Source organism: Ovis aries, chromosome 5 (assembly GCF_016772045.2).
Source record: "Ovis aries strain OAR_USU_Benz2616 breed Rambouillet chromosome 5, ARS-UI_Ramb_v3.0, whole genome shotgun sequence".
Classification (NCBI taxonomy): domain Eukaryota; kingdom Metazoa; phylum Chordata; class Mammalia; order Artiodactyla; family Bovidae; genus Ovis; species Ovis aries.
In genome coordinates, this window is record NC_056058.1 from 71,058,188 (window position 1) to 71,202,366 (window position 144,179).

Genomic DNA, 144,179 nt, shown 5'->3' on the forward strand with positions numbered 1-144,179 from the left:
ATGCTAGTAAAGTAATGCTCAAAATTCTCCAAGCCAGGCTTCAGCAATACGTGAACTGTGAACTTTCTGATGTTCAAGCTGGTTTTAGAAAAGGCAGAGGAACCAGAGATCAAATTGCCAACATCCGCTGGATCATGGAAAAAGCAAGAGAGTTCCAGAAAAACATCTATTTCTGCTTTATTGACTATGCCAAAGCCTTTGACTGTGTGGATCACAATAAACTGTGGAAAATTCTTCAAGACATGGGAATACCAGACCACCTAACCTGCCTCTTGAGAAATCTGTATGCAGGTCAGGAAGCAACAGTTAGAACTGGACATGGAACAACAGACTGGTTCCAAATAGGAAAAGGTGTACGTCAAGGCTGTATATTGTCACCCTGCTTATTTAACTTATATGAAGAGTACATCATGAGAAATGCTGGACTGGAAGAAACACAAGCTGGAATCAAGATTGCTGGGAGAAACATCAATCACCTCAGATATGCAGATGACACCACCGTTATGGCAGAAAGTGAAGAGGAACTAAAAGCCTCTTGATGAAAGTGAAAGAGGAGAGTGAAAACGTTGGCTTAAAGCTCAACATTCAGAAAACGAAGATCATGGCATCCGGTCCCATCACTTCATGGGAAATAGATGGGGAAACAGTAGAAACAGTGTCAGACTTTATTTTTTTGGGCTCCAAAATCACCGCAGATGGTGACTGCAGCCATGAAATTAAAAGACGCTTACTCCTTGGAAGAAAAGTTATGATCAACCTAGATAGCATATTCAAAAGCAGGGACATTACTTTGCCGACTAAGGTCCGTCTAGTCAAGGCTATTGTTTTTCCTGTGGTCATGTATGGATGTGAGAGTTGGACTGTGAAGAAGGCTGAGTGCCGAAGAATTGATGCTTTTGAACTGTGGTGTTAGAGAAGACTCTTGAGAGTCCCTTGGACTGCAAGGAGATCCAACCAGTCCATTCTGAAGGAGATCAACCCTGGGATTTCTTTGGAGGGAATGATGCTGAAGCTGAAACTCCAGTACTTTGGCCACCTCATGCAAAGAGTTGACTCTTTGGAAAAGACTCTGCTGCTGGGAGGGATTGGGGGCAGTAGGAGAAGGGGACGACCGAGAATGGGATGGATGGATGGCATCACAAACTCGATGGACATGAGTCTGAGTGAACTCCGGGAGATGGTGATGGACCCGGAGGCCTGGCTTGCTGCGATTCATGGGGTCGCAAAGAGTCGGACACGACTGAGTGACTGAACTGAACTGAAGGTCCATGGAGACATGTGGGATGCGTGGAACAAATTTCTGAAGACAATTCATATTCCAATAAGAAGAAAGGAGAGTACAGACACTAAGTAGACATTTTACAGTGTTTACTACACACATATAGATAAATGTCTCTCTGAAAGTATAAACAAAATATTCGTATACAAACATACATACCTTGAACATCTTTTATGCCATCATATAGCTCCACCTTATTCTCTTTCACTGCTTCATAATAGCTCATAGTACTATTGTACTACAATATTTAACTGAGACCCTAGTGATATGAATCCCTTTTTAAGTTATCAACTGTGTTTCCTAAATTTGGATGAGGCCTGAGTGAGAAATTTTTAAATATCTTTTATCACAAAGCTAAAGCCAAACAAAAAGCACATTCCTAGGTTAGGTATTCATGTGAAACCACCTTAGGGATTAGCACTATATGCCTGGTCCCATGAGCTTTGCATGTAACCAAATAGTAGTTAATGAAGTTTCATACACCATGTTTCTCTGTTCCTTATGAACTACAAAATGGAAATTCTTCAGTTGTGGCAAAAAGGAAAATGAGAATGGCAAAATATTTTATTTGAAAGACTTAAAGTTCCAACTGAGACCAGAATTTCTTCCCAGTAATATTTTTTAAATTAAAGTACGGTGGAATTGGATCTTAAATATTTGAAGAATATCTAACTTCCCAAATTAACTGAGTGATGTTTAATTTAATCTTTATTCAGTGTTATACTTAGCATTGGACTGTAAATTCATAAGATCAAAAACAATATTTTTCTTATTATTGCATCCCCAGAACTTAGTACAATGTTGGAAAAAAGGAGGCACTGGATAAATAATTGTTGACTGAATAAATAAATGAATAAAATAAACAGCAGTAAACAATGGCATGGAGCTTGCCTTTTATTGGGACTGATGGTATAGAAATAGTTGCATTGCAAGATCAAATATCCTAAGTGCTGTTAGAAATGATTAGTCCTATGTGACAAGTGAAATTAATAACAAATGCTGCTGCTGCTGCTAAGTCACTTCAGTCGTGTCCGACTCTGCGCGACCCCATAGACAGCAGCCTGCCAGGCTCCCCCGTCCCCAGGATTCTCCAGGCAAGAACACTGGAGTGGGTTGCCATTTCCTTCTCCAATGCATGAAAGTGAAAAGTGAAAGTGAAGTCACTCAGTCGTGTCCGACTCCTAGTGACCCTAGGGACTGCAGCCCACCAGGCTCCTTCGTCCATGGGATTTGCTGGGCAAGAGTACTGGAGTGGCTTGCCATTGCTTTCTCCACAATAGAAATGATGACTCACTAAATCTTTTAATGATCAACAGTCTTATACATCCTTCCTACATGAATATGAAAAGCCTCATGTTATGTAAATCTTTTAATGACCGACACCTACATAAATACAAAAAGCCTCATGTTATTTAGGATCATTTTAGTTGCAAGGATCTGTGATATCAGTGATTTCAAGGAAGAAGGAAAAGGAGATTTATTTAATTTGACATATATTTCATTGAGTACTGAGGTACAGAAATGACTACAAATATTATCTGGGAAGCATAGGAACAGGAAAACTGCCAGAACTAGACCTTGTTCTTTCTGTCCCTCTCAGGAACTGAACATGATGTGTGGTCCAGTCTTGTTAATCTGGACCAACCTGGTCCAGTTTAGGACCAGATTGCAGACCAATCTGGACCAGCTTTCTCTCAAAGCTCTGCCTCTGCTTCTTTGTGTTCTTAGTATATCATAACTTCAATTTCCTTGGGTTCCATTGTCTATTTATTATAACACTTGCATTGATTCTTTGCTTCCAAGTGCTAACTGATTTACACCTAGATGTCTTACTTTTAAAATACCAAATGAAATATCTCCTTTGTCAAGTTTCTGTCTTCTGTTCAGACAATAAGTAACTAGTCACCCAATATATAGACTAAATTGAGGGCAATTTGTGGCTCAGGGTCATGTGGCATGTGACCTTGCAGAAGGGGTGTAAATAATTGCAGATTCCTGAGAGGAAACCATGGAAAAGTGGACAGGCACAAAATAGATCTAGTGCAAACACTTATTAATACTTATCAGCTATCTTTTTAAGATTAAAAGTTAAATACAGGATTAAAAATAATTCATTTTTTCTTTATAACACTGAATCATTCCATGTATCCTGGTGTATTTTCCTCAGTCTACTTTTCTGCATATATTTCCAATACTGTGTACTGTTTACATTTTTTTGAGGGGTGGGGGAAAGAGATGGGATCTCACACTGTAATTTTGATAGATCTCCCATTTTCCTTATTTATACCACTTACTCTCTTTAGGAAAACAACATTGATTTAAATGACTATGTAATATTCTTTTCTAGAATTCATCATCTTTATTTACTCCCCCTGCTCTCAATTACTGCCAAGAGATTACTGCCAAGAGATCTGTAGACCTAATGATACTGCAGCAAATATCCTTTTACCTAAATGTCTCTTCATATTCTGATTAGGTCCTTAGGTTAGATTCCTAGAAATGAAATTACTGGATATATTGACTTGAACATTTAAAAGGTTATTGAAATTTATTGCCAAATTGCTTTTAAAAGTTTGTGTTGACTTTTACTCTCAGTAATTGTATAAGAAGCTATCATTTATTTCTCATTAATTATCCCTAGCGTGGGGCTAATGATCGTTCCTATGAAGTTGAAAGACAGGATTTCTAAATAATAGAAGAGTGGGCTGTTAATGCTTGAAGTATTGAAATCTAGAATCAAATGAGTATATATTTCCTCTTATGGAGCTGCTTTCTGATTTGTAATAGTCTAGGCAAATGACATAAACTAAATTGTGTTACAGTTTTAATAGCATAGGATATTGGACCATAAACCATCAATATAACCCTCCGCATTTTAAAATTAATTCATTTATTTGGTCTGTTATTTTTTTGTTCTCAAAAATTTCAGACGTCATCTGTAAGCTTAGGTTGTGCTCAGATGGTTCTGATGGTAAAGCGTCTGGTGGCTCAGATGGTAAAGCATCTGCCCGCAATGCGGGAGACCCAGGTTCGATCCCTGCATTGGGAAGATTCCCTGGAGAAGGAAATGGCAACCCACTCAGTACTCTTGCCTGGAAAATTCCATGGACAGAGGAGCCTGGTAGGCTACGGCCCATGGGATCACAAAGAGTCGGTCACAACTGAGCAACTTCCCTTTCTATTTGTTCTGTTATTTTTTTGTTCTCAAAAATATCAGATAGCAACTGTAAGCTTAGGTTGTGCTAGGCACTAGGGACAAAAATATGAATAAAAGGTCTTTTCATACCCCCAAACCCCAAGATGGTAGAAAGACATGGAAACAATCTATTACAATGCAATATTTTAAAAGATATGAAAGAAGAAAATACACAGAGCTGCGGGTTCCACAAGGAAGAGGTGGCTAACTCTGCAACAAGAAACAAGCAAGGGAGGTTTCACAGGGAAAATGATAATACTTTGATATTAACACTGAAATACTAAGCAAACCATGAACAGGTTAAGCTTACAGGTGGAGAAGAGAAAAAAAAGGAAATAGATTTGGGTAGTGAAGCTTCTCTTATATAGTTCTAAATTTACCTTGAAAGCAAAAACAAGCCACTGAAGGCTAGAGAAAATTAGAGGTCATTGGACTGATCCAGGGAAAGATGAAGAGTTGCTGATAATGCTGAGTCCCTGGGGAACAGTGTAGAGAACTTGGTGATATTTGAGAGATAAAGTCAATGATGTTTATCAACCAATTAGATGTGAATTTCAGAGAAATGGAAGCTGAGTTCTTTCAGTGGATTTTTTAGTACATGGTGGATCTGCGGATATATGTCAGAGTCAGAGTCAGTTTGAGCTCTATTAAGTTTGAAAAGAATGAAAAATATGAATTTGCATATATAAAATTGGAATTTTATAAATAAGTGAAAACTGATGATTAAAATTTGAGAGTTAAGAGCATATAAATAGGTCATAAGTCATATCTGAAATTATCAACAGGGGAGAGTATAAAAGGTAAGAAGAATGTAGGGTATAAAATGGAACCCTAGGAACAATGATTGTCTTTAGAATTGTATGGGAGAAAGGAGCAAATAAAGGAGACCAAATCCATGTTTTCTAAAGGCTCAGTGCTATTCAAGAAAAGAGTAAGTGCTTTAGAAGCTCAGAAGAGAAGGAATGGACAACTTTATCAAACACAGCAGAGAGATCAGGTAAAATAAAGGCTAAAATTGCCCAGAGTACTTTGTAACTGAAGGTCACCATAGACCTCGGCCATTTACAGTGGCTTTTGTGGAGGTGTAAATCATATTGTGGTATAAAAAGTAGAGAATGGTAGTGGAGCATTAGCTAAAATATAGACTACTATCTTCAGAATTTGATAGTGATGTAAAGACTATACATAATCATAATCATAAGAGATTTCATAGTGGAATGAAGTTATGAATAGCAAAGTCTCTGAGAATGGAGAATTTGAAGATAAAAGAAGAGGATATTTAGTGATCAGAAATAGACTAGAAAGAGTCTCATGATCCACTGATTTAACTTAAAATGACAGAAGTAAGAGCATATTTTGATTCAATATTGCAGCTATATGTTTTCAATCATTTTTAAAATTCTTATACAACTTTTAAAGATTACTTTTCGTTTACAATTATTACAAAATATTGGCTATATTCCCTATGTTGTACAATACTTCTTGAGCTATCTTATATTCAACAGTTTTTATCTCCCACGCCCTGACCTCAATCCCTGTTTCCCCACAGATAACTACTAGTTTGTTCTCTATTTATGTGAATCCACTTCTTTTTTGTTATATTCACTAGTGTGTTGCATTTTTTAGATTCCATATATAAGTGATATCATATAGTATTTGTCTTCCTCTGACTAATTTCATTTGGCATAATGGCCTCCAAGTCCATCTCTGTTGCTGCAAATGGCAAAATTGTGTGTCTTTTTGTGGCTGAGGAGTATTCCATTTTGTGTGAGTGTGTGTATGTACATGTATAAATATATATATATATATATATATATAGTATGTATATGTAATATATACCTATACACACACACATACACACATATATATATACAGACATCTTCTTTATCCATTCATATATTGATGAGATTTACATTATTTCTGTCTCTTGGCAGCTATATCTGTTTAAAATTTTACATAATTGGGATTAAGTGCTTATACAGTATATTTGGTTTATAAAATGAGTATTCCTAATTCACAGATATAAACATCTGGATTTCAACTTGTGATCAGAGTCAATATGTCCAAACCATTTGACAGATTCCATTAATGTGCACTTTGTTAATTTCAAACAATATGGCCATGGCCTAGAAAAAATATAGAAAGACATTTAAACAATAAACAAATAGGTAAATAAATAAAACATAAAAAGACACAATACTCAGTTGGATAGAACTGTCTACACAGTTGAAGCCTGGAAAACCAGTAGACTGTTAAATCTATGAGTGGAGAAACTCTATCTTCTTCATTACTTTATCTCCAGGACCTCACACAATTCCTAGTACATACTAAACATAATAGAGTGCATTGTGTAGGTGAGTTTTAGGAGCATCAGACTGGAGAGATTATCAAAGTCATGGAAAACTGATTTTATTATCTGTTTGTGCAACTCAGCAGAGAACTAGACAAGACATTTAGAAGTCTTGACTCTATATTTGATTTCCCAAAGCAAGTTGATACTGGAGAAAAGATAATCTTTTCATATATATAATCACTCATATGTTTCCTCTGCTTTTCTATATGTGCTTCCTATATGTTCTATAATCATCAATCTATTACCCCTTGTTTTCTCTCCCTATTTTTCTTCCTTCTTTCCTTACTAGTGGACTCTTGGCATTTATTTTTGGCTATTTTTACCTGAAGGAAAGTAATAGCCTCCTAACTGGTATCCTTCTACTGTAACATCTAAAGAACCACTAGTGTCATCTTTCCAAATTGAAACTGATGGCCTGCTCTAAAAATGTAATGGCTCCATATTGCTCTCAGAAACAAGTTCAAAATTCTATGAGGTTTTTTAAGTCCATGCTTAGTCTGGCCATACCTGACTCCTAGTTATTAGCTCACGTCCCTTTCTCTCTCCCTCATTGTGTTGTTCTACTGTTGCTATGTCTCTTTCCAACTAGAGTCTTTGGGCCAGCAGTGCCAGAAATGATCTTTCCAACCCAGTTCCCCTTTTCTTGCAACTAGCTGGTGCTGGCTACAAAAACCACAGCTGTTTTCCTAGTTCAACTTGTTCACGACAGGCTGTGTTCTTTGTAACAAATATCATATAGTTAATAAACTTTTCCCCCCTTTCTTTCTCTAAGGAATATATATTCCACAAGGTCAGAGATTTATCCATTTGTTTATATCTATGTTCCCATTGTCTGATACACTCACTGAATGTAATTGGAAAAATAATTGAAATGATGAATATTGAGAAAAAATGTTAATTATCTCTCACAATTAGTACAATTTTTAAGTGATTTTTAAGGATAAGTATCTGGGTCCATAATACAGAGAAAAAATCCAATTCTTTTTCAGTCTTCTACACGTGCAAGTCTGATGGTCAATATTGTGGTGAGAAAGTTATGAATATGAAACTTTGATTAACTTAAGTTCTCAATGTTCTCAAGTTAATGATCTTTCAAGGGTTTATGTTAATTAAAGAACAAATTTTAACTCAATATTGGCATCTGTCTCCATTTAATGTAAAACAATCACAGGTTTTTTCCACTGTATTATATAGCTTATATAATCTAGCATAAATTCCCAGAATTAAATATTTATAAATTCACAATTTTGATACTGAATAATAATTTATTTTTCCTAGATTTACCTTTTATTTATCATTCATTTTTTATCATGAAGTATAGTTTATTTCCAATGTTTGTGTTAGTTTCATGTGTATAACAAAGTAATTCAGGTATCTTTTTCAGATTCTTTTCCATCATAGGTTATTGCAAAACACTGAGTATAGTTCTCTGTGTTATACAGTAGGTCCTTGTTAGTTACCTGTAATTATTTATTTTTTGATGACTAAAAGTTTTAATCAGCCTCTGGACCCACAATCTGGATGTCAGAAACTGCAAACCATGTTATACTAAATAATCAAGAAAATAAAGAAATTGAATGTTACTTTCAACAATGAGAGAAGGACCAACAAAAGAATTTTTTTGGTAAATATCAATGAACCAGAAATCAACTACTTTTGAAGATCCCACTCTCCTAATATTTTTTGTTGTGGTTGTGGCAAAATAAATGCAAAATAAAATTTACCATTTTATCCTCAAATGTCAAGGTTAAATAAAGATGTAACATACATGGCAGAGACTACTTTGCTGTTCTCCAGATCTGTGTTTTCTATCCTTGTACTTAAAGCTATCCTTTATTTACAGCTATGCTATTAGTTTGGTGTGGCCATATGGCTCGATCGTAGCTCTTGTAATGAGGTCTGAGCAGAAGTTAACATTCTCCCCATTCACACTTGCTCTATAAAATACTTCCATCAAAAGTTCCTCCATGCTTTTTGCTCATATAGTGGTTGAATGACAGGACTGAAAGGCCATAGAGGAGAATAAACTCACAGGAGGAAAAGATGCTGGTTTCCTGAATGATCACTTGGAAGGTGAACTGACAGAATGGAGCATTTAATGCCATCACTAATTGTGGTATGGAATTAGGAATTTTGATGGTCACAGATATAGAATCCAGTATTATCCTAACAAATACTATGTGCTCTCCATAGCAGATACAAATATGGACTGCTAGACTTTCCAGGTATTGAACTAGCAAAACATATAAGAGGTGCCTTTCTTTTGTTTGCTTTCCTCTTAAGTGACTAGTTTCTGGAAGTTGATAGTAGCATTTGAGGAGACAAATAAAATGACCTGATATTACTAATAGCAGGAAGAAAGGCTGGGATGAGCAGCACATCCTTTAGGGGATGGCATAATTCCCTACAGAATGCCTGAGGCTGACCTGAGTTCACATCAGAATGTAATGATGGTTGCCACAGCAACGGGGTGGTAGCACTTATTTCTGTTGAAAACATCTGAAGCACGTGATGCACCTTTTACACAGCAAATGCTCTACTTAGAAGTCATTTGCCCAGATTCTCTATCCTAAACTGCTACGATCCCCTGTTGAGCTCCACTCCTTACTATAAAGAGCAAAGGGCCTCATCTCATATTTCCAATGTGACTGTTCACTCCATTTTCAGCTTATCAGAAAGACTAGAGGGGAACACAGAAGGATTCCTTTGACTGGGGAGGACGTGAACCATAAAGGTGATAAGGTACAAACTGTTCCCTGTGAGAAGAAGGAAGGACTTCCTTCTTAATCACTATACATGGATGTGTCTGATAGTGAGCCCTACTAGAGTAACTTAACAGACAATATAGTTCTGCTTTCTCTTCTGAAAGAGTTAAAACAATACTCTTAGGAAGATCTGGGGGATGGGGAGATCTCTGGATTAATGAAGCTCACCTAAAACGACTTGTAAAAGCAGCTGGATTAGCAGAGAAATTACTCTCTTGTTTAAAATATGTCAGTGGCTCCATGTTGGGATACCAGACATGGAACAACAAACTGGTTCCAAATTGGGAAAGGAGTATGTCAGGGCTATATATTGTCACCCTGCTTATTTAAGTTGTATGCAGAGCATATGATGCGAAATGCCAGGCTGGATGAAGCACAAGCTGGAATCAAGATGGCTGGGAGAAATAACAATAACTTCAGATACACAAATGACATCACCCTTATGGCAGAAAGCAAAGAGGAACTAAAGAGCCTCTTGATGAAAATGAAACAGAGTGAAAAAGCTGGCTTAAAGCTCAACATTCAAAAAACTAAGATCATGACTTCCAGTCCCATCACTTTATGGCAAATAAATAGGGAAACAATGGAAACAGTGACAGACTTTAGTATAGGGGGCTCCAAAATCACTGTAGATGGTGACATCAGCCATGAAATTAAATGACACTTACTCCTTGGAAGAAAAGCTATGACCAACCTAGACAGTATATTAAAAAACAGAGACATTACTTTGCTGACAAAGGTCTGTCTAGTCAAAGCTGTGGTTTTTCCAACAGTCATGTATGGATGTGAGAGTTGGACCATAAAGAAGACTGAGGGCTGAAGAAGTGCGGCTTTTGAACTATGGTGTTGGAGAAGACTCTTGAGAGTGCCCTGGACTCCAAGGAAATCAAACCAGTCAATCCTAAAGGAAATGAACACTCACTACCTCCTGATGTGAAGAATTAACTTATTGGAAATGACCCTGATGCTGGGAAAGATTGAAGGCAGGAGGAGAAGGGGATGACAGAGGATGGGTTGGTTGGATGGCATCACCGACTTGATGAACATCAGTGTGGGCAAGCTCTGGGAGTTGGTGATGGACAGGGAAGCCTGGGGTGCTGCAGTCCGTGTGGTCACAAAGAGTTGGACACGGCTGAGTGACTGAACTGAATTGAACTGATGTTGGGATAAATGTTTAAATTCTTAAGAAGCTACTAATGCCTGAATCATCATGCCCTTACTCTCTTCTACATACCCATCTCAGAACAACCTTCTCATCTCTATCTTTACTTCAGCTTTCTTTCTTGCAATTTTATAAATCACCATGTTTACTTGCATCTTATAACATATTCATTTGCTGTTTGTACTGCATAGAATGTTCACTGTGGGACCACAGTTTTTTTTAGTTAAATACATCTCATTCATTAGAATAGCACTGAGACAGTGCTACCCTCAAGCTTTCCTTGTCTCCTCAACTAAGTTGAGGATCCTTTCACATGTTTATTTTGGGTTGCATTATTTGTTTAAAATATCCTCTGGTGGGACTGTCCCTTTCTGTCTCCTCTTAGTGGAGAAGTGACAGAGAAGGCAATGGCACCCCACTCTGGTACTCTTGCCTGGAAAATTCCATGGACAGAGGAGCCTGGTAGGCTGCAGTCCATGGGGTCGCGAAGAGTCGGACATGACTGAGCAAATTCACTTTCACTTTTCACTTTCATGCATTGGAGACAGAAATGGCAACCCACTCCAGTATTCTTGCCTGGAGAATCCTAGGGACGGGGGAGCCTGGTGGGCTGCTGTCTCTGGGGTCGCACAGAGTTGGACACGACTGAAGCAACTTAGCAGCAGCAGCAGTGGAGAAGGGTATTTCCTTCTTCATTAATGCATGATTTTACTATGAGGCTCCCTGGTGGCTCAGCTGGTTAAGAATCCACCTGCAATGAAGGAGACCTGGGTTCAATCCCTGGGTTGGGAAGATCCCCTGGAGAAGGGAAATGCTAAGCACTCAAGTATTCTGTCCTGGAGAATTCCATGGACTGCACAGTCCATGGGGTCACAAAAGAGTTGGACACAACTGACCAACTTTCACTTTCACTTTGCTTTCTACAATGAAATGAAAGTGAAAGTGATAATATGTTCATGAAGAGGCCTCAAGGCTGGTATAGCTAAGATAGGAAATGATAGTTTCTTCTGGATTCCAGAAAGAAAGCATGTGGAGGAGAGTTGCAACTGACCCACAAGGAATAACATGAGCAATAAATAAGTTATTAAACCTTTATCATTGTGTAAGTCACAGAGACTTGGAATATGTCTGTTATTTGAACATAATGTAGCAAAAGCTGACTGTCATATTTCACTTTTTTTAAATAAGAGGAAGTATAGCAAAATAATATTAAACAGGCTGTAAATTCAAACTCCTATATTCAATGTCCATTCTGCCACTTGATGCTTTGTGTTTTTAAACATCACAATTAATGTCTTTGGCCTCTGTTACTTTACTTGTGAAATGGAGAAGATACTAGTATATACTTCATAAGGTAGTGGTCAGGATTAAATGAGTTAATATTATTAAGATTCAGTTCAGTTCAGTTCAGTCGCTCAGTCATGTCTGACTCTTTGCGACCTCATGAACTGTAGCATGCCAGGCCTCCCTGTCCATCACCAACTCCCGGAGTCCACTCAAACCCATGTCCATCGAGTTGATGATGCCATCCAACCATCTCATCCTCTGTCGCCCCCTTTTCCTCCTGCCCCCAATCCCTCCCAGAATCAGAGTCTTTTCCAATAAGTCAACACTTCGCATGAGGTGGCCAAAGTACTGGAGTTTCAGCTTAGCATCAGTCCTTCCAAAGAACACCCAGGGCTGATCTCCTTTAGAATGGACTGGTTGGATCTCCTTGCAGTCCATGGGACTCTCAAGAGTCTTCTCCAACACCACAGTTCAAAAGCATCAATTATTCAGTGCTCAGCTTTCTTCACAGTCCAACTCTCACATCCATACATGACCACTGGAAAAACCATAGCCTTGACTAGACGGACCTTTGTTGGTAAAATAATGTCTCTGCTTTTGAATATGCTACCTAGGTTGGTCATAACTTTCCTTCCAAGGAGTAAGAGTCTTTTAATTTTATTGCTGCAATCACCATCTGCAGTGATTTTGGAGCCCAGAAAAATAAAATCAGCCACTGTTTCCACTGTTTCCCCATCTATCAATATTACCTTCTCCAAATTAAATATTACACCAGTGCCTAAAAGAGAACAAGCCCTCCACAAGTGGTATTATTAGTATTCATAGGACTTAGCAAATTTTTCAATCACAGATTCTCTATGATTATTTGATTAAAGTCTGTTTCCCCTATTAGACTGTTTGAATCCTGAGAGCAGAAACCTCACCAACTTGATTCACTTTTATCTCAGCAGTGAATAGCATAAACTTATGCACATAATGAGCACCTGACAAATATTTGTTCTATAATGAATTTTTAAAAATGAATGAATAAAAATAATAGCTCAAAGCTAACACCAGTCACTATATTGAAAGGAAGAAAAGATAAATACTATTAATATTTTAAATTACTTGTAAGATGAACAATATTTCAAGCAATTCCAGCTTTGTCCACTGAAATTATATAAAATCTATACTGATGGAAAAACCATATTTTTTTGGATGAAATTTGCAGGATAAGATTTCCTATGGTAGATTGCACTGCTGCTATTACAAAGGTCATAACTGTGTGAAATATGGGAAGGTTGTCATTTGTTTACATGTTTCTCAAAAAAAAAATACTTCAACAATGACCCATCTAATTATTTGATTTTATGATGAATAAAGTCAGTTCTAATGTCTACATATAATGCCTGTTTTCATATTCTTTCACTGCCCCTTTCTGCCTCTCTTAGAAGACATTGCCTAGTACCCCATGTTGGCCATCATTTTTGTAACATCCGATGTGACTGCAACTTCATGTCCATCCATCTCTGAAAACAGGTCTCTATTTTTTTAGGTACTTTGCTTTCCATTTCAACATTGTGTACCAGGCAATGTCCTGTCACAGAGGCTTGAAATTCAAAAATTAGATTGTATGCCATAAGATACATGACTGGACTGGTAAATTAAATTGGACTCTGATGTAGATGAGTAACCTGGGAGAAAAGACTGGGATACAAATGTAAGGCTTAGTGAAATTAGACTTTGGAAGGTAGGATGAGCACTCCATGAGAACAGAGCTGGCAGCAAGACTCTTGGTATTGAGAGGTATGTGTGAGCCAGTGAACCAGTGAAACACTGGTCTGTTGTTAATAATCCTGGAATGAACATGAGAGGGTAGACATCTCTTTGAAATCTTGATTTCATTTCCTTTAGATTTACATATATACAGAAGCAGGATTGCTGGGTCACATGGCAGTTCTATTTTTAGTTTTTTTGAGAAACCTCATACTGGTTTACATAGTGGCTATACCAATTTACATTCCTTCCAAGAGGGCCCTTTTCCCCCGATATCCTTACCAACCCTTTTTCATAACAAACAGGTATGAGGTGGTATCTCATTGTGGTTTTGATTTCCATTTCCCTAATGATTAGTGATATTGCACACCTTTTCATATACTTATTGGCTATTTGCATGTCTTTTTTGGAAAAATGTCCATTCAGGTCCTCTGCCAATTTCTATTTGGATTTTTAACTTGTTGCTATTGAGTTGTATGTGTTCCTTATATATTTTGGGTATTAACCTGTAATTAGAGAGGAAGTTTGCAAATATTTCTCCTATTCTGTATGTTGCCTTTATATTGTATTGATTTCTTTTTTTACTTTTTACTTTACAGAACTGAAAAGTGCAGAAGTTTCTTAGTTTGATGTAGTCCTGCTTATTGATTTTTGCTTTTATTGCTTGTACTTTTTGTGTACAGAAATTTGCTGCCAAGACCAATGTCGGGTTTTTTTTTTCCCCTGTTTTCCTTTAGCTTTACAGTTTCAAATCTTATGTTCAAGTCTTTAATTCATTTTGAGATAATTTTTATGAGCGGTGTAAGATAGGAGTCCAATTTATTTTTTGCAAGTGGTAATCCAGTTTTGCCAGCAACATTTATTGAATAGACTATCATTTCTCCATTAAGTATTTTTGGCTTCTTTGTCAAAAATTAATTGACTGCTAATGGAAGGGTTTATTTTTAAGCTCTCTATTTTATTCCATTGGTTTGTGTGTGTGTGTGTGTGTGTGTGTGTGTGTGTGTGTGTGTGTGTGTGTGTGTTTTGCTGGTACCATACTTCTAAATTACTGTAACTTTGTAATAAGTTTGAAATCAGGAAGTATGATAACTCCAGTTTAATGCTTTCTTAAGACTGCTTTGGCTAGGAGAGGCCTTCTGTGGTTCCATACAAATTTTAGGTTTTTTTTCCTCTATTTTGGTGAAAAACACCATAGGAATTTTGATAGGGATTTTACGGAATCTACAGTAGGCTTTGTGTATTATGGACATTTTTACAACATAAATTCTTCTGATCCCTAACCTTGGATATTTTCCCATTTATTTGTGTCTTCTTCCTTCACCAAAGTCATATAGTTTTCAGTGTACACATCTTTAATCTCCTTGATTAAATTTACTCCTAAGTATTCTACATTTTTGAAACTATTTTAAATGGGATGGTTTTCTTTACTTCTTTTACAGATATTTCACTGTTAGTATTTAACTGTGTTTAAGTTAAAGCATACATATGACCAAGTGATTTTAATTCTTAGAAGTTCATTTTTAAAACCTTGGTCTGCAAGCCCTTGAGACAGAAACTTGGAAATATTTCAGTGGTGGTTAGATAAAAACATGTGCATGTTTTATTACAAGAGAAACTAACATAATAAACACTTAACAAGTCAGGTTTGTTGTTTTTGTTCACTTTATTTGCCAATGAGTGTTTTTGAACTTAACAGAGATGACAGCTAGAGATATCTTAAAAGGGACAAGATACAGGCACTTTGATTTTCAATTGATGGTATTTGTGGATAAGAATTTTGTAAATTATCTTTCCTTAATTTGTCAAAAATTAATTACATCATGAATGTGTGAGGCTGGGAAGGGACAGGCAAGGCCAAAATGTTTAGGAAGTAGGAACATGGTAACAATTTATTGATCCATTAATTAAATGATAAGGCATAATAGCTCAGTCCAGTTCAGTTCAGTTGCTCAGTCATGTCCAACTCTTTGCAACCCCATGGACTGCAGCACACCAGGCTTCCCTGTCTATCACCAACTCCCAGAGCTTGCTCAAACTCATGTCCATCGAGTCAGTGATGCCATCCAACCATCTCATCCTCTGTTGTCCCCATCTTCTCCTACCTTCAATCTTTCCCAGCATCAGGGTCTTTTCCAATGAGTCAGTTCATCAGGTGGCCAAAGTATTGGAGTTTCAGCTTCAACATCAGTCCTTCCAGTGAATATTCAGGACTGATTTCCTTTAGGATGGATGGCTGGATCTCCTTGCTGTCCAAGGCACTCTCAAGAGTCTTCTCCAACACCATAGTTCAAAAGCATCAATTCTTCATTACTCAGCTTTCTTTATAGTCCAACTCTCACATCCATACATGACTACTGGAAAAACCATACCTTTGACTAGAAGGACCTTTGTTGGCAAAGTAATGTCTCTGCTTTTTAACATGCCTTCTAGGTTGGTCATATCTTTTCTTCCAAGGAGCAAGCATCTTTTAATTTCGAGGCTGCAGTCACCATCTGCAGTGATTTTGGAGTCCCCCAAAATAAAGTCCGTCACTGTTTCCCCATATATTTACCATGAAGTGTTGGGACCAGATTAGCATAGTAGCTAATTTATAAAAAACTGCATTTTTTAAGATTTATTCAGAAGTAGATGTCAGTTTCTGTTCTCAAACTATTATATTTTATATTTTGCAATCAAGAATATCCATGAGTTACAGAGAACAGAGTTGTGGTTGCCAAGGGGAAAGTGGAGAGGGATGGACTGGGAATTTGGGGTTGGTAGATGTAAATTTTAATGTTTAGTATGGACAAATGACCAGGTTCTACTGTATAGCACACAAAATTATGTGCCGTCTCCTGGGATAAATCGTAATGGAAAAGAATATTTAAAAAAGAATTATATATGTCTATGACTGAGTGACTTTGCTGTACAGCAAAGACTGGAACAATGTTGTACATCAAGTATATATTTTGGTGAAAAAAAGGAATATTCAGAAGAAATTTAAATGACTGAGTAAAATGTATTCAAATTAATGAAGACTACATTCATAAGATAATAGATGAAATTCGTGTGGCAGTAAATGTTTTTCCTTGAATAAAGAGCAGAGACAATTTATAACAATAAATAACAATATTTAATCTAATCAAAGTTTAGCAGTATAATAAGCTTTAGAGTCTAAATTTCTTGCCATGTTATCCCTATAAATACAGATCTGACTTCCTTAGAAAACCCAGGTGCTTGTTATACTATATAATATTTTCTTGAACTATATTTTATTGTCCCAAAGAAAACTGTGATATCTCTGAAATATAATGCAAGCGTCCAGTGCTCCCGTTTTTGTGAGGTGCTATCCCTTGTGTGCTTCATTCCGCTAGCCCTGAGTGGATTGTGGGCACACTTAATCTGGGCAGGAAACCAAAGGGACAAAAACACATTTCTGAGTTTTTACATAAAGCGCTTCACTTGTCTAGACCTGGCACCAAAGAATGAAATATCAATTATTACAAAACAGATTTTGGGCACTTAGAGGCACATTACTCATTCTTCAATGTGGAATGGGAATTTGTGTTTCCGGACGAGAGAGAGATGGCAGGTGCAGTGAGAAGTACTGCAGTAAAAATCCCCCTACAAAGAGAGATGCTGTGTGTGGAGAATGCGTGCAAAACCTCCTGCATTGCTTAAACCATTTTTCTTGGGTAGAGAAGCCAGTTTACATTTTCCAGTGAACCATATCTATTGACGATTGCTTTGATTTCATTGAACACAAGGCTTAACAAACAGCCAACGGATTTATGTTTTAGGGGAAAGCCTGGCATAACCTTCATCAGAAAAACCTCCTTCAGAAAGAACTGATGTGCTTAGCCTGCCAAATGCATTTAAGTGTTGCAACAGTCTAAGAAAACAGGACATATGTGTGCCTCGTTCACCAGGCTGAGTGTCCTCTGAATAACCCCCTCGGGGACAAGTCCACACACAAAAGATTTCACATGCTTCCTGACCTTAGCAACTTCTGCATCTCTCTAGTTGGTGCCGTAGAGGCTGAAAAAAATCTATTTGATGGTAAGATTTCTTTTTTCCACTTTAGTGATTTGTACCTTTAAGAGCTGTTCATTTTTAATTCATCCATTTTGTTCTCTGTCGAGGGCAAAAGCAAGATACGCTTTTTAAAATATGTGTAGATAGTACAATGTTTCAATTAAAATATCATTTTCCCTAATTGTAAGATTTGAATTGCAAACAATGACAATTTTAACTGCTTTATTGAAGTATGATTAACAAAGAAAAAGTTGTAAATATTTAATTTATACAACTTGATATTTCAAGGTAGCTATACACTCTTGAAGGGCTTCCCAGGCAGCTCAGTGGTAAAGAATCCTCCTTTAATGGTGCAGAAGACACCAGTTCAATCCCTGGGTCGGGAATATCCCCCAGAGAAGGAAATGGCAACCCACTCCAGTTTTCTTGCCTGGGAAATCCCATGCACAAAGGAGCCTTATGGGCTACAGTCCATGGGGTCACAAGAGTCAGACATAACTGAGCAACTGAACACCACCACCACACACTCTTGAAACCATCAGCACTATTAATGCCGTAGTCATCCATCACTTACATAAGTTTCCTATTCCCCCAATCTGTTATTTTGTTGTTGTTTGGTTGTTTTATGGTTTTCCTTTTTGTGTTAAGAGCACTTTGCCATAAGATCTAGCCTCTTCTAGAGTCTGTTGGGCCCCAGTTAGAAATAACCCAGTTGCCAAAAGTGACACATTTTGGGGCAGCCAGAACCCCATCACATCCTAAGGGTCTGCTTTGTTTTTCAAGCAGGGATACCACCTTTGGGGAAGTTTCAGGAAAAAATATGATATTGAACATGATTTCTGTGGCTGATTTCTATGTGGATAATACAGAGACATTATTTTCTGCAGTATAAATGGAGGGAGAGGAAGACTGAAGCCAAAAACTTGTTGATCTTTGATTTATAAGACTTTGTGCTCAAGCAGGTTCTGTCTTTATCCAAGCTCTGCTTCATTAGTAGTTATAATTAGAAAGTAACTGTTCTCCGTTCCTATGGTATTCTGATATAAATTTTGGGAGAGACACATGCATTGTTGATTTTATATTTGTGCAATATATGAGACTTTTAAAAATTATTTAATTGGAGGATGATTACAATATTGTGATAGTTTTTGAGATTTTTAACTGAAAAATCTTTCCTTATTCATAAGTAATCTTTAAAATTCTATTTAAAGGCACTCATTCCTCACCTATCAGCCTGGCATCTTCAACCTGTGAGGCACCATGCACTTGAACTTGGCCCCTGCTGTTCCTTTCATTCAGAACATCTCCTCAAACAACACCGGTCCTTCTCCTTCATGTCATGATGCTGCTCAGATATCATCTGCTCAGTGAGGTCTTCTACGGTCACTCTATTCAAAACGGCACCTCCATATTTATACTTCCTATGCTTCTTCCAAGCTTTATTTTTCTCTCCAGGATTTAACACCTTATAGAAAAGTATATAATTTTACATTGCTTATGTGACCTCCATTCACAAAGATGAAAGCTCCATGTGGGCAGAGGTTTTCAGCTGCTTTTATACTAAAACTAACCAGCCTAGAACACTATCTTACACCTAATATATACACATTTGTATATATACAAATATAGCATTGGGTGAAAACTATTAATACCAAAAAATTAGCAATATATAAATACAACTACATATATCAGATCCATTTTTGTAAACTACACATAATTAGGGACTCTAGTAGAAATAACCAAGGATACTTGTCTAAATATTTATAATTCCATATTTAGATAATTATTTAAAAATAAAAAAGGCTGTATTAATTTTAAATGGAATAATTGATCATGGGTTTAGACATCAGTTCCTGAAATCTTTCAAAATTTGTTTTGCAAGGTGTATTTTAACCTAAACGATATTATTGCTTTCAAAATATTTTCCCAATAACAAGAGAAAAAAATTTGCTTACATTTAAGAAGAGTCCATCAGAGAATGCAATGGCACCCCACTCCAGTACTCTTTTGCCTGGAAAATCCCATGGATGGAGGAGCCTGGTGGGCTGTAGTCCATGGGGTCGCTAAGAGTCGGACACAACTGAGCGATCTCACTTTCACTTTTCACTTTCATGCATTGGAGAAGGAAATGGCAACCCACTCCAGTGTTCTTGCCTGGAGAATCCCAGGGACGGGGGAGCCTGATGGGCTGCCATCTATGTGGTCGCACAGAGTCGGACACGACTGAAGCGACTTAGCAGCCGCAGCAGCAAGAGGAGTCCATAAGAAATTATAATACAGATTTACTTGATTTCATTCATTAACTGAAAACGTCTAAAACAAGAAAGTGAAAGTGAAGTCACTCGGTCGTGTCCGACTCTTTATGACACCGTGGACTGTAGCCCACCATGCTCCTCTGTCCACGGGATTTTCCAGGCAAGAGTACTGGAGTGGGTTGTCATTTCCTTCTCCAGAAGATCTTCCCGACCCAGGGATCGAACCCAGGTCTCCCGCATTGTAAGCAAGACGCTTTACCGGCTGAGCCACCAGGCAAGTCCTAAAACAAAAAAGACCAGGACCAAAACAAAAACAAAAATTACACCCTGAGAAGAATAACAGCATTGCAATCTAAGATACTATGGTCTTTTTTTTTCCCCTTAGCACTGTCTTTCCCACCTGTGTTTATTGGCAGTGGATCCAGCTTCATAATATCTGTTTTCAAAGAGACATTAGCAACCTGATATATAAATTAGTTTTCCATGTTAAAACTGACTGGGAATTAATTGCCAAATAAAGGATTGCATATTAATTCATCATTCACTTATTCATTCAGCATGTATGTATGTGTGTATATATTTAGCAAAAGCCCACTATGTAAAAACATTAGGCTTTGTGCTACCTACAAGAAGAACAAAACACAGTCTTGGTCTTCAGGCAGCGTGCATGTTATGGGAGAGAACGACTGGAAAATCCAAGCTACGTGTGGTGATACCCTGAAAACTTCCATGGCGGCCTTCATAGTACTGCTCCCTCCGCGAGGATCTCTAGAGCACAAGTGAAGAGCTGTGAAGAGCACAAGTCGTAAGGTCAGGAAGTATAGGCTGTGATGGAGACAATTTTATCAAACAAGGCAGGAGCTAGTGCTAGGTGCTAGTCAGGAGATGTAATCAATGTGTGTGGGAGTAATTAATTCTAATTCAAAGACTGGAGGGTGGGAAAGGGGTGACAGGAACCGCAAGTGGTGTAATGTGAATTTTTCCCCAAAGCTAGGAAGGTTATTTGGCTTAAGTAGACTCTCACTTTCACTTTCTTCAGTTAGAGTAATTAAACATAAAAAAAAAAGAAAACATTTTACAGATAATTTCTACTTCAATATCTTTGTTTTATTGATCCAGAAACTGAAGCTCAGAGGGAGAAAGTGATATGTCCAAAGTTACAGAGTTAGTTAAATGCAGTATGAAATTCTAATCTCATTTATTAGTTATTACTTACTATTTGATATTATTTTCAATCTAGAATTTTTTCTTTAGTTTTTCCAGTGACGCTAATCTTTCTCTTAATCTCTTGATTATTCAAGTGGTCTCCTATTAAATGCTAAGAGAAATGTAAGGCGATACTGTATGAAAACATTTTAGATAGTATCATGTGTTAAAAATCTGCTTCAGGCAAGAAAATTATTTTGTAAAAAATGTTTGTGCTGTTTTCCTTAACTAAATGAACCAAACTTATGATTCCATACTTTTCAGTTTTTTCTCAGGCTAAAAAAAAATGACTATAGCAAAAATAACATGTTATAGCAATAGTGAAGGGGATTAATGTTATTTAGAGATGTGGAAAACTATTTCTAACAAAACTAAGCATTTCTTTAAACCCTTTAAGTCTACTGTGACTAAAAGAATTAGAGTTGGAAAAGTTCCCTCAGGAGAGTATAAATCAAAAGTGTATGGCCTTGGTGTGGGTTCTATTTCTGATTTCACTCCCACCTTTTTTCTTTCATGATGGCTCTATTGGGAAAAAATATTTCATTTAAATACTATTTACTTAAAAAAATGAAGAAATATTTGGAAAATTAAAAACAATTCAAATTATCTTTTCAATTTAAAAAATTGTTCTAAAGCCTTAGATAATTAGCCACCAAATCTTGAATTTACATTTACCTATATATGTAAAAGTCAAGAGTGCTCATATTCTATAGGCATAGGAATTTAACGGCAATGGTATACCATTATATACCCTTTATATATATATACACACACATATATACACATATATAAAAATACATATTTACAAGTATATTTTATACACACATATATAAAGCATAAATATATGTAGGTAATATATATATACATATATATATACATATATATATTAGCCACAATGTGATAGGCATACAAAAATTTTTAAAAAACAATGTTCTATACTTAATGTTTTGTATCTTCTTGGAAAATCATTAGAAGTTATTGATTAAACTAAATTGAAAATGCCCTTCAAAGAGTATTAAATGGGAAGGTTGATTAATAAATTTACATACATGGAAAAATGTTATGCATCGGGAATAAGAATGAGAGTAACTAAATTTTTGAAAGATTCTAGTTCTGGTAAAGTATCCTTAAAGTACAGAGGCATTATGAAAATATTAATTAAGTAAATTATTTAAATTGCTGCCAGTCTAAATATAAATCCATCCCATTTATGGAATGCAGGATTAACTTTAGGGCCATGTTAATACTGTTCACTAACTTTAATCTGGATTTCTAAAAGTGCTCATTATTTTACAGCATTATGAAGAGGAAAAGAGAATAATTTCTATGTGTGGGTATTTATTTTCCCATGTAGGGCAAAAGTTAAAGAGAATGAGAAATAAAATATTAATGACAGACATACTTGAACAATAAGATTCTTGTTGCATTTTTCCATGTTTTAAATTTCTAAATCTTTTACTATTTTAGGTTTAATATGTGTTGTATCTATCACTTGGAAAAACAACCATGACTTTAAAATAGGCAAAACAGCAACAAAACCAAAACAAGTATTTTCTCATAAGATTCCTTGGTATATATATATATATTTTTACCTATAAGTAAAACAGAGCCAACATCCGTTGGATCATCAAACCTGTAAGTAAAATCCAGAGCCAACATCTGTTGGATCATTGAAACATTCATTGGATCATTGAAAGAACAAGAGAGTTCCAGAAAAACATCTACTCCTGCTTTATTGACTACGCGAAAGCCTTTGACTGTGTGGATCACAACACACTGTCGAAAATTCTTCAAGAGATGGGAATACCAGACCACCTGACCTGCCTCCTGAGAAATCTGTATGCAGGTCAAGAAGCAACAGTTAGAACCGGACATGAAATGACAGACTGTTTCCAAATTGGGAAAGGAGTGTGGTAAGGCTGTATATTGTCACCCTGCTTATTCAACTTATATGCAGAGTACATAGTGCAAAATGCCAGGCTGGATGAAGCACAAGCTGGAATCAAGATTGCCGGGAGAAAGAGAAGCAATGTCATACATGCAGATGATACCACCCTTATGGCAGAAAGTGAAGAAGAACTAAAGAGCCTCCTGATGAAAGTGAAAGAGGAAAGTTAAAAAGTTGGCTTAAAGCTCAACATTCAGAAAACGAAGATCATGGCATCTGGTCCCATCACTTCATGGCAAATAGATGAGGAAACAATAGAAACAGTGGCTGACTTTATTTTGGGGGGCTCCAAAATCACTGCAGATGGTGACTGCAGCCATGAAATTAAAAGATGCTTGCTCCTTGGAAGAAAAGCTGTGACCAACCAAAACAGCATATTAAAAAGCAGAGACATTACTTTGCCAACAAAGGTCCAACTAGTTGGAGCTATGGTTTTTCCAGTAGTCATATATGGATGTGAGAGTTGGACATAAAGAAGGCTGAGCACCAAAGAATTGATGCTTTTGAACTGTGGTGTGGAGAAGACTCTTGAGAGTCCCTTGGAATACAAGGAAATCCAACCAGTCCATCCTAAAGGAAATCAGTCCTGAATACTCACTGGAAGGACTGATGTTGAAGCTGAAACTCCAATACTTTGGCCACCTGATATGAAGAACTGACTCACTAGAAAAGACCCTGATGCTGGGAAATATTGAAGGCGGAAAGAGAAGGGGATGACAGAGGATGAGATGGTTGGATGGCATCACTGACTCAATGGACATGAGTTTGAGTAAGTTCTGGGAGTTGGTGATGGACAGGGAAGCCTGGCGTGCTGCAATCCATTGGATCGCAGAGTCAGGCACAACAGAGTGACTGATATGAACTGAAAACAGAGCCAGATAGAAAAGCCTTCAGAAAAATTTGTAAGAAAAAATACCAAAAAATAATTAAAAATCCATAATTATTGAAACTTTTATTGAATATGACTGATTTAGTGGTTTTATGTTAACTGAAAAAAATGGCAATGATCCACCATGTCTTTGAGTTATATGAACTATGGATATACCACTTAGTCTTATTCTAGGGTTCACCATGTCCATATTCTGGGCCAGCTAAGGAAACATAGGCAATAATTCAGCAGATGGCACTCCTGTCCTTAGGTCGGGACTAAAACCAAGTCTAAAGATGTTTGTTTCACACCTTAGTATAGAAATAGCAATGAGAAACCTGTAAAAACTACTTATCATATTACTAAATGGATCAATGCAATCCCCACCAAAAGCTCAGCAAGTCATTTTGTGGATATCAATAAACTCATTCTAAACTTTGTGTGTGTTCATTCAGTCGTGTCCGATTCTTTGAAACCCTATGGACTGTAGCCCACCAGGCTCCTCTGTCCATGGCCTTCTCCAGGTAAGGATACTGAAGTTGGTTGCCTTGCCCCCTCCCAGGGGATTTTCCTGATCCAGGGATCAAAACCACATCTCTTATGTCTCCTGCACATAAGAGACATGCAGGAAGGTTCTTTACCACTAGCACCACCTGGGAAGCTCCCTCAACTTTATATAGAAGGGCAAAAGACCCAGAATCGTCAACACCAAATTGAAGAAGAGCAAATTGGAGAACTGATGCTAGCGGGTCTCAAGGTTTGCTATAAACCTGTAGTAGGCAGTTCAAATCAGGATGGTGGTATAAGAGGAGCATGGAGCTCACCTCCCCCAAAAATGCATCTACAGGTGGAATGGTCCTCACTGAAGTCCACCTGGAGACTGTCAGAAAAACTCCTGTAAAACCAAAGCTATATGAAAAATATACACCTAATTGGGTAGGAAAGGAAGAAAATTGCTTGGATCAAGACCTGTGCCCTTGTGAGGAGTCTCATGGGAAAACAGGACACCCTCCCTGGGTAGTGAGCGGTTAGAGCCGCAGATGGGTTACCCTGTTCCTGGGGTCCTTTGAGGGGGAGACAAGCCCATTGGCTGGCTGGAGGACCACTGGGCCTAACAGAATGGCTGTGGGAAGACTGAATTCCACCCAAGAGGAGCACACATGCTGGTTTGCCTCAGAGGCAGGGTACAGAGAGGTTGATCTAAAGGCTGCTGGATTTCCAGCAACCACCTTGCTGTGAATCCCAGTCTAAGCTTTGCAAACACTTCAATCCCACTCACTCCATGTCACACTGCAGCACTGGATCTGCGGTGGCTATGACTGGGGCAAAGACTGGACCATGGGACACAGAGTGACTCAATCCTGGGACAGCTTGGGTGGTATCCCAGTGGGTGCTTATTCAGGAAGTTTCTCAGAAATAACTCAGATCCCTGACAGCAGCTGTACAACCCACAGCTCACCTGGGGGAGCCGAGGCTAGGGTCAGGGACCAGCTGTGATGGACAAAGGAGACTTGGACTCAAGGATGTGTCTGAGAAGAGCCGCTCGGGCCTGCACTCGAGCTTAGAATCTTCAGGGGCCTGAATTCCCTCCTCCAGGGCAATGCAGGAAAACACACACACACACACACACACACACACACACACATACACACACACACACACACTCCAAGGGAACATAGCTAGCTTGGGCCCGACCCTCTGGGCTTCTACTCCAGCCACTTGGGATCAGACCCACTGATAGGGTAGTGATGGTCACTGAGCAGAGAGGAAGTCCCATGTCATGCTGTGTGTGACAGCTCTGGCCCCTTCACCTCCAACCCACCCCTTAGCAAAGTGATAGCTTCAGCACACGCAGATGAATGATGTGACTTGCATCCACGTCAAATCCAGACCCAGCCCTGCCAAAGGCGTTGGGCACATACAGTTTGTACAGGGATGCTCCCACATAAAGACATTCACTCAAGCCTGCAGAAAGTAACTATTTCACCCAAATTCATAGATGTAGAGAAAGTCGAGCAGAATGAAAAGGCAGAGGAGCTACTCTCAACTGAAAGAGCAAGAGAAAACTCCTGGAAAAATAAATAATGAAACAGAAACAAACAATTTACCAGATAAATGAGTCAAAGCATTAGGAATTAAAATGTTAACTGAATTAGGGAACACAGTGAACACTTTACCAAGAAACAAGAAAATAAAAAAGACCCAATCAGCAAATGAGGAATTCAATAGCTGAAATAAAAAAACACACTGGAAGGAACGAATAGCAGACTTAGTGATACACTTCACTGATTCCCAGAACAGCAACCCTGTAAACTGATCTCAATAACCACACATTTTAAGCTGGGAGCACTCTACTATTGTTTCTGGATTGGTACTTGCTGACATTCTGCCACAGAATATGAAAAACGCCATTGTCACTTTGTGAAAATGCCGTTTCTTAAGAAAGACAGACTTTCCTGATTACACTGAGGGAAAGAGATTCCACCCGAATCCTATCACTCATTACTCTCTGAAATTGTAACATGTATTTATGAACTGTACTGTGAAGAAGGCTGAGCCCCTAAGAATTGATGTGTTTGAACTGTGGTGTTGGAGAAGACTCTTGAGAGTCCCTTGGACTGCAAGGAGATCCAACCAGTCCATTCTGAAGGAGATCAGCCCTGGGATTTCTTTGGAAGGAATGATGCTAAAGCTGAAACTCCAGTACTTTGGCCATCTCATGCGAAGAGTTGACTCACTGGAAAAGACTGATGCTGGGAGGGATTGGGGGCAGGAGGAGAAGGGGGCGACCGAGGATGAGATGGCTGGATGGCATCACTGACTCAATGGGAGTGAATCTGAGTGAACTCTGGGAGTTAGTGATGGACAGGGAGGCCTGGCATGCTGCGATTCATGGGGTCGCAAGGAGTCAGACACAACTGAGCGACTGAACTGAACTGAACTGAACATGTATTTACAAATGTGCAGTTTATAAATACATCCAATCACATGGAGGTATTGTCTGTCTTCGTCACCACTTAAACCCCAACGCCTGAATGAATGAATGAGTGAACCTGTGAATGGAAAACAGAATAAATGAGGCTAAGAGAAACTTATGTTTACGGAATTTATCCAAATGTTCACAATTGGTAGGTTGTACAAATGAAATTTTAATTGCAGATTTGAGTCCAAACCCTATGGGCATCTCATCATGCCAATGGTTTCCCTTTTGCTTCCAAGAGTTAATGTCACTGTGGCCATGGAGAGCAGCATAATATAATAGGAATTTGAGCCATATGGAATTTTCTTCCTAGGTTGAGTGTTATTTAATCTATAACATGAAATATATAAAGAAGTCACTCTGCTACTAGGAAGGATATCTTATGCAGAAGAATCAGTAAGTTCAAGGGCTTATATATCAGGGAAGAACATGGATTATTCTATAAACTGACAAAAGGCCAATATAGTTGGAATTTAGTAAGTGATTGACAAGAAACGTGTTTGAAATGAGTTTGGAGGGTGGGCAAATTCCAGATCCTACATAGTCCTGTAGGTTATGCAAAGGAATTCAGATTTTATTCTAAGCACGATAGGAAGACACTGAAGGTTGAAGTTTAAAGAGTGACATGATCTGAGTTTCTGAATGGTCACTCTGGTTGTTGTGTGGAGAACAAAGAAACGGTGAAATATGTATATACGCTCTATACCTCCACACCCCACTTCTTACCTTTGGAGAGGTATGAAGGATGGGGGAAGAGAGTATTTTGTACAGATTAGACACATGGTAACAGCGGAGTTTATGATAGTCTCTGAACACCAGACCTAGGTATATACCCTCTTTCCTGTCCAAGCTGCCTGCCCTCACAGCAGTATGAGCAACCTAACACAGAATAAGGCCTTGCCCTACAGATTGCAACTTTGTTATGAATGGAACACTAAACGAGATATAATTTCATATGTAAAACATTCAGTATGTAACATCTATTTTCTGTTAAAGTGTATTTTATTCCTGAATGCTATCCAATTGCCAACTATAGTTTTCTTTTTTTCTTGGCCATGTGATTCTTACATCTAATTTTTTTTTTTTTAACCAGCTCTGTTTTTCTTTTATTTCTTAGGATAAAATTCAGGCATTTAGAGATCCCCTTAGAAAAGGAAGCCTTCCTATACTGTTGGTGGGAATGTAAATTTGTGCAGCGACTATGGAATATAGTATAGGGATTCCTCAAAACACTAAAAATAGAGTTGCCACATGATCCAGCAATCCCACTCTTGGGACATGGAAGCAACTTAAATGTCCAATGACAGATGAATGGATAAAGAAGTTGTGCACATATATGCAACAGAATACTACTTACCATAAAGATAATGAAATAATGTCATTTACAGCTACATGGATGAACCTAGAGATTATCATGCTAAGTGAAGCAATTTAGACAGAAAAAACAAATATCAAAAACAAAATATCAAATATCATATGATATCACTTATGTGTGAAACCTAAAATATGATACAAATAAACTTATCTATGAAACAGAAACAGATTCACAGAGGAAGAGAACAGCCTTGTGGTTGCCGAGGTGGAGGAAGTTAGGGAAGACGAGGACAGGGAGTTTGAGTTTAGCAGATACAAACTATAATATATAGAATTGGTAAACAAAAATGTTCTACAGTATAGCACAGGGAACTATATTCAATATTCTATGATAAACCATAGCATAAACTTATGGAAAAATATATGTGTACACATATAACTTAATCACTTCGTTGTACAGTAAAAATTAACAGAATCCTGCTGCTGCTGCTGCTGCTAAGTTGCTTCAGTCGTGTCCAACTCTGTGAGACCCCATAGACGGCAGCCCACCAGGCTCCCCCGTCCCTGGGATTCTCCAGGCAAGAGCACTGGAGTGGGTTGCCATTTCCTTCTCCAATGCATGAAAGTGAAAAGTGAAAGTGAAGTCACTCAGCCGTGTCCGACTCTTCAAGACCCCATGGACTGCAGCCCACCCAGCTCCTCCGTCCATGGGATTTTCCAGGCAAGAGTACTAGAGTGGGCTGCCATTACCTTCTCCTAACATTATAAATCAATTATACTTCAATGAAGTAAAATTTGAAAACATTCTTCATGATCTGGCCCCTACATCTCTCTATTCTCACCTTTATAAGCAATTTCCACTCATCCATCACATATCCACAAACACACACACACACATACTTAGTGCTGAAACAGTAATGAATATAGTCATCGCATCCTATGATTTTTTTCCAGGCTTTTATATTTTTGGGGATGTTTGACTTTTTAATCTGACAAAATTGTATTCAATCCTAAGACCTCAGTTGCTGTCATCTTCCCCAGAGAGCTATCCCTGGTATTCTATTAAATGGAGGCAGTTACACTTTTTCCTACATTTTCTCTATACCTTACTTGTGTATATACTAATGATTTCTTTATCAAATTGCTATTTACTTATTACCAGAATGAGTTTCCTGTTAAGGGATTACTTCTCATTTGTTTTATGTTTCTTGTATCTAGCAGCATTTGGCTTGAGACAATTCAGCCATTCAAGGAATATGTTCTATGTTGAATTCTACTTTTCATCTACACAGATATTCTGAACAACTACTATTTAAGTGCAAATAATGTAAATTCAGATTATGAAGTAAAAGTGGAAACCAGGATAATTATTATTAATTTGTCCACTCCTCCTTGCAAAATGTGTTACAACTTAACAAAAGGAAACATAACACAATTTCTTAGTGAAATTGCAAACATTCTTTAGAATTTTAATTTTTTCCTTTGTAGTTTTGGAAATCTATATTTATGAAGATATAATGTAGAATAAAAGGATAAATTAAAAGTCGTGACAAGCTTGTTTTAAAAAACTGAACTTGGAAGAAATACATCAACATACTGTGGATATCACCTTTTTATGGTTTTGATTTAAAGCACTTTAAAAATAATATTTCCACTAAAGGCCTCTAGTACAATATATAATGATTTTGGTCTTTTTTGTTCAGAATGCTGCTGACCTTTGAAACTAAAGGAGCTGGGAGCTGGAAGGAAGAGAATCGGTATTTATTATTTGAGGTGGTATTGCATGACCAGGCCTCTCTCAGCTCTGACAAAGGAGATCAGAGCTTGTGAAGGCATGGGAAAAAGTTAAACACTAACCAAACAAAAAACTCCATCCATCTGTAATCCCGGTAATAGTAATAGACTATAACATACTTTTTAGATTCAAGATCCCAGAAATTAAGATGAAAATGTTTGCATAAAAAAGAGGTTTCAGTGGATATATTTTTCTGATGAATGTTATTTCCTCCTTAGATTTCCTCACCTCCTTTCACGAGGCCACTGGAATGTCTAAAAATAATACAAGTAAAAATAATGTTCTGATGAATTAATTACTTCAGGAAGAGAATCACAGATCTCACATGGTTATGTTAATTTCGCTGGAGTCTAGATATTTGTGACTGGGATCTTTATCTTGTTCCCTCTATAGAATAAATACCTAAAATAGTGGAACAAACATGGTGAGATCTCAGTATTTGTTGGACTAATGAATGACATATTGCATATCAACTTAAATATAAGTGGAAATAACTATTCTTTCCAATGGTCATATAAATATATATACATCTGCATTTTTTTAAGATTTTTTTTTTTTTTTTTGCTATGCAGTGCAACATGTGAGACCTTAGTTCCCCAACCAGGGACCAAACCTGTGCCCTCTGCATTGGGAGCATGGAGTCTTAATCACTGGGCCATCAGGGAAGTCCCTTAAAGATTTTTTGTGGAAAAGAGCTCTGATATTTCTCTTAGTCAATCCTCCAATTGTTAAATTTTGCCTCATTTGTTTTATTTCCCAATCTATACATAAATATATAGTCATTATCTTTCATCTTTTCCTAAACTTTCTAAGAGTAAGATGTAGGCAGAATATCCTCTCACTCCAAAAGTACAGTATTTATGCTCCCCAAACAAGAATACTTTTGGGAATAAAAATCATATAACCCTTCCCCAATTTAAGTTCCTCAGTCAGGAACCTAAAATCAGTACATCATCATTCAAGCCCATGTTCCCATTCAAATTTTGTCAGCTGCCACAAAAATGATACCTTTCCCATTCTAGTTCTGATCCTTATCTAAGACACCATGGTGAGTTTAGCTGTCAGCTCTCTTCTGATTCTTCCATCCTGAATTAGTTCCTCAGTGTTTTCCTGTCTTTTTTGTTTTTGATAGGTTTAACGGTGCTTGTGCTCAATCACTCAGTCACGTCCATCTCTTTGAGACCCCATGGACTGTGGCGCACAGGCCTCCTCTGTCCATGGAATTTTCCATGCAAGAATACTGGAGTGGGTTCCCTTTTCTTATTCCAGTAGTTTCAAGTAGACAGGCCTTAAACCCTATAGCAGGAGCCCCAAACAGGGTCCATCTGATGATTCTTCATGTCCTGACTCAGATCATGCACTTTTGGTAGAAATTCCACAGAAATGATATTATGCACTTTCTGGTACATCATTTCCAGAGATACTTTGTGACCCCATGGACTGCAACATGATAGGCTACCCTGTCCATCACCAACTCCTGGAGCTTGCTCAAACTCATGTCCATCAAGTTGGTGATGCATCTTTATCACACTGAAAAGTAAACAAACCAGCTTTGCAGGAGAATCAATCTCTTCCAATCCTTTTCATTAGACAAATATCCTTGATAAAATAGTAAGAAACAATGTCTGTCAGTACCACTTCCGGTAAAATAGGTAGAAATACAGGAGACTCATGGAAAATTGTCTCTCAAAGCCCAGCTGCAGGTTGATTCCAGGAAGGCTTTAGAAAGTCACCACATATGGACCTAGGGGTTCAAGACTTCCATTTTCTATTATCCTTAGCAAGTTGGAGACATTTTTCCTTATGGCTATGAGATGTTTGCAGCAGTTTCTTGGTATCATACTCACATATGCACCTTGATCTAGTGAAAAAGGGATGTTTCTACTCTTGCTTCTCCTTTATTGATGCAGCCACACTAACAGATTTACCTGCCTGTTCACAGCTTAGAGGGTAAAAAATCTGCCTGCAATGCAGGAGAACTGGGTTCAATCCCTGGATAGGGAAGATCCACTGGAGAAGGGAGTGGTGACCTAATCCAGTATTTTTGCCTGGAGAATTCCCTGGATAGAGGAGCCTGGTGGGCTACAGTCCATGGGGTTGCAAAGAGTCAGACACAACTGAGTGATTTTCATTTCTTTTGGTAAAGTGAAAGTGAAAGTGTTTGACTCTTTGCAACCCCATGGACTACAGTTCATGGAATTCTCCAGGCCATAATATTGGAGTGGGTAGTCTTTCCCTTCTCCAGGGAATCTTCCCAACTCAGGAATCGAACCCAAGACTCCTGTATTGCAGGCGGATTCTTTGCCAGCTGATCCATACGGGAAGCCTTTCTTTTGGTAAAGATTGGGTCATTCATGTCTAATTAATTTCCGTAGTCATGTATGGATGTGAGAGTTGGACTGTGAAGAAGGCTGATCGCTGAAGAATTGATGCTTTTGAACTGCGGTGTTGGAGAAGACTCTTGAGAGTCCCTTGGACTGCAAGGAGATCCAACCAGTCCATTCTGAAGGAGATCAGCCCTGGGATTTCTTTGGAAGGAATGATGCTAAAGCTGACACTCCAGTACTTTGGCCACCTCATGTGAAGAGTTGACTCATTGGAAAAGATGCTGGGAGGGACTGGGGGCAGGAGGAGAAGGGGACGACCGAGGATGAGATGGCTGGATGGCATCACTGACTCGATGAACATGAGTCTGAGTGAACTCTGGGAGTTGGTGATGGACAGGGAGGCCTGATGTGCTGCGATTCATGGGGTCGCAAAGAGTTGGACACTACTGAGCGACTGAACTGAACTGATCTGAACTGAGGAGGAGAAGACCTATCATAATTCTTCCCTTCTATTTTCTTTCCTGCATCATATGAAGGGGAGGATCCCAACAAATGGAGATTGTATAGCAAAGAAACAGGCAGATGGGGAAATCAATTGAGACTGCTAGGCTCCTATTCCAGGAATATTTCTACTTCTCTGGTCTATAAATTTTAAACTTTTTTTTTTTTTTGGCAGCACAAAGATGTAAATGATCTTTCTCTTCCATGTAAAATAATAAAATACAAGTAATTGCAAACATTTTACCTATTGGCAAAATCCTAATGGTGAAGCTAAGTAGAATATACAACTTCATTCTATTATCTAAGAGTTTGTGGTTCTTACTCAGGTTATGATATTGTAATTCAAAGAATTCCTTCTTTTCTCCATGAGGGTTAGAGACAGTGAACAACAACATTACTATCCCTTTAAGGAATGCTCTCCATCTTCTAAAGTGTTTCTCCTGATTTATAACTTGAAAAAATGTGAATAGGATTGCTCTTCAAAATTAAATTTTCTTAAATTCCCTTGAGAGTTTATCATTATCATCTTCATCAAGAAGTCATCTCTTGAATTGCCAGAGAGCCAATTAGCATGATTATGAGAGCAATTTATATTTGAATGGTCTCTAAATATGTATTTCATGGAAGGAAAGTGAAAAATATCTGTTTGATTAATTTAATTACTAAAGGTGAAATTCAAAAAAAGAGAGTACTTCCTTTCCACTAAATTGGCTTTTCTTTTCCTCTAGGTTAAACTTGTATATCCACGAACTCTCAAACATACAACCCTGCTGTGATGTAATGGAATCTCAGGAAACTGGGTTACCAAGCATTTCTAGTAACCTAGGGAAGAGTCTTTCATCTTTTAACTGGTAGAATATAACAAAGGCCTCTTTTCTGGAAGAATGTGTTCTCTGGTCTCCCTTCCTTAAGGGAAGTAATTACATGAAGTGCTCTACCTAGTTTCTAAAATCCGATTTGAAATATGCCACATTTAGTTTCTAAACAGAGGCCTCTTCAAACTTTGACCTCTTATACTGGGTCAAATGTTGTTTCTTTAGTTGGTTTTTGTTAGTTTTTGTTTTTGTTTTTTTAAATCAGGAATGTAGTTTCTATCAAAAATTCTGAAAGATAAATCCTAGTTCATACATATACCTGTCTACATGGTGGAAGGGAAAAGCTAGAGTCCTGGACCAGGCTTTCCCCCAGAATAAGTTGCTTGGGAGCACGCCACATAGTGATAATTCCGAAGTAAGGTTCAGGAAGTCCCAGTTAGCCTCTATTACTGTGTGACATTGGAAAAGTTGCTTAACCGTGTTGGGATCTTTGTTTCCTTATTGTGAAGTTCAGGCATTGGGTTAATGCTAAGAATCATCATTCCATAAACTGATTCATCTCAAGATCTATGAGATTTCATGATTTTTACTAGTTTTATAGGGCTGTAGTAAGGATGTTTTCTAGACTTAAGGATATGCCTTTAGTCCTTGAAAAGTTTTGTTTTATAAATGTTTTAAAGGTTCAGTTCTGTGATATATTTTCCTTTTTTTTTTTTTAACTGGAGGATAATTGCTTTACAATGCTGTGTTAGTTTCTGCTATACAACAACTCGAATCAGCCAGTTCCATGATTTTTATCTTACTGTTTTCTTCTCTATTTGTGAAAAAACACAAAGACTAAGCATCCTGACTCTTTATTTTCCTAATTCTCAAATTATCTATTCCTGCCTTTTTGTCTCATTGAATATACTGCTCTTATGGAAATAAAGAGATGAATTTAATTGATACAAAAGAGAAAGTTCTACCGTGTGCAATAATGTCCTCTTCTTCTGAATTTGTGCTCTAGGACATCAGAAAAACTTTTAATAGAATAATGATAGTAATGTAGAGGTAGTGAATACTGCAAGGCATGCCATATTATTCTCTTTGAGAACTAGATGGAGTCCAAATAAAAATAAACAAAAGTAGGTATGTTTTTATATTATGTTCCATACATAGGTTGCTTTCTTATATTAATTATATGTGTCTAATCTACCTAATCATTGTGTTCTAAACTGTTTATTTATTAAGCCAACTGGGTATGCAATCAGTTCTGTTCAGTTCAGTCACTCAGTCGTGTCCGATTCTTTGCGACCCCATGAATCACAGCACACCAGGCCTCCCTGTCATCGCCAACTCCCGGAGTTCACTCAGACTCACATCCATTGAGTCCGTGATGCCATCCAGTCATCTCATCCTCTGTCGTCCCCTTCTGCTCCTGCCCCCAATCCCTCCCAGCATCAGAGTCTTTTCCAATGAGTCAACTCTTTACATGAGGTGGCCAAATTACTGGAGTTTCAGCTTTAGCATCATTCCTTCCAAAGAAATCCCAGGGCTGATCTCCTTCAGAACGGACTGGTTGCATCTCCTTGCAGTCCAAGGGACTCTCAAGAGTCTTCTCCAACACCACAGTTCAAAAGCATCAATTCTTCGGCGCTCAGCCTTCTTCACAGTCCAACTCTCACATCCATACATGACAACAGGAAAAACCATAGCCTTGACTAGACGGACCTTAGTCGGCAAAGTAATGTCTCTGCTTTTGAATATGCTATCTAGGTTGATCATAGCTTTCCTTCCAAGAAGTAAGCGTCTTTTAATTTCATGGCTACAGTCACCATCTGCAGTGATTTTGGAAGGGACCCTAAAAATGTTATTGTCTCTCAAGGTTATGATCATTTCTTCTGAAATTGGGACTGTGTTGATTTTTGTGGATGCTGTAGTCACTGGTTCTTTAGTTTAAATAGTACTACTTAAATTGGGGGAAAAAAAAAACAAACCTGGCTTCAGTCAGAATGCTCAAAGTAAGCACAGTGCTAAGTACCACAGTGGACTGTTTCTTAGCATCTTCTCAATACCCAGAATGGTGAGCTTTGGGCAAATGAAAGTATCCTTGACTACAAATGTGAAGAGATGAGTAGATTCTGTGCTCCTATCCTGGGATGATAAGATGTTTCCAAAATGGTAGAGAAATCAAAACTGTTTTAAGCATGGAAAAAGCCAAATGTTAGTAGAGAATCAGATTAGATTAAATAAGCATCAGAATTATATGCTCTTAAAAAAAGTGGTTCTTTAAAAAAAATGGAGAATATAACTGTTAAACTCTTTCATTTCATACAATCATTTTCCTCAAATATGGGCTTTCTATTGATAAAAAATTCATCGTTTCTTTTTCTCCTACGACTGTTGGTTAGGTTCATGGAATTGGCATTACTTCATGAATAGATACTAGTGTCCCATTACTAGTCAATCAAACATGTTACTACTACAGTGGTTTGATATCTGCTCTCTTGATATCTGCTCTGGACCATTCCAGCAACTCCAATTTTGCTTCCTCATATCCAGTTTCATGCCCCACCTCCCTTACCTCCCCAAATCAGCCTCTCTTATCCATTCTCCACAGAGAGGGCTTTCAGGAACACATGTTTAATCCTGTTTCTTTTTGCCTAAAATTGCTTAATAGTGCCATATTACCTAGAGTATAATGCCTAAGACCTTTAAATTAGACTTGAAAGTCCTTCATATTTGCCTTTGTCTACTTCTCTAAATCTGTAATTTTTCTGTCCCAGGACCAAGTCTCCACTTAAAGACTCTCTCAGTTTTATCCTTTAGCTATAGCAAAGATTTGGATCAAGAAAGTTGGACCATAAAGAAGGCTGAGTACTGAAGAATTGATGCTTTCAAACTGTGGTGTTGGAGAAGACTCTTCAGAGTTCCTTGGACTGCAAGGAGATGCAACCAGTCCATCCTAAAGGAAATCAATCCTGAATATTCACTGGAAGGACTGATGCTGAAGCTCCAATACTTTGGCCACCTCATGCAAAGAGCTGACTCACTGGAAAAGACTCTGATGCTGGGAAAGATTGAAGGCGGGAGAAGAAGGGGACAACAGAGGATGAGATGGTTGGATGGCATCACTGACTCAATGGACATGAATTTGAGCAAACCATGGGAGATGGTCAAGGACAGGGAAGGCTGGTGTGCTGCGGTTCATGGGATTGCAAAGAGTCTGACCCAACTGAGCAACTGAACAACAACAAGACCAAAGATGGCTAAAGTTCTTGGGAAACACCATATTGCTCTCTTTTCATTTATTACATTCTCTACCCATCTTGTATTTTCATTTTTTCTCTACTTGCAAAATTCCTTTTAACCCTCAAAACCTAAGCAACATTTTTTGGAAAAACTTCCATGAAATACTCAGAATCAATCTTCTCTCTTTTATTTTTTCCACATCCTCAGTATTTGCACAGTTGCCGGCACATGCTAATTTCATAATAGTTGCTTTTATGTAAATATATCATGTTTATGACTGTAATTCTCTGGATCTTTAATGAAAAAAATGTGCCTGTAAACCTTTAAGAGGAGTGTGGACTGTACAGGGTGTATCAGGAATCGCATGCAATTGCTGGCAACAGAGATCTGGTTGGAATAGCTTAAAAACATTATGATTTTATATCTTCACTAAAATCAAGGTAAGAGGTAGACACGCGAGGGCTGATGTGGCAGTACCACAAGGTAAATTAAAGTTTCATCTATAGGGTGTTGTACTATAAGCTCTGACAGTTTTTCTTTTTGTAATGCAAGTGCCTAATTTAAAATCTGCCTAAGCACCCACTTCAGTGGTGGCTATCTGGAATGAATACAGTGCCAACCTCAAGGCCAGTTAAAGAGTCAGGCCATGCCCCACCTACTTTGCTTCAAAAACCTTGGTTAATTTCAATAACCAAGTATTTGGGACAAAGATTTCCCCTTCGTGTGCTTTAAATTTCCACACTTGTGTTTAAATTCACTGATACAGAATGAACCTTTGAAACTATAGGCCCTCATCCTGCTGCTGCTGCTGCTGCTGCTGCTGCTGCTGCGTCGCTTCAGTTGTGTCCGACTCTGTGAGACCCCATAGACGGCAGCCCACCAGGCTCCCCCGTCCCTGGGATTCTCCAAGCAAGAACACTGGAGTGGGTTGCCATTTCCTTATCCAATGCATGAGAGTGAAAAGTGAGAGTGAAGTCACTCAGTCATGTCCGAATCTTCGCGACCCCATGGACTGCAGCCCACCAGGCTCCTCCATCCATGGGATTTTCCAGGCAAGAGTCCTGGAGTGGGGTGCCACTGCCTTCTCTGATAGGCCCTCATCCTAGACCTCAATAAAGCAGAACTCCAGGCCTCTTGCACACTCTCTCTCTGTGAGGCCTGCTGTGTGTCGCTAGATGTGTCATGTAATTTCTGAGACTTGTAAGGACCCATTTTCTTTCCCCTGAAGTTTCTTAATGGTTATTGCTGAGGGTGTTCTGTGTGTGGAATCAAAATTTGCACCCAAGGACTTCGCTTTGGTCCAGTGGCTAAGATTCTGCACTTCCCATGTAGGGGCTCCAGTCTGATTCCTGCCGGTGGGAGCTAAGATCCCACATGCCACGTGGCACAGCCAAGAAGTAAACACTTGAAAAATTACAAACCAATGTGACACGAGGATTATTTTTAAGTAAAAGAAGCCTCAGGAATTATTTTTATTTCACCCTTAGCTACCTAATAAATTAGTTAAAAGGGCCTATAACAAGAATGGAAAGAAAGAAAAGGTTAGTCTCTCAGTCCTATCCAACTCCACAATCCCATGGACTGTAGCCCAATAGGCTCCTCTGTTCACGGGATTTTCTAGGCAAGAAGAATGGAGTGGGTAGCCATTGTCTTCTCCAGGGGATCTTTCTGCCTCATTGCTGGCAGATTGTTTACCATCTGAGCCACGAGGGAAGCCCTGCAACAACAATGCAACTATCACCAAAGATATCTGCTACTGGGTTAGGTGCGGAAGAAGGAATTTGGCAGGGCCTGGAGACCAATGTCCTGTCTGTATCCTATTGTCTCTGTGTCCCCAGAAAACATATGTTTATAAAACATTTGTTTTCCCATCTCCATGTGAATCACCTCCCTTCCTTTTGAAGTCCCAATCCAATACCCTCAATGTTCTCCTTGGTCTTTTGCTGTAGATGGTGTTTAAGGTGAGGGCTTTGGACACTTTGGTGAATTACTCAGTTTTCCTGGGTCTCTTCCATGTGTACATGCTATTAAACTTTTTTGTTTGCTTTACTCCAGTTAAGCTGTCTCATGTCAGTTATTTATTAGACCAACCAAAAGAACCTAGAAGGGTAGAGGGAAGTTCTTTTCTCTCCCACACTTCCAGTCATAGTAAGAAGCAAAAGGGCCAGCCCAGCCAAGACACTGGTTATCAGTAGACTAAGACTGGCACAGAGCAGTGCCATCATGCCAACTTGGGGGATTTTATCCTAAAAACAACCCAATGTCTGAAGAGTATGGACTACTGGAACTCCAGCCATCATATATGGTTGAAGAGTAAAACAGAAAAGTGGCAAAATAGATCCACTCCAATCTAAACTTACAGCCCTCTCTAAGGAACTTTTCTCACACAATCTAAAATTAGATTTATATTTCATTGGCCTCCTCAGTGAAATATAGACTGGGAAATATATTCACCTGGTTATAATGTATATATCACCCTGTTTCCACCCCATCTCCAAATAAAAAGTTTTTTAAAATTGGTTTTCTGTTACTAAAAAGGAAGAGATATGGATAAATAAATTCTGCTGGAGGAGTTTCAAACTATGAAATCCTTATTTCATGAAACAAGAGCATTGCTAGAAACATGCATTCTTTGAAATCCAGTTTTGGAAACAATGGTCTAGGCAAGCTCTTTGAAACATTTTTCCCAGTGTAAAAATATGTCATTAATTACTAGTTACTCCAGGCGTGAATTTCAGATCCCCTCAGATCTGATATTCTACTATTGAGATCAAAACCTGCATGTTTAGTTCAAATAACTGTTTTTGTGTTCCCTTTGGCTCTGTACATTTATGAAACATTTTCTCTAGGATGGTAATGATCCTTTCTCTTCAGAGATTTTTTTTCCTGAAACCCGTCATTTTTTCTTCCAAAGGACCAAAGTCTAGAAGCACCTCGAGTAAAGATAGGTCAGCTATATTTTTATGCTAGAAGACTGATTCAGGTGCTTCTACCCATCTTATTGTGTAGACAGTCTATTGTCTCCTAGGGTGTCCACTGGAAGAAAAAATGTTATGTGCTGTATTTCAGCTGCTGTCTAGAGCCAAGCTTTTCAAACAGTGAAGATAAAACCCGCCAATCATTTTGTACCATTACTGAACCTACCAATCTTTGGGATACTACAATTCTCTATCAAATTATGACAAAGCTGCCTGCTTTATAAGGGAAGAAACATCTGCAGCATAAAAGATGCTGCATTAAAATACAGGCTATATATTCTGCAAAGATCCTAGCTCTGGAGCCAGATAGTTCCAAGGTTCAAGTCTTGGCTCAGGCATTGGCTGGATGTAAAATCTTTGAATTTTCCACCAAAAAGAGCTTTGCCTCTCTGAGTCTGAATTCCCATCTCTGAAAGGAGCATCAAAGCATTTTGCAGAATAATCTTGAGGTTTAGAAAAAAGCCAGTAAAGCATTGAGCATAGTTCCTGGCACATGTACTCCTCCATAATTTGTTATCTTCCTTGACTTCTTATTCCTTCCCCACCCTTCCCCATCCTTTTACTCATCCTTAGATTGTTATTTTTGGTGGCTGTAGAAGTATCAATGTTCTATAGTAATAATAATAGCTAGATACAAATATACTTTATTCTGTTCTCCAAACACTTTAAGGTGAAGGCAATTTTTTTTTCCTTTGCAATCCATACACCTGCCTTCCATTGTGCAAATGTATTCCTTATTTTCAGAAGACTCACAGCATCAGTAGACTTTGTGTCTTTTTTTAAAATAATGAGGAATGTGAGCCAGTTTAATTCACAAAGGAACAGAGACGGCATCTATCCCATCTGATTGCCTACTGTAGTCTATAATTTTCAACACGATCTGGCTCCTGCACAAATGGCTAAATTCAGCCAGTTTTCCTTTTCCTCTCACTCATTATGTTCCAGCCACACAGCTTTTCTTTCTCTTTTTCAAGCTTCAGTGTCTCTACTCATGTGGCTTCTCTCTCTCTCCCTCTCTTTTCCCCTCCATTTCACTTTCTCTCCCTCTCCTTTTCCCTGTCCTCCTGGGATATTCTTCCCCCCAAAGTCTACATGGCAGACCTTTATCTTAAATGCTATCACTTCAGGCAGGCCTTTCTGGACCACTCTATTTAAAGAAGCTTTCGTAATATTATTCTTTTCATTGAGCTTCATAATGTTTATAACCACCCAAGATTTTAAAATCTATGTATTCACCTTTTTATATTTGTCCTTGCTCACCAGTAGGCGTGCAGCAAGAGGGGAAGGAAATTGTTGGTCATAGTTAGTGCTCTATCCCTTGTATCTGGAATAATCTCTGCAATCTGGAAGGTGCTTGATATATACTTGAATCGATGAATTCATGCTAAGTAAACCTTTATTGGGATTCCCAGATGGTATTAGTGGTAAAGAACCCACCTGCCAATGCAGGAGATGCAAGAGACACAGGTTCAATCCCTAGGTCAGGAAGATCCCATGGAGGAGGAAATGGCAACCCACTCTAGTATTCTTGCCTGGAAAACTCCATGGACAGAGGAGCCTGGCGAGTTATAGTCCATAGGATCAAAGAGGTAAACACAATTGAAGCCACTTAGACAGCACAGCACAAACCTTTACTAAATATGCAGGAAGGGAATCACAGGATATTTTTAGTCTTTTGTCTTTCTACACTTCTTTTATATGCTGCAAATGTTTTTTTTTTCCAACAGTCTCTCAAGACCATAAAGTATCTAATATTTATTTACTTGTAAGCTAATACTTTATTCTGCTGCCATTTCTAGACTGCTAGTAAAAGACATAAGATCCCCATGTCAAAAACAAAGGACTTTATTATTCCAAGCACGCAGCACGAGGCGTGCAGCACGAGCATCACATTTGCATCAGTGTCCCATGCCCCGATTTTCACAGGGTGACATGACGAGGGCCAGGTGACATCTGCAAATTGAATGGGGTACATTATAGTAGAGGAGATTCCAATTTAGGGGACTCACATGTCTTACTATGAGAAATGAGCATGCTTGCGCTTTATTCTAGATGAAAACATTATCTCTACCTTCCAAGGCAATAAGAAAAATTGCTTTTTGCTCTAAAGAGACATACTCTCTTATAAGGATGTTTACTAAAGAAACATCTATGAAAAAATAATCTGGAAGAAAGCAACAGTTGTTTCCTGCTCATAAGATGTGCAGAAATGCCAGAAAATGCATTTTTCTATCTCCCAATAAGTCCCTCTAATTCTTACTCACATTTCAGCCCAGGGTCTATCTTGCTCTTTTATCTTCTATAATGTGTTCAATCCATTTGTCCACTCTGAATGCTCCTGGTTCTCAGGAAGCTTATAGTCTAATATCAGTGAGTAAGGAAACCCATTTTCCAGCTCCCAAACCGAATTACCTGCCCCAACCTGTGAGTACAGGCCCCTAAATATTTGAAGTGGCAGCCACTGTTTCTCAGCAACATCTCTCTAGGTATATTAGACAAGAAGTAGTAATGCTTTCCAGTGAGTACAGAAGGCTGGATAGATTCTGAAGCACTTAGAAATATTAAACTCAGCAGGAGAAGTATAAGAATGATTGCACTGAGAAAAATCCCCTTATATGATTTACTATTGTTGGTATTCGTAATAATCAGAAGATCCCTAACCAGCAGGGCTCCAATACTTTGGAGATGGAAATGTGCCTGTCATAGTATGCAATGTAATCAGTCTGTATTTGTAAGGACTGGATTAGAGGTGGGAAATTTTCAGTCCAGTAGAAGCCTGGGCACCAATATCTGAGTGTCAAGTTTTTGAAAATATTCAGCAAGTTCTTTGGATATATGGACTGATATATAGGAAAACAATTTTCTCGATTGATAACTGCAATAAGAGACATAATGTTCAAAAAGAAATAGAGAAGGGTGTAGAGGCTATATTATACAATTTGCAAACTGCAACATTTTTTCTTTTTACCTGTTCAGAGGTTCATAGAGCCAAGGAGGAGAAGTAATTGTACATTCTGATTGATCTAACTTCAGTGTTTGTATGATCTCAATCTTTCAGAACATTTATAACTAGACTACAGTCTTTAAGGTAGGATTATCTAAAGCCTATAATGACTGCCCACACTGATAGACATTGCCATCACGTCTAGGAATCTTCAGTTCATCCATTAAATCCTAAATTGTACAGTGTATCCAGGGAGACATGTGTTGCTTGACATGTAGCATTAGCATGCCTGTTTTGTAAATTCTCAAGTGATGATGACAACAGCTGTGTTCCTTAAAAAATAATAAAATAAAATCTTATAGTGTCACTGTCTCCAGTAATGATACCTATGGTGAAATTTCCCTCAGATAATTGATTTCTAACCTCACTTCAGTCCTGAGTATTCACTGGAAGGACTGATGTTGAAGCCAAAACTCCAATGCTTTGGCTACCTGATGCGAAGAGCTGACTCATTGGAAAAGACCCTGATGCTGGGAAAGATTGAAGGCAGGAGGAGAAGGGGACAGCAGAGGATGAGACAGTTGGATGGCATCACTGACTCAACGGAGATGAGTTTGAGTAGATTCCGGGAGTTGGTGATGGACAGGGAGGCCTGTCATGCTGTGGTCAATGGGGTCGTGAAGAGTTGAATATGACTGAATGTCTGAACTGAACTAAATGAACCTCACTGTGAGGAACAAATATTAATCTCAATCTGTAGAGAAACTGAGTTTCAGAAAGATTTATTACAGTAGTGATAATAATATTAAGAATAGAAATAATATCAGTTACTTTAAAAAATGTTTACTGAGTATCATATGCTAAGCACTGGGCTTCCCTGGTAACTCAGATGATAAAGAATCTTCCTGCAATACAGGAGACTCAGGTTCAATCCGTGGGTCAGAAAGATTCCCTGGAGGAGGGAATAGCAACCCACTTCAGTATTCTTGCCTGGAGAATCCATAGGGTCCATAAGGGTCACAAAGAGTCAGACATGACTGAAGTGATTTAGCACATATAAGCACTGTGCTAAGAACTTTATTTACCTAATTTAGGCCTCACAGGAAAAATCTGAAGTGGCTCTTATTCCTAATTATTTGGCAAATAATCAGAGACATAGAAAGGTTAAGTAATTTGTCTCTGCTCAGTAATTAGCTGAGTCAGGACATGACCCCTGTTTCTGTGAAAATGCTCTGCTGTCCCTCTACTTGGATATCTACTTCATGGAGTCTGCTTTGAACAAAACCTCTGCCACCTCTATGCCCACCCAAGACTGGACATCTAACCCCTCCCTCCAAACTCTACTCTCACTTCATCTCAAAAGCACAAAGAAAGTCCTTCTCTTTGCAACCAGTCTTCTTAATCATTCAGTCATGTCTGACTCTTTGCAAACCCGTGAACTGTAGCCCATCAGGTGTCTCTGTCCATGTGATTTATCAGGCAAGAACGCTGGAGCGAGTTGCCATTTCTTTCTCCAGGGGATCTTCCCGACCCAGGGATCAAACCCATGTCTCCTGCGTCTCCTGCATTGAAGGCAGATTCTTACCCTCTGAGCCATCAGGGAAGCCCATCAGGGAAGCCCCAGAGACCATGTATGCCTTATTTCCCTGCATCATGCCACCTTGACTATCATGCTAATTTTTACTCACTTACTCTTTTGAAATGCAAATCTATTTAAGCTGGGTTGGAAATAAGAAAGTGCTCCTCTCATCTACCAGGATGCAGTAGTGAAATGTAATCATCAGAGTTTTAAAATTAGAAGTGTTGCAATAAAATCCTGCAGATATATTTATTAGTGATTATACCTGACCTTTTCATCCTTTAGACAGAAAGCCATGCTTTCAACCCAGAGAAAATAGATACCCAAAGTGTATTATATTCATTAAGGGAGAACTGTTTTCTTTCTTTGTACAAAGATGCAAAGCAGAATTATACTTTTCTCTCGACTATGAGGTTAACTTTTTAAAATCTCCATAAACGATGGACTTATGATGGTACATTGTTTAGGAGTGGAAAAAAAAGACATTTGGGACATTTAAACATACTCTGTTTTAAAGCAGGGTTTTAAACTTACTCTATTTTAAAACAGCCACTCTTTGTTGAGGCTATGTGAAAATTAAAGAAAAAATAACAGTAAAACCTTCCATATGAGAGAAAAGAGCATGCTTGATAGGAATTTGGAGCTGTTTACTTACATACCCGTTGTGCAAAATCACAGAACCAAACTTACATATCTTTTCAAGCCAGGGAAACAAAGGGACTTATTGAACAATTGGCCCATGAGAATTACATGGCCAGTGGCATTCCAACATCTGCAGACAGAGAACTAGGCGCAGAACTCTGGTTCCCATCAATGTGATGCTAACAAACTTAAACGGATGCTCTGTAGGCTGGCTAGCAAGCACGAAACAAATTCTGCCTGAAACCAACAAACCAAACACGGGGAGGAGCGGAAGTCTCCACATCGGTGATGCTGTGAACTGTTCTGGTATTCATAGCATGCACGCAGTGAGGCTTTCCTGCTCAACAATGTATGTTCAGTTGGTTGATAGCCTCTGTTTTTCAATCATCTGTTACTGAGTTTCTAGTAAACCTATAAGCACATTATTTGAAGCAGAACTTAAGATTCTGAACTAAGTTATCTTATTTCTGAAGGGAAGTGTTACTCCTGGATGACTATGTAATTAGGAGAACAGAGAAAGTGAGTCTGAGCTTCTAGCAACTAGGCTGCCACTTCCTCTTCAACTTCTAGAAGAAGTGAATGAAATCTCAGCAATTTTGAGAATCCATCCTTTTCTGGGTGATAATTATAATACAAACTTGTCTCTACAAACACGTAAGAGTCAGACTTCCGTGGTTTTAAGTGAACTCAGGTGTCACTGATTTCTTCTGTATCAGGAAATTGATATCACAACCTTTTACTTTTCCTTTCTGTTATTGTTTTATTAAAGTTTTTACAAAATATGTATATACATTTAAAAGTTGTACTATGTGGAAATGACAAATTAAAAAGATGTGATATCTACAGATAGTTTTATTTGTCTTAAATGTGCACCATTTCAGACCTATATTTCACCTTGTTTTTATATGTATTTTGCAAAACAGAAATCATACTATTTACATTTGCTTTTTGATTCAGCAATACATTGCAAGCATCTTTTTGTGTCAATGAGTAAATATTTACTTGTTTTATTTTTAAACATTGCATATAATTTCATGTGAATATATCAAAATTTATTCAACCATTCCCCCATATTTGAACTTTTATGCTCTTAATTTCAGAAGTATTTACTGATGATTCTACATTAAGCCTCCATCCATATACACACTTTTCCTCTTGTACTAAAATATCTAAAGAATGCATTCCTAGAAATAGTATTACTGATAGAAATTTTGTATATATGTATTTATCATGATATATACTAACATTGCTTTTATTACCAGCAATTTTTCAGATGAACATTAAATCAGAACATTAAAGCCTTTAAAATATTTGTAACAATCTGATAACCATGACATTATGTTGTTTTAGTCTGTATTTTCTTGATCACAACTGTAGTTAGATATCTGCTCTTATATTTCTATTAGTAGAATTATCTTACTGATGTAACATTTCATCTTCTGTTCTCATTTCTTTTCTGTGAGTTGTCTTTTATTATTTATTTAACTGATCTATAGGATTTTTGTAAATTTCTTCCTTCACAAAGAATCCATTTTTATTTACAGTTGGAGGTGCAAATCAAATTAAAAGTTTCTGTTTGACTTTAATGCATGCTTCATAATGTTGCCAAATGTATTAAATAATAAATTACTTCACAGATTTGGAATGTTACTTTTTCATATAAAATTTATCATATGTCCATGAATGTTTCTAGGCTTTTCATTATTTTTTAAAATAGCTATATAGAGCGTTCGGAGCCAGAAATCTTGAGTTTATTTACTATACTTTTTCATATGCATTTTTCTATCTGGTAGAACAATGTCTATGCCTAGACTTTCTTTCCTCTAAAAAATTCTTGGTGATTTTCTTCACATATGTTCCTTCACAAGGACTTGTGAATTGACTTTACCAGTTCTAAGGATAACCTTAATTATTTAGTACATTTGTAAAGATTTTGAATACAATAAATTATGGGAACTCCAGACATTAATATTCACATAGACATGAATTCTGCAAATGGAATTGAGAAAGCGAAACTAGTAGTTCTAAGCAGGTGTGTCCTTCAATAGAGCACTATGCTGTTAAATAAATAAATATAAAATTTGAATATGAATTTGAAAACCAAATAGAAATTATGATAAGTGTGGTTACTGAGGGCTCTGCAAATAAAAGTGATACAAACAAGTAACTACTTAATATTGTCCAGGCATCATCTTTTTAGATTTTAAATAAAATTTTATTTTTCCATACATTTAATGTATTGAGCTCTGAAGACTATATTTATCTTTATTTCTTAATCAGTGTTTCAAAAAAGAAGGGATTTTAGCAACTTTAGAGTAAGAATGATATTTGAAAGGGAAAGAATGATAAAAAAAATTGGGACTACAATTTCAAATTTTACAAACACTTGCTCTACCTGTATCCCTACATTATAGTAGATGGGTTACTGTAAGGTTTAACTAATTTAGTCCTAAAATGTTGGGGTTTTTTTCCCTCTCACATTTTCCTGGTGCCTCACAAGCTCTTCTCAAAGAAGGTGGTATTAGTCTGCCTTCTATTTTAATTTTTTTAAATTTTCCTTTTTTCTTATATATTGCTCCAAGCCAAATTACACCTTGATTTTGGGAAAGCAGGGGATGGAGGCCACAGTTTGTAATGGATTTTTTTTTCGTAATTTATGGGGCCTCCCATGAGCATGTATGTAGGCAATAGCTGCTGCTCTGAGAGCAGGGCTTGTAGTGGTGTCCTTAAGCCTTTGACAAAGGCTTTCCAAACCTTGACTGACCTTCCCCAACCATGTTCTTCCAAAGCCACAGGGCAGTTCTCCTGAATTCGCTGACTTGCTCGGGAGCCTGACAAAAATTTCTCCAGGCACTGAAATCTTGATTTAAACATATGGCTGTCAGACTAACTTAAGACAGTTCAATCCCTGAAATAGCTAGTTTTCCTAGAGGTATGGAGTCTCTCAAGGTCACCTAAAGAATAACTACAGTATTTTAACATGGTTCACCAAACTAATAATGAAGGGTAAGAACAGAACATCAGTCTAGATAAGTTGCTTGCAGACACTGTTTCTAGGTTCTGGCTGCATTCCACTTGGATCTTTAGAAGAAATAGAAGCATCTTTTAAATTTGAAGTTATCTATTGAAAATATTTGTGTTTAATTTGAATTTCTGAACATTGATATTATTCACTTGGTTCATCAAGGAACTTCCCTGCTAAACTTTCCTTCTGAAAGATTCCCCAACACATTAAAAACAGGAAAAGCATGGTATAAAAATGGATCTCATCAGAGTTTCCCTGATACCTTATTTGTCTAGCAAAGCTTTCTTTGATTTATCATCAATTCCAGAATTTGCCAAATCAATAATCAATGGCTTGTCTTCCAATGTTGCTTTCTAGAGTTTTTGAACTGCTTCTTACTTCAGCAACAATTATACCAATTATCAGGAAAGAGCAAAACATAGCAAGAGTAGATAACTTTCCTCAACCTCTTACTTATTCCTTCATTTTCATGTCATTTATTTTATATTCCATTTTTTCTATTTTCAATATTAAGCTATCATATTTTCACTCAATGTGAGTTGTCTTATTGGCAAAAGAGTTAAGCAGAAGAGGTTGGATGAAGAAGAATTTTTTATCTTCTGTTATGTGGTTATAGTTGAGCCTTACAGATGCTTCAGCCTCAAGCATTTTATGTCTTTTGTGCTACCACCTGCTGAGTCAAGTTTTTCTGAAATAATGAATTTGCTTTCCCTGCAAAGACCAATGTTTTCTCGCTACAAGTTCAAACTCTATGATAAAAAAGCCCAAATGGTCAGCCTGGTATTTGATAAAATTTGACTGTGTTGGTTTAACTGTAAAGTTTCAGCTTAATTGGTGGACATAAGTAAAACCTTAATTTCAATATTTGAAAAGCTAAGTTATTGGACAAGTCATATATTATCACAAATTATTACACTATAAAGATTGTGTTAACTATAACTGCCGATTCTTGAAAATATTTTTTAGGTATATCATAGATATTCTATGTAAAATAAAGTTATTACTCATCTAATACAATACAAATAAAGAAACTGAAGTTTAGAAAAGGCAGGTGACCAAACAGTAAGTCACTAACTGAGAAAGAACGTACCTAACTCTATATCCTACTTTCTTAAATAGGTTATTCTTATTCTCTATTTGCTGTTGTTTAGTCACTAAGTTGTGTCCAACTCTTTGTGACCCCAAGGACTATAGCCCTCCAGGCTTTTCTGTCTATGGGATTTCTCAGGCAAGAATAATGAGTTGCCACTTCCTTCTCCAGGGGATCTTCCCAGCACAGTGATCAAACCCACATCTCTTGCATTAGCAGGCAGATTCCTTTCCACTGAACCACCAGAGAAGCTCTCCTTCCTTATATCAAACATTTAAACCTGTAGTTTACATTTCACTGTCACAAACATCTGTGATCTGTATTTTCATCAGCCTATCATGTCAGTTCTACTCCCAGATTACATGGAAGGGAACTACCTTCACTGCTTAATAATCATGAAATTTTGGAAGCCACAAAAATCTATGCCTGTGGTCAAATCCAAGTTCTGATTTATACCCATGTGTCTCAGAGGAAGTCCCTTATTCTTTTTGAACCTAGGTTCTCTATCTGTAATCAGCATAATTATAATAATGTAATTGCAAAGTTCATGTCAAGGAGGGAGAAACTAGTACAGTGTCTGGTATATTACAGTTATTAAATAGGAGATACTCTATTTTATGAGGGGAGGGAATAGTATTTTGGAGTTCATTCTCTCACTCCCCTAAATGAAATTTATGAATGGTCTACTTTCTGTTGAAATTCTAACAGTGAGTATGTGTAGTGACAAACAGTAAGCCCACTCAACTGCTTTCAAAGATGCACTTTACATCTTTCAAAGGCAATTAGGAGCTGTCATCTTTATAGCCAGTTAAAATGTAGGACAAATAAATATATCTTTATTTGTCATCTTGATTCTTTATGTTAACTTGGTAACAGACTATGCATTGTATCCTTTTACTGGCTAAGAGAAATGCTTTCTGGGCCAGATCTCCAGTTCTCATAGTGAATAGCCTACATTTATGATGTTTGCATGGGTTTTTTGTTTCATAAATACAATTACTCAAGAGTGATTATCATTCACCATTAAAAGTCTTTAGTTCTTCTCTACCCCTGCACAAGTTCATATATATACATGTGTATATTCATATGTATATACATATATATAATACATATAATTGAATACATATTATATTAAATATAATGGAGGTTTTGAAATATTCTCCAAGAAAAATCTTGATGAATGTTACTATAAGCAAAATGGAAATGTGTTAGAATAAGATTCTTTAGTTGTAAATGATAGTTTAAAACCCCATTAGTTCTTTTTTCTACATTTAACACAAAGATGTTAGTTACATTTGGATATATTTATGAACAACCTAATAAAAATGCATCCACAAACTCGTTTTCATTTCACTGCACTGAACACAATTATTGTAAACATCAAGAATTGGGAGCTATTGAACAGATGGGGCATTAGTGTCTTAATTCTTGATCTTTGTTCTAGTAAATCCTTCCGTTTCATATCCTTTCCACAAATCCTACAGCCATTCAGGGCACGATGAATGATTTTTTAAATGCTGCTTTAATGTTCATGTCACTTTTTGTGTTTTCCAATTTCAAACAAATATGTAGACTCAGGTGCCCAAGCAGGATAATGAGTTCATATTAAAATACTCAAATAATGTAAACTAGGCATATCCTAATCATGCCAGAAGATTCTGCATATACTATAATAAATGCAGTTTCTTGATACAAACATGCCTAATGTTCTTTTATTATTTCTGATAAATAAATGCTATAAACTGATTCCTGACTGAGATTTTTATTTTTCCATGTTGCATGTCAGACACCTAAGAAATGATACTGATTGAATATCTATTCACTATGTTTATCTTAACAAACAAAAATAGAGGTAAATAAACATACTAATGGTTTAAAAGACTTTACACAGAGACCATACATACACACACACACACATTCAAAGCTTCACTAATGGAAGCACATACACATCCTGAATGTCTTAATTTTGCCCTAAAAATAGAGAATATCTGTTTCCTGAATCAAGTCATAAAGAATATAGCATTTAAAAATATCTATTCTAGGGTTGTGACAGGATTTTAACAAACTATGTGTGTTTCCTTACCTCCCTCCTGGCTTACACCTTAGTCTTCAATTTGCAGACGGAATCTACAGAGTCCAAAAACCTTATTCAAAGTTTTAGGAATCATTGATATTTTATTTGACTTTTGAAAACAGTTTCTTTCAACTATCAGCATATTATAATTCCTCTTAACTCTGAATAAAACTGCAGTTTTCTGCTTGGTTTGATGGGATTGACATCTGTGCAAAGAAAAGACTTTGAAAGAAAATGGGTGAATCTAGGTTACACATGAGTTGCTTATAACTGAAAACTGCCACAGATGAAAATTGGATACTGTCCTACTTATGTGACTATTAAGGAGAGTCTGGCTCTCACATGTGTATTTTATTCCTGATGGTTATTGTTTGGGTCCTTCTTAAATCTTATGGAAAAATAACATAAACTGTAGCTTTGGGGAAAACTACTGCCGACTGTAGTAGCTGTGCTTAGAATGTATCTGATGGGTTCTCTCTTGGGACGTATTCTCTTCAAATCTTTCTGGTTTGGGGGAGAGCAGACAGGATGATGTGAGAAGACCTGACCTCACTTCCTCTCAGGAGCATAGCAAAATCACAACTATATTGAGAACAACCATCAGTGGAAAAGACTGGAACCCACAGAAGAAAACCTTCTCCAGCATAAAAAAGGAACCACAATAAGACAGGAGGAGGAGTGGATGTGCAATGGAATCAAATCCCATCCTCACATTAGGTGTACAACATAAACACTGGAGAATAATTCTACCATGGAGGTTTCCCCCTCAGGACTGAGAGTTCTGAGCCCCACGTCAGGCTCCCTGGCCCAAGGGTCCAGCACCAGGAAGATAAGCCCCCAGAGCATTTGGCTTTGAGGGCCAGCTGAACTTAACTGTCAGAGCCTCACAGGACTGAGGGAAACAGAGACTTCACTTTTAACGGGGAACACAAAATACCAGGGCAAAAGCAGTCCTTTAACAGGTGCCTGGGCCAGACTCCTTGGAAGGAAAGTTATGACCAACCTAAACAGCATATTCAAAAGTAGAGACATTATTTTGCCAACAAAGATCTGCTAGTCAAGGTTATGGTTTCTCCAGTGGTCATGTATGGATGTGAGAGTTGGATTATAAAGAAAGCTGAGCACCGAAGAATTGATGCTTTTGAACTGTGGTGTTGGAGAAGACTCTTGAGAGTCCCTTGGACTGCAAGGACATCCAACCAGTCCATCCTAAAGGAAATCAGTCCTGACTGTTCATTGGAAGGACTGATGCTGAAGCTGAAACTCCAATACTTTGGCCACCTCATGCGAAGAGCTGACTCATTTGAAAAGACCTTGATGATGACCAAGATTGAAGGCAGGAGGAGAAGGGAACGACCAAGGATAAGATGGTTGGATGTTATCACCGACTCAATGGACATGAGTTTGTGTAAACTCCAGGAGTTGGTGATGGACAGGGAGGCCTGGCATATTGCAGTCCATGGGGTCGCAAAGAGTCCGACACACCTGAGCAAGTGAACTGAACTGAACTGAACTGGGCCAGACTTACCTGCTGGTCTTGAAGAGTCTCCTGGAGAGGCTGGAGGCTGTCACTCACTCTGGGGACATTCAATTATGGGAAAGCGGCAGTGGCCATATTGACTCATTAATATCAACACCACACCTGGTCCTACCCAGCAGTCTATGGTACATGTGCTGGTGCTGGGACTCACGCCAAACAACTTAAAGGGCCAAACACAGCCCCACCCAGCAGTGGACACGCCCTTAGATACGTGAAGGCTCCACTGTGGGCCAAGCTCCAGCTCTACCCACCAGGGACAGGTACCAGCAGCAAAAAACTAGGATCTACCATGCAGGTTAGACCCTAACCTGGGACCTGCTGGGCCCTGACCATGCCCACTAGTAGAACAACCCAAGCTTTGGGACCCATACCCTTTACTCAACTGTATCAGCAAATATTCTCCCTCTATCCGTGTCCCACCTTCCCCACTCTGACCCAAGGAACAATCCAAAAAGGGTTCTGGGCTCCCTGGTCTGCAGCCAGACTCCAGGAAACAGTTCTGCTGCCAGTGGTCTTGCACTAACCCCAGGACCTGCCAGTGGGTGTGGAGCAGCCCAGAGTCTTTGGGATCCTGAGTCTGCCTACCAGTGAGCCAGCACTACCCCGTGGGGCTCCCTAGGGTTTCACAACCAGCCACCTCGTGACCAGGCTCCACTAAACCACAGCCAGCAGCATCTGCACAAGGTAGGGCCTGGCAACCAACCAGAATAGAGACCAACTCCGCCTACCCTACCATCCAGACAAGTACAGTTTGGGTGATGAGGGGAGAGTGCACCACTGGGATGCATAAAATGCCTCCTGCATAGAGCCACTTCTCCAAGATCGAGATATGTAATTAACCTATATAACAGACATAAAAATACAAATAGCAACTAGGACAAAAGATGTGGCAGAGGAACATGTCTAGACAAAGGGATAAGATAAAACCCTAGAAGAACTAAGTGACCTGGAGACAGGCAATCTACTAGAGAAAGAGTTCAGAGTAATGATGGTGAAGATGATCAAAGAATTCAGGAGGGGAATGGATGCAGGGAGCACACGTTAGAAGTTTTCTTTTCTTTATTTTTAATATAAATTTATTTAATTGGAGGTTAATTACTTTACAATATTGTATTGGTTTTGCCATACATCAACATGAATCCACCACGGGTGTACACGTGTTCCCCATCCTGAACGCCCCTCCCTCCTCCCTCCCCATACCATCCCTCTGGGTCATCTCAGTGTACCAGCCCCAAGCATCCAGTATCTTGCATCGAACTTGGACTGGTGATTCTTTCTTATATGATATTATACATGTTGCAGTGCCATTCTCCCAAATCATCTCACCCTCTCCCTCTCCCACAGAGTCTAAAAGACTGTTCTATACATCTGTGTCTCTCTTGCTATCTTGCATACAGGGTGATCGTTACCATCTTTCTAAATTCTATATATATATGTGTTAGTATACTGTATTGGTGTTTTTCTTTCTGGCTTACTTCACTCTGTTTAATCGGCTCCAGTTTCATCCACCTCCTTAGAACGGATTCAAATGTATTCTTTTTAATGGCTGAGTAATACTCCATTGTGTATATGTACCACTGCTTTCTTATCCATTCGTCTGCTGATGGACATCTAGGTTGCTTCCATGTCCTGGCTATTATAAACAGTGCTGCGATGAACATTGGGGTACACGTGTCTCTTTCAATTCTGGTTTCCTTGGTGTGTATGCCCAGCAGTGGGATTGCTGGGTCATAAGGCAGTTCTATTTCCAGTTTTTTAAGGAATCTCTACACTGTTCTCCATAGTGGCTGTACTAGTTTGCATTCCCACCAACAGTGTAAGAGGCTTCCCTTTTCTCCACACCCTCTTCAGCATTTATCGTTGTAGACTTTTGGATCGCAGCCATTGTGACTAGTGTGAAGTGGTACCTCATTGTGGTCTTGATTTGCATTTCTCTGATAATGAGTGATGTTGAGCATCTTTTCATGTGTTTGTTAGCCATCGGTATGTCTTCTTTGCAGAAATGTCTATTTAGTTATTTGGCCCATTTTTGGATTGGGTCGTTTATTTTTCTGGAATTGGGCTGCAAGGGTTGCTTGTATATTTTTGAGATTAGTTGTTTGTCAGTTGCTTCATTTGCTATTATTTTCTCCCATTCTGAAGGCTGTCTTTTCACCTTGCTTATAGTTTCCTTTGTTGTGCAGAAGCTTTTAAGTTTAATTAGGTCTCATTTGTTTAGTTTTGCTTTTATTTCCAATATTCTGGGAGGTGGGTCATAGAGGATCCTGCTGTGATTTATGTCAGAGAGTGTTTTGCCTATGTTCTCCTCTAGGAGTTTTATAGTTTCTGGTCTTACATTTATATCTTTAATCCATTTTGAGTTTATTTTTGTGACAGAGAGTTCCTTGGACAGAGGAGCTTGGCGGGGTCTGTCCATGGGGTCTAAACGAGTTGGGCACAACTTGAGAGACTAACCCTAGAAAATACAAAGAACAACCAAATAGAGATGTATGATTTGGACTGTATGTAAAGTACTCTACTCCTGAAGCAAGTGTAGTGAAAAAACCTTTTTTTCCCCCTCAGAATACCTTAGAATATGGGCTGAGGATTTCAGGTGGTATGTGAGCTTTCTTGTCATAGCACATTGTCTGATAACTGAGAGTTTTATGGTTCAGTTAAAGCTTATGGAAAACATGGATAAAATAATCAGTATTGTGAATTTTATGAACACGCTGAAGATAATGGACTAAAATGTTTGATAAATAATGAATTTGTGTTGAGATCAAAGAGAAGGAAACTGGCATTCACTGGATATCTACCAGGTGTTATCCAAGAGGACCATGCATTTTGCATTTGCTTTCCCATATAATGCCACAACCAGCTAATGAGATAATAGTACCTCATTTTAAAACTTCAGAAAATGAGGTTCAGAAAAGTTGAGTAAATACCAATGGTCACAAGCCTATTAGGTGTCAGTGACTAAAGAGCTGTATCCATACATGAGCAGTCATTCTGCCGTGTGTTGTATGCTAAGTCGCTTCGGTTGTGTCAGACTCTGTGTGACCCCATGGACTGTAGCCCACCAGGCTCCTCTGTCCGTGGGATTCTCCAGGCAAGAATACTGGAGTGGGCTGCCATACTCTCCTCCAGGGGATCTTCCCAACTCAGGGATTGAACCCATGTCTCTTTTGTATCCTGCAATGACAGGTGGTTCTTTATCACTAGCACCACCTGGGAAGCCCCACATGGCTTCTGCGCCATGCTAACCTGCAAAAATCACTGAAAAAATTACATAATCTTTTTTATTTGTCTGAGTGGTTGGAGCAAATAATCTCTACATGCCTTTAGAATGTCAAACATTTATGACTTAAGTATGAGAAACTTTTGGTTTTCTTTTTACTGTACTTACCAATACTGAGATGTCAAACTAGCCTTTGGGCCTGGGAAAAATTGTCTGACTAACATGATGTCAAAGATGTCTAGCTTAAGGTACAGAATTTATTACCTTAAAGTACAGTTCTTTTCTTTTTCTGAACTGAACTATTAGTTCAATTTCAATTATAGCAGAAGGGCTAGCCCTCTGGACATGTGTATAGTTCATTAACAAGATGGTCAGTATTATATACAGCAAAATTAGAAGATGGGGAGCAGGTTTAGTGAGTGAAATGATTCCATATAAATATCCAAATATTATAAATTATATATATTTGGATATATACAAATGAGGATGAAATCCTATTTAACTGCCACCTGTATATTTCTTGTTACAGACAGTTTAGTTCAGTTCAGTCGCTCAGTCGTGTCCAACTCTTTGCAACCCCTTGAATTGCAGCATGCCAGGCATCCCTGTCCATCACTAACTCCTGGAGTTCACTTAAACTCATGTCCATCGAGTCAGTGATGCCCTCCAGCCATCTCATCCTCTGTCATCCCCTTCTCCTCCTGCCCCCAATCCCTCCCAGCATCAAAGTCTTTTCCAATGAGCAACTCTTCGCATGAGGTGGCCAAAGTACTGGAGTTTCAGCTCCAGCATCATTCCTTCCAAAGAACACCCAGGCCCGATCTCCTTTAGAATAGATTGGTTGGATCTCCTTGCAGTCCAAGGGACTCACAAAAGTCTTCTCCAACACCACAGTTCAAAAGCACCAATTCTTCGGCGCTCAGCTTTCTTCACAGTCCAACTCTCACATCTATACATGACCACTGGAAAAACCATAGCCTTGACTAGACGGACCTTTGTTCGCAAAGTAATATCTCACAGATGACCATTAAAATATTAACATTAAAATATATTTCCAATGTACATATTTGACCCATTCAAATGCATTTTAAAAGACCACTTTACCCTCTGGTCTTCCTTGGTTCCTCAGATGGTAAAAAATCTGCCTGCAATGCGGGAGACCTGGGTTTGATCCCTGGGTCAGGAAGATACTCTGGAAAAAGGAATGGCAACCCACTCTAGTATTCTTGCCTGGAGAATTCCGTGAACAGAGGAGCCTGGCAGGCTACCCGTCCATGGGATTGCAAAGAGTTGGACATGACTAACACTTTACCCAAGATCTCAGCTGAAGCTTATTTGATATTTTATCATTTTACTTAACTCTTCTCCCTCACCCAAAATTATTTTGTAAATGACGAAAAGCCACCCTGAATTAATGAGAACATGCTCGATATTATTTTTCTCATTTGGTTCACATTTAGTCGGATAAAGTAAAAACATTTCTGTTGAAAAGAATCAGTACACTTCTTCAATTAGGTCAGGGCTTCCTGCCATTTAAAATTGACAGAAAAAGCAAAATGTACCAGACTGCAACACTGGAAACAGAGCTATTAGGCCTCCCTATGATCTCTGGTCCTAGGTTTGACCTCAAGTTCCTTCTGCTCAGAACTAGTGACTGTTTCAAAGGGATTTCACAATTAGCCTCATGAGACAAAAGGAAAATAGCAGAAAACTTCCAAATACTAAAGTGAGCCTGACACCATGGTGCAATTGGATGCACTATATCATCAAAAGATAAAAGCTCATCATGAATAAACACCTTTTTTAAATACTCAGGGGTAGGTTTTATGTGACTGCTATGAAGACGGTCAAACATAGACATAAGAATAAAACAGATCTAAACATGAACTCACAACCACATCTTAAGGAAATAAAGTAATGTAGAGATGTGGTTAAGAGGATAAACTTTGAAGTTAGAAGATCTGAGTTTGCATTCTAGCACAAACATTCACTAGCTGTGTGACCTTGGGCAAATCTCTTGCTGTCTCTAATCCATAATTTATTGAATGATTTGTAAAAGAGGGATATAAGACTATCTCTCACAGATCTGAGAATTAAATGGAATGATTTATGCACATTGATTAGCACATTATTTGGCAATAAGTAAACATTTTAAGAATATTAAACATCACAGTTATTGTGATTTCAGGAACTTAATTCAATCAGAGGCACACTGACTTTAAAGGGTTTTCCCCCCCAGGTAAAAGAAAAAAACAAAATGTCAACTCCTATCTAAAAGAGTCAATGTAACAAGACCATATAAAATAAATGACTGCTTTGCCATTAATTTCTTATGGTTTATTCCCTGGTTTTATGTGCACCTGTTAATGACACCTTAGATGGAAAATAATAACCACACTCATAATTTAGAATTGCAATTGCTATTTTTGAAATAGTCAAACTATCAATATTTTAAACATCCACAATTTATTCATTAAAAACATACATGTCCCAAAAGATATTATATATACATCATCTAGCAAAACCTATCTTATAAATACTGCATCTTAAATAGAGAATCATCATATGGGTATTTCCATTTTCATATTTTTACCATAGTTTTCTGATACATTTGATAACTATTCATAAATATTCATTTGTTTTGAAAGGTATGGAAATGTGCAGTTGTATCTTGCTGGAGAGTCACATAACACTTTTAGTCTCAAGTGAGATGTGATTGGCATTGTTTTCATTATTGCTCAAATGATAAAGTTCAGTGTTTATGCTCAAAAAAACAATCAGCACAGTGATTTGGTTGTATGTCATTAGTCATAAAGTCATTCTTAATTTGTAAAGAGAAGTAAAAGGAGCTGTGACTATAAAGCCAAAGACGGGGAAAAAAATCTAAATTGTGTCATGTTTAGGAGTATCAGTCTCTTAAGTCAAAATGGAACTATGAAATTGCATTTTATATTGTCAGGTAAGAAAATAATGTTTACTAATTGTTAACCTGGGGTTTTGAAACCTTACTAAAGTGAATTTTATTCTCAGAACTGTTTAATAAATAAGTAAATTAATGGATAAATAAAATAAAAAATAAATAAATAAATAAAATTTAATAAATAAAGAAAAATTGGGTAATGTCACACAGGAAAACTCTTGATGCTCCTTCAGTGGCTATTGTTAAGAATACATTACATTTGTTGTGTCTGAACAGAGTAAGCAATTACTGCCCAGAAACAAAGGTATTATGAAATAATCTTCAAATCTCCCTTCCTTGAAGATTCATTTCTAAAATAACTTCCCAGTGACACTTCTCCTTCAAAACTCAGAAGAAACCAAGCCCAACTCTGAGTGTGATCTTCAATTATATATTTCTTATTTCAATCACTTGTTTTAAGTTTCAATCATATAAGCTGATTGTGTTGCAAGCACAGTCAAGGAACACTTGTAGAATCAAAAACGCATGAGTGATATAAACTGGCCATGTAGATTTTTCTCTTCCCTTACCAGAGATACAACCGTATCAGAAATCTCTTCTCTGCTAGAAATCCTCCTGGGAAAATGGCTAGGAAGCTCACCAAAGTTCACACTTTGTTCACCAGAAGAATTGCATAGAGGAGTCCCATCTCTTCTCTTCAGCACCTGCTGCTGCCTAGTCCAGGGGAAAGAAAGTGCTGAAGGGACAATTCCCACAGCATCAGGTCATTTCAGTAAATGCTTCCAGAAACACAGCACCCACCTCCTCTCTGCTACAAATTCCCATTCACAAAATCCGAGGAGAGAACTACAAGTCGTCCCTGATTCCTTGGAAATGTAGTTAGACTGATGTTGAAACACACCCTCCTTCCCTCAGTGTATAATTATTCGTGGGTGGAGAGCCACCAGGGAGGGTAATAGAAGAGGAAAGAAAGAGAGAGAGAAAAAAAAAAACAAAAACAAAAACAAAAACAAAAACACTAGAAGCAGGCTTTGTTTGACCTGACTTCTAAAAATCTTTCTGTTCATCTTTTCTCGTCCCCTCTCTCTCATTTTTCTAATCCAGAGAATGATGGAGTTACAAGGCAAGGGAATGAATCCGGAAATAGAGATAGGACGCTTGCCTAGAAATTATCCGGGCGAATTATTTAAAGTTAAATACTCCTGGTCCTAGGAAGCCAGCATAATTCATATTTAAAGGAGGTTATCTTTTCTCGATCATGACATAAACAAACAGTTTTCCTCCAAAGATTAAAAACCCGGTTCCAGAGCGCGTTCTGGCTGTCCTCTAAACTGCAGACTGACGAGAGGTGGAAAGCGCTGATAACCTGTGAAAGTGCGAAAGACTCTCTCACGCCGGTGGCCAATTCCCCACCGGCCAGAGCTCTTCCCTCCTAGCCCTCATCATTCGTGACTCTGCAAGACACAAGGACTCAGACGTGTGGGAGTGCGTGTGAGCGAGACAGGCGAGAGGAGAGCGCGCTTTCCACATGTGGAACCCTGCACCTCCCTGTCTCATCGCTTGCATCCATTCATATGCATGTAGTGGTTAAATATTTGATCAAAGGTGGAATAGTTATACTGATCGGTTGTATTTTTAATAGGCACACCTTAAAATAGAGGGTTCGTACATTGCAAGTGTGAAGAGATTCTGAGGAGAGTCCCTGTGCCTCTAACCCTTTCTACTCTCCCTCCTCCGTCTCTACTCCCCCCCAAAAAGGGAAAGCTTGCAGCAGATTGTAGAAGGATTTGAGTCTGCAGCTCAGAGAAGGGGATTAGGGCCAGAGCGGTGCAAGTTAAATTGTGCTGCAAATAAAAAATGGGCGGATTGGTCTCCAGATCCAGAGGCTGGTACCACCTTCCTTTCTAAAATAAAATCTCTCTGGCATGAAGTCACCGCCTATTTCACATCCGGTTTGCCCTGGGACGTATTACTACTGTCTTGGTAAAGAAAAATCTTTTGTTGTATAGCTGCAGATTGGAATATAGGGAAGCAAATTCGGGTGTGAAATCTTCAGCAAAGGAACACGCAGAGTCCATGATGGCTCAGCCCGCTCAGACCGAGTGAGTGAGCGGCGGAGCGAGGACGCCCCTCCGCTGCCGGCGCGCCCGGACTCGCGGACTCGCGGACTCGCGCCGGCTCCAAGCTCTCCACGATTTTCTCTCGCAGACTTTTCCCGGGTCTGGAGCGATCCTGTGCCCAGAGGGGGCCCAAGGTAAGTGCGGCTTCGGACCGCAGCACGCAGAGCTTTGAACGTGCCTTTTCCTTGCTGGAGAGACCAGAATGCAATAGGGAAAAGAGAAAGAGGGAACAGGACAAGAACCTGATCACATAGCAGGTAGACAGAACGAATGTTTTTTCTTTCAGGGTTAAAACCGCAGCGGTCTAGGAGCATTATCGTCATTATTATTATTTTCTCCGTCTTTCTTTTCTTTCCTTCCTTTGGCAGGCAGATTTGAATGTATTTCGCGGGGTAGGTGGTGACATGTTGTTTTGGTCTTTTTTTTTTTTTGGCAAAAGGGAGCTGAGGTGAAGTGGGGAGGGGCGTTGTGGGGGCATCCTCTAAAGTTAAGACGCTGGTATAGAAAACCTGTCTCAACGTTGCATATCTTAGGGAAGGCACTCTCCTTCTGGCTGCAAAAAAAAAAAAAAAAAAAAAAAAGCCTCTTTTCTCCTTTCCGGTGAACGCTGCTGAAATGCCCTCTGGTGTAGGGGTCTCTCCCATTCTGAACACGAAAAAACTCAAGTTCTCATTTGATGTGGGTGGCATGGAATATGGGTGTTTGGAGTGTGTGTTTGATGAGGCGAGGTTGAAGGTGGAAAAGGGTTAGGAGACAGCTTAGCGTTTCTCTTAAACTATTATGTTTGTATTTGCAAGAAACTTTCTTACTCAACAACTCAAGTGCCATGATAGGTTTGTTTTCCTCTTTTTAAAATGTCAGAGGAGGACAGAAAGCAATGGTATCTTGCTTTGGGGTTTTGTTTTGTTTCATTTATTCCTTCGGGAATTACCTTTCTTAAAAAATAAAGATCAACAAATATTAATAAGGTAGAGAAAGTTGTTTTTCCTTCATAACAGATGCTGAAGATTAATAAAATATTAATATAATTATGCAATTTAGATGCAATATTTTAACATGAGGATATTTATCCAATATTCCTTGTCCTATTCAACTCTTCTATGTTAAAAGCAGTCACTAGTTTAGGGAAAAAGTATGAATCTCACAGTTCTTATCTCTAGATCTAGACTGTCCACTCTAAGCACCTTAATTATGTTTCATTGCTTATATTGCCATTTGGAATGATTTTTACTGACATAAATGATCCCAGAGAGTGCGGAAAGCATTTGTGTAGATGTATTTAAAGGCATACCACATTAAACTATAGAGTGTCTCATGAAAAATATGCTTTAAAAGACTTGCAATCCATTAATCACTGACCCTCCTGAGGGATTCAGGGAAGTGCTAACAAATTTTACCTTGAACAGTTTCATAACTGAAATCAATTATCGCACATTCAAGTAAAGTGTTACCATATCTTCTCCTTCTCCAGGTAGAGCACTTATTTTTAAAAACTAACTGCACAAATAGGTTATAATTTTAAAAATTCTCTAAGCTTTCCAGACTCCTCCATTCCTCCAGCATCCCACTACCAAGTCGAAATTCAGCAATCAGACGGTGATTGATTGCACTTTACCTAAGAGGGAAAAAAAGATTCCCTTATTCATGCAAAGCAAAGCACTCCAGTTTCCATCTGTTTGAGATGAAACATTTTCTAGCAGCAACCCGGCAGGCAGAATCCAAGAGGGCTTAAAAGATATGTGTAGGCATGTTTGTGTGCATTTATGTGAGTGTGGTTTGTGTGTGAGAGACCAGCACATGGACTGACTATAAAGTGTGTCCTTTAGCCCCACAGAAGCATTAGTGAGCATATTTAACAAGGCAATCACAGGCAGAGAATTACAAGCACGACTTCAGGATTCAACAGTGTATCTCATGATTTTTTTTTTTTTTAAGATAAATAGCAGTTGCTTCTGAAATCAAGGTGTATCCAGAACCCCAAGATGAATTCAGTCATCAAAGCATAATAACCAACTCCATCACAGCCCCCAGACATGCTCTCTCTGTTGTAGACACCAGCTGAAGATTTTTAATGCACAGTGCAGTTGTGGGAACTCAAATCAGAAAGGTCAAATTTATCAGATGACAAACAAGAGGAGAGTAATTCAAACTATACTGGAAATATAAAGCCTATAAAAACAAACAACTCACAATTCTATGTTGAGCAATATTATCACCTGAGAGCATTTCAACTTGTATTCTTTTACAGGAGAAATTAAGACACTTATATTTCTGAATGGAGAAATGGAAGGGAAAGTGGAGAATGGATGGTCCAGGTTTCCATTGCTTCCAATGAGGTGTCATATCCCAGTGAGGTCATTTCCTGACTTCAAAGCATTTATCTGAACTGCCTCAGTCAGCCCTAGTGGTTATAACCTGATGTTTCTTGCAAGAGACATTGATCTCTACTTGTTCTACTTTTCAGCTGCACAAGCCCGCAATGAAGAAAAGTCCTGGTCTCTCTGACTACCTTTGGGCCTGGACCCTCTTTCTGAGCACATTGACTGGAAGAAGGTGGGGACCCTTTATTTTAAATCTGCATGAGAATTTCTGTAACTTTTCATTTATTCTTTCAGAGTGAAGAAAATTAACCTTGGATAAATTCATGACTAAGGGAATTAAAAAAACTTAACAGCAATAAAATTCCAGCTAATAAAGTAGAACAGTATGAAAAAATAATTATCTTATTTGCATGTTAGTTAGAATACACTTAACACGCTTTTGTTAAGGAATGTGTTAATTCACCATTTAATTCTTAAATTGAACTTTTCACTGCTTAGTTGTAACCGAACAAAACATGCAGTTTCCTAATTCATAAAAAAAGTTACCCCAATTAATATCTGCATACTATGTAAGTTGATTTTCCAACAAGAAAATTTCTAACTAGTTGCAAAGATCATAGAGTAACTTCTGACTATATGCAAGTAGAAACTTTGGAATAATATTTTTAATTTGAATGTTATAATTTTTTATAAATGCATGTGCATTTTGTTTTAAAACTATTACTTATATAACTAATAGAAGTAGAGTATACTAGACACATTTAAGAACGGTAGATAAAACTGAACTTTTCTATTTAAGTTTACTGTGGAGACAAGTTATGAGAAAAATGTAATAATATGATTAACTATATTCAAAATATTAGCTAATGATCCCTCAAGCATATAGATGTATTATAATAGCAAAGATATAAATGACCAAATATTTCAGATTCTCCTTTATCTGCTTTTATATTTCTAGTGTAATCTGTTCCTGTGGCCAAAGTCTTAGCCATATTGTAAAAATCTAAGATTCTCCATAATGTAACAAAAAGTGAACCCTTAGAGGTTAAGGCAGAGAGATGGAATAGTCTGGAAATATGAGGATTTAGGAGGATTTTTTTCAACTGAGAAGTTGTCCATTTTTAATGTTTGTTATTGTGCATGGTGAATAATGACTGCCAGATGAACAGGAAATGCCTTATTGTCAAATACTCTTAATCTGAGCAGTAAAAGGTTCCTCACTGCTTTTGAAACATTATATGAAGTGTTACTATTGTGATGACCTGTAGATGGAGTTAGTGCACAGTGTTTTCCTATATAGTGGCTCATACGGAATCAAAATCGAGTACTGTAACTGACATTTCTCTACAAATTATAGATTATATATTCAGTTTAGGAGACATTACATTGGCATGAGTGTTTAATAGCAAATAAATAATCTTGCTCTTCATTTTAGGCTTATTCTCTGACAATTACATAGTAAATGAGAATTAAAGATGAAGCATAATCTGATTAAGAAAATCACATAAAAGAATGATTATCATTCCAGTTGGCAGAGCAGAAATGGTTCGCTGGGAGGGAGGGAAAAGACTCTTTTGGCATTTGTATTCCAATCCAAACAATTGGTGAGAACAACATTTATAAAATCAAACCAGGAGGAGAAAAGCCTTTCCTGAATTTGACATATGCTATACAAAGGAAATGCAGGTAAAGGTAATAGACCACTCCATTTTGGGGGAATCATATTAGCAATCTAATATGCTCTGTCATGTCACTTCATCTCATCATCTCCCCCCTTCTTATTTTAGTGCTTCTTCCTTAGAATGCTTGATCAGGCCCTATTCACAACTCAAAGTGTGCTAGCATTTCTTTTCTACCTTTATCAAGATGACCTTCTAATATCCTTGAAAGATGCATGCATGGCAGTAGGTTTTATGACAATGAGTTTTTAAAAATAATTGCCTTCAGAAAACTATTTTTGCTTTACCGCTGTCATCTGCTAGTGAGACATCCTAGAAGACACAGAGCTTGCTGAAAATTTGATTTCAGAAACCAGGAAGATCTTTAATTTTGCCAAAAGAGAGTAAACCCTCAACCTGCATGGTATTAATATTGAATTTATGATACTGTGGAATTGTTTCAAAGAGGTACATTTAATATATTTCATATTCATGAATAGATGTTAGTTATAGCTTATTAAAATTTTATCAGAAAAGTTTCACATTTTACCAGTATAACATTAATTACCTAAATAATAGTGTTTGTTTTTTAATTGATACTTGATTATATTTCTTGCTTTTGTCAAATAAGTGAATCTTGGTTTCAACTGTTACTATTTTTCTTAGATTAATCAGTAATATAAACACACAAGTAAGAAGCTAAAAGCATATTACATAGAAAATATGAAAGTGATATTTTAATGTCAGTTTTTTAGTTTACACTCTATATTCATTTTTTCTCAAGGTCAGAGCTATCAATGAAATGTATCAGTAAGTGTGATCTATCCTAAAATAGAAGACTCTTCTCCCAAAGGATTTTGGAAGTGTCATCTTAATCATTACATAAAATATGACTTAAGGAGCATAGATAATAATGTGATTGATACAATAAATATATAATATTTGAACTGTGGTTATTACATGATCAAAATTCAAAGACTAGTAATGATAAGGAATTAAAAACTAGATATTCACATAGAAAGAATTAAACAGAAATAATTACTCTGATATAGAAGAATGAAAATAATGTCTAAAAGTTAAAGAAAACTGGATTTTAGTTCAAACTCTTCTCACAAATAGCTGTGCTTTTGTGTGCTTTAAAACAATAATCTTGCATTATCGCTTACTAAAACCATAAATTAAGAATATTGGCTCTTATCTTTTCCAAGGCATGTTTTACTTCTAAGACCAACAAGGACAAAAATTCAATTAATTAGAGGTTTGAATAGACAAATTATAAAAAGTTTTGGTTTATTGGTTCATAAACCTTAATGAAATAGAAATTACACACTGATGTGAACAAATAATTATCATAAGTAACAAGTTCTATTTTTCTCATTTAAACACCTGAAAGAACATAAAAAATCACAAAAGAAACATAGGAAGTGGACGAAGGAAGGGATGTTGGTAGATGCAATTTTAGGATTATGCTACATATTAAATGAAAACAAAGCTATTAATTATTTTGGTAGCTCCTAAATACTTTTTTTTAATTTGGGAAGAAGTTTCCCAGATTTCGGTTTTTCAGCATTAATGTTCTTGCTTCCCCAAGGAAAACATGCATTACAACTTTGTACACACACTGAGAATTACAAATGTAAAGAGACAACTCATGTCCTTTAATGTTCCTTCCAAAGTTAGAAATATTAGAATGTAGAGCATATCATCTATGAGAACAAATATAAGAAAATGTTAAGAATTAAGCTATGATATTTTTTTAATTTTACAAGAAGGAATTTTCAAATTAAGATTCAATAGAAAGGAAAAAATTGCAGAAGGCTTTATTTGGAAAAAGGTTTTAGTCGAAATGTATAATTTAGCTATTGCCTCTGATATTTCAGCTATGGACAACCCTCATTACAAGATGAACTTAAAGACAACACCACTGTCTTCACCAGGATTTTGGACCGACTCCTAGATGGTTATGACAATCGCCTGAGACCGGGATTAGGAGGTGAGTAGTGTTATTGTGCTTTATTTTAGAGAACAATATTAAGCCTTTACTATTAAAGCATTGCTTCCCTCTACATGGTAAAGTAAGAATAACAGCATGTAGTGTAATGACTCATCCTATTTTCAATAGATTGCCCAATGTTAATTCAGTTTTCCATGGTCATCCCATGCACATACCCAAACGTGATAAAAGGCAATTCAAACTTCTCATGATGTCATGAAAGTAATGTTACATTTACTTGACATTCATAATCGTTTGCAAGTATGATTTGATTTTACAAGGGAGAAAGGCGGGTAATATTCTCCCTTCCAGCCCAAAGACTGCATTGCTATTTCATTCCACATTGCTTTGTTTGCATTGGATTCCATTAAAATATTTCTGAATCTGTTGCTGTAAACATTTCTTGTGGAATATTACAGACTAATCCACTATTTTGTGTTCGATTAACCCCATCTTTGGGACAAAAGGTGAATGAGATAGATGGTAGTATTTTTTATCTCAGTGCACTTAAACTGTAATTTTCTGTAGTAAAAATGTATTTTTCTTTGTATACCAGTTAATTCGTTTACTAATGAATTTCTACTCAGGAAGAAGATAGCACTTAATAATACAATATTTATAACAATAGAAGCAAATAGTACAAGACATTACACGCTTACTTAAATAGCCTTTGAATAAGATAACCAGCCTATCTTATTTAGTTAAGCAAAGAATAATGAAGTCAAAACAAAATATTGATCTCAGAGTAAAACAAATGAGGCAAAGAAATGAATTATTGTTCAAAGTCACATAAGAAACTAAGGTTATTATCTATGACTCCCAACTATAACTTATGCTGTACTTTCTCCAGAGCATTTGTTGAAACTATTTAATAGCAATATTTAAACTACTATGAAATGGCAGTTTTAAGAAATTCATCTCTTCTCCATCTAGACAGCAAAGATATGCAAAGAATAAGAAGCTTAAGAATTCAATTTGTGATTTTAAAACAGAATGGTAACATGGATTTAGAATCTTCGTTTTAAATCTTTAGGTAGTGTGATCATAGGGGTATGGGACGTAGGTCTGCTTTGAAGCCGCCAAATGCCCTTAGTGTCTCAGAGGTTTGACGGAAACTCCTTTGTCAAAGGCACAATCCAGAAATATGTCAAAGGTCTTACCAGGTGTCCTTTCCTATCAATCTCAAGCATTCATTCTAGGACATGCTATACAAATTCCTCCAGGTTTGTTGTATTCCACTTGGTTTCCCCTTACTAAGTTCTTTGAAAAAGTATTAAGGAATAAAATGTATCAGTCACAAAATAGAGTGCATAAATAACTGTGCTGTATTAATATAAAATCTGTGTATATCTAAACATCTAGAGTGGTTTCAGGAAAACTGTCCTTAGTTTATAAAATTTGAAATAACCTGCAAACACTGCAGGTAGTGGAGGAACGGACAAAAAGAAAGTCAGAATAGTGATAATAACTTTTATGAATGGGCATGCATCTGATTTCTTTACCTATTCATCTTCCTTCTCCATATCAATCCATAGAAAATCTGCAGAATTTTATAATATATCTAGAAAATCTTATCTTCTTTCTAGTTTAGGAAATTGCGTTTAATACTTTAACATGTGAATATGAGTATCCTCTTAAGTTCTGTGCATAGTTTTAAGTTTGCTAAACAATTTTACACACACACATACACACACACACCTTCGTTAATAATCAGCTATATGGTCGTATTGTTATTTGGAGTACAGATAACACACCCATGACTGCTCATTTAAACTTAATTATGTATAATAACTTTAATAAATGTGTATATTAATTCTTTAATCAAATATCGTGTAAGCAAGAAGCATTTCACCTAATCCTCATATGCATACCTAAGTCTTGGAGAGCCGCAAACCTCGAAGATATATAATACAGACTCAGAATGAGTTGAAAAGCTACTCTTTCAAGACTCAAGATGGTGAATTTATGATACAGAAACAACAACATTAATTCAGGCAGCAACTTTCATGGAATCTATTATCTATTTAACCCCCTCAGAATAACAAAAATGTAAAGAACAGAGTAGTGGTAGGCTAAATATAGATAAGATATATTCTTTTTAATTGAAGTGAATATAATGTCCTCTACCATAGTAGAGGATTCAAGGGCTCAGGAAAAAGTTTTAAAATGGGCCTTCTTTATTCTCTTTAAAAAGAATTTTCTGATATTTGTGATTTCTGGAAATGGTGATTTTGAGGTTATGATAGACATGAAAACAAATTTAAAAGTAGCCTAAGTAATTTACTCCATTTCTATTTTATGTGTCATCTTAGAACATACTGCAATTAAATCTGATGGATTTGAGATTTATGAAAGTTTTAATTCTAACTTAATTTTTGTCATTTTTTGGATTGCCTTTTCAGTTTTAAGGGATATAATGGGATGAGTTTATTACCCTATCTCCAGAGTCATTTACATGTTTATAAGTACATTTTGAGAATGTTTATCTGCCTTTAGAAAAATACAGCCTTAAATATTAAACACAGTTTTTAGATATTTTATAAACATAATCAGCTATAGAATTAGAGAAAAATGTTAACATCATGCATGATATTTAGATGCTATAAATTGAAATTATCTATTACAAACATTTCTACAGAATTATTTAATTCTATGTCTTTACCATAGATTTCTGGTAAGCTAAGTTTAACATGCATTCTGGTAGCTCTCCATTATAAAAATCAATTTTTTACATGATTCATTTGCTTTTCAATGCAAAAACTATATAGAGGCAATACTTGAAAGATTATCATTAGCTTATAAAGGGGGTAAAAATTTCCTCATAGTAGGTTCATGATCACAGCTGGAATAATCTTTTCTTGCAAGAGAAAGGAGCCCACTGTCTTCTTTATTATGATAAAAGTCTGGTTTTATAAAAATAACAACATTGTGCAGAAGGCAGAGATATTTTGTTCTGAATGCCTTGATAAAATATAGAAATGTGTTGTTAAGCTAAGACTTGAGACTAATGTAAGAAACTCTGGTACGTGCAGTTTCATCATGACCTGTTTTTTAGAAACACACACAGCATCCAAAGGTGTAATGTTACTCATTGGAAATGTACACCCTAGATCCAAAAATTAAGAAACAAATACATAATATGGTTCATCCAGATGACAGGAGGTTGCAATTATTGTAATACTATTTTTAAAAGACTATCTTTTCAGGGTCAAGAGCAATCCTTAGGGGGAAAAAAATTTAAGGACAACATAAAAAATGATATCCTGGAAGGCTAATTTAAAAAAGAAAACACTAAAAAGGATAGTGTGTGGAATTCTAGTAATATCCTCTATTCAGGGACATAAAGAGAAAAACATTTGGCAAATTCATATTTTAAGTACAAAATTAAGGAAGGAAGCTTTAAATAGACTTGAATTGAAATAGTCTGTAGCCAGAAAATAAAATCAAAATTGTCAGTGATTGTTGAGTTCATTCTCGTCTAATATTGCCTTCTTTGAGGGCAAGGTGTGGAGGGCTCCTTCTTCCTTGCAACCAGAGAGGGAAGAATCTTTTTGAAAGACTCGTGCCTAAAGCGTGGTTCCCACAAAAGAATAAAATGTTTGAGGAAGGAGAGGACATAAAATCCAGGGAAAAAAAAAGCAAGATAAGAAAGGAAAGGTTAGAGCAGAAAGGAGAGCGAGAGGGTATTGAAAGAGGGTATTCAAACTAAGAGAAAGAACGGAGAAAGGTGAGAGAGCTGGAGAAGGCAGAGGAGGACAGCTAGAGCGCCCGGTGTGGGAGAGGCGTCTGTGTTCCGAGGCTGGCTAGGCTAAGGTGTTCCTTGATTAATCAAGGTTCCTCTTTTCATTTTAAATCAAGACCAAACCAAACACCTTCTGAGGAAATCTGTTTTCTCAAGGTTTCTCCTTATTGGCTGTGAATCTAAAACTAAAGAAGCCTAAATTTTCTCCAACTTTCTAAAAGAGTAAACGATGCTCCCCCCACTCCCCCCCAACAAATAATCCAATCTGGGTAAAATTTCAGCCACTATCACACTGGCTTTCCCTGCACTCTAGGAGGAGGGGTAAGAACAATTCAGAAACAGAGATCCAAAACTGCATTCTGAAGAAAGTTTTCAGGTTTTTAAGGAGAAGCAGTGTCCTTCCAGTAACATCTTTCCCGCCCTCTCTGCCCCACCATTTAGACAGGCTGCCCCATTTAGACTCTTTGCAGTGAAAGAGTGCCCCTGTGTACTCATTATGTGACAAACCCAGATGGATGGGAGAAGTAAATAGGTAGGTAGGGATGTAGGTAGAGAACTGACTTTATTCCTGTTGTTGTTTAATCACTGAGTCGTGTCTGACTCTTTTGCAACCCCATGGGCTGTCCATGGAATTTTCCAGGCAAGAATACTGAAGTGGGTGGCCATTTTCCACTCGAGGGGATCTTCCTGACCTAGGAATCAAACCCGAGGCTCCTGCCAGGTCTCCTGAATTACAGGCAGGTTCTTTACCACTGAGCCACCGGCGAAACTACTTATTTATTCCTACTATAAACCTAACATATTTAGTTAAGATTTTCTTCTTTTTCCTGTGTTACAGAATTGGGTTGTTGTTTTAGATTTTAGTTAATTGAAGCTCTCAGTTAGATGAGTATATATAACTGGAATGTAGCTGGGATTTTCTCTCAAGGTATTTGAGCACTGACATACCATGTGATAAACAATCTATGCCTCAAAACATACTCCTTATCTTCTTGATTTTCCCAATTTTTGAATTTTTATGCCTGTATGAGACCTTTTAGACTTCCTTTAGCCTAATTATTGCAAGAGATCTCAGCTTTAAGATAATAAGTATCTCCCACCAGGCAAGGAGACTGGACTGGATATGAGTGCTGCTGGCAAAGTGGTATTGGCTTCTTGGGGAACTGGCATCTTGGGCTGTGTTTCTTTATGTCAAAATAATTCAAGGTGGAACACTAAAGAGCACTCTAAGGCGAAAAAAAATCAGATTAACTTCTGTGAAATTTTGTGCCACTTTATAAACTTTAGGTAACTATGATCTTTTTTATGTTTTTATATGCTGTGTGATGTTGAAATCAGAGGCAACCATTTTATCCATGTTCACTTAAAGCACATATTTTGTATTTATATTAAAAAGCCAGAATTTCAAAAATTTAGAGGACAAGATATTATGTCACAATATATTCACTTTCAATAAAATTACTGACAGTACCCCAAAACAAGTTAAAACATTAGATTTCTCCAATATTTGTTATTGCTTTTGATATATTTACTTTACCAATTAATAGCTTTTCTTGTTAACTTTTGAAATTCCACTCTAGAATTCTTCTTTTTGAATTTGCTATAGCTTTGTCTGGTGCTTTTAATGCAAGGTGTGGAGCAGATGCTCAGACTTTGGCTTAATGCAGTCTATTTCCACTGAAATACTATAACCAGACAGTCCATAATTCAACTGAATTTTAGAGGAAGAGCAGTTACCAAAGACACAGGAAAAACTGTTAAAATGAACAGAGAACACCTTTTAACCTTTACTGGCTGAGGGATCCAGTCAGCTCATGAAGCCAGCTTGTCTAATGAATCCAAGTGAGATGCCCAGAGGAATGTTTTAGCATATTTAAAAACTTGCTGCTTCCATTTTTCCTTTTTGTGTATAGATCATTGTGCCAAGCACTTCCTAAGATAAAATGTTGCCTCTGAGACTATGCTCAGGTTATAAAGGCCAAATTATTGGTAAACGACTGCAGTTTATATTTCGTGCACTTACTTTTGACCTTTTTATATACTTAACATTTCCTCTCTTGATACTAGAATGAATGTAAACTACTAAATATATGTGTGTGTGTGTGTGTGTGTGTATAAATATATTCTTTAGATGGTTGGTGTTTTACAGCCTGAACTTGAGTTCTTAATTTGAAAAATCGTATTTGTAGTGTTTCTGAGTTGAGAATCTTCTTGTTCATAGTCATGGACTCTGCCATTTTGAAACACTTGAAACTGAGTCCTAAGTGGATGGCATATCCCTCCAAGATTATTATCCTCATATAACTAAAATTCTATAATGGGAACAGAAAGTATGATGCCTCAAAGCTATTGCATATTAGGCAATTTTTTTTTATATATTAGGCAATTTTGATCAAGACTTATATAGACTGAAAGAAACCCATTTCTCCAGTACAGCAATCACATCCTTTTCTAAAGCTTTGCCCTCTCCCAATAGAAATGCCATGATATAAGGAGCTAAGGAGGGACATTCTCAGTGGAGGAGAGATGAATGTCTGCTGTAATATGCTTTACCTTTTTTCCCTGGGAGATGCTTATATCATCTGAGTTCTGGAAATCTGAAAACACAAAAGGACCAGGCATTGGCTAGACATTTCTTTTTTTTTTTTTTTAATTTTAATTTTATTTTACTTTACAATACTGTATTGGTTTTGCCATACATTGACATGAATCCACCACGGGTGTACATGCATTCCCAATATGAACCCCCCTCCCACCTCCCTCCCCATAACATCTCTCTGGGTCATCCCCGTGCACCAGCCCCAAGCATGCTGTATCCTGCATCGGACATAGACTGGCGATTCGATTCTTACATGATAGTATACATGTTTCAATGCCATTCTCCCAAATCATCCCACCCTCTCCCTCTCCCTCTGAGTCCAAAAGTCTGCTATACACATCTGTGTCTTTTCTGCTGTCTTGCATACAGGGTCATCATTGCCATCTTTCTAAATTCCATATATTTGTGTTAGTATACTGTATTGGTGTTTTTCTTTCTGGCTTACTTCACTCTGTATAATCGGCTCCAGTTTCATCCATCTCATCAGAACTGATTCAAATGTATTCTTTTTAACGGCCGAGTAATACTCCATTGTGTATACGTACCACAGCTTTCTTATCCATTCATCTGCTGATGGACATCTAGGTTGTTTCCATGTCCTGGCTATTATAAACAGTGCTGCGATGAACATTGGGGTACGTGTCTCTTTCTATTCTGGTTTCCTCGGTGTGTATGCCCAGCAGTGGGATTGCTGGGTCATATGGCAGTTCTATTTGCAATTTTTTAAGGAATCTCCACACTGTTCTCCAAAGTGGCTGTACTAGTTTGCATTCCCACCAACAGTGTAGGAGGGTTCCCTTTCTCCACACCCTCTCCAGCATTTATTGCTAGCAGACTTTTGGATCACAGACATTCTGACTGGTGTGAAGTGGTACCTCATTGTGGTTTTGATTTGCATTTCTCTAATAATGAGTGATGTTGAGCATCTTTTCATGTGTTTGTTAGCCATTCGTATGTCTTCTTTGGAGAAATGTTTATTTAGTTCTTTGGCCCATTTTTTGATTGGGTCATTTATTTTTCTGGAATTGAGCTACATAAGTTGCTTGTATATTTTTGAGATTAGTTTGTCAGTTGCTTCATTTGCTATTATTTTCTCCCATTCAGAAGGCTGTCTTTTCACCTTGCTTATATTTTCCTTTGTTGTGCAGAAGCTTTTAATTTTAATTAGATCCCATTTGTTTATTTTTGCTTTTATTTCCAGAATTCTGGGAGGTGGGTCATAGAGGATCCTGCTGTGATTTATGTTGCAGAGTGTTTTGCCTATGTTCTCCTCTAGGAGTTTTATAGTTTCTGGTCTTACATTTAGATCTTTAATCCATTTTGAGTTTATTTTTGTGTGCGGTGTTAGAAAGTGATCTAGTTTCATTCTTTTACAAGTGGTTGACCAGTTTTCCCAGCACCACTTGTTAAAGAGATTGTCTTTACTCCATTGTATATTCTTGCCTCCTTTGTCAAAGATAAGGTGTCCATAGGTGTGTGGATTTATCTCTGGGCTTTCTATTTTGTTCCATTGATCTGTATTTCTGTCTTTGTGCCAGTACCACACTGTCTTGATGACTGTGGCTTTGTAGTAAAGCCTGAAGTCAGGCAAGTTGATTCCTCCAGTTCCATTCTTCTTTCTCAAGATTGCTTTGGCTATTCGAGGTTTTTTGTATTTCCATACAAATCTTGAAATTATTTGTTCTAGTTCTGTGAAAAATATTGCTGGTAGCTTGATAGGGAATGAATATACTACCCAAAGCAATTTAGACATTTCAAAATGTGATTTTCTACTCCATATCCAGATTTAGCAGTTGCATCACCAACCATCACCAAGTTGCTCTACAGTAGCAGATAGGGGAAAATGGTAAAGAGTTAAGGGAATGGAAATGAAGGACAAGGAGCAGAAACGCTGCTCCAGGCAGATTGGCAGGGAGCTGAAACATTGTCCAATGCTGCTGCTGTTGCTAAGTCACTTCAGTTGTGTCTGAACCTGTGTGACCCCATAGACAGCAGGAGTATAAATTGATGGTTATGTAGTGAGCTCAAGATATTTTCAATTTCTGAACAGGACCGTTTCAAAGTGGGGTTTTAAGAAATACTTTATTATAATGACTAATGGTAGCCAATTCAGACCCCATATAGTGACTGCCTCTGTGAATTAATAGTAGCAAAGTAGCTTGAAGGAGGCAATAAACCTCCTTCATAAGTTACAAGCACACAGAACTGGGTCCAGTGAATATTATTCTGAGTTCCTTAGTAGACAGCATTTCCATTGAAAATATGGCTAGTGCCGTGTTAAATAAATTGTTGTAATAGGAATCCCTAACAAAATACTACCTACAATTCTTCACTATTGATTCCCTCTTCCATTTTTTTTTTAAAAGTAGTCACTCTTACAATCCACTCTTTACAAAGTATCAGTTGTCTTCTTAAACCACAAGTAATATTATTTTACTTCATTACCCCAAAGCTTCTTATTACATTAGAACAAAGGTCACCTGTTTCTATAAAGAGCTCTTTAAGTGTGGACCCTCTTACCTCTAGAGTGCCATCTTATACCATGATCATCAGCATCACCAAGTTCCAGATGTATGGACTTTCTTAAACAAAGAGCATTTATTCTCATCTTTGCTTTATTCTTTCTTTTATGCTTTAGATCTTTGCTTTATTCTTTCCTCTCCTTGAAATGTCTTTGCCTGGATCTGTTCATGCTTGAATTTTTCTCACCATCGAGGTCACAAGTCAAATGCTATCTCTTCTTTTAGAGCATTTATAATGATCTGACATTAACTAGCGTAATTCGTGCATATATGCTTATACACAACTATGTATATAATTTTGTCTATCTACCTGCCTGTTTATCTATCTATGTTTCTAACCTATTTACCTAAAATATGTGTTACCTAAGACTATGAGATATGCTGCAGAAGAACAGGAACAATTGCACTTTTGTTAACCAGTGTATTACTGGCATCTAGAAAAGTGCCTTCCTAGCACACAGAAAACTCTCAATAAACATTTGTTGACTAAATTAATGTACCCAGAAAATACATCTATTTGACTCTCACTCCAATAGAATGGAGTTGACTGTGCAGGTATTATTTCTTCACTGAAGAAGTAATAAAATAGTCTAAGAGACATTAAAGGCTTGTCTTAAAATCACAAAGTTTGTTCTCTAGGAAAATCCGAGTTGAAATCCAAGTGTTTTGACTCTTAATCCAGTGTGCTTACTACTTACTATACTACACTGCTTTTCTGATTTTTGCCTCAAGCGCTAATCATCTTTTTGAATTATCACTTCAAAACATCTGTTACTTCAATACTTATCAGCAGGATATCAACATTGTAGGAAATCCCTAGTAAAAACAGATCTACAGCTGTCTAGCTGTTATAGAGGTTATAACAGTGTATGTACAAATGTGTATGCATATATGTGTGTTTGTGAATATATGTGTGTGCACATATATGTAATATAAATAATATATCTTTGAAGGGTATGCTTGTTTAAAGAATGATTTTAATCATTATAAACTTAATTTACATTGATGTACTTACTATCTTAGATATCTTCAATCACTGTAACAATAACCACCATCATAATTTCATTTTACATAACTCTACTCCATCTTTATCCTTTGAAAACTTGAACATGTGTATACAGTTATACTAATTCTAAAGAATCTGTTGATTATTTTACACTGGACAGAGGATTATTGTGACAAAAATACTGGATTAGAAAAAAAAATTACTTGCTGATTGATCTAGTCTCTTCCAACCAAGTTATTTTGATTGATTTCCACTTGCAGACAGTTTCTTCATTACATAAGAGGTTCATTCACATAGAACTTTGGTTAAGTGTGTAATCTTCCTAGCTAAACTTCATTAGAATTTCTGCTTCACGTTGTATGCTCTCAAATAGAATATTTCAAGCATAAAACTCTTTACTTTTCCCATGTGATCCATAGAAAGGCCTTGAATACTTTCTAGATATTTCTAATAACTTCAGAGTCTAATGCTAAGTCAATAAAGCCTGGTATTAGAGCATGTGATTTAAATTTTATTGTTCCTTAAATAATACATTTTATATATATGTATAAAAAGAAAATTTTTGCTGGAGGGGAGGGGGAGGAGATGACAAAGTTTTTCTAGAACTGGGAAAAAGAAAGTTCTTCAACAGTTGCCTTAGCTCTCAGCCAAAACACATGAGTATAAGTGCATCTTCTATTTAAGCCTGGTTGATCTGAAGAGGATTGGATTTCAAACCACCGTTATTTTGTCAAAAAAGCAAGTTAACCACGGCACTATTTATAATTTGGCTGAAGTTCCTTCACAGTGACCCTCTACCTTGAACCTTTGCACTCCAGATTTTAAAATGTTTATCTTAAAGCAGAATGGCTTCACATGCCACTTAAGGACTCCCCAGTGAGCTGAAGTGAAGGACGCTTTTGGTCAAAGGATTCTATTCTTTGCCACTGAAATTGTACTCAACTGAGTGAGAATGTGGTTTGAGGATAATCATTAAGTATATATTTGAGTAGAAAAAACTATGTAAGGGAATACATCAAGATATTAACAGTGAATTTATGTGGATGGTGATGTTTCAGGGAATTTAAATTTTTAAAATATTTTTCTGAAGCATCTCAACTTAAACTATGGACTTATATTTTTTACTAAAATTTTTTTTGTAAATTACATAATATGCGATATTGTGCATATGTTTACTCTAAAGCTTTTGTAATGTTTTAGAGTAGCATTCCCAAGTGAGTTTCAGAAACACAGGGGTAGATGATGTTGACCACTTTCATTTAAAACATGGTTTCTTAGAGAAATGAGCATGGTAATGTCCAAGACATATCTTTCAGCAGCATACATAATAAGCAGTTTGACAGCAATGGTAACTTCTTTTTCCACTATATATTCACTGATGACAAATAAAAGAAAACTACTTGAACATGTGACAAGGGAGCTATGCTGCTGCTACTGCTGCTAAATCGCTTTAGTCATGTCTGACTCTGTGCGACCCCATAGATGGCAGCCCACCAGGCTCCGCCATCCCTGGGATTCTCCAGGCAGGAACACTGGAGTGGGTTGCCATTTCCTTCTCCAATGCATGAAAGTGAAAAGTGAAAGTGAAGTCATTCAGTCGTGTCTGACTCTTAGTGACACCATGGACTGCAGCCTTCCAGGCTCCTCCGTCCATGGGATTTTCCAGGCAACAGTACTGGGGTGGGTTGCCATTGCCTTCTCCAGGGAGCTATATTAGAAGGGAAAGTATAGAAAGTGAGTCTGCTGATTATCTTGCTTCCCCTAGGTTGCAGATGGAATCATCTGCTAACAATCTAAAAACAGCAGAGAGAAATATTCCGTATAATTGGCAAGTTCACTTCTTCAGAGCATTTTATGATAGATAGAACAGAGTTCTAGAAAAATTTTATTGGTGTATAGTTGATTTATAATGTTGTGTTAGTTTCTGATATACAGCAAAGTGAATCAGTTGTGCATAGACATATACCATTCTTTTTTAGATTATTTTCTCATATAGGCCATTACAGACTATTGTTTAGAGTTCCCTATACTATATAATTAGTTCAGTTCAGTCACTCAGTCATGTCTGACTCTTTGCGACCCCATGAATTGCAGCACGCCAGGCCTCCCTGTCCATCATCAACTCCCAGCGTTCACTCAATCTCACATCCATCGAGTTGGTGATGCCATCCAGCCATCTCATCCTCTGTCGTCCCCTTCTCCTCCTGCCCCCAATCCCTCCCAGCATCAGAGTCTTTTCCAATGAGTCAGCTCTTCGCATGAGGTGGCCAAAGTACTGGAGCTTCAACTTTAGCATCATTCCTTCCAAAGAACACCCAAGACTGATCTCCTTTAGAATAGACTGGTTGGATCTCCTTGCAGTCCAAGGGACTCTCAAAAGTTTTCTCCAACACCACCGTTCAAAAGCATCAATCCTTCGGCACTCAGCCTTCTTCACAGTCCAACTGTCACATCTATACATGAGCACAGGAAAAACCATAGCCTTGACTAGACGGACCTTTGTTTGCAAAGTAATGTCTCTGCTTTTGAATATGCTATATAATACTTATCAGTTATCTTATTAATTATCTATTTTATATATAGTAGTGTGTCTATGTCAATCCCAGTCTCCCAATTCAGCCCATACCTCCTTACCCCCTGCCAACCATGTTTGTTTTCTACATCTGTAACTGTATTTCTGTTTTGTAGATAAGTTCACTTTATTCTTTTTTTAGATTCCAGTATAAGTGGTATCATATAATATTTGTCTTTCTCTGACTGACATCACTCAGCATGATGATTTCTGGCTCCATCCATGTTGCTGGGAATGGCATTATTTTCTTCATTCTATGGTTAATATTCCATTGTATATATGTACCACTTGCTTTCTATCCATTCCTTTGTTGATGGACATTTAGGTTGCTTCCATGTTTTGGCTATTGTACATAGTGCTACAATGAACATTAGGGTGCATATATCTTTTCAAATTATCATTTTCTCCAGATATATGCCCAAGAGTTGGACTGCTGGATCATATGGTAGCTCTATTTTTAGTTTTTTTACAGAATATCCATACTGTTCTCCATAGTGGCTGCACTAATTTATGTTCCCACCAACAGTGTAGGAGGGTTCCCTTTTCTCCACATCCTCCTCAGCATTTAAGAAAAAAGCATATTGGTTGCCCCTAAAACATCTGGTAAGCCAAGCTTTGAAAAGCTAGCTACCTCGGGGAGTATTTATTTTCTCCTCACACTCCCAAAATAGATAATACTGATAAAAGAGTCCAAAAGAATTGTCTCAGGCCATGAAGCACCTGCAAGTGTAAAAACAGGGACACTTATTTCCCCAAGTAAGTTGCATTTAATGATAGGTCCCTACCATAAAAATAAAATGAAAGAAAGGAAATAATCTTACTTCCATAAGTGTCACTCAAAGCCATAAGATATTCATCAAAAACCTTATAGCTTGTAATCTGGAGAGAACTGAAATGCAACTTCAAGAACAAAATGATTTGTTTTACTTGATCTAGAAAGGGAAGTCTTGAAAGAGAAAGGACAAAAATGAGCCCAATGAATAGATGAACTGCAGCTTTTGTGACTAGATAGCATGTTTTCATTGTATTATGATTTTTAATTGAAAGTCATTCTGACATTCTAATAAAGTGTGAGCTCTTGCTGGACTCTGAAGAAATAACAGATATACAAATATATATTTCCATATATGTATATATGGAAATAAAGTGTGCAGTAGAGAGAGAGATGTATGCTGGAAGAGAGAATGACTGCTGGAAGAGGTGAGAAGAAGAACGTGGTGTGAGAGGCAAGTGGTTAATACATCTGAGACTTGGTGCTGACAGCTATTCTCTTAAGCTCCACAGTTGCTGCAGGATGTTGGATGTTAAAGTTGAGGTTGGAAATGAGTTCTAAAAACACAACTCTATTCTCTTTGTCTCAAGCTATGTTCTTTATTTTGAAACACTGAACAGTAAACCCCACATAATTATTATGTCAGCAGGCTCATTTAAGCATTTCGGAGCCAATGAAATCTTTGGGGGTAGGGAACAAAACCTAAAAAATAATGGATTGTTTATGGACAGAACTATCTCCACCTCAAAATTATTCTATCATTTGAGATACACATTATGTGTATAACATGACTCCCAAGAGCCAAATTTATACTGAACATTTAATTCTTTACAAGTGAATTGCTAGGGGATAAAATTTTTGATTTTCAAACGAATTCATTATTGCATGTATTGGGTCAACTTTTTAATATGCTACACAAAAGATATAAATATCCACATCAATGAAATGAATTGTTTAAAATGCTGGACTGTTATTTCTCAGAGCTAAAGTTGAAAATTAAAAAGTCATCTTTTCATTCCCACCTCTCATCAAAGGTTTCCTTTTATACAAGCAACATATATATATTTTTTTAATATCTGTGTTGGGTTGTCACCAAACTACATACATTTTATTGGATGATATATATGCCTCAGAGCCACTAACATAAAATTACATTGAGCTTGAAATGGAATCTATTAAATGAACTTTCGCTGTACCATAATATGTGCTTCTTGTCCTCAAAATTGAAGATACTTGCATAGGTTGTCAGATTCTTTTCCCAGGGAGTAATTTGGATAATCCACTTATGATTTAATGCCAGAAAGAAATCATTTCTAAAACACACCCTGGAGTCCTTAAACAGTTAATAAAGTTTGCTACAGTACATTATATATACATCCCAAGAATAGCCTGAATACCTGGAGAATCTGGCAAGCTGTATAAGAATAGTTAATCTTAAATCATACCCATATGCTAACATATTTTTTATGACAACATGAAATGGCTTGGTATCATTCAGGAAAGTGTGTCCATTCTTACAGAATCCATTAAGAATCATCTGACCTCTCCATAAAATCTGTCTCCCAGAGTGGCATATTTAGGCTCCCTTCTCCATTGAAAAATATTCACTGTGAAATTTCATGTGTAAGCAGTAAATTATCAGGACTACACAGTGGAGCAATTTTAGAAATAGCTAATCAAAGCCAATAAATTTCCCATTTGGGTGTGAGTATATGGTTGTGAGATCTAATCAGGGCTGTTGATAGACATTCACTATCCCAATTTCCTGCTTCATCAGAGCGTGTAACTGAAGTGAAGACTGACATCTTCGTCACCAGTTTCGGACCTGTTTCAGACCATGATATGGTGAGTGACTCTGCAATTTTGGTTTTCCTGGACTATTTTCTAAATTTAACTTTTGAAGGGAAAAATATGGATTAGGTTTTTAGGAAGTAATTTGCAGTACCCTGGCTATATCTTTGTGTTTCCCTGTGTGCATAATAAGTAATATATATGTAATATATGTATATCTAATATTTACATAATGGAAAATACCCATTTGCTTTTCAGGCCAGGCCTGTTGATAGTTATCAACCACTGTAGTCTTCTTTAGTTCATCACAGAAATTTTTCCTTTGCCTTGGTCTATATTCTGTGATTCCAATAGTGTGAATTACCTTATATTTTAGTTAGGAAGACATATTGATTGAAGAATGGTCACTTTCTGATGGCCAGGACTAGTATAGAATAGCTGTAAACACTGCAATTTCTGAATTATTTTTGGTTAAAAGGAGAAATGTGTATAAAAGCTGAGCAAATACTTGACCAGAATTAGACTGAGAATGAAATAACACCTGTGGGAAAGGTTCAGCTTCACTGCAAAAGGCAATCATTAAATTATTACCAAGAGTGAGAATAAAATGAATACATACCTGCTCTCTCCTTTCCCAATCCAAATGAACATGATTTTGTCTTTTATCTGATGGAAGTTGGTAAGTCTGTAGAGCTCTGCAGATATTATATAATATTTCTGGACTCTTGACAGCCAAACTCCTATAGAAGCAAAAAATCATCAAGAGGCCATGAGACACATCATTACAGTTATTCTGAAGATACATTAATTAAATACTGTTTTTTTGAAATATCTTTTTGTTTACGCCATCTTAAAAGTCATCTGATTTTCTAATAGCTCAGATGATTCAGAATAAATGTTAGAGAAAATAACAGTTTAGACCAGCATTTCCACAAGGCACCCAGATTGGCAGGGTTAGAGCTCTGACCAGTCCCGAGGTAAGGTAAACTGTTGAACTGCATTTAATCTAGTGTGTTCCAATCATATTTGCCCCAAACCCTTTTCTTTAAGTGATGCTTGCTGACATTCTGTGACTCAAACATTGGGAAATGCTGACTTAGGATAATTAGATTTTGTTGTTTTTGTTTAGTCTCTGAGTCATGCCCAACTCTCTTGCTACTCTATGGACTGTAGACCACCAGGCATCTCTGTCCATGGGATTTCCCAAGCAAGAATACTGGAGTAGATTGCCATTTCCTTCTCCAGGGGATCTTCCCAACTCAGGGATTGCACCCACGTCTCCAGCATTGACAAGTGGATTCTTTACCACTGAGCCACCAGTGAAGCCCCAGGATAATTAGATGCTTTACACCTAAGACAGGTTATGAATGTAACCTGTACAGATTAGAGTCAGTGGAGCATAGAACAGATAGCAGAGAGGTAGGTAAGAATACAAATTTCTGAACCAGAATGCCTGGGTTTATAATACCAGTCCTTTTACTAGATAAGAGTGTATCTGTCCTTGGGGAAATGACTTAATATGTCTCTGCCTCAGCTTATTCATGTGTGAAATGGGAGTAATAATAATAATACCTCATGGAGTTATCGCCAGTATTAAATGAATTAATGCATGAAAAGCACTTAAAAATCATTGGCATATCCTAAGCACACAATAAGTGTCAACCACTATCACTATGTAAGAAAAAGAAATATTAAAATTAGCCAAAATGGTGGATTTATTCCTCTGGTAATTCATTTTGCCATTGTGGCCAGCCTGTAGACCACTTTATTGAAATACTGTGCAATACAATAATTTTTACAAACTTGATTGTGGTCTGAGAACTATTGTGATTCTCCCACATTGCAACTCAGTCTTCCCACAGAACTATTATTCTCTCATGCTACTTTTCTAATTAAGAAACTTTAATATATCCCAGTTCAGTTTAAGGTCAAATTTAAGCTCCTCTGCCTGTATCCCATAATAACCATACGTGATTTTACCACTCGTCCTCACTTGTTCCCATGGACTATTCAGTGATTTGCATAAGTATTACTTTCTGTGAGGCATACCCTTGGGGGCTAGAACTACTGACTCTAGGATTCAGCCTTGCTGAATTCAAATTCATCACTGACAGCAGAGTGACATTGGAGCAAATCAATCTTGTAAGGCTCAAAGCCTCTAAAGTTGATATATTATCATAGTCACCTATCCTTGTAAGACTTCAGCAACAACAGCATCCTTGCAGGACTGTTAGGAATTTTAAATGAGATACATAAATAAGGGTCTATCGATAGTGCTCAATAAATAGTAACTATTATTATTTTTTGTCTCTGAACCCCTTATGATGGCATGCACCCTTTGTAGAAATTTCCTCTAATCTCTATCCATTTAAATTTTGTTATTTCCCCAAAAGTCCAAATCAAGACCCAAATGCTTGATGAAAACTTTTCTTTTATTCATCCAATAACAAATTAACTTTCCTTTTCTGCATTCAATCATATTTATTGACTGTAAAATACAATTTAGCTTTTGGTCTCATATATAGCATTGTTTTGTTAAGTTACTTATCTTATATTAATATCTTATTTTCCTAAAGTGATGCCAAATGACATAAAGGCAAGCTTGTTTCACATCTCATACTATCAATGCCTCGCTGTTTTACAATAAGTGTTTAATTTCTACTTACTTGGTAAAAGGTTTATGAGTCTACATTAACTTTTAAAAATTAAGGTCTCCTGGGACTCAGTAAATGACACCCTCTTTCCTACCTGAGTTCTGATTGAGAAATAAGATAGCAGAGTAAAGGACATGAAAAAGGAAGATATCATCTTTATTGCTAATCTTTATTGCTAATAATGGTGGGATTCTAGAAGGTGGCTTATATCAGCAGACAAGTGGTTTCCAGAGAGTAAACACCAGGGTCAGCCAGAGTAACCCACCCAATCAGCAGGAAGTGTTGGCTTCCTTCTGCAAGGGTGGAGACTGTCCACGCAAAACATGGAGCATGGAGGAACACAGTACCATTTGTGAGTCTACTGGACAGCCGGCATCAAAAATGGAGAAGACAAGAGGAAGTTGCTGAGATAGGCAAGATTAATTTCTCCTTCCAAATTCTCCTGTCAAGTTAAATTACTTGTCCTCTCTCCCCTCTCTGAATAAAAGAGTGTGAGAGAAAGGAGAACTTTCGGAAGTTTTGCACTGGTGAAGCTTTCTTCTCATAGATGGAACACCATGAGCGGGGATAAAGCATTATAAATAGTGCACACTAATAAAGATATTACTCCTCCTCCTAATAATAATAAGGCTGTGTGCTCAGTTGCTTAGTCGTGTCTGACTCTTGGTGACCTCATGGACTGTGGCTCACCAGGCTCCTCTGTCCATGGGATTCTCCAGGCAAGAATACTGGAGTAGGTTGCTGTGCCTCCCTGCAGAGGATCTTCCTGACCCAGGGATAGAACCCAGGTCTCTCACATTGCAGGTGGATTCTTTACTGTTTGAGCCATCAGGAAAGCCCAATAATAATATGACTATTCTCTATGTCTGGCACCTAGCATGATCTCTCAGGAAGAGTAGATGCTCAATAGAAATTAGTAAGGGACAGTGTCCAAATAAAGCCATATGCAGTCAAGCACTTTTCTCTTGAAAAATATTTTGCATGAACAGTGATGTCTTTTCTCTTAGACAAAAGATTCTCACTAGGATTTTGGATACACTATTAACCCTAAGATTACCATAAATTACTTTTTACACATGGCCTTTGGTCAATAATCAGGTAAGAAGAAGGGAACAGAGTCTAAACCAGTGACACTGTTTTGCCTAAAACTCTTAAACAAGCCAACATTTTAATTGTTCTGTCACAGAAGCAAATTAGCCTTAAGTCTGCAACTGATTTCCTAAGTGACTAGTGGAAACTGTACCTAACCACTTTGAAAAGATTAATATTTAAACTACATTATGGGAGAATTATCCATAAAAAAGTGGAATGATTTAGAGAGTATCAAAATTAAAAGGCAGAATGACAAAGCTATTTTTCAAGACAGGAAATGTAGTTTTTAAACTGAGTACTAATAACTAAATAATGATAACCATAACAACATGAAACACTATTAAATGCTTATGTTAGGCACTGTGCTAAGAGTTTTATAGATCGTATATCTTTTAATCCCCATGTCAAAATTTTTGCTACATGTTATTATTATCCACATTTTCTAGAGTAGAAAAGTAACCCAGCTAGGTAGCAACTTGAACTCAGGCTGCCTGTCCTTAGAGATTCCACAGATCCCAAAGTATCTGACTTCATCTGGAATAGAAAACAAAATTAGGACAACTCCTTATTTTAAAAACCATTAATTGGCAATCAAACTGCACATTCCCAGGGCACTAGGTTCTGACAAAAATATCCAGGCAGCACAATCAGAAAGCTCTGTTTTCCATAGTGCTTAAAATGTATTAAATCACAGCACACACAGATGGTAATAAATTGTGCAAGTGGGAACACTTCAGTACAATATTTATTTAGAAACATAACGGATGTTGTGTCCCTGTCTTCAGAATAAGGCTCATATTCTCTAGGGACCTGCTCTATTGAAAAGGGGAACTGGGAGAGAGTTTTCGCTTGAGTGGTGGAGGCTGGAACACTGAACTCTGAAGGAACACCAACACTTATTTGTTCAGACACTTTTCTGTGGAGTCTTCTATTTTGCCTTCTGTTTTTGTTTCACTTAGTTATGACCACTTTCTCACTTTCTTCACTTCCTGTCCTATCACCCTTCCAAAGAAATAGCACTTTTTCATTCCCCGATACCTTGAAATCTAATACAAATTTGTGTTGATAAAAAAACAAAATGGGAGACCAATAGTCACTTTTAACGTTTACTGAGAACTTCTGTGCTCTAGAACTTCTTGCAAGTTTTTCGCTTGTGTTGGCTCACTTCTGACCACAGGCAAGTGGAATGAGTATTGCAATGATCCCTACTTTATTGGCAGCCAAGGGCATTAGAGTAAATAAGAAAATTGCCTAAGGCCATTCATCTGGAAGAAGGACAGTTCAGTTCTAGTTAGCAGATTTATAATTTACATTTGTAAGCTTTATGCTATGGCTCTGCCCTCTCCTGCTTATTCTGACTTTCTGAAGAAGGAGCTCTGGCACATCTTGGTCTAGTGAATTTCGACCACGGGGAGAGGTCGGGCTGTACAAGTAGCTACTGGGAGTTGCCTGCAGCTACCATGGCAATATTGCAGGGGCCATTCCCCAAACATGGGAAACCAAATATTTCATCCTTGATTAGGCAAGAAGTGTTCACGATCAACTGCTTTCATATCAGTTTTAATTTCTACTTCTAACACAGGGAAACATAAAAATTAAAGCTTATTTAATTTTGCTTTTTGTGCAGGTTTATGCATGTGTGTGTACATGCATGCTTGTGTAACCAGAATGACATTTGAACAGAGAGTATCTTAAATGAATTTGGGATTTCATTGTCCACCATTAACACAGGGAAATAAAGCTAGCTTTCAATATGTTAAACTGTAAGCCTTAGGAGCTTGGCAGGTTTTGACATTTTTTTTGAATCTTAGCCTTTGGGATATATCTTGTCAAAGACTTGATGATAAATATATTTTATCTTATAGGTAACATTTATTTTATATTCAAAAATCTCCTTGGAGCAAGCAAACAAGCGAACAGTGCTTTAGATTTATAGTAATATGGTCAGCTTAGACATCCTTGGAACCTTGATTTAAAAATGACCCTTGCCTCCACTGCTGACCAGGCTAAAGTTTTGCGGCCTAATAAAATATAGAGCTGATGTGACTGACTCCTGAGTAACAGACATAGATAGCATCATTGTCATAGCCCTGACTTACAAGTTTGTCTGTTGTCCAGAGACAAGAACATGCACAGCCCAGACTAAACCCGTCCATTCTGCTTCCCTGGCAAGCACTCCTACTCTGGATCCCTTCCTGGTGCAATCCACAGGCACTCTCCTCATTTCTCTCCGCATGAAAAACACTATTCTAAGCCCATCCTACTCCTCCACGAGTTTCTCCTATAGCTTCCAAGTCTAAACAGTTTCTCCCTCTGTCAAATTTAACGGATGCTTAACACATGTTTCTAAGTAAATTCCTACGTCACATATCCCAGTGCTTCTCATCTGACACTTCCAGACAGAAAAAAACAGTAACTTCTCTTGCCTGCAAAGATAGACTGGTGTCATGTTACACTTTTTAAATTTCTATTTCAATCAGCATTTACCACTATGCCTGGTACATTATAGACTTTGTTGTTGTTCTTTAGTGGCTAAGTCATGTGCAACTCTTTCAGGACCGCATGGACTGTAACTCACCAGACTCCTCTGTCCATGGGACTTTCCATGCAAGAATACTGAAGTGGGTTGCCATTTTCTTCTCCAGGGGATCTTCCTAACCCAGGGATTGAACTGTGTCTCCTGCATTGGCAGGTGGATCCTTTACCACTGAGCCACCAAGAAAGCCTCTCATTATAAACTAACCAATAATAGTTTTTACTTGATCAGTAGGGACTCAGCAATGCCAACTAGTGCTCTGAAAATTTTCATTCAAACTTTATGCAATTTTGCATTAACCCTTGGAAAGAAAGATATAGTAAAATTCATGCACAAAAAGCCTGAACATAGACACTGTTTATTTTACATGCCCTAAAGACAACATGTATAAGATTAAAAAATAGGAAAAACAAAACAGCAGCTTTCTGATACATCAGGGTTTAGGGGTTTAAGAAAATGGAGCATGATGTTTTTAAGTTAGTTTTCCTTCCAGTTTGGAGCATTTGAAGATTAATCGAGAATATGGTAGTCTTTATTTCAAACCACTGAGTTCCAATTTTAGTGTCAGTGTAGCAAGTCCTGCAAGAAAGATTGGTATTATTACCCCTTTCAATTTTAGGAGCTGGTAAATCTCATTGCTTGTTTTCAGATTAGCAGACGTTTGTCTCTGGGTATTGCCATGAGGAATGCTGCGTTTATTCAAATAAATAGATTCCCTGGCTATGAATGATGAGGAGCTTCACACCGTTTCTCCTCTGTCTCATACACATCAGTTCAGTTCAGTCACTCAGTTATATCCGACTCTTTGCAACCCCATGGACTACAGCAGGCCAGGCCTCCTTGTCCATCACCAACTCCTGGAGTTTACTCAAGTTCATGTCCATTGAGTCAGTGATGCCCTCCAACCATCTCATCCTCTCTTGTCCCCTTCTCCTCCTGCCTTCAATCTTTTCCAGCATCAGGGTCTTTTCAAATGAGTCAGTTCTTCCCATCAGGTGGCCAAAGTATTGGAGTTTCAGCTGAAACTCATACACATATATACGCACATAAACACACACACACACCTGCATACTCTGAATTCTTTTCTGTCTTTTTTTTTTTTTGGAAAAGATGCAAATTACCATTGAAATGGATTTCTTATTTTAATAATCTTGTTCATTGTGTAGAACTGAAAGTCTGTATACATTATTTGTAGGGGAATATGTTTACTTAGCCAAAAAAAAAAAATGTTTACTTAGCCAAAAAGATTATTTCAACATTAGCATCTTGGGATTGGGGTTTTCAGAGACCATGAGAGAGTCCCTAGAATGTTACAGTCTATTTTTAGAACTAAAATTGTCTATTTTAAACATTTTCATGCATGTAATAACCTGTAACATGAGTTCTGTTTTTATTTGCAGTATATTCTTTCCCTTTGAGTACTGATATGATGGAGGTGGGGTGGAAGTAAGGTACTAAGTTCCTTTCACATATCTGAGAAGATATTCAGCAGAATTTTTCTGACAAAATAATATTTGATATTTTAGATATTTTTAAAGTGATTATGCCAACCAAGGATTCACCTGACACCAATAGGTTCAGGCCACCACAAATTTACTTGCAGAAATATCATCCAGCTCGTGTTTTGCTTCTAAAGTTTCAAAAAGGATGCATTGTCTTTATAAGACATTGGCATTACAAAATACAGCACAGTGAACTCTTTGCCATTTTCCCAAATTACCTAGGAATATACAATAGATGTATTTTTCCGTCAAAGCTGGAAGGATGAAAGGTTAAAATTTAAAGGACCTATGACAGTACTCCGATTAAATAACCTAATGGCAAGTAAAATCTGGACTCCGGATACCTTTTTCCACAATGGAAAGAAGTCAGTGGCACACAACATGACCATGCCGAACAAGCTCCTGCGCATCACAGAGGATGGTACTTTGCTGTACACCATGAGGTGAGGAGGACTGCGCTTTCCCCATGACTTTTTCTAGACCTTCTCTTCCATGTGTAGATGAACATCAAGCTGATGGGCCACTGTAGAGCATCTGGTGTCCTGTTTTCCAATATTAATACTTACTCTACTATGAAAACTAAACAGGCTGAAATATTATGCAAGTCAAAGTGTTAAGTAAAATGATTAGACAAAAACAAAGAAAATGTTTACAGTGTATATTAACTAATGCAATATATAGCTCCAACATATTCTAATTCAATAGAGGAACTTCTCTCTACTATTATTTCATGGCTTCCTGCCTTACAGTAAGGTGTAGATCAAATTTCTAGAAGCTATCTTCTATATATATCTGAAAATGTTTCTATTTAAAAGGAAGTGGAGGAAAAAAATAGAAAAAGTTCAAAAATTTTAAACATAAATTCATGTGGCAGTATACATATTGAAGAAGTGTATGAATCCACAATGATGTTGTTAATGAGAAAGAATATAAATATTACTAATTTTGCTTAAACTGAAGACTATATGTATATTTTTACTTTATAAATATTTCCCCCATTTTGAGATTACTGGACAGCTCAGCATCTGAACCAATCATTCATTTGTGGTTAGATGAAAGAAGCATGAATCAAAAAAATGTTTTGAATATTTTTAGATAAATTTTTTTATGAGAAACTCATTGAGGACCCATAAATGAGGACTTATGCTTAAAGGCAGCTGTTATTTCATATCCAAATGACTTGTTGAAATGTTGCTTTTTTAGATCTGGCCAGCACTTGCTAATTTAGGCTATTCAGTTATTCCTTTGGTATGAAAAGTTAATGAAGGGAATGTCTCGACTTAGAGGATTCTGGTTAGAATGAAAGTAGAGTGATACTTTGCCTTTAGAGAAAGCTTCCAAAATTCCTAGCTTTTTAATACCCAAATATCCAAATAAGAAATAAACAAAACATGCTTCAGGTGCCACTGGAGATAGATGTTGGATTCAACTAGTAAACGTGTAATAGGACTGAAAGAATGAAAAATTCAGAAAAGAGAGAAAGAAAATAGAGGATCGGTGGACAGGTATGTTGAGAACTTTCCAGATCGTCCAAGCAGGATCTGTTTATATTTGAAATTTGAAATATTTTTCCCTTGTGAAATATCCCACACTTGTTTTTGAGCCTAAATCTAGCATGTATTTCTAGTAGCTGGCAGTTATCTGAAGAGGGATTTGCACATACTAAGAAGTTTATCTATTAAAGGTTCCTGATGTATCTAACATTCTTCATCAGGAACTAACATAACCCCCTTCTCTGAAATGTCTCACCACCTTTGCTAATTTGTTACCACTTTCCTAATAGTTTGACTTAAGGATATGAGTTTAGTTATTAGTTTACATGTTTCATATTTAACTAATATTATAATAACTTCATGATTTTACTGGTTACAAAGACACCTTATCACATTTCTTGAGTTACCTAATAATATAGATAAATATATTTTCTGAAACTTATGTGAGGAATTTGGGTATAAATTTTCCATAGTTCGACCAAATGAGATCAAATATATTTCAGTGAATTCCTTTCTTGACTACCCTTTTAAAACATAAATAGAATTCATGTTCCCAGAACATAGGGACTAAAAAGAAATTCTGCAGAGTCCTGGCTTCCGTTAGGCAGTGGATTTGTATATAAAACTAAACAGTTGGAATAGAGTAAAATCACATATAAAGGAGTCTCAGGGACTCTCAGCTTCCCAAAGTCTGAGGACAGTTCGTCCCTCACCTATCCCTTTGTTGTTTAATGCATTTAGTGCTATTTTAGGAAATGAAGTGGGGAACTTGATCCCATGGACTACAGCCCACCAGGCTCCTCCGTCCATGGAATTTTCCAAGCAAGAGTACTGGAGTGGGGTGCCATTGCCTTCTCCGTAGATGGTCACAGAGAACAGCACTGAAACATAGACATTACCATATGTAAAATAGATAGCCCGTGGGAATTTCCTGTATGATGCAGGGAGCTCAAGCCCCAGTGCTCTGTGTTATTCTTTTCAGATCCTTTGATTATTAACAGCTTAGTATGACACTGCTGTTTGTGCTTTTCTTTCTTGCTTTCTTAATATATTTGCTCTAGTTAATAACATCCCAATCATATTTATCAGAAAGTATCTAATCTACGCTATATTTCTCTTAATTTCTAAGACTGACGGTGAGAGCCGAGTGTCCAATGCATTTGGAGGATTTCCCTATGGATGCCCATGCCTGCCCTCTAAAATTTGGAAGCTGTGAGTAAATTTATTTTATTTTTGATTCTTATGAGAGCATGTCTTTAAGCAAGCAACCTCCAATTCATTATGAACGTTAGAGAGACAGATAAAGAATATCAAGAAAACTTAAATAGTGATTTATTGCAAGTGCTTTCTATAAGTAACCATCTTTTAGTTCACTTTTTAATATCCTTTCAGGAAACGGTTATTCCCTATCCTCTGGACAAGAAAAAATGAATTTTACTATTTAGTGGAAAAAATTCCATTTTTGTTCAAGTTGTATTCATAGAAAACCAAATGGAGTATGGATGTTTATGCCTCATAGATATCATCTTCTTTCCAAAAAACGGAGGTCATTGTGTTTATTTTATACCATTACTGATGTTTATTCTTAATAATCTGACTTGTTTATCAGATGGAAATATTGGTAGATAGCAAAGGACAATAATTAGATTTTCTTAATAATGAAGCCTTAACCTAAAGATGATGCCAGAAAAGGAGTTAATCACAGTCTTAAAACAGTTTTAGATCTGTTTGGATAGCTCATGAAATTTGGTTACATATTATTGCTTCTGAAGACATCTTAGATGAATTTGCATTGTAATAACTTTCAAGGTTTCTACATCTTTAAAATATGCAGGCATACATGAGAGAAGCCCAGAGAACAGTGGCCAGCCGGTTAGGCTCTCTGGTCTTCCCGTTTTTCTGCTTTTGATTAGCGTGCCTGCATAAAGTGAGGCGGGATAATGTATTCCTGGTTTCTGCAGGGGAGTTACATATAAGGACTGACTCAGCTTCTGGACTAACCTAACCAGCTTTCTGTTCTCACTAGCCAGGCAATCTGAGCAACTATTTTGGTGAAGATATGATTCATAGAAGAAAAATAGTGGTAGTGTAGGAAGACAGCAAGCAAAGAAAATAGCAAAGGGCCTTCAGGCTCCTAAAAGTACTAATCATGGAGAGACAACTTTCTCTATTTATAAATCTCATTCTATACTAAAACCCAACGATAAACTACCTACTTCAAAAACTGTCAGCTACACAGGTCATAGGTGATAACTATCCCCTCTCAATCCTTTTCCCAATGTAATATATGTTCTATGCCATGACCTATTACATTTTTTTTCTGATTACCAGTTCCATTTTTAATGATAATATTTTATATTATGTGTTACTTATATGCCAGGCTATGTATTAAATATTTGTATATGAATCAACCCAGCTAATCCACAAAATAACCTTATAGTTCAAGATATCATACAAAATCAGTACTGTTTTTGCCTGAAATGGTACTGATTTATATCTAAAATCCTAGTATAACTACCAATAGTGTCCCTTTTTGCCTTCAGAGATATCTTGTTTTAGACATTTAACTATATGTTTAGTATATTAATCAGGAATACTTTTAAGCAGTGAGCATAGCTTAAAAAAAGGAGTCTAAATTTTCATATAAGATATATGAAGGTAAGTGATTATTGCTTAATTGCTGGTTAATTTAACATCTTAACAAGGATGATGTTTCAAGATATTCTTAGAAGTTCTTCCTGATGAAAAAATGTTTGCTGCTACTCCAGCCATTGCCTCCACTTTCAAAATAAAGAAAAATAGGGAGCAGAGGAGAAAGGAGCAGTGCCTGTATCAAAAAAAAAAAAACTTTCCCTAAAATCCTAATAGACATCTTCTCGCATCTCATTAATCAAAGCTGTGTCACATGACCAGTGCTAAATACAAAGGAGGCTGGAGAAACCAGGCACATTTAATTAGGCACATTGTCATCCTGAAGAAAATGGATAGTGAATGGAACACAAATAGTGTCTTATATAAGAAAACTTTAATTTAAAGACAAATAAGTAAGCTGTTCTCTACCTCAGAGCCCTGGCATATGCTCTTTTCTCTGCTGTGGTTACCTTTCCTTTGTTTCTTAGCATGGTTGGTTTTATTTATCCCTTACATCTCAGCGTAAATATTAGTTTCTAGTACCTTCTGTGAAGTCCTTTTCAAAATGTGTATATAGTCCCATCAGTCTTCTTGATCATAATACACATTTATTTTATGCCATTTATCACCAAGATAATTGTTAGTTTTAACACTGTTATTATCTGGAGACTGTAAACTCTTTAAGGGCAAAACCTATTTTGTTCTGCATTTTCTAGCACAGTAATATAATGTAGGCATTCAGGAAGTATTTATTGAATGGATAAAGAATATAATCAGGTTTTAAATATCTATTCAGTATTTAAGCCTCAAAAAAAAAAAAAAAAAGAGAGCTTAGGGACTGTGGGGATTTAAACCTCAACAGAGAAGACATACATTGAAGAGCAGGCTCAGATGGCGTATGCTTGGTGGGAAAGAGGACCATGGTGAATTGCTGTACGTGCCAGTAATGTGGGAAATGGCAATGGCTGTACACTTACTGTATAGTCATTTCTCTAACCTGGCCTAACCAGCATATTTCAGAGATGAAGACGTTAAGGCAAAAGTGATTTGGAAATGTTTTGACTCAACTGTTAAAGGAAACATCTTGCCAAAATCTCAGAGAAGAAAATAAGGAAGAGATAAGCAAGATGATTTTGTGATAATTTATTAAAGCACTATGTAGTAAATGTTTTTAAAGTATCTGAAGTAGCTTCATGCATATGTTGATAAGAACCAAACTTGGAAACGCAGACGTCTTCTTTACCACCCTCCATGAGATTCTGAATGTCAGTGCTACCTTACATTTTCTGCTTGTTAGGGATAACACCTTTTGTATAAGGCCAGATAATGCAAAGATAGTATACAGAGGCAGCTGACATCTTTCAACTGCTTTCTGAGGAATATACAGTATAATGCTTTGATTCTAGAAAAAGTGATTCAGATTAAATCTAGGCAAGTGCTAGATGTAGTCAGGATTTAATAAATGATCATTTCCTGACTAATTACCAAGCATTGTCTTACAAACAAGAAAAGAGGGAAAGAATTATGAATAATAAGTAATTTTAGAAATTATTTAGTGAACCTGCCTCATGCAAATGAAAAAACAAAGGCCCATAAAACCTAAGTGACAGTGTCAATTAGCAGATGCCCTTTTGATACTGTCTATGCTTTGTGGATTTTTTTTTTCCGTTTTTTTAAAAGTGTTTATTGAATTTGTTACAACATTGCTTCTGTTTTTGTTGTTGTTCAGTTGCTAAGTCATGTCTGACTCTTTGCTACCCCATGTACTGCAGCATGCAAGGCTTCCCTGTCCTTCACTATCTTCCTGATTTTGCTCAAACTCATGTCCATTGAATCAGTAATGCCATCCAATCATCTCATCCTCCTGCCCTCAATCCTTCCCAATATCAGGGTCTTTTCCAATGAGTCAGCTCTTTGCATTAGGTGACCAAAGTATTGGAGCTCCAGCTTCAGCACCAGTCCTTACAATGGATATTTAGCATCAGTTTCCTTTAAGATTGACTGGCTTGATCTCCTTGCTGTCCAAGGGACTCTCAAGAGTCTTCTCCGGCACCACAGTTCAGAAGCATTAATTCTTCTGCACTCAGCCTTCTTTATGGTCCAACTCTCACATCCATACATGACTACTGGAAAAACTGTACCTTTTGTTTTACTTTTCGGTGTTTTGCCCTTGAGGTATGCAGAGTCTTAGCTCCCTGATCAGGGATCATGCCCGCACCCCATGCATTGGAAGGCGAAGTCTGAACCACTGGACCCACCAAGGTAGTCCCTTCTCCTATTATTTAAAAATTTTTTCTTATCTACTGATTTATTTGAAATGTGAGCTTAACATTTTTGATGAAGTGGTTGAAGACTTTCTAATCTTTTCTTTAGGCTGAAGAGTGTCAAATCAAAAAAGTCTTTATAGGTCCTACTTCTCAGATACTGACACAAAGGAATAAGAAGATGTATCACCTATTGTGGAGCTTTAGGTTGAGGCTTTAGGTGTATCTGTCTTCTATATTTAAAACAAAAAATTTCATCATGTGGATTTACTCTACATTTTGGAAGATTTCTATTGAGAAATAAAGGCAATGAGTAACCACCGCTTTCACAACAATAGCATATTTGTGGTGGATTTCATACACAATGGAGTTTCTAAGAAATTGCAAGGAATGAGATACTGTATCATTTGACATAAGTTGATAGTAACACTTTTTGTTTCCCTCTACAACTATAGTGGCAGCCCATTGGCAACACATGACAAAGTATAAAAAGATAGATCTAGGCACTGTTGCTAATGACAGTGCAATAAAGCCACAAGAGCTCTAATTTGTCAAGAAAGGACACAGGTCTAGAATAGGTTTCATCATTACTTACATGATCACCAATTATCTTTGCTTAGCTTTTGAGCATAATGTAGAGATTTTTTCTCTAGAAAATTCTTGGCAGCAGTGGAGCAGAATGAATAGCATTCTATATTCTTATATTGGTTATCCCACTAAGTAACTGTGGTGGTTTAATCTGGTTTTCCCACAAATTAACTGTGGTAGTGATTTAGTCTCTTAAGTTGTATCCTACTCTGCAATGCCATGGACTATAGCCCACCAGGCTCCTCTGTCCATGGGATTTCCCAGGCAAAAATACTGGAGTGGGTTGCCATTTCCTTTTGCATGGGATCTTCCTGACCCAGCGATTGAACCCAAGTCTCCTGTGTCTCCTGCTTGGCAGGCAGATTCTTTATCACTGAGCCACTTAAAACGAGATAAACAATGTGACTCTAAAGTCTTTCCACATTAACATTCAATGATTCCAGGTACCATAAGCCCAGGATGTCCTCTTTGGTAAGACCCTTCCATTTGACAAACAAGAGTTTGTCAAAAGAGTGCCAAAACACATGGACCATTTTCCATTCTTCCCTTTTAGATGCTTATACAAGAGCAGAAGTTGTTTATGAGTGGACCAGAGAGCCAGCACGCTCAGTGGTTGTAGCAGAAGATGGGTCACGCCTAAACCAGTATGATCTTCTTGGACAAACAGTAGATTCTGGAATTGTTCAGTCTAGTACAGGTAAGTGCTATTTGGGAACTTTAGATAGGGAAGAAGGAGCCAAAAAACTTTATGTAAAACTTGTAAATTCAGTGAAGTCCTTCAATAACAGAAGTAAGGAGAGTGAAAAATTACAGTAAACTGGGGAACAGTTAGGCTGGGAACTAGTGTAACCTCTATAGACCTATGATCTTGAATTTGACATGTCATGCCTTTTGATCTCTGGTTTTTGTTTGTTTGTTTGTTTACAAAAGAAAGAAGTGGTTCTGTGTGATCAGGGTAGATATGTGAACTGTATTTAGATATGTGAACTCTGAGAGAAGAATATATGGGTTGAATACTTCTCCAAGTTGCCAGTTAATTGTGGTCACCTCATAGGGTTGTTGGAAGGAATAAATTATATCCATAAAGAGTAAATTATCATACTTTGGGCACATAAAACAACTCTTAATAAATGTTAGCTATTAATATCATCTAGGACCCTTTTATTGTCTTGATTCAATAAATCTTGGTAAATTTATAGCAGCAGTCATTATACATAGGATGCCAAAACACCTTCCCCATCTCACTCCCTCCACACCTAACTTCATTTGTAACTCTAGCCAGGAAACTTCCACAGCTAAAACCTACACTGATCTCTCTATTTTGGAATTAAAAGTGGATGGACCACCATCTTTCTCAGTGTTGTAACTGTTTTACCAATGAAATACTCATAATTAGATCAGATTTTCTATCAAGCAGTAAAATCCAAAATTTTAAACTTTTGAAGTTTCAAGAAATAATATGAGTTTAGTTATTCAGGTATCCCTTTTGTGACTAACTGATATGTGATAACAGGGCCAGATAATTACTGATAAAATTTGTATCCTAAAAATTAGGAAAACTTACTCCCTCAATCCCAATATTTTTAATTATGTTCAATTACTAAAAACTTAGCAAGGGTCAACAATTTTACAATTGCCTTTTAATTTTGAAATTCATTCATTAACTTTGATTTGTAATTTATAAAAAAAAAAGTTAAATGATAAGTAAGGGCAGAATCGCTCTTTATCTCAGAAAAATTTCTCTCTCAAATTTCAAACTTTATATTAGGACCATGGTCATATTCTGATCGTTCTAAATTCAAGTGATAGGTCAATATATCTTACTCTGATTATTGGATAACTGCTGCTTAACAGGACTTATCTTTTGTCCACTTTATAGCATCCTTGGTTACTCTAGAAGTTGAAACGTTTATGTTTCTTGTTTTGAAAAATGAGAAGATTGTTCTCCATTGTGCTTTACCTACCTTAGAAATGCACACGGCATAATGGGAATGTGTCAGGCTTTGCAGTGAGAAACATGTGGGCTCGAGTCCTAGTCCTGCCACTCAGAAGCCTGGTGACATTGAGAAGTTCATTTAACTAATTAGAAACTGTTCTCTTCTAAGAATGGGAAGCCTCTAATTTTGTATTAAAGATAATATAAAATGTTAAGCAGAATGTTATACAGTAGATGCTCAAAATGGTATGTTGTCATTGTTGTTATTGTCCTGAAGATATCCCAGAATGTGCAAAATACTGAAAATTATTTTTTTCTCACCAAGTTATATTGGAAAAGATAGAAAATGAGCAGTGTTTACTTTTAAACATTGAATGCTGTAATTGACTGGATATTGTGACAGGCACTACAGTCAATGATAGACAAGACACATATCTTGCTTTCATAAAACCTGAAGTCTAAGGGAAGACAAACACATAAACTATAATTATCAAAATGGGTGTTAAGTGCTGTGATTAACATTTTGGGGAGGGCAAGTCCCTGCCTGCCTTCTGTGTCCCTATGATTTACTATAGTAGCTGAAACAGAAGAGGCACCAAGTAAATATTTTTGAACTAATGAATAAAAAATTAGTGAATTCAGCCTGGGAGAATCAAGGAAGGATTGCTTCAGGGGTTGACTTTCATTTTGTTAATATGCATTTGTTGGGAGTCAAATAATCGCTGTTCTAAGCCAAGGCATTCAGAATAATAGACCTAGAACTTCCCCTCAAGAAATTCTCTCCCTACTGTATTAGAATGGAGGTTGGGTGACGTCCAGGAAATGGTATTTCAAGTGCAGGAGCAATAGGGCGGAGAAGGCAATGGCGCCCACTCCAACACTCCTGCCTGGAAAATCCCATGGACGGAGGAGCCTGGTGGGCCGCAGTCCATGGGGTCGCTAAGAGTCAGACATGACTGAGTGACTTCACTTTCACTTTTCACTTTCATGCATTGGAGAAGGAAATGGCAACCCACTCCAGTGTTCTTGCCTGGAGAATCCCAGGGATGGGGGAGCCTGGTGGGCTGCCGTCTCTGGGGTCGCACAGAGTCGGACACGTCTGAAGCGACTTAGCAGCAGCAGCAGCAGCAGCAGCAGCAGCAGCAATAGGACAAGTGTATGTGAAGGTTGTTGGGAGGAAGGGATGCTTCCGCTCTGTTCTAGCGCCAATCACCTTATTGCAGCACAGGATCCCTCTTTATGTTCTAGTTCCTATGTCTGCAAAATAAGTGGCTTAGTCTGATGAACTTGGAGACCTTTTCCCTTCTGGTTTTCTAAGCCAACCTACCTACATTCTTGTTACTCAGAAAAGATAAAGAGTCACAAAAGGACACCAGGTGAGAAAGAAGGGTCCAATTCACCGCCACCAAGCTGGCTGGACCTCATAAATTAGGTTCATTAAAAGTCATCATTCTGTGTTGGAGCAGCAAGTTTATCTGTGCAAAATAAGAGCTTGTCCTTGTCATTTCTATAGCGTATGGAGGGAGGGGGAGGAGAATAATGAGCACATTCAAACTCAGTTTGATGTATGTTTTCCACTCCACAATAAAACCCTGAACTATACTTCCTTTGGTTCTACGTTTACTCCCCAAAAATCCACCTTAAAAGATTTCCATGGGAAGAAACAAAGATCTTTTGTAAGGCCTTCAATCCCATATTCACATCTCCTATGAGGCAGCTCATGGCTTTGAGTTTGGAACCATAAAACATGGATGACAGCACACTTGGAGAGGTCTGTATGGGCTCTCATGTCCTTATAATAGGAGACCAGACAGTCACCCACACAGTGGAAGCGGGTTAAACACAAAGTTCCCTGGATATGATCAGCTATGAACTTGAAGCCTAGAGAATGCAAAGATCATGGCAAACCAAATGCACAGATAATCTAGTAGCTTAGTTTCTTCCCACTAGTCCTTTTCATAATTGATTGTATTTAGCAAGATGGACCAACTTGAATGTCCATTAATAAAAGTGTCATTAGGGCAGCAGTCAGTTTTTTACTAAGAGAAAGAGCAGGGAGCCAATACTTGCCATGTTGCACACAGCTATGAATTTTGCATCCTTGACATTATTTCAATTTTTGTTATAGTATCCACTGCTACTGGGCTTCTCCGGTGACTCAGTGGTAAAGACTCTGCCCAGCCAATGAAGGAGACATGGATTCAATCCCTGAGTTGGGAAGATCTCCTGGAGAAGGAGATGGCAACCCACTCTAGTATTCTTGCCTGGGAAATCCCATAGACAGAGGAGCCTGATGGGCTACAGTCCATGGGGTCACAAAAAGTCAGACACAACTGAGCAACTGAACAACAACAACATGGAGCCTTGAAACATTAAGATACAAGACATCGAGCATTATTGTCTCCCTGTTTCTGCCAGAAGACTAGGAAGGGTGACAGATAAGTGCACATACATTGAGAATCATTAAGTAAAGAGCAGCTTTGGTGCCCTTAAAATTCTCTATGAGGAGAGAAGCAATTCAGGTCACCTTCTAGAAGGTGTTGGCCTGCAACCAGCACACACATGAACACATACTCGCAACACCACCACTGACCTCTTTCATGTCAAATACCTCTAGATGACTTCAGCGCCATAGGAGGGAAAATACGAGGCTCGATCTAACACTTGTAGTTGTTTCAGTGCAAACATGTTAGAAAGACAGTCCCTTCATTAGCATCTGCCATCAGTTTGTGGAGGGAAATGAGTCGGAGACTTAGTTTGAAGTGCACTTATTCACCTGGCAGAACAAACTTGTTACAAGGACACAGAAGGATGAGTCTAGTCAACTTTCAAATCTGATGCAATTCTCTGTTATCCACTCATTTATTCCTTCAACAGTGTGCTCCTTTACTGTGTTTAACATGTGAATGACCTAGCGAAAACAGATGAGGGACACATACTTCCTGCTCTCAGGAAGCTCATGGTTGGGACTTCTCTGACGGTCAAGTGGGTAAGAATCCACCTGCCAATGCAGGGAACACAGGTTTAATCCCTGGTCCAGGAAGATCCTACATGCCTTGGGGCAGCTAACGCATGCCCACAACTGCTGGGCCTCTGTTCTGCAGCCTGTGCTCCACAGCTAGAGAAGCCAGCTCAACTAGAGAGGAGCCCCTGCTCTCCACAGCTAAAGAGGCCTGTGCGTAGCAACAAAGACCCAGCAGAGCCAAATCAGACAAGTAAATGATTAGGAAAAAATGAAGCTCAGGGTTGAGTGATTTAAGTAGCTAACATTCATTGACTTGGTCTAATCCTCACAACACTCCTAGGGTGTATGTATTATCATTTTTTCCATTTTGAAGACGGTATATAACTGAGGCCCAGAGAGGTTGAATAATTTTTCCAAGGTCACACAGCCAGGGAGTGGCGGAACTGGGATTTGAACTCGGGAAGTCTCACTATAGCATGTATGCTCTCAACCATATGAAACGCTAGTAACAGGCAAGATAGACAAGTGTGAAAATGCAACAGTATGGCATGTCATGAAGCATAAGAGATGGATTTTGGAGTACATAGGGAGGTTTTGAATGCTGGTTTTACAATGAATTAACTGCATGACCTTTGTTCATCTTTTCTCTTGTACTTTGGAGATAATCAGAGGATCTGCTTCATGGGGTACTGTGAGATTGAAATGAGAAAATGCATGTAAACTGATTAGCAGAGTTTCTGACATGCACAAATCATAATAAATATTAGCCATTACTATTAATAATGATGAAGTTAATATAAGAAGTCATTTCTGCTTGAAATGTCAGGGAAGGTAGTTTGAAACTAGACCCCATGCATGGGCCCCTATCTCATTCTACTATACCATTGTTTTGCTTCCTAATTCTTTAAGGAAAGCCTACATAAAAATTATAATTGTAATTAAAGGGCATGGCAATGCAACTTATAAAGAGAAGCCAAATTGTTAAATTAGTCATTAGGTATAAGAATAATATCACAATTATAAAATAAGAAGATGTAATAAAAATGCTTTTACAAAATGCAACAATGATGACTAGAAAGTCATTTACCTAAGCCAATAGACATACGTGATCAAAGGAAGCATAGGTGAGATTTGCTTAATAAGAATGTCTCTTATTTGTGAATGACTATTTATCCTTAGAACAGATGACTAAGAGAAACTGTAGGATCCTATTTCCTAGAGATAGTCATCACTGGATGAGTTAAGGATGCCTCGGCAGGATCAAAATGAATGATGAAAGCAACTGTTTTCACTGACCATGGAGCAAATGTGGTGATGGACTTTCATCAAAGGGGCCTCAGGGCCCCTATTTTTTCAGCTTAGCACATGATCTCCAGAGAAATAATATAACTATAAAATGTGAGAACAAATTCACAGAAGGGAAGGTGGAGAGGGAGAAGACGTATACAGTCGTCTGGTCAACCTAATCATATTTCAGGTGAGGAAACAGGTCTAGAGATGTAAGTGGCCTAGAACTATTACCATTGTTTCATTATTGCTATTTAAGTTTTCTCTGAAGCAGATATTAAACTGTGAGACCCTCCCTCAATGATATTTCTGACTCCTCATTCCTTTGAAAAAGGTAGCATCTTTGGAAAACACAAACATTTAGAATACTTGAAAAGCTTTACAAGGAATCAGTGTCCACTACAATTTTGTTAAAGAAATGAATGGTGGATTTCTTCAGCTAGAGAGAGAATATGTTTCTATCTGATTTACCTTTACACTATAAATCTGCCTGTGACTCAGAATTTTTTAGAATAATTTTCACATCTGTTATTTCATATCATCCTCACAGCATCCCATGAAACAACTAGCATACTAGCATTTTTACTCAACAAGTGAGAAAACTAAACTCGAATAAAGTTAAGCAAGGGATCTACTCTAAGGAACTAACATTTGGGAAAATAAACGTTGGAAGTCAGATATAAAGAAACCTGCAGTGTTGCTTTACAGAATTATATTCCTGCTTCTTTTCTTCTCTTTCCTTAATTTTATATTGTAATGTGTCAAAAATGTTGTCTCATCTAATTTACAAGCTTCTCTTGGGGTTACACGATGTGCAAGGATATATGAATTAAAATTCTTCTTGACTGTTGAATCAGAGGGAAATACTTTGACATGCTTAGTGCATAAGTACTTGATGTCTAGAGATACTCTTTCAATCCAATTTAGGTGACTTTTTGCTGTATTTTTCTTTCATTTTTAAACTATTACAGTGTGATTCTGATTTTGTCACTTTCCCTTTTCTTATTTAAATGTTACTGATGGAAATATTAAGTAACAATCTGCAATAGGGATAGAGAAGAGTTTATTTGAACCAAACCGTGGACTATAGCCTGGGAGACACAGATCCAAAAAATATTTGAATTGTGTTTTTCCAGGCTGCAAAATGGGAGATGCTTATAAAGACAAGAACCACAATATTACATAAGTTGTTTTCCAAAATTATAATTGGAGTTGGCAAGAAGTAAGGGTGCTTGTTAAGCTAGTGTTGGTTGGGGTCTGAAATGTTACATGGGGAGAACTTGAGACTATAATGTTCCACCTAGCCACTGCTGGTAGATAATTGTTTTGAGAATAGCAAGGTGGTGTCCTTAAGTATGATAGAGTTCAGAAAATTCAGGTTCTCAGTGATATGAGAATGTATGTAAAACCACATCCACAGTAGCCAACCAGATCCATTTTGGTTGTATGAACCTCAGTTATTCCATTTAAATTTTTAAATGTATTATTTTCTTTAATGGTTAAAGTAGATATACAATGTATGTTTGATATGCCACAAGGCAGACTGTTCTAGTTAGCATCATGTATAAACCAAAGCATGTATAAGCCAGAATGACTTCCCTGTACTTCAATATGTGAAAATTTCTTCCATCAACATGTTATACCCAAACTTTTAAATTTTATTTAATTTAGGAAGGTGATTTCAAAATATTTGAAGTTTTCCTCTACTTTCTCTAGTTTGTTAGAGGGGAAGTGGTTTATAAAATAAACCAGGTTTATAAAATAAAACACTTTGTTATATACAAAGTCATATAACAGCTTATCCAAAAAAATATTCTTTGCAGAATCTTCCCAAAATGTCACACTGTGAACAACAAAAGATGATAATGGAATATATATAGACACTCATTTTTATGGCATTACATGAGAGATGGATTTTTTTTTCTTTGAGCTGGTGACATTTTTCAGGCTACAATTGAATGAATGATTAGGAATAATAATGCCTACTCCTAGGAGGTAAGGTGTAATCTGACTGTGTCTATCCAAGACTACATTTTATCAGAATCTCAGGAAAAAATGTCTTTTGGTTTGTTTGTTTTTTGCTCTTTTTCTTAAATTTGAATCACTTATTTCTTTAAGATGACCTTGGAGACATTATCCAAGTTATCTACAGAAAAATAGAAATAAATTAGATAGCATTTTTTTTACCTTTCAAAAAAGAGATGCTCGTAGGTGTTAACTAGAGTGGGTGTTCTTAAATCTCATGCATCCCTTTTCATCATAGGCAAGTATTGAATATTTAGGATATGTAAAGCCATGCCATCGGGACTTCCCTGGTGGTCTAGTGGCTAAGACTCTGTGCTCCCAAGGCAGGGGACCTGGGTTTGATCCCTGGTCAGGAAACTAGATCCTACATGCCACAGCTTAGAGTTCGCATGACACAACAACTAAGATCTACTTTTCCAATAAATAAAATTTTTTTTAAGCCATGCTGTATGTAAAGAACTGTCTCTCTTCTTAACTATCTTTTAGTTTGGTGGAGGAGTATAAGCACATAAGTAGCTGAAATTAGGAGAAGGCAATGGTACCCCACTCCAGTGCTCTTGCCTGGAAAATCCCATGGATGGAGGAGCCTGGTAGGCTGTAGTCCATGGGGTCGCTGAGGGTTGGACACGACTGAGCAACTTCACTTTCACTTTTCACTTTCATGCATTGGAGAAGGAAATGGCAACCCACTCCAGTGTTCTTGCCTGGAGAATCCCAGGGATGGGGGAGCCTGATGGGCTGCCATCTATGGGGTTGCACAGAGTCGGACATGACTGGAGCAACTTAGCAGCTAAAATTAAAATTATACAATATAAGCATAAACAGAAGCTGTAAATAAATTTAAAGTTAATATTGATCAGTAAATGGCAGGTGTTATCCTTAATAACAACCATGAAAGCACAGATACTTCCTACTATGGAGAACATAGGGAGCATTTCTTCTGCCAATACTTCCACCAGTTCCAACTGGAGAAATGAGAGGAAAAAATGGAGAAAGGAACTCAGTGTTTTAAAACTCTAATGTAGCATGATCTTCACTAGAGCCCTCATTCTTTATTCTCCCCACATATACTTATCACTGTCTTATAAACAGAGAAATTGAGGATCAGAGAGTTTAAGGCTACACAATAGGAAAGTGGTATATCTGGGTTTTGAACCCAAATTCATTTGCTTCCAAAGCTAACAAACTCTCTTCTACAGTAACTTTCTTCCTATTCTACTATGGACTGAATCCCCACCCATAGATAAACAAAATATTCAGCTATAGAAGAGGTCAAAATGAGATTTTTTTAGGTCAAAATACGGAGAGATAAAAATGTGTGGTGAGACACAAGATGGAATACTGAAATGCTATCAGAGTTAGGATGTGGAGCGTCTTGAATCCTGGTTAGAGAGTTGCTTGTTTGTAACACTGGAGAATTGATTGTCACATTGATGGGAGAGAGAATTCTAATGGCATCTAGGGGCTAAGAGGCAAGGTATGTGACTAAATGTCCTACTTTACACAAGACAGTGCCCACAATATATAGTTATCTCTACTGAAATGTTCTGAAAAGAGCTGAGGTTGAGAAACACTGATGTAGATAATGGGAATCCATTACGATATTTTAAGATATGTATGTATACTTTAAAATGATCATTCTGACCCCAAAACTTAGGGAGAATTGGAGTTAGGACATGACTGGAAACCAACAAGACAGTTCACAGATTACTGTAGATTTACATTGTAAATCTCTAAAGAGATAAGTGTTGACCTTGAGATAAGAGATAGACTGAGAGATACTGCACAGGTGAAATTAAAATTGTGATGATCAATTGATTTATTTCTCTCTCTTTTGGAAGCCTTACTTAACACACAAGGATTAATTCCAGATTTTTAGACTGAGTGGATAGACAGATGAGTGTGCCATGAATTTAGAAACGGATGCTCAGTGGAAAAGAAGCCCTGCTATATGCTAGTCATTATTTTTTATGAAAAGGTTTAAACAATATCACTTTTGAACATATTTAGTTTGTGATAGCAATGAAAAATCACTATCTATGAGTTATCTAGTAGATATTTTGAAATGCAGTGACAATGTCACTTAGAGATGTAGATCCCACAGCCATCTGGATCAAAATGACATTAGGAGCAGGGGTGAGAAAGAAAAGTTCTTATTAGAGTTAAGAAAAAGATGGGCATGACAGCTGAAGACAGAACTACCAGGAGCGTCTGCATTTGCTTTGCAGAAAGATGAAGACCAGTGCCAGAGAGACAGGAGGGACTTACTACTCCGTGGCTGAAATAACCAGTGAGTTAGCAAAAGAAACGGAAAATGAGAGAGAAAGAGAATGTGGCTCTAGAGAGTACTATCAAGATGGCAGGCACCTTCAGCATTGCTCAATTTTTAATGCTACAGAGAAGGTGATAGTGGACTTGAAGACTGAGATGTCCTTTCAGATTGAGACGTTCAGTTATGGATACTAAGAGATCATGGGCAGTTTTAACCGAATTATAGGAGCTGAAGCTGAATGGTCATGAGCTGAGACATAAATCATAGGATGAAGAGAGAAAAGCTTTGAGTTGACGTGAAGGAGGGAGATAGAAAGATGTGAATACCAAAGAAATGTTTTCTTAGTAAGAATATACCTAGTTCTCTCCTACTGAGTATATATTCAGAGTGAATAAAACTAAAAACTTCAAAGATTTGTAATTAAGAAACTATAGCATCAACTTAGAAAAAAGCACCTCCTACAGTTTGAGTTGTGTATTCATTTCTTTGGGCCTCTTAATCAAATCAGGCTTTGTCATATATAAAGATGATGGAGATGCCTAGCTGGCCCAGTTGTTTCCCAGACTGGTCTGGGAGTCGGGACAAGTTCAAAAGCTAGTGACAAATCTGGATTTTCCTGCCCCCCCCCCCCCCCCATAAAGGATGATTTGTGTATTTAGGTGGGATCTAAAGAATTGCATGTTTCAAAACCTTGCCAGGCGATTCTGGTGAAGATATTCCTTAAAACAAATTTTGAGAATTCTGTCTCACAGTCCTCATTTCAGAGGTCAGACTAAGCTGAATTCACGGTCAGACAGCTAAGGAAAGAAAGGGCTGGAGCTGGAATTCAGGTCCTCCGACTTGAACACCAAAGCTCCTTCATTAGACAACCTGACTCTCCTGCAGTGGACATACTGGAGATCTGGTGTCTTCTGATGCATTGGTGTGTGTCATCAGGATCTAATTCATTACCTTCAGGGTTACGAGTGCCAATCTGTAAATATATGCTCAGATTTGTCTCTTCAGTGTATCAGTCACCAGGATTATGACATAATATCAACGAGACCTCAGGCACCTCAGTCTCATCCTCAGTGCCTTTTTGGTGTGTTTTATTTTTAAACTAGAGTTTGTTTTTTTTTAAATTAAGATTTATTATAATTTTTTTTTATGTGGACCATTGTTAAAATTCTTACTGAATTCATTACAATATTGCTTCTGTTTTACATTTTGGTTTTTTGACCTCCAGGCATGTAGAATCTTAGCTCTCTGACCAGGGATTGAACCCACAAGTCCTGCAGTAGAAGGCTAAGTCTTAACCATTGGACCACCAGGGAAGCCCGGTGTGTTTGGCAAATGTCTTTTTTCTTTCCTGGATAACAGCTTTTCTCTCCAGGAACCAGATGTTATGTGGAAAAAGGCTATGTCTAACCTCCAGGTTCTTGCTACTGACAGAAAAACTGAGAGATTTCTTTTCAAGGTCAAATTGCTCACCTTATTGTCTTTTTTACCCTCTAGGAGAGTATGTTGTTATGACCACTCATTTCCACCTGAAGAGAAAGATTGGATATTTTGTTATTCAAACATACCTGCCATGCATAATGACAGTTATTCTCTCCCAAGTCTCATTCTGGCTCAATAGAGAGTCTGTGCCAGCGAGGACGGTCTTTGGTAAGTGCCAGTCGAGACATACACGCAAGGGCCACTTGCAAGGGCAATTTGTATCATACCTATGACATTGCAGATAGAATGAAAAAAATAATTATACACTAAGTCTGCAGTTAATACAAGAGAAAGGTTCAAGGTATTACCATTTTAATTATGACATGATTGTAAAAAATTCTTTTTTAAAATAGCAAGCTGTTTTAGTTCATGTTAATTGATGGGATTAATGAACACTTGACTTGCTGTTTTAAAAGGGAAATGTAATGAAGCAGGCATAATGTGCTTCGTAATAGATTAAAATGTACACATAGGAACACTTATACCTAAACCATACATTTAGAATACATAATCAAGTGTCCATATATCTTTTGAGAATCTAAGAAAAATATCAGCAGAACTACTTCCTTAATATATGAAAGCAGGGATTCTTTATATAGAAATAACTTAGTGATGACCATTATACCAGTACAGGAATATCTCATTTTTACTAATGTGTGCACTTCTGAAGAGTTACAAATTTTTTTTCTATGAAAATATTCTAAATGCATTAGATATTTTGAGTTGTCAATCTAATGGAAAATTATTTAAAGGGTAATAACTTTTTACTATTAGGAAAACTCTTGCCTAATTCATTATTTTAGAAGTGTGTGTTTCATATAAAGAGCTCCTGCCTGTATTATAGGACACTGTTTTAAGTATACTTTTAAGAATAATAAACACAAGATTTAATTAACAAAAACTTGATGATTCATTCACTCATTTAGTCGTTGACTTTTTCTGAAATCTACTATGAGGGCCTACTCTGTTCTAATGTAGCTGTCACCATAACATTACCCACTCCTCTCATGAATTTGGGAGTTTAAAATTTGAATAGCAATAAAATCTTGCAGAATACTTATTGAGTGTTTTTATATCATGCTCTGTTCTATGATATAACTCTCTATTCTCTTATTTAACACTAGGAAAGTTCTCTGTAATATTACCCCTGTGTTTTAGGCAAGAAAGCTAAGGAACAAGATATTAAGTACTGGGTTGGCCAAAATGGTCATAAAGCCTGAATGACCTTTTTGGCCAACCCAATAACTTGCCTGAGGTCGGAAACTATGAGGTGAAGGACTCTGGAATAAGATCCAGCCTCTTAGCTCTAAAGCCTGTGCAAATAATGATGATGAGGTACCACTCCCCACGTACTGCCTGTTCCATGACAAGGCTAAGAATGGGGTTGTTGTAGCCAGTATAATTCATTTGGAAAAAACAACCACATATTCAATTGGTGAAAGTTGCAATATCAAGGTTCATTCCAGAAATATCAAGGTTCATTCCAAGGTTCATTCAAATATATAATAGGCGCATGCTATGTTTATAACCCTTTACTACAAAACAAAAGGCTTCAGATGCTTACAGTCTAAACTGAGGATTTTTCTTGTGCAAAGAGCCCTATGGCATCATGGCTTTATCCCAGGAAAAAAAGCAAGACTCTGCTACCAGGGCCCAGAAAAGAATCTGGACAAGTTGCTTCTGGGTTGGAAACCACCAAATCTTTGCTGTGACATCAGCCTAAGAGCCCAGCTAAATCAAGACCCAAAATGATTCCAGCCACCAGGTGGAAGATTAGTTAATTTAAAACTCTTTTTTTCCCTTACCACAATTTGTAAATATTAGCTAGTGTTTAAGCCACTTATTAGAACTGAAGATTGAACTCTTGTCAGATGCTCACTTATATATAGATATATGTATATATATATATAACGACTTATATAGATATATGTATATATATATAACTACATATATATGTATATATATAACTACTTATATACATATATATATATAAGTAGTTTGAGCCCTTTATTCATTTGAATGTTTTAATTAGAACCAATGAGATATTTTCTTTATGTTTTATGTTTATTTTTATAGAATGAGCCCAGCACTATAGTAAAAATGGTTTTTTTAAAGGCTCACTTTCCACCCCCTCTGTCCCCAACAAATCCTATTCTTCCTCTTTGGAAATCCTATAAAGCACTTTGGAATGTTTTATAAGTCAAAAATCTTGCTCTTAATAGTTTCAACAGTCTGCTCGCCTAGCCAACTCATGCCCTTTTGGTGAACATAACTACATATCTGTAAATACAACCATGGCAAGTATTTCTGTGTATCAAGTTATATATTTCTAACATTTTAAGCTCAATAAAATCACAAATGCAGTTTTCCAAGACCTTTAGCCTTTTAAAATTTATTTAATACACATGTCTTTATTCTTTTTAGTTTATATTCAGCACATTCCTCTGAGTTGTGGGGGATGACTGAGAGGGTCACAGGTACTTGAAGAAAAAATATCAAAAGGAAAAAGAAAGCAAAAGTTATACCTTGCTCAGTTTATTAAATGGCATCCAGAATGCAACAAAGCTGAAGCCATTTTATGTCTTAAAACATCATCTTCTTGACCTTCCCTGCTCTTTCTTATTTGAAGACAGTGTGGTCATGTGATTTTGATTCCAGATACACCCACGATTTTGGTTCAATCTTGTCTTTTAAGTGTTGGTTACTTATAAAATGAGAGTATAATTAAAATAAAACAGTGCCATTTAAAAGATTAGGTGAGAAAAACAAAATAAAATTTATATATTGCCAGCCTCAATACTTGGAACTTAATAGATGCTCAACACATTTTAATTTTTTTCCCTTTCTCTATAGCTCGAATTGTAAGATGACAAAATACACACACACACACACACACACACACACACACACACACCATGCCTCTCTTTATGCTATTCTTAACTGTTTTTAATTTATGGATACATTTTGTTTAAGAACTTCTATTCCCAAATTACTTTTAGCAGTTGACTGTCCACATAAACCAAAAGTAAAAAAAAAAAAAAAAGGAATTCATTTTAGCAGGGATTTATCCAAAAGGAGTGAAGCTGTCAATAATAAGTTATTAACTTTGCCCTTAGTAAGTATCAGGCTCAATACTTTATTACATTATTTTATTAAATACTCACAATAGTCCTCTGAGTTAGACTTATTCAAATTAAATTACAAGGGAATAATTACAAAAACACTCCAGAAGTTCAGACTTGTGAGACAGTCTTCCCAAGGTCACTCAGCAATTACAGAGCTGGAGCTTGAAACTGGGTTGCTCTGTTCCCCAAATACTGACATTTAATTACTTTGCTCTTTGCTCAAGTTAATATGCAAATTTGGGGGCTTTTTCCCAGCTAATATTCCTTCAACCAGTTGTTGAAGGAATTATGTAATATGGATAATGCCCCAAAATGTCCTGCAACACCTCCAAAGCTCATAGTAAGTCTATTCCCTACAAATCTGACCGTGTATCAAAAATATGACTTACTGAAAATCTCAGTGTTCTTAATCCTATCACTTCCTAATAGAGCTGGAAAGATAAATTACCTTGAAATTCATGGAAAACTGGGAATATTGGGTGGTTTAAACTGCCTTAGAAAAATTAGCTGCCTACTAGCTGCATGACCCTACTGATTCTCTAAAATTAATCAAAAGAGGAATCATAGGTATGAGTTTTAGACAGATGGCATGACAATATCTTCTGTGGCAATAATTGACTTATCTTTAAAATGCTTTCACATGTTATTACATTTATTCCTCTAACCTTATGAATGTGTAAAAAAGAATGTGTTTTCCTTCCTTAGAATTTCAACAATGATATACACCAACCAAGGGAATGAAGTGTAAGTCACCACATTTACAGTTATGGAAACTGAGGTCCTCAGGAGTTAACTCACTTGCTCAAGGCTATACAGTTAATAAATAGTGAGGGACTAGCTACTGGAAGAGGTTAAGATTTTTTCCACACCATGCAGTCTAAGTTATCGGGTTCCTGTGATTTTTTTTTTTCATACATTTTCAAATGGCTTAAAAGGAGACTTACAGTATTCTAACTCATAGATTGCATCACATATAGTAGGTTGAAAATATTAACTTGTTAAATGGATATTATTGAATGTCATCCTTCAATACAAACTCCTATAATTGGGCTCAGTGGTAAAAGAATCTGCCTGCAGTGCAGGAGATGCAGGAGACATGGGTTCGATCCCTGAGTTGGGAAGATCCCCAGGAAGAGGGCATGGCAACCCACTCCAGCATGCTTGCCTGAAAAATCTAATAGAGGAGTCTGGTGGGCTGCAATTCACAGGGTCACAAAGAGTCAGACAGGACTGAAGCGACAGCAGGCAAGCAAACTTAAAGCAACTGACTTGAAAACTGCTTTGAAAAGAGGTGATTTTAATCAGTTGGGATAGATTCATAGATTAGGGAGGATATATACCAGCATTAGCAGAAAGAGTAAGACTTTGGACATTTGAATCAGATGAATGTATTCAAAGCTGGTTTTGCCATTTCTGAGCTATGTGACCTCAAGCAAGTCACCTGAGACTTATTTCAGTTATTTTTTCAAAAGAGTAGCTATTACAAGAATCAGGAAAAATAGTATAAAATACAAAGAGTTTATAACATAACAAAACATTATCCTATGATAATTTAGTTATCTGTCAATGATCAATTATCAAAAAGTTATTGGTTTTATGGTTTATATATTCAAGGATTGTTCAGTCACTCAATAGTGTCTGACCCTTTGTGACCCCATGGACTACAGCCTGCCAGGCTTCCCTGTCCTTCACTATCTGTAGAATATTAAACAGAGCTGAGGATTCAGTGATTATTTATGGATCCTGGACAGTGACAATCTCTGCTTTCTTTTTCCTAGAGTTGGGGACAGTGAAGGACTATTATTTCTTTTCCTAGCCAAGGCACTGTATTCAAGATGCCTATTTAAGGGAGCTCACTATCTTATTAACAGCTTCTCAATAGCAGAGCAGTTTATCCCTCCAAGAACTGCCCTTCATACTGCCATACCATGAACCACAAACTACATTGGGATTAAATTAAAACTCATCCATCCCAAACCAAACGGGATGAACTTGAAAACATACTCTGTCTGCGTTTCATTTTACACAAGTAGGGTGACTTCAGTGATGAAAGTTTGTAGTATGAACCTAAAAATTCACTTTCTTTCTTTGCAGGAGTCACAACTGTGCTCACCATGACAACTTTGAGTATCAGTGCCAGAAATTCCCTCCCTAAGGTGGCTTATGCAACTGCTATGGATTGGTTTATTGCAGTGTGCTATGCCTTTGTATTCTCAGCTCTGATCGAGTTTGCCACAGTAAACTATTTCACCAAGAGAGGTTATGCATGGGATGGGAAAAGTGTGGTTCCAGAAAAGGTAAATGCTTTAATATCTCCTGTGATATTGCACCATTATGTCTTTTTAAACCTGTAAGATATAATGTGTGAGCTTGGGGGAATGGCTGAAGGATGCAGAGAGAGGGAAAAGGAGATTTTTTTTTTCTTATGTCATAAATGATTAAGTGCTGTGAGAATTTCCTCACTGCTAAGGAAGGAGGTTGTTTCTGTGGATAGGTGTGCAGAGTCAAGGGAAGGAAATAAAGAAGAAACAAAAAAGGTAAACATTTCTATTCAAGTATGGTTTCCTATGGTTCCCATTAATGTGAGAACAGTTTTAACAAACTTGATATTGGGAGCAATTATGCCATTATAATTTTTGTGACTTGAAAATCATAGTTTTTTCGGTGTTTTCTGAACCTAGTAACTTTGGTCCTAAATGTTATTACTTTAATGACTCAACTGAATTGAGCTTACAAAATGCATTATCTCTAATTTTCACTAAAGTAAAAGTCAGGAAACATATTTTCTTTTTCCAAAAGAGAGGTTTGCTTTAAGAATCACAACACAGAATTCACAAAATTTCTTCACTGTAAAAAATTATCAAGCCAAGACTATCGCTGTTCTTCTCAGTTAGAACATATTTTGGAGTGACTTTTAAACCACAGGTGGGGAGGATATTTCTAATTCTGGGGTTTGAAAAATATGTCAAAAGGCAAGAAAGTCTTGGGGTGGTGGAAAGAAAGGCAAAGTCAGAGTTCCAGAGGTTCTAAGACATCTAGAAGCAATCTAGGAGGAATTTCTCTATAGCAAATGAAGAGTACTAGTGTCCCGAATCGGTCTAAAAATACAGGTATGTTGTCAAATATACTTGAAAAATTCTGAATACTGTCACAGTCACAGTATATTAGAGAGTCTGAGAGGGTCTACAGTAAAGAAATCCATTTAATGATGTTTTTCCCACAGCCCCATGAATATACTAGATAAGAGGATCCTTTGTAGAAACATCTACTGCATTTAACAGAATCTATAGTGTTACTGATTCTAAGATGTACCACTAATTTATGTGTACATAAGAAAGAAAATATGCTGCCAAGTAAAAACTCTTTGAGATTTACCATTCAGCCACAGGTGGATCTATTGAATACTCCAGTGATCTCCTACACAATTCAAAGCAAAGGAAGTTCTGTATGGGGTATGCTATACCAACCAAAATGGACCAGATCCAGGTCCTCAAAATTCACCTTGCCTTGACACATCCTCACTTAGTATAAAAAACATATCTGAATTTCCAAACCAAGAATCTTGTCTCAGGATCAGTAGAGAGGAAACAAGACAAAAGAAACTGCACTTACCAGATGGAGAGAGAGGTGAGGGAGTGGAGACAGAGTTTTTGTTCAATACCTTTAGCCACTGATGGCCTCCATTTGTCCTTGAACAGAAGGGCAACCCCAAAGGAAAGCCCTGAACCTGAAGATGTGTGATCATAAGACACTACAAACTGTGAGACATCACCCCCAATCATAGCTGTGGACATTTTTAAAATCCACATCTTAGAATTACTGGTACACTCTATGAAAGTTCTTCAGAATTAATGATACACAAACATTAGTGATATGCAACTGAAAAATGAAATGCAAACACTGGGAAAAGTTGCTTTTCTATCCTAATCCTTTCTTTGCATGCTGCAAGAAGCCAGTGTCTTTCTGATTGTAGCTTGTGAGTTGCAGTTGTTAACGAATTGTTAGATGAACTGAACTTGATCTGGAAAGCATATAATTTGGGTTGAGGTATTGGTGATCTCATAATTGAGTTTGGATTTCTTTCTGACTGTGTACTAGTCTTTAAGTGCTGTCTCAAATAAAATATTTCAATCTCTATCAGTCTACAGGTCACATTAGTCAGTGTACATATATAGATATACATCTACATATACATAAATAATACATTTATGCCCATATCTGGCATCTTATTAAGAAAGAAAATATTTTCTATAATGTATTTTTGTCTCTGTAAAAATCTTCCACAGGGCTTTGCCAGTTTGATTTGCTTAAAACAGGGAATGTGAACACAATGTAATCCAGATCTTACTTTGACATTCAGAGAGGATACATTTCTTTTTCTGTAACTAGATAAGTGTTTTCAGGAGAGTTAAAGTTTTGACCTCTGACATGGTATAACTTGAAAATAAAAAGAAAATCCCAATAGGGCATCACATTTTCAAGTGAATATACAGTGGCCTTCTTAAGATCCACCCTCATACGGTTAACTGCTAAATTAAATACTAACTTCTTAAAGAATATGCAACTATATCAGACCACATAGCTCTGAACAATGACCTACTTTATTTTTGAGAAGTGTCTATATGTCAGAAACTAAGAAAAGCTGCAGTTATCAGTTACCACACAGATAACATTAGTGAGCAGGTAACACTGAGCAAAAATCAAATCCAGGATATCCTGACTGAGCCTGCTTTGTCATTTGTGCACTGGAAGCCTGAAGAAAAGGAGCAAAAATTAATCGGCTCATCAATTTTTTCTCATTGCAAAACAAACTGCCCCAAAATTTAGTGACCTAAAACAATAACCAAGCATTTGGGGCTGGCAAAAACCTGAGGTTATTCCTTTTAGTCGAACATGGGCTCACGGACGTAGTTCCGGCATCAGGGGAAGAATATCTACATTGGCCATTCTCCCATGTATGGGGCCTCATGCTGGCTGGATCTCTCACTGAACATAGTCTTTGGTCCCTCAATGTCTAATCCAGGCTTCATGTTTCTGTGGCATGCTTCCAGAGAGTAAAGAGTGAGGTTGCCAAGCTTCCTGACGATAGGGTCTTAAGCTGGCACAGCATCACTCTGTCAGAGTCACACGTCTAGATGTAATAAGTGGGGATATACACCCCATTTTTTTATTGGAAAGCCTGGAAAATATTTGTCTGCATTTTTCCCTAGCCTTTTTGAAAGATAATTGACACATAGCATTGTGTAAGTTTAAGGTGTACAATGTAATTAATTAGATATATTATATATCATGAATTGGTTACCACCATAGTATTAGCTACCATCTCTAACTGGTCACAAAGTCCTTTTCGTGGTGAAAACATTTAAGGTTTAGTCTCAGCAATATTAAAGTATATGATACAGTATTGTTATCTATAGTCATCATGGTTTAGTAGCATTAGGTGCTGTCCAAAATGTCCATAAGACATTTGGTCCGTGGAAACCAACCCTGAATATTCATTGGGAGGACTGATGCTGAAGCTCCAACCCTTTGATCACCTGATGTGAAGAGATGACTCATTGGAAAAAGACCCTGATGTTGGAAAAGATTGGAGGCAGGAGGAGAAAGGGGTGACAGAGGATGAGATGGTTGGATGGCATCACTGACTCAATGGACATGAGTTTGAGCAAACTCTAGGAGATAGTGAACAACAGGGAAGCCTGGCATGCTGCAGTTCATGGGGTCGCAAAGAGTTGGACACAATTTAGCAATTGAACAACAACAACAAAGGACTTTGATATTTGGTCCTGTCCAAAACCATTTGTCATGGATCCAGTATGCTCATAGACATTTTGGATAGGACCAAATTGCAAGGACCACTGACGTAAACCAAATGTCTTACAGACCAACTGTCTTATGGACATTTTGGACCAAATGTCCCACCAGGTCACTTGTCAATTTTACAATTAGACCTTTGTGTCTGTGTTTTACATTTATTCCCAAAATGCTGTCATAAATTCCATTTTTTAGATGTTAAATAAAGCACGTTTGAGTTCTAAAGTAAAGGTCACTTGCTCAAGAACTTAAAAACTTGCTCCCCACAATTTACTAAACAAAATACTCTAACTCTTTCCTTTACAGCCAAAGAAAGTGAAGGACCCTCTTATTAAGAAGAACAACACTTATGCTCCAACAGCAACCAGCTACACCCCTAATCTGGCCAGGGGTGACCCCGGCTTAGCCACCATTGCTAAAAGTGCAACCATAGAACCAAAAGAAGTCAAGCCGGAAACAAAACCACCAGAACCGAAGAAAACCTTTAACAGTGTCAGCAAAATTGACCGACTGTCAAGAATAGCCTTCCCGCTGTTATTCGGAATCTTTAACTTGGTCTATTGGGCAACATACTTAAACAGAGAGCCTCAGCTAAAAGCCCCCACCCCCCATCAATAGGTCCTGTCATTCATATTCTGTTGCTCAGTCCTTTGCACTGGGAATTGCTTTCTGTTCTCAACGTGGTAATTCCCATCTGCTTTATTGCCTCTGTCTTAGAGAATTCGAAGGTTTCCTTATTTCCATAATTCATATAAGAACAACAGACCCCTGTCTGGCCGTCCAGAGCAGAACACAGCATACAGCTGAGACAGGATTCTGAGAGAGGGAGCCATAGAGCAAAATCAAGACAGAAGGAGACAGAAGGGAAGAGAGAGAAGGAGGGGGAAGTAGATCCAAAGATAGGAGGAAAAGTAGAAGAAAAATCCAGCTTAACTCCAGGTCATTTGTAGATATATATTTCCAAATATTCTAGAAAAAAAAAGATACTGTATATGTCAAAATATTTTTATGTGAAGGTGTTTAAAAGAATATAATGTTTAATGAAGAAACATTTTAAAAAATCTATGTCTTTATTGCACAGATGATGATGTGTTTCTCACATTTCTGTTTTGTATTTTAAACCTATGTATAGCTTTAACAGTTTATTTCCAAAGCTCAAGATCCCCATTCTTTCTCTTTTAAGAAATACCTAGGGCATTATTTTGTTGTTAAATGCTATTTTAAAATTTATGGAAATTGCATAGGCAAAGGTGCAGTGTCTCACAGTAAGAGCACATTTAATCCAATGGAGACAAATGCTTTAAATAGGCTGCTTTACTGTCATCTGAGCTTTTACCAGTAGACTCAATGAAGAATCATTCTAACAGATATATACACTCAATAAAACTAAAAAAAAAATTAATAATAAATTCAGATAGAACAATTTTAAAAGATTTATTTTCCACCCTCTCTATATCGAGATAACACATGCATCCAGTAATCATTTGATTTTCATTCTGAAGATGTTTTTAGAGGGGCAAAAATATTTTGCAAGCTCTAGAATTGTTGAATGTATTATTTTATATAACAGTACATTAAAAGCTTTAGATTGAAATTTATGACTAATAAACAAATATAGAATATATAAATTATATATGTAAATATGCAGCATGAGATTGTACATTTTTTTACTTTTTTAAAAGTTGTGTTCTTAAAATATTGTGTAGGACTCACCGCTCTTAGCTGTTAGAATGTTGTTAAATGCTATGGAAATACTTTTAGAGCCTGCATTTAAGACCAGAACAGTCTGAAGGAATCAGATGGAATTTACAATATGTGGGTATAAAATCTGCTTATGTAGGGAAAGCTTGTAATTCAAACTGTTGTCCCATGTACAGTAGTGAATCAGTTGTTATACACTCTAGTCATCCCACTTTTCCCTATTTTAGGCTCTTATAATATAGAAAGAAAATGGAAAAGCACTAGTGGGAGCTAGAAAATCAACTGTATATTACTGCTATCTTTGCTGATACCAACTATTTCAATAAGTGTTGTACCATATGTAGCATTAAATATAAAAATACATGAAAGAATGTACAGGACTAGCTTTTATCGAGTAATATTACATTTCATTTATACTGTAGCAATATATTTGTAGGCATACTACGTAAGGGCTTTAATGACAAGAGGTCCATTCATACTCCCAAAATTCTAGTCTCTTTCATTACTTCCCAGATATTTTAGAGATAAATATTTATGAAGAAGGTATTTTTGAAGTCTCCTTTTGTCTGACAGAATTTCAGAGATATTTAAAATTAACATCCAGAATCCACAGGTCATGGGCTAACCACATTTAGAATACTATGACATAAACTTGTCATCATAATTACCAAATAAGACAATTGGGATCCATACCCAAGTTTTGAGCAATGTTTGTCTCAAAAAGCTGCTATCCAGTGATGTAGGAAAATACAGTTTGTGTTTTCCTAAACAAACTCTGGTATTTTTAAATGTGCTTTATTGTTTGATTTGGTCCTGCCTAAATTCAATGAGCTAGGCCAATAAAGGCTGAACCAAGGATATTTCATTCTTTGGTATCATGTGTAGATATCATGTATAGAAAATAAAGTAAAATATGGCTCTAATTTCTGTGTTGCTGTTAATCTTGGTTTTTGTTTCTTTTCTTTTTTTTTTTTTTTGGCGTTAATCTAAGTGTTTATTAAGAGTATTTTATCTTCCAGACTCCTCATGGCTAACATTTGGTCTGTATTTTGCTCATTAGATGTGTATATTTCTTATTAGTCTGCTTTATGCTATGCAATGACTGCATTTCTATCGTTTTTTAGTTCGTTAGTATGTATGGACAGTATTCTATTGTATAAATTGATTGCACAACTTATCAAAGACAAATAATTCTATGTAGCTTTTCTACAGTGCTTTGCTAAACCATGTAACACTAGTTAAGTCTTCCTTGAAAATAAAGATACACTCTTATAGAGGACAGTTCCTGTTAGCTCCCAGGAAAAACTTTTAAAAGATGACACTGAATGTTTATGGCACCTTAGTGCAGTGAAGTGGCAATAAAACCTAACATGAATCGAGGTTGTTTATGGCAGATGCATGTATTGCTCTACAGAGTTTAGCAAAAGCTCTTAATTTTATGTCATACTGTATTCTATTATAATAATAAAGTTAACATTATTCAATAACAAAATGGAATGCTTGACTCTCTTTCTTTTCTTATTATCAGTACCATTACTCTGTTTTAAAACATTTTCAAGTAGGAGCACCTAAAAGTGCCAAGTGCTAACATGAATCTAGGCTACTCAGAAGATTTTTGAAGAGGTGTCAACGGTATGATCCTAAACTATGATTTTAAATGACTCACTTTCAGAAAGAGAAATTCTTAAAAACCTAATATCTGCTGTCACCAGTAGCACCAAGACTCAAAATGTATAAAACACAAATAGAAAAGAATCTACATACTGAATCAATAGTAGTTTGTTCAAATCTATTGTTAATACAGTAGATTTGTCTTCTGACCTACCCCTGGGAGACTGGTTTAATAGTTTTAGGGAAGAATCTGAGCATTACAGTTTTAAAAGCTCCTCCAGAGCTATTATGTCCCTTAATGTTTCTATAAGCAAAAAGTTAAAGTACAAAATACAATCACTTGAATAGCGATGGAGAAATCATTTCAACAATAGGCATAAAACTGCACCTGATTCCTACAGATAAGATCATGTGAGGCAAAATCTTTCTGTGTCTCTTTTTCTATTTCTACAAATAGAACATGTATCTTCTTAAAACATGATTCAGGACTTAGCAAAATTAATACTTTAAAATCGTTCAACGAAATGACTTATTCAAGCCAAATAAAGTTGCCCATGTAAACTAGGTGAACAATCACATTCATTGATTTCTTGGCTCTCGTAAAAACAAATGTAGTAAATGATGATTATTTTGGCTATCAAACTACATCCATGTCAAGGCTCACCATAATAATTATCTAAGGAATCAAAATAAGAATGGACTTGGCATTATGACTGACCATCTGTTTGAATTTAATTATACCTGTTCATTAAGACCTTCTGTTCGAGTTTTCTAATATCCATCCCACTCTTGTGACCAACAAGAACAGTCAGCTGATGTGATTACATTACAGACATGATTTATTCAAATAAATTAACTCTGAATGTTAATTTAACTAAATTCTACTAACATTTGCTGAGTCTTAACATTTAGCAGTGTTAAGTACTGTGCTAGTTGATAGGGATGTAGAGATAAATATCTCATGTTCTTTATCCTAAAGGAAATAAAAGCTATGATAGGGGAAGAAAACAAAGAATTAGGCAAAAATAATAATAAAAATATTATAAGAAAAGTAAAGGATGCCATGAAACACATAACAGGGGTATCTTGCCACTCTTCATAAGGTTAGTTCATTGAATCTATAGGAACTAATAATGTCTCAGATGAAACTGGAAATATAAGAGGAATTGACGTGGCCCTGCCCTACAAGACAGTGGCCTTGGAACTTAATACCAGTCTATGAGTGTTTAACCATTTAACCACTGACTAAACAGTTGGGACATTCTAGAATCCCTCAGTTACTATGGTGGGTACTGAGATTACAGAGGTGAAGATAACAGTATGCTCTTGGAAAGCTCATCATTTAATAGAGAATCCAAATGAACCGCAAGTTATAACACTAAAAATGATGTACAATTACCAATAAATGGGCCAGGTAGAGGGAGTTTTTACTTGGGAAGTGGTATGAGGAAGGTCTTCAGATGCAAGTGTTAGCTGAGCTAGGTTCTGAAAGATAATTCAACACTTATCAGGCACTTTAGTCTTGGGGAGGCTGCCTGTGATAAGAGACATATTTTTTATCCAGTGATGATAACACATTAAAACTTAGTCACAAAGCCTATTGCCAGGGAACTAACATGCATGTGTAAAGTAGAACATCACATTAAGGGAGGCACTGGGAGCTACGGAAAAAAGCACATGTCCAGTTTCTTTAGCCTCGGCTGTAGCTATTCAGTGCCGTGTGGGGAAAGGAGCCTCATATTCCATATTCCAAGGTACCAACAACAAAACGCCAAACACTTGATTTTGAATTTCCTTTTAATTCTGATTCTGAAACTACTGCTGGTCACATGTCAATGTGTCAGCCAGCTGAATTTGTAATTCAGCTGAATAGTGAGCTCTTTTTTTCAGAGTATCGTACAAATCCACACATTCATTTGGTAATCATTACTTAAGCAGCTATACTATGTTTGGTGTTAAGATTATTTCACAGAGAAATGGAAGGTTGTCCTTTTCTGCATTAGTTGTTGTTCAGCTACTAAGTTGTGTCTGACTCTGTGACTCATGGACTGCAGCAAGCCAGGATTCCCTGCCCTTCACTATCTCCCAGAGCTTGCTCAAACTCATTTCCATTGAGTCGGTGATGCCATCCAACCCTTTCATCCTCTGTCACTCCCTTCTCCTCCTGCCCTCAATCTTTCCCAGCATCAGCGTCTTTGCATCAGTGAGCTGGCTCTGCATCAGATGGCCAAAGTATTGGAGCTTCAGCTCCAACATCAGTCCTTTCAATGAATATTCAAGGTTGATTTCCTTTGGGATTGACTAGTTTGATCTCCTACCTGTCCAAGGGACTCTCAAGAGTCCTGTATTAGTTAGCAAATCTCAAAACTCTATGTGAAAGAATGCTGATGTACTACATTTTCAAAAGCCACATTATTTTTCAATAAAACATTTATAGTTTAAAAAGAGGTCAAAGTTTCCATGGGATTGTAAAATATAAAGATTTTTTTGTTCTGATTGATAATTTACCTGCCTTTCTCTATAATATGTAGTATGTGTTATAGAAAAGATGATATCTTAATTAATAATAGTCCATCAAAATATAACTTATGCATATTACCTTCTTAAAAGAAGAAATTCGTATAAGTCAATTGATTTGTTTAAAATACTGTGTAAGTGATTTTGTCAGATTAAAAAAGTAATTTGAACTTAATTATAAAGATACTTTCAAAACTCATCTTTAAAAAAACTTACACTGTATCTCCTTGACTAGTGGTCTATGTTTTATTTGAAAAGTTAATCAATGTATAAAGAAAAACAACATGAAAAAAATTGGCCTTTCAGGTCAAAGGAAAAGTCATCTGAAAAAAGTTAGAGGTGATGAGTGTGGTCAGCACAGAAGCTTTTGTAAGAATGTTTACATGTAATGTTTCAAATTTTGCAATTGTGCGGGTCTGTGGATATTATAATTATTATCCATTGTAACAGAAAAAGCATGGTAACTGGAGTCAGGTATCACACTGTAAATACTGACTTGACCCATTGCACAGTTCCTTCTGAGCTTAATTTATGAAGAAAACAGGAATAATAGTAGTCAATGTGGATATTTCTAGAGTGACACAGTAAGGATCTGAGCAGCTCCACTCCTCAAAATCAATAGTAAAACTTGACAAATTTTCTGAAGCAATAATTGCAAGATTCTAGAAATCAATAACAAAGTAAGGAGTATTTCTTAAAAAAAAAAAAAAAAGGCTACTGAAGCTTTTGTAAGAATGTTTATATGTAATGTTTCAAATTTTGCAATTGTGCTCATGGCCTCTTTAGCTCCATTTTCACCATACTGTTACCAGTGAAGGACAAGCTGTGTATATAAGCATTGTCACCACTGTGGGGGGAGGGGTGAGTGTCTTACATAAATTGGAGCAAAGTATGCAAAAGTTTTATACCCATGAAATTAGTTGTAATCTGTAGGCAAATGAATAGGAAAGCCAACACTGAGGGTAACCACAAGTTACAATCCTTATTAAAGCAAACAAATGACTGGCCGAAGACCCAGAAAAGAAAATTTAACAAGGGAAAAAGACCATTTATAATGGGTTGATTTCAAATCAGTATAAAAATGTGTTAAAAGATGAAAAAAGTGGTGTTCCAATAATAAAGAAAATTATTATAACAACAATACATTAAATACAGAATCTCAGACTTCCTTTGTGGTGTAGTGTATAAACATCCACCTGCCAAGGTGGAGGACATGGATTTGATCCCTGGTCTGTGAAGACCTCATGTGCCACAGGGCAACTAAGCTGGTTTGCCACAACCACTGAGCCCACACACCTTAGCACCTGTGCTCTGCCACAAAAGAAGCCACCACAATGAGAAGCCTTGAAGAACAGTCCCTGCTCACCACAGCTAGAGAAAGCCCAAGCACATCAGCAAAGACCCGGTGCAACCAGAATAAATACATTTTTAAAAAATTTCTATTAAATACAGAATCTCAGCAGAGAGATATCATTAGAAAAGTAAATCTAAAGGAAAAATCTGGATTTGGAAGTAAGAATAATTGAAGAGATTAAGTTTTACTAGAGGAGCTCATAATCAGATTTGAGATTTCATTTAGTTATTTGCATATGGTTTCAACATTACCCACATATATGTTTATGGATTCATTGGTTTTATTTCAGAAACTAAAGTAACAATACTTGTGAGTAGGAAAGGAGGGAAGACTGGAGATATAAACAGTAACTGTAGCCTAATTACTAGGGAAAGGCTATACATTTTACTGACAATGATAAGGAATTCCAAGTTTCATTAAAATAAATCTTGGAGATTTTCTCTCATTCAGTATAAAACCAGTAACTATAATAAATTTCCAACATAAAAGGAGTGAGTACAAGTTCAATGAAAAAATAAAATTTAACGAACCTGTTAAATCAGAGGGTTTTTCATTTATGTAAAACTCAAATATTTTGGAAAGTTAAACTGCTTTGCCCTTTAAAGAGGGAACTCAATTTCAGACATCATAAATGAGACTATACTCTCCCCCTACATTACAGCACAGCAGTTTGTAGGTCAAGCAGAAACATTTGTTCTTGCTGTTTGTGGGTGTCTTTTCTTTGGCCACCAGCTCTAGTTTTCCAACTGATAGAAGAGCATGGAAAACTCTGTGGATATTATAATTATTATAAATTTGTATCATCTTGAAAGATGAAGTATAGTTTCTGCTCAGAATGGTCTAGTTTTAGAGCCTGGCATGTAATAACAAAAATACTGCCTAGACATTTATAACACTGATGGCTACAAAACTAGATTGTTGAACATAATTTGGATTTCTGGCATCACAATTATCTCAAGGTGAGGGGTGCATTAGGGTTTCTTACTCAGAATATTGCTGAGTACTCATTAGGATCTGGTACTCAAAATATTGTTGAGTATTTCTCTTTAACAAAGATATTCAACTATTAATTGTATTATATTTTTGTATTAATTGCATATATTTGTATATAATTGTATTATATTGTATTAAGTATTTAAAATTGCTTTTGTTAATATGGGTGAGTCTCTGCTCCTCATAAACCCCATTTCTGCACAGACCACCACTGGGAGTTGGTATATTAACAATGTGGAAACTGAAACCCACATATCTGTATGTCAGTTGTCCACATAAATTCAGCTTTATTTTCTCATGGCCACCACAAAAATAGAAAGAAACAGAAATATCAAAACTGTTTTTAAGTTCAAGGCCAAAGTAGTATTCTAAAGAAGTAGTCTCAAGAACATCTGTGGTTCAAAAACTTTTTCTTAAGTAAAGAATGATTCAAAGGTAAGATTAGTATGCTATGTGGCCCAAAGAAAAGGGATTTTTCTCCCTAACAAATTTTGGTTGGTGTGCCCCTATAAAGTTAAATCTTGATATTCAGTCACATCTGTGTGTTCTGTGGATCCTAAAGGAAACTTTCCACGGAAAATAAATTAATTTATAGCTCCCAATATTGTATTGCTGACAGATCAATAGAAGATGTGGAACAGATACACAATGGAATATTACTCAGTCATTAAAAGGAACAAAACTGGGTCATTTGTGGTGATGTGGATGAACCTGGAGCCTGTCATACATAATGAAGTTAAGTCAGAAAGAGAAAAACAAATAATGTGTATCAACGAGTATATATGGAATCTAGAAAGATGGTACTGATGAACCTTTCTGCAGGGCAAGGATAAAGATACAGATGTAGAGAATGAACTTACAGACACCAGGGAGTGAGGAGAAGGAGAAGGTGGGCTGAACTGAAAGAGTCTCACTGGCATATATACTCTACCATGTGTAAAATAGATAGCCAGTGAGAAGCTGCTGCGTAGCACAGTGAGCTCAGCTCAGTGTTCTGTGGTGACTTAGAGGGGTGGGATGGGGGAGGTGGGAGGGAGACTTAGGGGGAGGGGGTTATGTATACATACAGCTGATTCACGTTGTTGTACAGCAGAAACTAACACAACATGTAAAGCAATTATATTCTGATAAAAAATTTTAAAAGACTATATCGCTGTCATAGTGAGAGGAATTACACTATATCATTTTCATATTTTACTTAATTCTCACATCTCTGTGATGTTGTGATGAAAATCCCATTTTACAGATGAGAAAACTGAGGTTTTAAAACATTAATGAACTAACCCACTGCTGTGCAGCTATAATATGCCAAACCAGGATTCAAAACAGGATTGAAACTAGGTCACTTTTTATGAACTGAAAAGGACCTAAAAGGTTATATAAATTAATTATTTTACTTTATGAATAATATATAATAAAAGTCATAATGGATAAACTCTCTGCTAAAGGTAAATTCAAGATTATAGTGCACATTTTTTAATGCCACCTTAGAAAACAAAAGAAGCCTATTTTTCCAGTTTGAAAAACCCAACAATGAGATTATTGTGTCTGACTATGAAATCTAATTTTTCTGGAACAATAATTTAACCAGTATGTCTTCTGCTTAGGTATGTTTTACCATGTGAATTTTATTCATTTCCTATTGGTTGTCTAACAACATTAGGAGATGGGTGTAAGTGGTGAGGAGGGGAATGGAAATATGGAAAATTGTAGGTACAGATTCAATTTGTTATAAACTTAGTCTTAGAAAAACTGCCAACAGTGAACTGGGAAGGGCCAGCTGTGGAAGTGAAATATCTGATGGACTAGAAAACCCTGAGCTCACCTTGCCCCACAAACATATCAAAACTACAATCACATATGGAGCCACTTTCTCTGAGAACTAAAACAGCTCTTCTACAACCAAAGTTATAAGGAAAGAACCACAGAGAGCCTGGTAAGAGGAAAGACCCAATCTAGTCTAGACTCACATCCCTGCTGGGTGACCTAGAAGAGAAGGAGGATATCACAGGTTAAGGAATCCTGCCTAAGAGGCAAGGAGGTCAACTTCCATATCAGGTGCCCCAGCCTTGGGGTCTGGCACTGAGAAGATGAGCTGGTTAGTTTGAAAACCAGTGGGGCTTACCAGAGAGTTGTAGGAAATCAAGACTCAGCTTCATTCATTGATATTATCTTTCTCAACTTTATAGGCACTTGGAGGCCCCTGGACTATAAAACTACACATCTCAATGGAAACTGAGCTGTTAGACTTTTTCGTGCAGTGTCCTCATCAATTATCTGGGATTTTTAACTTCCTCATTCTTACATTTTGGGGAAATAATACATATGTATGTGTACTTGTAGAGTCTTCTCTTGTGTTGTTGGAAGAGGGTGTTTGCTATGACCAGTGCATTTTCTTGGCAAAACTCTATTAGTCTTTGCCCTGCTTCATTCCGTATTCCAAGGCCAAATTTGCCTGTTACTTCAGGTGTTTCTTGACTTCCTACTTTTGCATTCCAGTCCCCTATAATGAGAAGGACATCTTTTTTGGGTGCTAGTTCTAAAAGGTCTTGTAGGTCTTCATAGAACCGTTCAACTTCAGCTTATTCAGCGTTACTGGTTGGGGCATAGACCTGGATTACTGTGATATTGAATGGTTTGCCTTGGAAACGAACAGAGATCATTCTGTGGTTTTTGAGATTGCATCCAAGTAGTGCATTTCAGACTCTTCTGTTGGCCATGATGGCTACTCCATTTCTTCTAAGGGACTCTTGCCTGCAGTAGTGGATATAATGGTCATCTGAGTTGAATTCACCCATTCCAGTCCATTTTAGTTCACTGATTCCTAGAATGTCAACGTTCACTCTTGCCATCTCCTGTTTGACCACTTCCAATTTGCCTTGATATGGCAGAAAGTGAAGAGGAACTAAAAAGCCTCTTGATGAAAGTAAAAGAGGAGAGTGAAAAAGTTGGCTTAAAGCTCAACATTCAGAAAACGAAGATCATGGCACCTGGTCCCATCACTTCATGGAAAATAAATGGGGAAACAGTGGAAACAGTATCAGACTTTATTTTGGGGGGCTCCAAAATCACTGCAGATGGTGACTGCAGCCATAAAATTAAAAGACACTTACTCCTTGGAAGAAAAGTTATGACCAACCTAGATAGCATATTCAAAAGCAGAGACCTTACTTTGCCAACTAAGGTCCTTCTAGTCAAGGTTATGGTTTTTCCAGTAGTCAGGTATGGATGTGAGAGTTGGACTATGAAGAAGGCTGAGCACTGAAGAATTTGTGCTTTTGAACTTTGGTGTTGGAGAAGACTCTTGAGAGTCCCTTGGACTGCAAGGAGATCCAACCAGTCCATTCTGAAGATCAACCCTGGGATTTCTTTGTAAGGAATGATGCTAAAGCTGAAACTTCAGTACTTTGGCCACCTCATGAGAAGAGTTGACTCATTGGAGAAGACTTTGATGCTGGGAGGGATTGGGGGCAGGAGGAGAAGGGGACGACCAAGGATGAGATGGCTGGATGGCATCACTGACTCAATGGACGCGAGTCTGAGTGACCTCCTGGACGGGAGTTGGTGATGGACAGGGAGGCCTGGCGTGCTGTGATTCATGGGGTCACAAAGAGTCAGACACGACTGAGCGACTGAACTGAACTGAACTGATGTGTACTTGTCCATGTGCCATGCAGTGTGTGTGTCTGTCTGTATTTCTCCCCTTCTTTCCATTTCTAGCTAGATAAATACAGAAGGAGAGAGATCAAAAGAGAAACACAAACAAACCCATATACATATGTAGTTATTATCTCTCCAAATATTTCCTCCTATTTGCAGAATTTGGTGAAGAGAGGGTAAAAAGTATAAAGCAGATGATCACATGCTGGTTTTTTTTTTTTTATCTAGAAGTATAACAACCCCATAGGTGATCTAGATTCTAAATGAACTTTCTCAAGAGCTAATGATTTCTTGCAGTACAATGACACCTGCATTTTTTAAAACAAAGAACAAACTCTCTACATTGGCATCCTTGGTTTTCAGGTACCTGTTTGCTTTTGTTGTTGCCAAAAGGTTATTGGGACAAAGCAGAAATGACAGATTGTCTGGAGACCATAAGGCTGCTAGCAGCCTGTGGCGGTCCAGGCAGCACCAGGGAGCAGCCTTCCACAGACTGCCAGGCCCTGTGCTCTTTAATCAGGACTGCTAAACGATGCAGGTGGTGTGGAGATTGGGGCATCCTAGTATAACACAGCAGAAATAAGTGAATATTCCCTTTCCACCTGTTCCATTTGGCCTTTCTTCATTCCATACAAATGTCCCCAGGAGCAAAGGGGACCTGTTTTTAAGGACAAGTTGAATACTTCCATTTTTTTATTTATAAGAATGGGGCTTCTCAGGTGGCTCAATGGTAAAGAATCTGCCTGCCAATGCAGGAGACATGGTTTCAATCTCTGGGTTGGGAAGATCCCCTGGAGTAGGAAATGGCTACCCACTCCAGTTTTCTTGCCTGGAAAATACCATGGACAGAGAAAGCTGTTAGGCCACATAGTCCATGGGGCCGCAAAGAGTTGGATACCTCTGAGCAACTGAGCATGTATGTATTTGTATGAAAAAAATAAATAAATACCAACCTAAAAGGGAAAATTAAACAAAATAACAAAAAGGGCCTGTTTGTCAGAAGCTGAAAAGGGCAGAGAATCACAAGGCAAAGATTATCTACAGCTCTTACAAAAAGAATGTGTGATTTTCACACATTTCCCTGCCCTGGAGAGGACTGCCTCCTGCATGGGCTTGGTTAAGTCCCTAGACTGAAATTAACCTTCCTATGAGTATCACTTCAACCACCTGAAATTCTTCCTCAACCTCTGTGGCAGGAATTTTGTTTTAGAAAGATTTCTAACTCTTACTTCGTCCCATGTAATTGCAAGCTTGTCTTTCACTTTCCTCCTTGTTCTCTTTGCTGACAACCCAGCCTTCATGAGCCTTGCAAGCACCCACAGCCTCACTATCTGCTCACTCCTCCCCATCCCAGGATCTTGAGACTGTTCTTGTCCCAGGGACTCCCCAAGGAGGGATCCAACATGTAAAATCAACATTAACCTAAAGGCAAAGCTAGTGTGCTTTGAGTCACTGATAAACTCAATTCCTATTTACCCAAAGACTCTGCTCTTATCCTCAAAAGAATTTCACTAAAACCACAAAGACTAAATAGAAGAGACAAAATGCACTGTGAGTTCAGAGTTAAGTATAGCTCTTTGAGCTCAAAACATCAGGGAAAGATGTTCCTTCTTCCCAGGTGGCTAGGGTTAGGTTTGAATAAGTAAATCAGAAGTAATGAGGATAACAAAAAGGCCTGCACAAAGACAAATGTACCAAGTTAGAAACAGCTGGCAATAAATGCTGGAGAGGGTGTGGAGAAAAGGGAAGCCTCTTACACTGTTGGTGGGAATGCAAACTAGTACAGACACTATGGAGAACAGTGTGGAGATTCCTTAAAAAACTGCAAATAGAACTGCCTTATGACCCAGCAATCCCACTGCTGGGCATACACACTGAGGAAACCAGAATTGAAAGAGATACGTGTACTCCAATATTCATCGCAGCACTGTTTATAATAGCCAGGACATGGAAGCAACCTAGATGTCCATCAGCAGACGAATGGATAAGAAAGCTGTGGTACATATACACAATGGAGTATTACTCAGCCATTAAAAAGAATACATTTGAATCAGTTCTAATGAGGTGGATGAAGCTGGAGCCTGTTATACAGAGTGAAGTAAGCCAGAAAGAAAAACACCAATACAGTATACTAACACATATATATAGAATTTAGAAAGATGGTAATGATAACCCTGTATGTGAGACAGCAAAAGAGACACAGATATATAGAACAGTGTTTTGGACTCTGTGGGAGAGGGAGAGGGTGGGATGATTTGGGAGAATGGCATTGAAACATGTATAATATCATATATGAAACAAATCGCCAGTCCAGATTTAATGCATGATACTGGATGCTTGGGGCTGGTGCACTGGGATGACCCAGAGGGACAGTACAGGGAGGGAGGAGGGAGGGGGTTCAGGATGGGGAACACGTGTATACCTGTGGTGGATTCATGTTGATGTATGGCAAAACCAATACAATATTGTAAAGTTATTAACCTCCAATTATAAGAAATAAATTTATATTAAAAAAATAAAAATAAAAATCCTCAGTTCAACCAAAGGAAAAAAAAGAAAAAGAAACAGCTGGGGCATATTATGAGAACATTGAGAAAAATGGGAGAGCAAGAGTGAAACCTGCATTGTGAGACCATGTTCTAAAGTCGTGATGTTTTTATTATTTCCTTTCATGAAGGGATATAGTCAAAGAAAATGCTTATGGGTATGGACTCTACTTTAGAGAAACCAAAATTCAAATGTCCTCCAGCACTAATGGTCTATGTGAACAACGGTAAACTCCATATCTTCTCTAGGCCTAAGTTTTCTGATTTAGGGTGGATATAGTATTTAAATTCCAGATTGACTAGAAAAATTGAATGGGGTAATATATGGAAAAATTAAGTACATTGCCCAGCACATAGAATTATTCAGGAATTATTGTTATTGTTAATTTTTTCATCATGTAATACATTTTTGGAGAATCTGTTAGGCACTCTTTGATGTGATGCACACTAGGGATAGAAGCAGAATGAAACAACAACTTAAAGAATGGGAGTAAATGTTTGCAAATGATGTGACCAACAAGAGATTAATTTCCAAAATATATAAACAGCTCATACAAATCAATATTTAAAAAACCCCAACTCAATTGAAAAATAGGCAGAAGATCTAAATAGACATTACTCTAAAAGGTACATGAAAAGATGCTCAACATTGCTAAATATTAGAAAAATGCAAAGGAAAACCACAATGAGGTATGACCTCACACTGGTCAGAGTCACCATTATCAGAAAGTCTCTAAACAATAAATGCTAGAGAGGGTATGGAGGAGAAGGAACCCTCCTACACTGCTGGTGGGGATGTAAATTGGAACAGCCACACTGTATAAAGGAGAACAGTATCAAGGTTTCTTAAAAAACTAAAAATAGAGCTACTATATGATTCTGCAATCCCACTCTGGGGCAAATAACTGAAGCAAACCATAATTCAGAAAGATGCATGCACCCCAATGATCACTGCAGCACTATTTACAACAGCCACAAAATGGAAACAGCCTAAATGTCCACCGAGGTTGGACATGATATTTAGGTTGTTCATCCATTTAGATGAATGGATTAAGATGTGATATATAAATATATGTATGCATGTATACATACACATAATGGAATATTATTCATCCATAAAAAAGAATGAAATAATGCCCTTTGCAGCAACATACATGGGCCTAGAGATTATCATACTAAGAGAAGTAAACTAAATAAATACAAATACATGATATTGCTTATAAGTGGAAACTAAGATAAATGATACAAAGGAAACGTATACAAAACAGAAATATATGCACAGACATGGTAAACAAACTTATGGTTATCAAAAGGGAAAGGCTGGGGGGAAGGGATAAATTTGGAGTTTGAAATTAACATATACATACTGATATATATAAAATATTTATATAACCAACAAGACCTACTGTATATTACAGGCAATTGTATTCAATAACTTATAACAATCTACAAGGGAAAGTATCTGAAAAAATGTTTATGTATATCTCAATCATTTTTCTATACACAGAAAATAACACAATATCATAAATCAATTATACTTCAATTTTTAAAAAGCAGAATAAAAGTGATTCCTATTCTCATTTCATTATCTATGGAAGAAAGTGGGAAGTTAGGCAAAAAATTCAATACCCTATCATACAAAATGTGATTAAGGTTAAAGACAAAGGCCCTGGATCTGCTCAGATGGAGTGAGCAGCCCCTGGGGCTGAGGTGTTGAAGAGCTTACCTGATTCATACCTGGCAGGTCAGGTAAGATTTCCAAAATATAGAAATAAAAAGAGGGCAAGATGGAGGAGGGATCTTCCCAGCAGAAGGAACAGCAGGTGCCAAGGCTTCACATGGTTTATAGCAGCCCAGCCAATTGATGTACCTGGAGCACACCCAGCCAGGACAGGAGCTGAGACTGGAGGGTTTCCTAAGGATCTGCCTTTAGTTCCACCCTGATTACTGTGCGGATGGTGCACTCAGACATTACCTTCTGTCTGCAAATCATAAAGAGAAAGAAGAGGGAGGCGCGGGGCTTGATTCAGTCTGCTGTGATGGCTAAAACATAGACTAGTTTCTATATTTTTACACTTGGTTGTTGCAAGTTAACTGTGGCAAATTTCATTTTACTTATACATAAAATGGAGACCATATTTCTCATAGAGTTACTGTGTTATTTAACTAAAATAATATAAATAAATATTAGGTCAGTGCCTGAACTATACACAGGACTCTCTGTTGCCTAACTCTGTTAATCACTATTTTCCTAAGGATAATAACTTTGGCTTCAGACTCCTGAGCAGAGTTTCAAAACCATGCCTGCTGTTGTCGCCACCTCTGCTTGCACAAATCAAAGTGTAATAATCCATAAAATTTATATTTAGAAAAGGAAAACTTAACCTTGAAGGTAAAACACCAGATTACAAAAGAGATGAAATTAGAGAAAACCTGGCTCACAATATCATACATGGCACTCTGGTCTCTATCCCACAGTTTCTCTTTCTATAGACCTTCTATCCCCCAGTTTTCCTTTCTACTTTCTCCTCTATGACCCAAGTACCAGCTACACTTTCTAAGACGGTCTTCATCACTGCACTTTATAAAGTAGAGGAAAAGGTTTCATAAGGAAGTCACAGTGGAATGCATAGCCCTTTATAACATGAGGCCTTACCCCTTAAACACAGTTGGTTTTTACCAAGGCTTTAAAACTGATACCAGGTTGTTTCAAGAAATTTGGAAGTTGAATCACTTAAATATGTTTAAACTGAAATATCACAATGAAAATATCAGCTAGTAATTAATTTCTCACACTGTGCCACATATTAATGCCACTATTAACTATCCATATGATATGATGTGATCCAGTTGCTGATAAACTGTAACTTATTTAAACATAGAGGGGCTAAAACAAATTGGACAGATCACAAGTAATAAGTTACTTCTGTTAATTCAGTCTTTGATTTTTTTTGTATTTTACTTTTTTTAATTTTTAAAAATTGGAGTATATTTGATTTACAGTATTGTGTTAGTGTCAGAAGTAGGCATAGTGATTCAAGATTTTTACAGAGTTTTTAATTTAAAAAGGAAGTTTAAGTTGAATGATGTAACCTGAAAATTCCAAACCAAGAAATATAAAAAATAATTTTCTTTCTGATGGGCCTTTTGGAGCAAGCTCTCTTACCCTCTCCAAATCTTGACTTCCAAATTTATAAAGTGAATAGATAGGTTCAAGACATCTTAACAATTTTATGTCTCTATAATTTTTATATGAGCCCTCAACACATTTCTCCAACTAGCACTTTCTATATCTCCCTGGGAAATTTCTGGAACCTTTTAAAAGGTTCTGGAAGGCACCTAGATGGATAATACCACTCATGAATGAAAAACACCTATCACTCCTGTTCAAACCACCTCATTCCTCTTCCAAGAGAGCTATTGCTACTCAATCACCACACTCATTCATGCCAAGACTGGATGAGGACTCACTATCTCACTAAAAGTCAGAAACGATACATGAGATAAAACTTAGTTGCAGACACATCTACACAGTGATGAAAGGCTACCCTAGAAAACTACTGCACATTTCACAAGCACCAATTTGAAGCATCAAGTCTGCAATGCTGGGGGCAAATGTTCTCATTTTTCACAACTCCTTGGATCCTTCCTGTCTTCATGGACCAAATCAAGCCCTGTGTTATTCCTGCATCCTTCCTTAGTAACCTGACCTGCAATGATTTCTTCCTTCCTTCCTAACTTCCTCCCTCCTTTCTTTTTCTTGCTTGCTTGCTTGCCAGAAGGCTCATTGCCTGGATTTTGATTATACTTAATTTGGAGCATGATTATACAATGTTTTTATAGAATTAAATGAGCTTTTCTTAGGTTCATTCATTTACTCATTATTCAGCAAATATTTTTAAATTTGTTTTTACATACTAGACACTGAGCTAGGTACTAAGAATGAAATATGAATAAAGACACAGATTATATACTTAGGAAACTTCATATTTTAAAGCAGATTAGCAACAACTGAAAAGCATAATAAATGAGACTTAGAAGCACATAGTAGAAGCATCAAAAACATGAAAGAAGTCTTCCTGCTGCAGGTAAAGTTGAGTTCTAGAGGATACATAGGAATTAGAGATGTACAGATACAAGGAATGAGATTTCTATGGAGAGGAGGCATGAGGAGCTAAAATCCATAATTAGATAACAACTGTGGTATATTATGAGAATAAGAACATGAATCTGGTGAATTAACAAAGAAACCTAAATTCAGTAAGTCTCAGATGCAAGGTGGGGGAATGTTAAACGACAAAGGTTAAAGATCTATGGATTCTTTTTAATGGCTGAGTAATACTCCATTGTGTATATGTACCACAGCTTTCTTATCCATTCATCTGCTGATGGACATCTAGGTTGTTTCCATGTCCTGGCTATTATAAACAGTGCTGCGATGAACATTGGGGTGCATGTGTCTCTTTCAATTCTGGTTTCCTCAGTGTGTATGCCCAGCAGAGGGATTGCTGGGTCATAAGGTAGTTCTATTTGCAATTTTTTAAGGAATCTCCACACTGTTCTCCATAGTGTCTGTACTAGTTTGCATTCCCACCAACAGTGTAGGAGGGTTCCCTTTTCTCCACACCCTCTCCAGCATTTATTGCTTGCAGATTTTTGGATCGCAGCCATTCTGACTGGTGTGAAGTGGTACCTCATTGTGGTTTTGATTTGCATTTCTCTAATAATGAGTGATGTTGAGCATCTTTTCATGTGTTTGTTAGCCATCCGTATGTCTTCTTTGGAGAAATGTTTATTTAGTTCTTTGGCCCATTTTTTGATTGGGTCGTTTATTTTTCTGGAGTTGAGCTGCATAAGTTGCTTGTATATTTTTGAGATTAGTTGTTTGTCAGTTGCTTCATTTGCTATTATTTTCTCCCATTCAGAAGGCTGTCTTTTCACCTTGCTTATATTTTCCTTTGTTGTGCAGAAGCTTTTAATTTTAATTAGATCCCATTTGTTTATTTTTGCTTTTATTTCCAGAATTCTGGGAGGTGGATCATAGAGGATCCTGCTGTGATTTATGTCTGAGAGTGTTTTGCCTAATGACGACCCTGTATGCAAGACAGGGAAAGAGACACAGATGTGTATAACGGACTTTTGGACTCAGAGGGAGAGGGAGAGGGTGGGATGATTTGGGAGAATGACATTCTAACATGTATACTATCACGTGAATTGAATCGCCAGTCTATGTCTGACGCAGGATGCAGCATGCTGCAGGGGGCTGGTGCATGGGGATGACCCAGAAAGATGTTATGGGGAGGGGAGGTGGGAGGGGGGTTCATGTTTGGGAATGCATGTAAGAATTAAAGATTTTAAAATTTAAAAAATAAAAAACTAAAAAAAAAAAAGGAAAAAAAAAAAGATCTATGGAGAGGTCTACTAATAAATGTCCTTGGAAGCCATCAAAACCAACTATGGATAACTTTTTAGAAATGATAGAACTTACTGAACTGGTTGAATCACAAAATTGCTAGAAAAGCTCTTTGACAAAGGAGGCAAGAATATACAATGGAGTAAAGACAATCTCTTTAACAAGTGGTGCTGGGAAAACTGGTCAACCACTTGTAAAAAGAATGAAACTAGAATACTTTCTAACACCATACACAAAAATAAACTCAAAATGGATTAAAGATCTAAACGTAAGACCAGAAACTATAAAACTCCTAGAGGAGAATATAGGCAAAACACTCTCCGACATACATCACAGCAGGATCCTCTATGACCCACCTCCCAGAATAATGGAAATAAAAGCAAAAAAAAAACAAATGAGACCTAATGGAACTTAAAAGCTTCTGTACAACATAGGAAACTATAAGCAAGGTGAAAAGACAGCCTTCTGAATGGGAGAAAATAATAGCAAATGAAGCAACTGACAAACAACTAATCTCAAAAATATACAAGCAACTTATGCAGCTCAATTCCAGAAAAATAAACGACCCAATCAAAAAATGGGCCAAAAAACTAAATAGACATTTCTCCAAAGAAGACATACCGATGGCTAACAAACACATGAAAAGATGCTCAATATCACTCATTATCAGAGAAATGCAAATAAGACCACAATGAGGTACCATTTCACACCAGTGAGAATGGCTGTGATCCAAAAGTCCACAAGCAAGAAATGCTGGAGAGGGCGTGGAAAAAAGGGAAGCCTCTTATCCTGTTGGTGGGAATGCAAACTAGTACAGCCACTATGGAGAACAGTGTGGAGATTCCTTAAAAAACTGCAAATAGAACTGCCTTATGCCCCAGCAATCCCACTGCTGGGCATACACACCAAGGAAACCAGAATTGAAAGAGCCACGTGTACCCCAATGTTCATTGCACCACTGTTTATAATAGCCAGAACATGGAAGCAACCTGGATCAGCAGATGAATGGATAAGAAAGCTGTGGTACATATACACAATGGAAGAATTAAAAAGAATACATTTGAATCAGTTCTAATGAGGTGGATGAAGCTGGAGCCTATTATACAGAGTGAAATAAGCCAGGAAGAAAAACACCAATACAGTATACTAACGCATATATATGGAATTTAGAAAGATGGTATCGATAACCCTGTATGTAAGACAGCAAAAGAGGCACAGATATATAGAACAGTGTTTTGGACTCTGTGGGAGAGGGAGAGGGTGAGGTGATTTAGGAGAATGGCATTGAAACATGTATAATATCATATATGAAACGAATCGCCAGTCCTGGTTTGATGCACGATACTGGATGCTTGAGGCTGGTACACTGGGATGACCCAGAGGGATGGTACGGGGAGGGAGAAAGGAGGGAGGTTCAGGATGGGGAACACATCTATACCTGTGGTAGATTCATGTTGATGTATGGCAAAACCAATACAATATTGTAATTAACCTCCAATTAAAATAAATAAATTTTTATTAAAAAAAAAGAAAGAATAGCTATATAGCCCAAAGTATAGGAACTAAGATATTCCCAAAAAACTCAGTAGCAGAAATTTATGACATTTTCTTTAAGACACTATCATTGCACTGATTCAGCTCCTTTTTGGTTCCTTTTTGGCACTCTACTCTTGATTAAAATCTTAGAAGATTTTGATTGGTCCGGTTTGGATCAGGTACTCACTCCTTGGAGAGACACAGCTGGTGGTGGTTCTAACAGAGCACTATGAAATGTGAGGGGTAGCTTACCCCAAACAAATATGCATGGTGGGAATGTTATATTGGCAAGAAGAGATGTAAGGAATAAAGAACAACAAATTCAAGAGATGCTGACAATATCACAAAGAAAATTTTGAATGCTAAACTGAGGGCAATGGATTGACACTCTACAGGAATATGCTCTGAGCAGGTCTGTATGTAAGGAAATGTACAAGGAAGGAGGCTTGGGGTGGACCATTCTGGATGTTTGAGCACATAGAGGTATAAAATGATGAATGGAGATCTGTACAAAAGAAGTCATAGAAGGGATAGACAAAAGCAAATTGGTTAAGAGATATAAGTCCTGTAGAATGAAAAAGGCAAGAGAATGCTATATATATCATAGTAGCCAGCATATTTCCAGGAACAAAGCACATCAGTAAAAAGGACTCTGGCTTAGAAGGTGCTTAGTACAGTTTGATATTCGTGCAACATAATATCCAAGATTTTTCAAATTCTTCCTTTTTCATATCATTTATTATAATGGCTTTTAATACTACAATTTTATAGTTTCATTGCGTAATTATAGGTGGTATGCACTATTTCACATAGTGAAAGTGAAAGTGAAGTGAAGTCGCTCAGTCATGTCCAACTCTTTGCGACCCCGTGGACTGTCCACGGGATTCTCCAGGCAAGAATACTGGAGTGGGTTGCCATTTCCTTCTCCAGGGGAATCTTTCCGATCCAGGGATCAAACCCACGTCTCCCGCATTGCAGGCAGACGCTTTAACCTCTGAGCCACCAGGGAAGTTATTTCATTTCAAGTAAAATCTTCATCTGAGAAGATAAAGATAGGAAAACAATAATGTTCCAATCTTGCAGGTTTTGCTTTAAATTCAAGAGATGAATATAAAGCCTTGATAAGTGGACATGTTAAGAGTAATTGTGATAAATGTCTTAACAAGTTAGGTTTGGTAATGATGGCAGCTTTACAAAACTCAGATTTCAGCTTCTCTCTTTTCCACAACTTTAACAAATACATCAATGTTCTTTATTCATTTCTGAGAATACAAAAATAATTTTCTCTGCACATGGAATTTGACAGCAATTAATTGGAAGATACAGATGCTAATAAATTTTGATGTAATCTGATTTAAATTAATGACTTTTATACACTAATATAATGGCAGCCCAAATTTCAGATAACTTTGTGTTTCAGAACCAGAGAGGAATGAACAAGGAAGAAAGAAAATCACCAAGTTTCCAAAGCAAAACAAAAATAACCATTCTAAAGAAAAGGCTTACTCATGCATACCGATGTGAGTAGGGATTTGGGGGTTACTCATGAAAATCTATAGCCATCACCCTATGCACCACTGTCACAAAAAAAAAGAAAATGAGAAAGCAGAGCTGAGGCTCAAGAGACATAAAATTGAAATACAAATTAAATGTAATCATGCCATGTATTACCACCTCTGCCCCTGCACAGCTCAAAAATCCATTTCAGCATAAACATAGCGCTGTGCTATCCCATCTATAACAAGCTGACCTCAAAAGGGGAAAAAATGATCTATTTCAACAACTGAAACTTACTCTTGATTAATGAATCTGATTGTTAGGGCAGTTTTGATACATTGTTGGAATTCAGATAAACTCTTCAAATTTCAAAGAATATTATCAAGCAATCTTTTAGTAAACCTCTCCTTTTCTTCCTCTCTTTGTCTCTCCTTTCTTCTTTTTCCTTATTATTGAGATCCAGTTAACATGCAACATCGTATATGTTTTAAAATATACAATGACTGATTTGACACATTTATATATCGCAATATAATTATTGCCATGGTGTTAGTGTCTCTATAAAGTCCCTTATTTATTTTGTGTGATGAGAGCATTTAAGATCTAGTCTCTTAGCAACTTTGCAGTTAACAATTCAATACTGTTGACTATAAGCACAATGCTATACATTAGATCTCTAGAACTCATTTCTCAGTTGCAAGTTTGTACCCCTTAGCCAATATCTCTGCAATTTCCCTACCTCTCAGTTCCTGGTTACCATCATCCTATTCTATTCTCTGTTCTTATCAATCTACTGAATATCAAAGTTAACAAAATGATCTTAAAACCAAGAAAAAGGCAAGACAGATACAAAGACATTATCAGTAAAAATACAAGAAGGCAGAAAACTATGATCTCCAAAATGCTAAAAAATAATACTGATAAACTAAAATTTAATATACACTTTTGTGATCATTCTAAAGTGGAGGAAAATTAAAGACATTTTCAAACTCATTAAGATCATGAGTGTTTTTCACCAAACTAACTTTACAAAAGTAAATATTGGACTTCCCTGGTGGTACAGTGGATAGGAATCCAGCTGCCAATGCTGGGGACATAAGTTCAATCCCTGGTCCAGGAAGATCCCATATGCTGCAGACAACTAAGCCCATACACCACAAACGCTGAACCTGTGTTCTAGAGCTGCGAGCTACAACTACTGAACCCACATGCCCGAACTACTGAAACCCAAGTGCCTAGGGCCTGTACTCTGCAACAAGAGAAGCACCAAAATGAGAAGCCTAGGCACTGCAAGGAAGAGTAGCTTACCACGACTAGAGAAAGTCCACAGAGCAATGAAGATTCAGTGCAACCGAATTTTTAATGTTTTTATTAAAATTTACTTACTTTCAAAAAATTAATTAAGGTAATTCAAAATATAGAATTATGCAATATAAGAAATGAAAAAAAGAAACTAAACTCTAAATTTCATTAGCAATACTAGTTCAATTAACTACTAAAAACTGCTCAAAAATATTAGTATTTATTTTGAAAAAGAACAATAAAGAGTATTCAATTTCTGGCCATAATTGGAGTAACTGGGATCTAATTGCCCTTCTCTAGTATTTAGATACTGGAGGAAAGACAGCAAGGACTATGATCACTGAGTAAAGGGAAGCAAATGAGTCCTGTGATCACCCAGACTACTGTCTAGATTCAACCTTTTAATAGTCCAGAGAGGGTGATCCTACATGGAGCATGCTGATCTCCCTGAGTTGAATTATTAATCAGGGAAATGCATATTATAACCATAATGAATGGCTCTAAACACCCACCAAAGTGGTTAAAATTAAATATAATGAAGGACGTGGACTAATCAAGTTGTTTTTGATGCTCTGTCCCTTAGTCATGTCTGATTCTTTGTGACCTCATAGATTGCAGGATACCAGGTTTCCCTGTCGGTCCCCAACTCCTGCAGCTTGCTCAAACTCATGTTCACTGTCGGTGATGCCATCCAACCATGTTATCCTCCGTTGCCCACTTCTCCCCCTGCCTTCTATCTTTCCCAGCACCAGGTGTTTTCCAGTGAGTCAGCTCTTTGCATCAGGAAGCCAAAATACTGGAGCTTCAGCTTCAGCATCAGTCCTTCCAAAGACTATTTAGGATTGATTTCCTTTAGGATTGACTGGTTTGAACTCCTTGCAGTCCAGGGGACTCTCAAGAGTCTTCTCCAGCACCACAGTTCAAAACCATTAATTCTTCAACTCTCAGTCTTCTTTATGGTCCAACTCTCACATCTGTACATGACTACTGGAAAAACCATAGCTTTGACTATACAGCACTTTGTCAGGAAATTAATGTCTCTGCTTTTCAATATGCTTTCTAGGTTGATCATAGCTTTTCTTTCAAGGAGCAAGAATCTTTTAATTTCATGGCTGAAGTCACCATCTGCGATGATTTTGGAGCCCAAGAAAATAAAGTCTCTCACTTTTTCCATGGTTTCACTCTGCTTATTTGCCATGAAGTGATGAGACCAGATGCAATGATCTTAGTTTTTTGAAGGCTGAATTTTAAGCCAGCTTTTTCACTCTCCTCTTTCACCTTCTTCAAGAGGCTCTTTAGTTCTTCCTCACTTTCTGCCATAAGGGTGGTGTCATCTGCGTGTATGATGTTGCTGATATTTCTCCCGGCAGTCTTGATTCCAGCTTGTGCTTCATCCAGCCCAGCATTTCACAGGATGTTCTCTGCACATAAGTTGAATAAGTAGGGTGACAATATACAGCCTTGACGAACCCCTTTCCCAATTTGGAACCAGTCTGTTGTTCCATGTTCAGTTCTAACTATTGTTTCTTGACCTACATACAGGTTTCTCAGGAGGCACAGGTGGTCTGGTATTCCCATTACTTGAAGAATTTTCCACAGTTTGTTGTGATCTACACAGTCAAAGGCTTTAGTGTAGTCAATGAAGCAGATATTTTTTTAGAATTCTCTTGCTTTCTCTATGATTCAAATGCTGTTTGCAAATTGATCTCTAGTTCTCTGTCTTTTCTAAATTCACCCTCATTTGGAAGTTCTTGGTTCACATACTGTTGAAGCCTCACTTTGAGGATTTTGAACACGACCTTGCTAGCATGTGAAATGAGTGCAATTGTGGACTCATCATGTGATCTAGCAATTACTCTCTTAGAGATTTTCTGAATTGAAGTGAAAAATATCCATGTGAAGACTTCAATATGATGCTATAGAAGTTTTATTAAAAATAGCAAAAACAAAACAAAAAACTGAGAAGCAATCCAAATATCCATCAACAAGTAAATGGATAAAATGTTTGTAATACATTTACTCAGTAGAACACTATTTACAAATAAATGGAAGAAAGTAGTAGTACATATATCATAACACATGAAAGTCATAAATATGTTGAGAGAAAGAAGCCAAATGGAATAGATTAGATACTGTATAATTTTATCTGCATGAGATTCTAGAAAAGAAAAATCTGATAGTGACAGAAAGATGTCAGGGTTTGTTTGCCTGGATTCAAACATGT

At 37.2% G+C, this 144,179-nt stretch overlaps 1 protein-coding gene across 1 annotated transcript; it reads left to right on the plus strand.

Annotated features, from left to right (window-relative positions):
• The first annotated feature begins 60,929 nt into the window (after nucleotides 1-60,929).
• GABRA1 (gamma-aminobutyric acid type A receptor subunit alpha1) lies at nucleotides 60,930-121,018 on the plus strand. The gene is made up of 10 exons (XM_004009041.6): nucleotides 60,930-61,320; nucleotides 63,651-63,739; nucleotides 67,046-67,158; nucleotides 82,149-82,216; nucleotides 90,169-90,389; nucleotides 92,569-92,651; nucleotides 97,476-97,619; nucleotides 108,902-109,054; nucleotides 114,106-114,308; nucleotides 118,132-121,018. Exons 2-10 carry the CDS (start codon nucleotides 63,666-63,668, stop codon nucleotides 118,441-118,443), a joined length of 1,371 nt encoding a protein of 456 aa, XP_004009090.1. The 5' UTR covers nucleotides 60,930-61,320; nucleotides 63,651-63,665; the 3' UTR covers nucleotides 118,444-121,018.
• Nucleotides 121,019-144,179: the final 23,161 nt, after the last annotated feature.

What these genes read in the sequence shown, in the direction of transcription:
- GABRA1 (XM_004009041.6), top strand. Translation starts at nt 63,666, where the DNA reads ATGAAGAAAAGTCCTGGTCTCTCTGACTACCTTTGGGCCTGGACCCTC. An exon ending in CTGTTTCAGACCATGATATG is followed by an intron (nt 82,217 to 90,168) that starts GTGAGTGACTCT and finishes CAAATTACCTAG; the next exon opens with GAATATACAATAGATGTATT. An exon ending in AATTGTTCAGTCTAGTACAG is followed by an intron (nt 97,620 to 108,901) that starts GTAAGTGCTATT and finishes TTTACCCTCTAG; the next exon opens with GAGAGTATGTTGTTATGACC.